This window comes from Pagrus pagrus (genome assembly GCF_965226575.1).
Source record: "Pagrus pagrus genome assembly, contig: HAP1_SCAFFOLD_32, whole genome shotgun sequence".
Taxonomy (NCBI): Eukaryota; Metazoa; Chordata; class Actinopteri; order Spariformes; family Sparidae; genus Pagrus; species Pagrus pagrus.
The window spans coordinates 266,062-387,957 of NW_028175431.1; the positions used below are offsets into that span (position 1 = coordinate 266,062).

At 41.6% G+C, this 121,896-nt stretch overlaps 3 protein-coding genes across 14 annotated transcripts; all 3 read right to left on the reverse strand.

The window, feature by feature from the left end:
* Window positions 1–59,338: 59,338 nt before the first annotated feature.
* Window positions 59,339–67,559, reverse strand: LOC311253678 (uncharacterized protein). 3 transcript variants are annotated; one of them, XM_084384181.1, is made up of 19 exons: window positions 67,050–67,559; window positions 66,756–66,914; window positions 66,531–66,575; window positions 66,329–66,421; window positions 66,158–66,232; window positions 65,341–65,429; window positions 65,140–65,230; window positions 64,901–65,017; window positions 64,645–64,796; window positions 64,344–64,490; window positions 63,949–64,009; window positions 63,693–63,821; window positions 63,453–63,548; window positions 63,229–63,326; window positions 61,889–61,964; window positions 61,523–61,674; window positions 61,181–61,291; window positions 60,924–61,038; window positions 59,339–59,925 (listed from the first exon to the last, which is right to left on the reverse strand). In XM_084384181.1, the coding sequence occupies exons 1-12, from the start codon at window positions 67,176–67,178 to the stop codon at window positions 63,750–63,752; spliced, it is 1,230 nt and encodes a 409-aa protein (XP_084240307.1). In that variant the 5' UTR covers window positions 67,179–67,559; the 3' UTR covers window positions 59,339–59,925; window positions 60,924–61,038; window positions 61,181–61,291; window positions 61,523–61,674; window positions 61,889–61,964; window positions 63,229–63,326; window positions 63,453–63,548; window positions 63,693–63,749. The 3 variants fall into 3 exon arrangements, with proteins under 3 accessions (XP_084240307.1, XP_084240305.1, XP_084240306.1); XM_084384179.1 differs by having other exon boundaries at window positions 65,140–65,242; XM_084384180.1 differs by lacking the exon at window positions 63,229–63,326 and having other exon boundaries at window positions 65,140–65,242.
* Window positions 67,560–74,566: 7,007 nt separating this feature from the next.
* Window positions 74,567–121,621, reverse strand: LOC311253684 (uncharacterized protein). 10 transcript variants are annotated; one of them, XR_014621804.1, is made up of 9 exons: window positions 121,555–121,621; window positions 119,444–119,606; window positions 118,116–118,223; window positions 102,752–102,874; window positions 99,553–99,709; window positions 91,676–91,979; window positions 91,324–91,380; window positions 90,679–90,807; window positions 74,567–75,348 (listed from the first exon to the last, which is right to left on the reverse strand). XR_014621804.1 is itself a non-coding variant. In XM_084384183.1 (5 exons), exons 2-5 carry the CDS (start codon window positions 119,489–119,491, stop codon window positions 75,124–75,126), a joined length of 510 nt encoding a protein of 169 aa, XP_084240309.1. In that variant the 5' UTR covers window positions 119,492–119,606; window positions 121,555–121,621; the 3' UTR covers window positions 74,567–75,123. The 10 variants fall into 10 exon arrangements, 1 of the variants encoding a protein (XP_084240309.1); XR_014621800.1 differs by having other exon boundaries at window positions 91,324–91,979; window positions 102,752–102,871; XR_014621803.1 differs by lacking the exon at window positions 91,324–91,380.
* Window positions 92,222–94,049, reverse strand: LOC311253683 (uncharacterized protein). The gene is made up of 2 exons (XM_084384182.1): window positions 93,324–94,049; window positions 92,222–93,240 (listed from the first exon to the last, which is right to left on the reverse strand). The coding sequence occupies exon 2, from the start codon at window positions 92,951–92,953 to the stop codon at window positions 92,372–92,374; it is 582 nt and encodes a 193-aa protein (XP_084240308.1). The 5' UTR covers window positions 92,954–93,240; window positions 93,324–94,049; the 3' UTR covers window positions 92,222–92,371.
* Window positions 121,622–121,896: the final 275 nt, after the last annotated feature.

Here is a 121,896-nt window from a genome sequence, read left to right on the forward strand (position 1 = left end):
AGTTCATTAAGGAGCTGCTCGATCATGACTACTGTCTGCCGCTGTCCTCTTGTCTGCCTCCGGTAGTGCAGTGCCAGCTCGTCTTTGGTGATGTGCTGATGGACCAGACTGTCAGTGATGCCAGGGACACCTTCCTGTCTCAGCTGCTCCCGCTTGGCCTGATGCAGCAAGGCAACATCTCCAAGTCCAGCTGGTCCAAGATTGTCTTGCTGGAGGAAAGATATGTTGTTTTGCAACCAGCTGAGAGTCTCTGTGATCATCAGGTGATACCTGTCCACATCCAGAATGTGGCGGGCTCTCTTGTGAGCTCCATAGCTTGTGAGCTGTGTGCCATAAGCAGGACAGGACAGCCTGACCTTCCACAGGTGGTATGGCATCCACAAGAGAAGCCGGTGGTGGAAAAAGCGCTCCAGAGTGGGGACCTGATGGTATATGAGAGATGGCTCTGGTGGATCATACCACAGCTTCCGGTCTGTGCGCAGACGCTGTTTTTTCCACAGGGCCGCTGAAATCCACTTCTGATCTTGAGGTGGTATGGTCTTCAGCAGCTTTGTGGGCAGCCAAGCAGCATCTGAAACAGGTGGAATCTCCACATTTTCAGGCAATGGTGAGGTGAGAGGAGCAGAGGGAGTTCCAGAGGAGATACAGGAGGAGGTGGCAGATGACACTTCCTATTTTATGAAAAATAAAATAAAATAAAATAAGGTAAATAGATATGATAACAATCTACTCAAGAGCAGTTCCTGTTTCAAGTGTAGTATGATATCTTCTTACAACTGTAGCAGTGGAGGGCAGAATGGAAGAAGCTGGGCTTGATACAGGAACAGGAGAGGGAGGAAGAGACAGAGGAGAAACGGTCTGCAGAAACTTCTTGGGACTGCGGCCAGGTGGTGCCACCTTTCTTTTGGTGGGGCTTGTGATGGGGCTGGATACATCAGAGGTCTGGGGGAATAAAGGCACAGTTCACAATATAGGATAACCATAGATGATAATGAATGAATAAATGAATGAATCTATCATTTGCGGGATAAATAAAGCAATAAAGGAATTCTGATTCTGATTCTATAGCAGTCAATAAAACCAGACCATTTCAACATGAAATGAATGCATGAAAGTCCCACTATAGTTACTGCTACATAAAAACAATAACAGTGTATATATATATTTTTAAATCAAAGTCAATCTATGTATCATTCTCTTTACATTACCTTAGATGAATGCTTCCTAGCCAAACTTAAATTTGGTTTTAACACGGCACCATGAGAGCCACCAAACCGCGGCTTTGTAAACTGACAAGGGCTTTGTACATTTTATATAGTTGAGTATATTAATAATATTAATATAAATATCAGCAAAAGTAAATCCTCATTACTTACTGATGCCAAAGTCAAAATGGGCCTTCTAGGTTCACCACCAGCTAAGGAGTAATCCTTTGGTGGTGGTGGTGGTGAACCTGCAGGCGAGGGTCCTGGCTGTAGCGTCTCAGGGAGCGAACTGGAAGGCTACAGGTTCACAGACAAGAAAAAAAATTGTAATATTACAGAATTCAACACCAGCACGTCATAATTGTATGAGAGACTTCTGATACCTTCTTTGCATGGAAACCACAGTTACAGCTCTGTGCACCTCCAAACAGTGACATTTGTCCCCTCAACTGCATTATTCAAGACTTTTGTGACAACAAAAGTGAATACTTTACAGATTTCATTCATACTGTTATGCTAAAAGTGCATAAGAACATACTCTGAATACCGATCTCGTACTGATAAGCAGTAACGTACAGCGATAGAGTGGGGCAGGGGGTGTTTTAACACCCACACTTTTCCCTGTCAGAGGATTCAACAGCCACACTTTTTCTTTTTTTGTTGCTTCAAACATGACAACGGCTTTCAGTGTGACCGGCTGATGATTGGCTGTTCTGCCTTAAGTCCCGCCTCTGCTGTGTTAGATTTATCGTTCAGCTCATGCTGAGGAGGCGGGAACTAGCCATAGATATACATATACATAGACGCTTCACTGAGCGCTGAATCGTATGTCGAAGTCAGTGGAGTGAACTTTATAAAGCTCCTTCTACAAAGCGCTATAAGTTCATGCCTCTCATTGACCCATTCACACACGTACGAATATACCTGGGAAACAGACAGGCACAAAAAACACCGTCTGTAACGTTCTCTGATGATTATAAACGTTACATAGCCTACTCCTGATATGTTTAGTAAACAGGTAGGCACCAGACCCACGTATGCATTTTTCTAATGTTTTTATTAGTTTACAGCTGCCAATGCCAATTTGTTTACAGCTGCCAATGTATGTAACTCTGTTACTGTGATGATATTGAATCTGTGTCTATAATAACCAGATCCTGACATGTAAATGTGATGTCTGTGGGAATAAGAAGCACTGATGTTTACATTACATTTTACATTTAACTTATTTTGATGAATCGTTTTTATATCCAGTGATTTTAACTACTAAAAATGACAATCATGGAGACAATTTTTTTTTTTAAAAAGCCTGCAAATCAAAAATAAAAAAATAAGACACTGCAATTGGCTGTCTGGCTTTTACATAGAGCAGGTCACTGAAGAACATATATACATACTTATATCTATACAGCTGTATGTACAAGGAGACACATTGAAGAACATATGTATATATGTCTATGGCTGTAAACACTCATAAAAACATTAGAAAAACACATATGTGGGTTTGGTGCCTACCTGTTTACTGAACATATAAGGAGTAGTTAATGTTTATAATCATCAGACAACGTTACAGACGTTGTTTTTGGTACCTGTCTGTTTCCCAGATATATTCATACGTGTGTGAATGGGTCAATGAGAGGCAACAAGGATGTGTGAGACACTCCATCTCACTCCTATTGCCTCTCCTCCTGTCCGTATCCCACCTCAGTGCTTCACAGGTAGTGCTCCTGCACATGTATATGCGTCCCCTTCTGACTACTACAGGACTGAATTCTACAAAGTTATGGATGTTATTGACATGCAGCTTGGAGAAAGATTTGAGCAGGAGGGAATGCAAATGTTAAGGCATCTGGAACAAGTTCTCTGAACTGGAAAGACCACATCCATCCCCCACACTTTTGAAAAGCTTGCTACGCCCCTGCTTATGAAGAAGTTATTCTAACTGATACCAAAAACTAATGCACACATTAACTTTAATGTAACCGCAAAGTAACTATTATTGCCTTATAATTTATAGGGTTGATATCAGTTATGAGTAGATCGAAATAATGCACAAAATAAGCACATATGCACATATTGCAATAATGGCATTGCAACAACTGCTGAATTACTCATAATTGTATAAGGATGTAGTGCCAATATTTTTTTAAATATCAAGTAGCAATAGTAATAGCAGTGGGAATTTGGGTCCTCACCATCAGTAGAATTAAGATTTCCAACTGCTGCAGAACAGAATCTGGCAATGAAATCTTCACAGTTGAACTTCCTTCCCATGAATCGAAGTCTGGAGACAGGAAAGCCCAGAACATTGCAAAGGTGATTAAGATATTGTACTGGAGCAATAGAAGAACCTAGATGTAATAGTACATGTATTATAGCCCATTCTCTTCTGTTTTAAAAGTGTTAATGGTTATGCACTTTAGATGTAGGCTACCATACACACATATTGGAGTATATGACTCCTTGACATGGTGAAGTTGAGTTATTTGTAGGAAATAAATCCATAATATCAAGTAAGTCCATAAGATAGTTTCGTTTTCCTGTTTGGAGAGCAGGAAGATTGAGTGATTGAGGTGTGGAAGCTGTGGGACCAGATGGCCAGCAACATTGTGGACACAGAGGTGAGTACCAGAATAAACAGTACAGTTTTCTGTACCAGTCCCTTAAATTCAAGTTTGTTCATATGTTGAAAAACAATTCTTAATATCAAATACATCGATCCAAAAATAATTTTGTGATTTCAGTTCAATTCAGTTCAATTTTATTTGTGTAAGGCCATATCATAACACAAGTTATCTCAGGGCACTTTCCATAGAGAGCAGGTCTAGGGTTACCTGCCTCGACTGGTTCACTTGAGAGAAAGAGAAGGAGAGAGAGAACACACAGAAACAAACAACAGAACTGATCATACTAATACAGTAGTGATAACAGTCAATAGGCGATATGAGGGGGGTTGCTGTCCCCCTTGTTAGCAAAATTACCAAAAAGCATCCCCCTTGTTAACCTGCCATTACTCTCCATCCCCTAGTAGCAGATAGTGTGTTACAAATCACAAGTGGCCGCGATCAGCTCCGGCGCACAGTGGAGTCGAGCCGTGCACGGCTGCTTTGCATTTTGACTATTTTGACGGAAGCCGCAACAAGCTGCAAAGAGCAGATCACGCCGGCAGGAATGGCAGAGACACAGGAATGGCATAGAGCATCTGGTCAATTTTCAAAATAAAACACCCTGTGCAGACTCCTGATTGTATAAAAATGAAAAATGACTGGATCAACAAAATCTGAGCAAGTCAACAAATTTGGGCAGACAAAAGGCTCAGCTTCTGAAACGCTCCCACTGGGGTTCTCTCAAATGATTTTCACAGACTTGTTCTTTATTCATAGACTCCATTCCCTTTGCTGGTTATATCAGGGGTGCAAATATTTCATGTTTATTTTCAAATCAAATCAAATCAAATCAAATTTTATTTGTATAGCCCAAATTCACAAATCACAGTTTGCCTCAGAGGGCTTTACAATCTGTACAGAGACGACACCCTCTGTCCTTCGACCCTTCAGTAATGTTCAAGTTTTTTCAGAGATTAGTTTTTTCTGACAGTTTAATATCAATAGTAACTTTGCCATTTATGTTCTAAAACTAAAAGTTACTTTTTATAAGTGTTTTTAGTGTGCCTGTTCAGAACATGGTGGTTTATGTTATGTTGGTAATTGTCATTTTTTAGTGAGGTAGCTGTTACATTTCCTGACACCAGCTGTTTTATCCCCGTTGAAGCGCACTCTGCTAGACAAACTATATCATTACACAAATTTTAAATTACCCCAAACATGTTTTTCTCCATTACAGTTTTTAAATATAAGGTTTTCATATTGGTGCATATCGGACAATATTACACCGATACCGATATATCTGCGATAGGCTAATATCGGCCGAAAAATCGGCCTACCAATAAATCAGTCGGGCTCTACTATTTTGCACAATGTTCACTGTGTGTCCTTCAAGGAATTTAGATGGTAAAAAATTCCAAGGGGTCATGTAACTTAAAATTACCCTGCTTGTAGTGTATTGGGAGAAACATGAGAAAACCCTGCCTGAATAAACTCAGTCCACTGCATACAATTTAAAGGTGTATTTACTCATGACTTTAATACAGTTTTAAAAAGATTGTAGTAGGGAGAGAAGGAAGATACCTGGATAAAATGAAATTGTAGACTTAGAAATGTCAGTTATGGTTAAAGCGTCCTGCAACATTGTCCTTTGGGAGGTGTACATAGGTGTGTCAGGGAGGTGCTCCCATTGGGCCATCCCCCCTGTTAAAAATTAACAAATCACCTACTGATAACAGTAATAGGACAGTAATCAAATTAATAAACATAACAGAAAAAGTAATTACAGTACTTACAGTGGTAATAATAGTAACAGTAATAAATAACAATGATGATGAGACGAGTAATGATGATTGATCACGGGTCAGTTGAAGACAGCCTTAGATCCAGACTCTGCAGCGCTGGAGGCAGAAACACCTGTAGACAGTGACAGGAGGAGACAGGAGAGAGAAGAGGAAGAACAGCAGTACAGAAGAGGGAAAGGCTCAGTTAGTAACAGGCATTGATAAATGGGGATGAATATGAATAGAGATTGAGAGGGACAGGAAGGGAGAGGGGTTTGGTGCATCATGGGAAATCCCCCCAGCAGTCTAGGCCTATGGCAACATAACTATGGGATTGTTCAAGGCTTAACTATAAGCTTTATCAAAAAGGAAGGTCTTGAGTCTGCTCTTGAACAAGGAGAGAGAGGGGAGAGTATGCCTCCTTTTCTACTCTCTGAGACTCTAGGAACCATGAATGCACTCTGGGAGTGCAGTGCTCTGGTGCGGTAGTAGGGGACTTGAAGATATGAGCTCCTATTGCTCAAAAAGACATCTGTGATGAGTTACGAAAGCATGGAAGGAGACCTCAAGAGTACAGACAAAGATACAGACTACGAGACGATTGAGAAGAAGGACCTTGTGAGTAGCAGTTGAATATGAATGAAAAGCACCACTGTAAACAACTGCAAGGTCGTAACCCTAACCCTAAGGAGATGTAGGGTCACATGACCTGACAGTACGAAAATGTCGGGTTTGACTGAGATAATAGGTGTGACCAAACATCCTGTTCTTCACATGGTAGAAGTTAGAAGTTACCATGGGGTTACTGTGGTGTGTGTAGTGTGGATGAATAGTGTGGTAGGAACTGGTTTTATTGCTGCATGGTAGCACGAGTACAAATCACCTTTCTTTTTAACTTTCAGGATCAACAACTCCCACAGATAGTAGGGATGTGCGTATCAATCCAGAAATATCGATACTTCCGATCTAGACGTGTGTTTTTTAGAATCGATCTTCCCATCAAAATATCGATCCTGTTGTGTTTGCAGACACAGATAAGAACGGTAATATTGAGACACTACACTGTATGGCCAGTGAGTGGCGCTGTAAGATGGTGATAGTGGATTAAGACTGGATAGAGAAGTACGGAGTGTTCAGAAAAGAGATGCTACGAGATGTACATGTACCCTGCTACTAAGAGTTCAGTAAAGTAACTAAACTGTTCGTCTGGCTCCTCTACTTTACTCACCTACACCACAAATTGGCGACGAGGATGAGCGCTTCTGTACCGAGTCCACCGCCCTTCCTTCCTCATGTGGGTGAGCCGCAAATACTGTTCGAGACGTGGCGGAAGATTTTCGACGACTACATGCTCGTCATTCATGCAAGAGGAGACGCATGGCCGGATGCAAGGCAACGTGCAGTGTTACTTCATTGCCTGGGTCCGGAAGGACAACTACTTTTCTACACTTTGCCAGACCAAGGTACGACATATGAGGATGCCATGTCCACCCTCGAGAAACACTTTGTACCGAAAGTTAATGTTGTGGCCTGCAGACACCAGGTGCCAGGTGGAGGCAGCGGTTAAAAACGCCACACTGCTTTCTTCAACTAAAACGGTCCCGACCGCGCTAGTGCAAGCTGTCGGTGCAGCCAAGGAGCATTTCCGAGGGCAAAGAGGAGCTCGCCATGCCAAAGCCCCAGCTCCAGACCGTGATAAAAAGAGGAACACAAACCAACAGCAACGTAAGTGCTTCAGATGTGACTCCAACAAGCTCTTGGCTAATGATAAAAACTGTCCAGCTGCTTCAGTAAACTGCAATAAATGTGGCAAAAAGGGGCATTTCGCCAAAATATGTAAATCTACTGTAAGTGAAGTAAGAGAAGTTGCAGTCCCTGAGCTAGCTGTACTGTGGATGGATAACGTTAAACTTACTGCAGCAACTTATGATAAAATCACCTGCAATGTCAATGTTGAAGCACCAGAGGGAAATTCTCATGTCCTGGAGTTGATTGTTGATACGGGAGCATCTGTGTCTATTCTGCCAGAGACAATGTACAGACAATGTTTTGCAGATTGCTCACTGACAGAACCTCAAGTCAAACTGGTCACTTATGCTAGACGTGAGGTACCTGTTATTGGTTGCCTGCCAGCAAAAGCAGCCATAGCAGAGCAAGGCAGCAGGGTCCCAGCCTCCTTCCACATTGTTAAAGCTGGATCACCTCTGCTGGGCCTGGACCTGATTAAAGCGCTCAATGTCAACATTGTTGGAGGCAAGGTGAACTACAGCAAGGAAACTGATTCAAACTTACCTGCTAATGACATCCAAAAATCCACAGTGCAGATGGTTGAGTTAGCTCCACCGCATCAGCTTGGATGTGTCAAAGGGTTCATTCATAAAGTACAAGTTAACAACACAGTGCATCCAGTACGTCAAAAGTTGAGACGCCTACCACTGAGAATACGTAAGGAGGTGTCAGCAGAGCTCAACCGCCTACTTCAAGCTGGCTTCATAGAACGTGTGGATGCGTCTGAGTGGGTGAGTCCCCTGGTCGTGGCACGGAAACGTGGGGGAGGGCTGCGACTGTGTGTTGACCTGTGTGAGCCCAATAAGAGTGTCATCATGGACTGTTATCCTCTCCCTCATATGGAGGACATATTTACAGAACTGGCAGGTGCTACACACTACAGCCAAATCGACCTGAGTTCTGCTTACCAGCAACTGCCTTTGCACCCTGACAGCCGAAATCTCACGGCATTCATAACACATGATGGTGTCTTCAGATTTACACGAGTATCTTTTGGCCTGGCTTCAGCACCGTCTGCATTTCAGAAAATGATGCAGACCATCCTGAAGGATTTGCCAGGAGTTCAGAACTACTTGGATGACATCATAATTTATGGTGACTCAAAAGAGATGCATGATCAACATCTACAAGCTGTTCTGCAGCGACTGAGAGATACTGGCCTTCAGATCAACTTCAACAAAAGCTCGTTTGGTCAGACCTGCATTCCATTCCTTGGACATGTCATTTCAAAGGAGGGTCTGCGCCCGAGCCCAGATCATCTGACTGCCATCGCTGAAGCTCCTGCTCCAAAAGACATGGCAGCACTACGCTCTTTCCTCGGCTTGACTTCCTGGTTCAGCAAGTTTCTTTCGAACTATGCAACACTGGTTGAGCCACTACGACAGCTGCTCAGACCAAATGCTCAGGCTGAACTTCAATGGGACACGGCAGCAGATGAAAGCTTCGCTAAGCTGAAAACTTGAGAGTCCAGCGCTTGCCATCTATAACCCAAAGCTTCCGACCTTCATTACGACAGATGCCTCAGACTACGGGTTAGGAGCTGTCCTGACGCAGCTGCATTCAGACAATGCTGAACACATTGTTGCCTTTGCTTCCCGTACACTTTCAGCTGCCGAGAGGAAGTACTCCACAACAGAAAAAGAGGCCCTAGCCTGTGTATGGGCTGTGGAACGTTGGCGTACATATGTGTGGGGGCACAGATTCACACTTAGAACCGACCATCAAGCTCTTACCACCCTTCTCAACACCAAAGGCATGAACAGAGCTGGCATGAGGATCGCCAGATGGTCAGCGAGACTGATGTGTTTTCAGTACGATGTGCAGTACCGCCCAGGTTCACAGAATGTTATGGCAGACTTTCTTTCACGTGTTCCCCTCGCCAACTCCAACATTGCTGCGGAAGCTGAGCAAGAGTTATTCGCGGAGATTGCTGAGATTTCTCCTCTCCTGTCAGCCCTGCCACTTGCAGATTTCAAAGCTGAATGTGAGGACTGCCCTGAACTTACAAAGCTGAGACAGGTCATTCAGTCAGGATGGCCTAAGACGAAAAAGTCTCTTCCAAGTGATGTGCAGCTGTACTTCCTAATGCGATATGAACTTGCTGTTGAGGCACCACTGATCTTCCGTGGAACTCGCCTGGTAGTGCGTAAGTCTCTTCGACAGAGGATAGTACAACTGGCACACGAAGGGCACCAGGGCGTGGTCCGCACGAAACAACGCCTCAGAGACCTTTACTGGTGGCCACACATGGACGACCTAGTTCACACAGTTCTGTCATCCTGTACGATCTGTCAGTCATGTGACAAAACAGCCAAAACTCCTCCTGCCCCAATGCAGCCTGTTGAATTTCCAGGGGGCCCTTTTCAGCATGTGGCTGTGGACATTGTCGGCCCGTTTGAACGTGGGACTTATGACTGCAGATTTGCCATTACTCTCATTGACTATTTCAGTAAATGGCCGGAAGTTGCCTTTACTTCATCTGCAACTACAGACACAATCATAACATTCCTGTCTTCCATCTTTGCACGTGAGGGAAATCCCTGTGCCATTACAACTGATAATGGCCCACAGTTTACGTCCTCTGCCTTTGCTGAGTTTCTCACAGAGAGGGGCATCAAACACATCAGAACAAGTGTTTACCATCCTCAAGCTAACGGAGGTGTCGAGCGCTTTAACAGAGTGCTCAAGGACTGTATTCAGAAGCTCAAGCAGCCCAACGCCCATGGAAACCAGCAGTCACTGAAATGCTACACAGCTACAGAGCAACAGCTCATGCGACAACTGGTGAATCCCCTTTCCAGCTTCTGAGAGGACGACCGATGTGGACAAAATTAAATGTTCTGCTAAACCCTGAACACAGAGAAAAATATGGTCACATTGCAGCCAGAGTTGCCCTACAGCAGGAAAAGAGCAAACGCTACACGGACATGAAACGAGGTGCGAAACCTCCCAAGGTCACAGTCGGTGATAACGTCCGGGTACGCAAGCCTTTTCATGTTGGAAAAGGAGAGAGACAGTACACTGATCCCATGTCTGTGGAGCAACAGACAGGATTGAGCACCTTCATCCTGAGCAACGGTAAAAGGTGGAATGCAGCACGCCTTTCTCTCTGCCCAAAGAGCAAAGAGGAGGAACAGAGAGCTGGTACAGTACAGACCACCAGTCCAGCTGAGACCATAACAAGACAAACTGCTCAGAGAGAGAGACAGAAACCAGCCTGGACCAAAGACTATCATACTTGCCAACTCTCCCGATTCACGCGGGAGACTCCCGATTTTTAACCCTATCTCCCGTGATGCTCCCGGTCAGTAATTTCTCCCGTTAATCTCCCGATTTTACAGTGAAGGAAACAAGTAACATTGTGGGGGATTTGTCGCAGTATCTGGCAACCCTGGCCTGCATGCGCGTATGAGGCAAGCCGGTGACGTGACTCAGTCACTCGCTGGAGGCAGTGATACGCCAAGTAGCGTTGATACTGCCGGAAAATAAGAAGAAGAAGAAGTCACTGGCTGGTAGTTGACAGAGATGGATAGAGTCAGAGAAAGACTGACACCTGACACTCCGCCAAAGAAACGAAAAACTGAAAAAGAAAAAAAGAAATATGCGTCCAGATTTAACACAGCGTGGACCGAGACCTTCCCCTGGGTTAGAGCCAGCCGGTGTAGTACCCACCATGCGTTTTGTAAGGCTTGTCATGTTGATTTTAATGTGGAGCACGGCGGGAAAAATGATTTGATGAAGCATGCTAGCACTGCTAAACATAAAGTAGCCATAGAAGGACAGAGGGGAATGCCAAAGATGGACTCATTCTTCATTAGAGGACAGACGGAGGCTGATCTAGTGACCAAGGCAGAATGTAAAATGGCCAGGCTGATTGCAAAAAACAACTTGCCAATGGCATTCAGCGATGAGTTCAGCAAAAGTGTTGCTGCCATGTTTCCTGATTCAGTCATCGCCAAGAAGTACTCCTCTGGGAGAACAAAAACAACACAGATTATCAAAGGTAAGAAACATGATTAGCTATTTCTTTTAATGTATGTTTCACAAAGCGGTTTTTGAAACAAGGCAAAGGAAAAACGTTTTACCTTGACTTGAGATGCTGGTGTAGTTTTGCTAATATTCTATTGCTGGCTGGCTAGCTACCAGCAACATGGCTAGCTGGCTTAGTGATAAGCTACCAGCAAGTTATATTATATGTAAACAAAAGCAATAAGGTGAGCAACCAACGAAATAAAGCTGTGCTCTTTCCCTTCTCATTACTCTCTCCATAATAGTAACTATTTCTTTTTAATTACGCTTATTTGTGGGGTAGGCTTACTATATTGCTGGATGGAGAATATACATGCCAAATTGAGGCAATTTGAACCATATCATCTCAATTAATAGTGAATTGAAAAATCATTTTGTAACTTTGCAGGAGCCATCACCTTGGAGCTGGATGACCAAGTCACCAAGACATGCCAGACTAAACCATTTGCTCTTCTTTGTGATGAGTCCAACAACATAAAGCAAGACAAGGGATTCGTGATACTGGCCAGGGTCTACTGTGAGGCTGAGATGCAGGTACTGGAATGTCTGTTGAGTTGAATGTCTGATTTTGATTATATTTTTAGTTTATGTTCATGATTATTGTGTCTTGTAAGCCCATAAGGGCTGGACATCCTATTTGTGGTGCATGATGACACTTAAAAAAATATTCCAATTCCAAAAATGCAGGTGGCCACCAGGTTCTTAGACATGCCAGTTTGCAACATGGGGAATGCTGAGAACCTGTATGAGAAGCTAGCATCCACTTTGAGGTGAGCTTTGTGTGAAAGCATAACATTACCATGCTTTAATTACCGGTAGGATTACTCTTCAGAGTAGAAAAGCACTATATTAATGCATTTCATTTATCATGTATGTATATTTCAATTCTTTCATGAAATGTTTTTGTTAGGGAAAGGAACATTCCTTGGGAGGGGCTCATAGCCTTTAACTCCGACAATGCCAGCGTAATGAAGGGCAGACACAATTCAGTGATCACCAGACTTCGGAGCAGCCAACCACATGTCCAAGACTTGGGCTGCATATGCCACCTGGTGCAGCTTGCCACGGGTTGTGGCGTCAAGGCCATACCTCTTCCAGTGGAGGACTTCTTAGTCGGTATATACTACCACTTTGACAAGAGGTAAATATATTGAGTATTATTTATTTCCACACATTGTATAGGGTACTTTTACTTAAGTAAATGATTTCAATACTTCTCCCACCACTGACCTTATACCATTTTGTTCCTTGCTATGAATATTACAAACCTTACCAATTTAATATTTTACTATCTCTTTCCTTCAGCGCAAAGAGGTGTGAGTTGTATAAAGAATTTGTGCACTTCACCGACTCTGACTCCCTCAAGCTCCTGAGGTACTGCTCCACCAGGTGGCTCAGCCTCCTCACCTGCATTCAGCGAGTGCTCAACCAGTGGGCAGCTCTACAAGCCTACTTTGAGAGCCATGATGAGGTGGAGAGGAACGCCAAAATCCGTGCCCTGGCAGGACATCTCCGTGACCCTGAGATGAAAGCGTACTTCTTTTTCCTGAGTGTGGCTCTAAAGCCCTTAGCAGACTTCAACACATCCTTTCAGGTGGGTAGCTTATGGATATGATATAATAATGAAAACATGATATACAGTATGTATTTCCTATGCCTTTTATTTACATGATTTTTCTTCTATTTCCCCACAGTCAGACCAGGTCATGATTCACAAACTAGAAAGAGAGATGTGCAAGCTGGTCAAGCGATTCCTCGGATACCTTGTTCCAGCAAGGGCAATCATGGACATCCCACTGAAGGAAATCCAGTATGGAAAGGAAAACCAGCTTGCTGATGAAGACCTTTTCATCGGAACAGCGACAAAGGAATTCATCAGAAATGAAGACCTTACACCCACAACGGAGAGGAGATTCTTTCAGTGAGTACACTACTGCTTCTCATTTGATATTATGAACTCAAATTATTTTTAATAGTAATATACTATTAATGAAAGCTGTAGGTGTCCCCTAAAATAATCATCAGTATTGCACATCTTATTTCAACTTTTAGGGCAGTGAGAGCCTTCTATGAAGCATCTATTGGAAAGATGCTGAAGTCCTTCCCCATTGAGAACCAAATGCTCAACGACCTCAGGACGCTGGACCCAACCTATCGGCTCGACATCACTCCAGACACAGGTAGGATTATGCTTGGTTTTGATAGTTAAGTGAAGATAGGAAGAGAGGTCATGAAGTCAAGCATCATTCCACTTTTTTAATTTTCAGTGGAAAGGCTAGTGGTCCTGTTTCCTCAACTAGGCCTGTCAGGAGATGCAGATAAGCTGAGGGAAGAGTTGGTGGACTACCAAGTGGCAGATAGCAAGGAGCTTCCACAGGAAGAGAGAGTCGACAGGTTCTGGGGTCTGTTAGGGAAATATGAGAGGTTCACAGGTCTGGCATCTCTGATGAAGGCTATGCTCTGCATCCCTCATAGTAATGCTAGCTCAGAGAGGTCCTTCAGTATGGTCAGAAAAATTCTGACTGAAAATAGAATGAACATGGATAACTCTACTCTTTGTGCCCTCATGTCCTGCAAGATCAACCATACCACCCCTGGCTACAAGTATGATCCCTCGAAGAAGGTTCTCGCCGCTGCCAAGCATGCCACCTACGAGTACAACAAGTCCTTGAGTGACAAAGGGAACAAGGATTAAGGCTTGGACATTCACACACTCACTAAGATGCACACAATTCAGTGTCCAGTTAGTGTTGTTTGTAAGGCAACTCTTTTGCACATTGTGTACAATATTGTATTTCTGTACACATTCTTTTTCAGTACTTTTGAGATTTTGAGGAGGGAAGGTGTATCTATTTTTAATTTGATGTGCAATAAATACTGCGTTCTAAATGCATTGCAGTGTAACCGCCTTATTATTTAGCCTTCTGGTACTCATTTCAACAATTAAAACTGCTCATTTTTTCATTGTCCTCAATGGTAAACAGAATCATGTATTGAATATCAAAGAAACAACATTTTCAGAACAAGGTTCCTTCATCAGGTTTAAAATACAAGGCAAGAAATTATGACAATTTATACGCACACCTGGCGAAGGAACCTTGTTCCTTGGGCCGATACACCGATGAAAAAAATCTCCCTATTTTTCACAACCCAATGTTGGCAAGTATGGACTATGTGTTGAAATAGCTCCAAGCCTAAAGCAAAACAAATGTGAAGTTGATTAAGTGACAGTAATGTGAATTTCAGTTGCTACATTTTGAATTGATATAGGTCACATTTTCAGTTATTCTTATGAAGTAAGGTCAAGTGAAATGCCTGAAGAATTTATTTTGGTCTACTTTATATGTATACAGCATTTGTTTATGTTTGGAAATACCTGACGTACGGTACAGTCACTTTTCTAAGTATGGTATATAGAAAGATATGATTTCAGGTTACAATAACACTGTTACAGTTGTAATATTACATTAACAGACTGAATAGAACAAGCTGGGAAATGTTGAACATTAAGTTACGTGGTAATGTTACCTTACAGAAGAAGAAAATGTTTACTACTGCTGCTAAAAGTTGTTCATATGGAGAAGTAGTATTTCTATGAGTAACAGGGGAGTTGTTGTGTTTACAGACACAGATAAGAACGGTAATATTGAGACACTACACTGTATGGCCAGTGAGTGGCGCTGTAAGATGGTGATAGTGGATTAAGACTGGATAGAGAAGCACGAAGGAGAGTTCAGAAAGCGATGCTACGAGATATACATGTACCCTGCTACTAAGAGTTCAGTAAAGTAACTAAACTGTTCGTCTGGCTCCTCTACTTTACTCACCTACACCACAGATCCCAAGTCCGCTTTTACAAGATAATACTTAATAATACTTAATACTTTTGTGACACCGAATCTGTAATCAATTCTAAAAAAGTAAAAAGTGAAATCTGTAGTCAGTATTTGTGTAGGATATAGGAACTGCTTTTCCTCCGCTCTCTCCTCATGCTTGGCGCCCGCGCACTGATACGCGCGCACACGCCAGCAGCCCTGTCAGTCACATCATCACAGGGGAGAATAAGTGAAGCTCTGCAGTATGGCAGACAGAAAAAGAAACATAGTTTCGCGTTATTTCACTCCAGTGAAAGCAAATGAAGCAACTTGTGACATGTGTCGAAAGTCTGTGAGGTATTGTGGCAACCTAAATCTAAACAAACACTTGAAGATGAACCACATAGAAAAGCATGACGAGTTACAGCGGAGGCGATTAGAGGAGCGTGAGAGAGAGGGAGCGCAGGGAAATGACCCCACACCTGCCGCCCGAATGAGACAGACCTCTATGATGGAAAGCCCTTCAGAGAGGCAGGCAATATCCAGGTATATAGTGAAAATACGTCACAGTGCCCATCACAGGCCTATAGACGTAGATTAGATAATTTACATAAAATACCAGAATGTATTTTGTCAATTTTGCATTAAAACATAATCTTTATTTTTTTTATTATTATTTTAGTGTTTAGTTAGAAAAACAACGTTGCCTTCCAGAACAATATGTAGTAAATTTAACTCGTATTCCTGCCATCATCTTAACACAATTCAGTGTCACTTTTATCAAAAGTTGGATAATGCATTGTATAATTAAACTTGTACTACTTAAATGGCACATTCAAGTGAACCTGTAGCTATTAAGTCTATTGTTGGTTGTGTTTGAGTTATACTTCCCATAAAAAGACTTCCTTATACATCAAAAATATTTTAATTTTTTATAGATGACACCCAAAGAGCTGCAGAGATTACAAGAAGTCTGGGAGAAATTATCGTAAAGGACCTACAGCCAATATCAATAGTAGAAGACAGAGGTTTTAAGGCATTTGTTAAGACTCTTGATCCCCGCTACAAAATCCCAAGCCGCAAACATATGATGGAATGCACAATTACAGACTTGTACAACGACTGTAAAGAGAAAGTAAAGGCAGCTCTACAACGTGCACACAGTGTGGTTCTCACAACAGATATGTGGACTTCGTGGTCCACAGAAGCATATTTGACTGTGTCCTGTCATTTCATTGACAACTGGCAAATGCAAGAGTTTGTTTTGGAAACTCGTTGTTTCCTTGGTCAGCACACAGCAGACAACATCAGTCTAGAGCTGAAAAGAATCACAGATGAATGGGCCATAACTCAGAAGGTGATAGCAGTTGTCACAGACAACGGTGCTAATATGGTTTCTGCAGTTCACAAGGCTGGGTGGAAGCACTACCCTTGCATCGCTCACACCTTAAACCTTGTCATAAAAGATGCAATAAAAGCGGTCCCTGAAGTTGCTCAGCTCTTGACAAAATGCAGCAGCATAGTCTCCTTTTTCCACCATAGCACAAAGGCTACAGAGAAGCTGAAGCAGATCCAAAAACAACTGAAGGTTGCAGAGCATAAACTGATCCAATCAGTGGAAACTAGGTGGAATTCAGTTTTCTACATGTTAGAGAGGCTCCATGAACAGAGGGAAACCGTGATCACAGTCCTTTGTCTACTTGGGAAGAACTCTTTTTGCTTAAATGATGAAGAGCTCTCCATGATCCACCTAATTGTTGAGGCCTTGAGACCCTTTGAGGAGGTGACAAGAGAGGTTTCAGCAGAAAAATATGTCTGTGTGTCAAAAGTTATCCCCCTTGTATCACTTCTTCACAGAGCAAATGCAGCCACTGAGCGTCAAGGTCTCTTTCAGCAGAGCTGGCACTGCAATCTCAACGCAGATTCCATGGGATTGAAACCTACCACAGTCTTGCTGCCAGCACTTTCTTGGATGTCAGGTTTTTAAACCTTGCATTCCGTGACAAAGACAATGTAGAAAACATGAAAAAGCGACTCCTCGCTGAAATGCAGGAAACTTATCAGCTAACCTCAGAGTCGTCTTCTGCAGCCCCACCAGCAGCTGCCTCAGCACCTGGGCCGAGCTCTGCCTCACCAGGGAGTGCTGCACCTTCTTCCAGCTCTGCCCCAGTGAAAAAAGGGATATGGGCCGATTTTGACACCGCACAACGGGTACTGATGCACTTATTGAAATACGTTGCTACGCGGAGGAAAAGCCAGTTCCAAGGGACCAGGACCCATTACTTTGGTGGCAAAGTCACGAGCAAGCCTTCCCATCCCTAAGCAGACTTGCAACCAAGTACCTCAGAATCACTGCTTCATCTGTACCCTCAGAGAGGATATTTTCCAAGGCAGGAGAGTTAGTGAGCCAGAGAAGAAACAGACTGAAGAGGGATCATGTCAACATGCTGTTGTTTCTTAACAAAAACATGTAAATAGGAAATGATAGAGAATGTAAAATGTGACCTTTGTTGTCAAAGTTCAAGTTCAAGTTCTGTCAAGTTCTAACCTGAAGACCATTCCGTCTGGTCCAAAAAGAATTATATTGAAGTCAAAGTAACTGTTCTTATTTTCATATTTTTTTTTTTTTTTGAGAGAGATTTTTTTAAAAATGTGATTTGCTCAGATTTTCAGTTGACCTGTTGATTTTCAGTTGACATGTGGATTTGCACAGATTGTCTTTAATTGCTCTGATTAAAGAGAAAACAAAATCTGATTTTTGGCAGCTTGTTCAATTCTTATACATATGTATAAAATACATTTTTCATAATCACATTCACAAGTGTTCATTGTAAAAGTCATAATTTACATATACACAAGTGGACGTCTAAGTATCAATATCAATATCGGGATACTAGCCTTGGTATTACTTGGTATCAGATCGAAAGGAAAAACAGTGGTATTGCACATCCCTAACAGATAGTTACTTCCCCTTTCTTTCTTCTTCCTTCACTATCTCACAGTGCCCCCTTGTGGCAGAACGTGAACTCAGGAATCTAAGTGAACACAACAGTGTGTTGCTCTAATAAACATGTATCATGTATGAGAATATGGAAGGAGGGCTCAAGACTATGGACAAAGAGATGCAGCAAGAGGACTTTGTGAGTAATACTCTGATATATATGTAAAACACATTGAGTGCATGTCTCTGTCTATTGATTTGTCTGATGCTGTGACGGAAACAGTAAACAACTGTAATCTCCTCAGTCCTCTGGTCCTTTCAGGACCAAAACCAGTGATTGGATATACAGTTCAGTTAATGTGGTGAACTGAAGTTTTTCAATATACTGATGATGAAAACGTGGAACTTTGGCACTTATAATGAAATTAAGAACTCAAATTCCATCTCTGTGTCCTCTGAGTTAAATAATGTATTGAATATTCTTCAGTCGCTGTTGCTGTTTTCCCCATTAAAATGGAAGTCAGCTGGATCCCTGAAACATGGTACACGAGCTGGTGATGAAACTAAAGTGAGTGGTATAAAAATGGGCTTGATGTGTACATAAATTACAGGTATACATCAACTTGCACACAAGTCTAACTTAAACTCATGTAGAGGTCATGCGCCATGTGTTGTCTGATCAGGGTCTGGATTACTAGGCGTGTTTATTCTGAAAAATGTGTTGATGAAGGTTTGACCCCTTTTGACATTTGAACAGGAGAAAATTACCCATTTCTCTATGGAGAGAATTGTGTTCCTTCATTATCTAATCAAATAGAATAGATTTGAAACGAAAAACTTTTATTTGATTTGATTTGATTTGAGAGCAAAAGAGAATAAGTAGTAAAAAATATGAGAGAGCATATTTCTTCAACTTCAAACCTTTGCTTGCTAATCAGTCCTCTTTGCTTGCAAGTTCTAAAGTTTTGCTTGCGAATTTAACTGCACTTGATGGGCGGGGCCTACGCTGGTGGATGAGAGAAGAGTTTCTATTGATTGGTTTGACCTGGCTCCTGCGCCAGCTACGCCTTCCGCATTACACCTACTTCTCCCTTGTGCTGTGCTGCTTGGAGGTAAGTTGATAGCCTGTTGCTCTTGAAACGTTTCCCATAAGTAATGAATTGTGCTATATGTCATTGGCATATGTACAGGCTACAGCCTGTCGTACATTCACAACAACAACAACAACAATTTAACAAATTCACACCCATATTTCTAACCAGCCAGCATTACTGGTCTATACAGGAGTAGCTGTGTCAGACGGTCCGACTTAAATGACACTGAATGATGCTTTTGACCTCCGAGATGTAGAATGTGTAGGCTATAGAAGAGAAACGCAAATATCAGCACCACTGATCTGTATAATCAGACCAAAGGACATTGTTAAATTATTCATCATGTGTGTTTGTTGACATTAGAACAGCTGTAGTGAGAACCGGATCCAGGAGGAGTAGCGGCAGCCCACTACACAGTGGAAACTGGCACCGCGTTCAGCTGTAGTTTAGTAATCCACAGTAGTATTGTTGTGTGGGAACCGTGACGTTTTGGCACCGCGAGTACCATGCAACACTAAATGTTTAAATCACAGCCCTACGTTGTATACGCCTCCCTGTAATTCACTCACTTAGGCTACTCTGCTCAGGCCGTAACTAGCAGAGACAACCATGTTGCTGCCAATCAGTGTGCTTGCAGCAGCAGGGCATTATAATTCATAACTTGTGTTGTTGTTGTTGTTGTTGTTGTGACTGTACGGCAGGCTGTAGCCAACGATATATAGCGCAATTCATTACTTATGGGAAACGTTTCAAAAGCAACGGGCTATCAACTTACCTCCAAGTAGAGCTTAGATCAGGCCCAAAAAATCAAACCCGATCCTACCCGAGCCTGTTTACGTTGTGTCCAAGCCCGGCCTGGCCCGGCCCGGCCCGTCACATTAACTGTAATTATGAGCCCGATTTAAACGCGCCAATTTTTTTAATACGTGGTGTAACAGTCAGAGTTATTCAATGTAGCGCCACTAGGTGGCACCTCCTTTTGTTTAGTGGGTAATGTAACCTGTACGATGAAGAAGAGCAGGTGTACTTCCGCTCCCCTAGAGAAAGGATACTGCCGACAGAGCAAAGACTCCCCATTTTATTTTGTTAAGTGTTGGTGCAAGAACCTCTGCCTGGATTATTTGCATGTATGCCTGTAAAATCTAGTGCCGTAGAGACCTGGCATGGTATGGTCAGTATTATGAATAAAAGTGCCGTGCAGAAACCCCCACATGTTGCCTGCTGTCTCTTGAGTAAACGGAGGCACCCGCACTAAAGTGGACCATCACCTTCCCCTTCACCAGCCCACATTACAGTGGGCTGTTATAACTGATGTTCTCAACTACAACTCCGAGTTGTTTGAACTACAGAAATCTGTTTACAATCATCTTAATGAATAATGCAACAAGGACGAAGCATGTACACTGCGTTGTTTGTTCATTCAGAACGTAATGGATCACAAATGAATAAAGTAATGATTTAAAAAAAAAAAAACATACACAAATGCCTGATCAAGGGCCCGGCCCGGCCTGAGGATAGTCTGGGCTCGGGCTTGGCCAGAGAATCTAAACTCTACCTCCAAGCAGCACAGCACAAGGGAGAAGTAGGTGTAATGCGAAAAGCGTAGCTGGCGCTGGAGCCAGGTCAAACCAACCAATAGAAATTCTTCTCTTATCCACCAGCGTAGGCCTCGCCCATCAAATCAAATCAAATTTAAAAAAAGGCCCTTTTAACAGGGAAAAAAATGCGGAAGAAACCTCAGGGAGAGCCACAGAGGAGGGATCCCTCTCCCAGGACGGACAGACGTGCAATAGATGTCGCATGTACAGAGCAGATCAACGAGATCACAATGTATTCAATTATAAGCGATGGTTGACAGGAGTGAAAGTACATAAAGATGTATTACAGCAATAATAATGAAATGCACATGGAAATGTGATTACTAGTGATAACAGTAGTAGTGATTAATGGTAAGGATAGTATGTAGTAATGCATCACAATAATAGTAGTGGAACGTATGTAACAGATGTGACTAATATTAGCGACAGTAGTGGTGGGTGTCAGGCAGGGTCATGGCAGTAGGCGCATCCACGATCCGGCAGGGTCATAGCAGTAGGCGCATCCACGATCAGGCAGGGCCATGGCAGTGGGCGCATCCACGGTCAGGCAGGGCCATAGCAGTGGGCGCATCAAGTGCAGTTGATTTGCAAGCAAAACTTTAGAACTTGCAAGCAAAGAGGACTGATTTGCAAACAAAACTTTATAACTCGCAAGCAAAGTGGACTGATTAGCAAGCAAAGGTTTTTGACTTTAAAGCAAAGAGGACTGATTTATAAGCAAAATGGTCCGGGTATGAAAGTATAATCCGTTTTTCTGTCAAAACCAAAAAACCAATAAACTGAAACAGCGCCCCTTTTTCCTTCTTTCGTTTTGAATCAAAAACGAAAAAACCAAAACCAAATAACGGCCGAAATTTGGTTTTTGCAAATTCATTTTTTCGTTTTTCGTTTCTTTTTTTCATGAATATGATGGCGAATATGACGGCAGACAGACCGGAAGCGGAAGTGAAGTGTAAAACTGTCAAAATAATAGTTTAGCGTGCTGGCGCTAACTTCTTAGCATATTATAGACTACCATCCTCTTTCTACACCATATGGTTCACATTTATTTTACTTCTATGAAACTATAACAGCTGGTTGTTTGGAAGAACGTGTTAGGCCTATAATTATAATTTTATGCAGTCTATTCGACAATGCTGTAAACCAACAACCACGCCCCTTCCAGGAGGCTATCGTGGAACTGATCACTGTGTCGCGGCAGCAAGGGTAAAGACAAAAGGAAGAAAACAGATAGCTGTTGCTATCGTTTATTTTGTTTAAATGGGCGAAGGTTGATCTGCAATGCTCAGCTGTCAGAAATTAAAAGCTTGCCTCATTGTCATATTTGGCTGTGATCACTTTTTTGTAGGCTATTCCTCACAGCTCTCCATTAAATCAACCTGCTCCTCCCGACTGAAATGAAGTGATCACAGGCGCAGCTCATCACCGCCGTGACACCAGTTGGGTCTGTCAGGGGATTTAGTTTTTGTTGAGCCGCATCATGAACACAGAGCCTGGCTGTGTTGGCCATTATCCGCCGTGGTAGCCCTGAGGTCTACTATTCATGTAAAAACTGCGCCACCCTGTGGCTAAACAACTGCACTTAAATTCTCATTTTCAAAATCATTCAAGACAGTCTGGCTGCAGACCTGCACTGTCAGGACACCTAGTCTTGACTGTGGGTGACTTGATAGATGTTCTTAATTTAGGCAGGGAACGTAAAGCCTAGCTAATAGTAAAGTTTTTCCACAAAGTGCATTCACACACTCGGCTAAAATTATAATTATAGGCCTAACACGTTCTTCCAAACAACCAGCTGTTATAGTTTCACAGAAGTAAAATAAATGTGAACCATATGGTGTAGAGAGAGGACGGTAGTCTATAATATGCTAAGAAGTTAGCGCCAGCACGCTAAACTATTATTTTGACGGTTTTACACTTCACTTCCGCTTCCGGTCTGTCCTCCGTCATATTTGCCGTCATATTCATAAAAATAAAGAAACGAAAAACGAAAAAAATGAATTTGCAAAAACCAAATTTCAGCCGTTATTTGGTTTTGGTTTTTTGGTTTTCTCGTTTTTTGATGCTGACAGCAAAAACCGTTTTACCGTTTTTGATTCAAAACGAAAAAAGGAAAAAGTGGCGCTGTTTCCGTTTATTGGTTTTTTTGGTTTTGACAGAAAAACGGATTATACTTTCATACCCAGACCCAAAATGGTTGTATGTTATTACTTACAAACATTAGTTTTGATTGAAGTTGAAGAAATTTGCTCTCTAACATTTGTCTTTAAATTGCAACCTGTTCTGTTTCGATCTAAAAAATAATAATAAATTGATTGCCACTTTCTCTCACATCTCTTTTTTGGTTTCAATTCTATTCTATTTGATTGAATAAAAAAAGGAACAAAATTCTCTCCATATTTCTCGGTATGAGCACACTCTGTATGAGAACTTTAACACAAAATTGTACAAATTCCATGATGTATCTTTTAAAGCAGAAACCCATTATTACATTTGTACTTGAACCCAATTCCTGTCCTCTCCATGTGTCCCTCTAGTTAGAAAAGTGCTATCCCCATTAAAAGAGAAGTTGACTGGATTCTCAAGATGTGGTTACAGTTATAAGTTAACTTGCACACAAGTCTAGGGTAAAATCATGCAGAGCTCACGTATCTAGGTTGTCTAATCAGGGTCTGGATTACCAGGCAAAGGTTATCTGATTATTCTGAAAAATGTGTTGATGAAGGTTTGACCCCTTTTTACATTTGAACAGGAAAAAATTACTTATTTTATCAGTATGAACACTTTTAATACAAAATTGTGCAATTTCTGTGATGTATCTTTTTAAGCAGAAGCCCATGAGGGAGGGTGTGTCAGAAATTGATCCTTGCAGCCTTGATGAGGAGGGCAGTAAGACGGATGAGGTGAGAGTACCATCAGTGTCATTCAGTGTAGTGTAGTGGTTCTGAATCCAGGTCTTCAAGGCCACAGAACATTTTATTTTTTCATCTTGTATTTTTAACAGTCAGTGATTATGTCAGGGGTCTTGTCTTAGCCAGGACTTGGTTGCTTGATGTTGACTGGCTAAAGACAGTTGATGTAATGAAACAAGTGTCAGAGTATGGTGAAGTGGAAAACCTTCAGTGCTGTTGATGTAGAGGACGAAAGATTTAGGGCGAATCCTGGAGCGTTTACCCTATTGGTGCAGTTCGTTTGGGAAGGTGTGAACACATCAATCGCACTCGGGTGCGGACCAAAACAACTGGACCGAGACCTTGTTGAAGAGGTGGTCTCGGTCAGATTTCAAACAAACTCTGGTACGATTCGTTTGTGGTGAGAACATGATCCAACCTCGATCCGACCCAACTGCAGGAAGCATTAAGCATGTTTTCGACTAAACCACCTCCCATAGCCTGCTATGCTGTGCATTATTGGTAGAATAGCCTTTACAACATGCAGCATGAACAATGATGTACTCCAACAGAAAGTCTCCTCTGTCAAATGGAGCAGATGTGAAGATGCCAAGACCTATTTGAGACACAAAAAACAAAGTAGTGACATATAGTAAAATCATAATTTAAAGTTTAATCATGACTAAAAAGTCAGAAGATTCAACTTACCTTTGAAGGCATTGATGTATTTGATGTCAAGTCCCACTTTGTCCTTTCCAGTAGTCACATAAAATTTTGCATCTTCCTTTGGATTTATGCGTCTTCACCTTTGCCTGTTTCACTGGCAGGTGTCATTAGACTGATGATGATAGATAATCATGATCAGAAAAATAAAACAGCTTGTACACTACTGATAACATCGTTACTGAATCCAGACTTACTTTTACACTGCTTAACAAATTAATTTACTACATGTGCACATATTTATATAGCACAAAACAAGCTTACAAAGTCCTTCACAGAAGAAGAAAAAACATCAGATAAATAAACACAGATAACAAAACCAACTCCCGGGAACCTCTAGTAGGCCTCATGGACTATGATCACCATCTAAAAGTCCTACAGACAGGGCTAGGAGAGCAAAATGTTTGAACTGACATTCGCCAGCAACATAGCAGCTTAGCCAGACACACATTTCATATAAACTATAAAAATAAAGGGGGAAAAAAACAGGAGAAAAGTTATCAGTCAACTGTGCTGTTACTTTAATGGGGGATGCACATGTGAGATTCACAACGGTGTCAAGTCAATTGATGTGGCTGCAGAACCACTTCTAATAAGCATGAAAGAGGAAGATATCACATCAATACACAAGATGAGCAAGACGGGTGAGGTAATTCAGACATTAAACTCATTTGGTCAAATGCTCTAGTTGGATGAGCTGATGACATGTCATGGCACTGTAAAAAAAGATGGTGGTGTGAAACTGGAATAATGCACCCTAAAGTAAAATGTCATTGGCCATTTTAAACCTCACTTTGGGGCAAAGTCTAAGTCGATCTGAACTATCGCAAGTCTTGTTCATCTTGTCCGGCGCGGCTTCCGTTGTGCAATCGGCTGTGAGGGAGACTCGCGTTAACGCGGAGTGTGCCTCCAGTGGACGAGCAGTATGGAGGAATTTTACAAAGTTTTTGTGTAGTTTTATGGACCTTTTCCTCTCGGGCACAATTGACGCTCGTTATTAGGGCTGAGTACCGAACTTCGGGTCTTTAATGGCACCGACCGAAATGCTTCTGTAGTACCGAGTATCAAAATATGCCTTGTCTTATGATGCCAAGTTTCGGTTCCCAGAGGTTAATCACGGGATCAAGATCTGATAATGCTGCCGATGATTGGCTGTAACGTTACGGCATGCCGGAAGTGTTTGACTGCAAGACAAGCGGACCGACCATCCTCCTCTCAGCACTTAAGTCCGCCTGTGCAGGGCTCTATACTGCGAGTATTTCACTCGCATTTGCCCCTTGAAAAATGTATGTGCGAACCGGGAAAATGATTTTGGAGTACAGTGTGCGAGCAAAGGTCACAAGTTACCATCACAACCACAAGTTACCAGCCCTTTTCACACAGACGCCGCATTATCGCCGTAGCGGCGGTTCGCCAATTCTCCACCATTGGTTGTTCACACAGAGCCGAGCAGCTCCAGCGTAAAAGACGAACCAGAGCATAATTCACACAGAAAGTCGGCGCCTGTGAGGGTTGACATACAGTTGGTGAGTTTAAGTTTTTTGACAGGGACAGATGCTGTTTTTCGGCCAGAAATGTGACGAAGAGTCGGTCGGACAGACAGGGGGCCAGAGGCTTTTCCTCATATAAGTTGCCGAAGACACGACCAGTTACTACCTTACAGTTGTATGGTCATGTGATGTTGCTTTGTGGGACATTTCTCTATATTTTGTTGAGTGATGGACCTGTTCAGTTATCAGACAGTGAACACAAAAATCATTGTTTTGCAAAAAAAAAAAGTTTTGTGTTGCCTGCAATGAAAAAAATTAAATCAAATACTGTAAATCTGTTGAAAAACAGCTGAAAAATAAAACTCAAGATTTGTACTGTAATGTGTTATGTAATATTATTTGTGTTAGAACTAATATTATAAAATTGGTATCGAAAAAAGTATCGTTCAGGAACCGGTATAGAAATGAAGGTATCGGTATTGGTGCCGGTATCGAACATTTTTGATTGATACTCAGCCCTACACTGTAAAAAAAAAAAGCTAGTTCAACTTAAAATAATTTGTAACCTGGCTGCCTTAAAATTTTGAGTTAGGCAAGCCTTAAAATGAGAGTTATGCAAGCTAAGAAACTTCAGTTGTTTGAAAATATATCTGAGTTCTGTAAACCTAGAATAAGTAGTTGGGGTAACAAAGGTGAAGCTGACAAATTAGTCCCATCAACTATATATTTTAAGTTTAATCAGCAAGTTTTTTTTATACGAACAAGGAATTTCAAGTTGTACAAACCTAAATCCTAGTTGAGATGACATAGAATGATTAGTAAAACCCACAAAATTGTATCGATATCTTGAGTTGTAAAAACATAAAAATGAAAGTTGTTTAAACTATGCATGTTGTAGAATCAATTTATAATTTCTAGTTGTGTAAATATAATAATAAAACTTGGCCCAACTAAGCATTTTGTTAAATTAACTTATATTTTTAAGGCAGCCAGGTTACTTTTTCCAGTAATAGTTCAACTAAGTTGCAATATTAAGTTCATTCAAACAATTGAACTGCATTATTTTCCCACACAACTGAAGTCTATTTTCTAAAAGTACCACATAAAAAATATTCTTCAACCTCAAAGAACATTCAGAATACCATTTTTATTTTAAGATTCAGTGATATAGTATGAATCTACTTAATAAAACATAACCATGAGGTAGAGATGAACATTATGACAAATGCCACATATTTAACATGTTTCTGAAGTTATTAACATTTATCTAAAAGAACTGTATGCAAAATAGTCTTTGTACTGTGCTTTTACTTTGCAACAAGTAAACATTAACATAGAAATTGTAAAATATACTGTAAAAACTTCCTGCTTAAAGGTTTGTGCAATTTAACTACAGCACTACTCACATCATCTCTTAACTGAACAAAAAACATACGACAACAGTCAACATCGCCATTAAGTATTTTCAGTGACTTTTACAGGTCTCTTTTGATCATAGGCTTTGTGTTGAGTGTTTTGGCCATGTAATGTGTATGTAGGAATGGTGCTGTGTTTGTTGTGTGAGGTTGAGTGTGAATTTTATCATATAAACATTTGTTTCTCAACAGTGATAGCTGCAATCAACTTGGCCAACTTGCCACTACTCTTTTCCTTTAAGCATCTTGTTTCGGATTCCATGTACTTTGGCTGAACAATTGTCACTTCCGATGCCCATGAACACTTTTTGTATCAGCTCGAATGTGTACCTCAGTCCTTTGGGATAGTCTATGTTAAGGCAGTAAAGAAGACCCATCAGTGTTGCAAATGCATTAGCAACATCTCTTAGGTCGTGCAGAATGATGTGCTCCTCCAGTACAACAGCAACATCGACAATCTCTTTTGCCAGCAACTCCAGCTTGCTTCCACCTTCCTCTGCAACAATCAAAAGGCCAATGTCCACTCCTTGTGTAGCTTCCTCTTCCGAACTCCCAGTCTAAAGAAAATAAAGTATTCAGTAATTAAGCATGTACCATAACTATACCAAACTTCATTTACTACCCTATGTTGGTAAGACACAATGACAACGAACACCAACAGATGTGATGACAATTTACCTAAATAAGAAAATTCTTCTTTGAGAAACCCAAATGTGAGTTATTAGAAAATAGGTATTTGTGTAATGTAATCTATTGTAAGTCTAGTATTAGGCTGTATCCCTGTTCCCAAAACCAGACCAATTGAGACTGAAACACATGCCTAGTTTTGTACTTGGCCTTAAGGGATAAGACCATAAGGCATAATTATTTTATTTCAACAAATCAATAACATATTTTTGCACTGGGTGGCATTTTCCTTCATTGTAGTGACCATGACCAGAGGAGTTTATTTTGTTTCCCTCCCCTTTAATTATTACAGCGACTCTCAGCGATCTCTGCAGAATAGCTCTGTTTGGCAGAGTATGATCAGGACATTGCTTCATGTTTGTACTGCTGCTAGTTTTATAGCATGACAAGCTGAGAGAAATAAACTATACTGGCCATTTTCATTTCAACACAGTAATACATCCCACATTTAGTGGTATATTTTTTTTATGTTTAGCAGGTGAGTATGTTGGCACAAATGCATAAGCTATAACAGGCTTTAGCTGTACAGAATACTGTACTCGTTAGAAGCATATAAATAATTTTCTTAAAGTCACAAACCTTGTATTGTAGAGGTGATCTTAAAAGTTTCCAAAATACCAAATAGGATAGACTGAATTTGGTAGTTAATGTATATACATGTATGCATAAGACAACCACAATAGATATAAAAACTTTGTGTCTTCATTGTGTTGAATACTTCCCTTAGTGTAATCATCCTATAGCTTGAGACAGACATACTAGATGTGATCAGTGTTAAAATCTTTTTTTCTTTTGCATTTATAGTTACTTAAAAGGCCAAATCTGTGATCCAAATGGCTTACCAAATATCAAAACACAAATTTGAATCTGTCATCAGTATCAAAGACTTACTGCACTTTCAATAGCTGGACTAGAACTAGACAACAATAAATTCTAGTCCTTTGCAAAAGTTGTCTCAAGGCTCATTATAAGGTAACAAAAACATAACAATTCTAATTTATTAGTGATTATACACTAATGAAAACATAGTTATGAATAGTATATTCAATTTCTTATTAGAGCCCCTTAAATCTTACACACCTTTAACATGCAGAGATATCAATCAAATTTGTTTGTTGTTTTTCACAGTAATAAAGAGTTTTCCATGCCAATGAAATCCACTCACATACCTCAGAGACACAGAGGAAACTGTTGGGATCCTCCTTCAGGTAAAACGGAAGTCCAAGCAAAGCAGCTGCTCTTATCTTCTGGTTTGAAGTCTCAACACACAACAAAAACAACAGAAGACAAACGATCACAATTGTTGCAGTCAAGTATGTCCATGTGAATTCTGATACTGGGGCTGCTGCTGTGTTGCTTAGCATTTGATAAGCTAAACTGTGGTTTAGAACAGATTTACTGTAGCTACATCACAATCAGGTACATGCTAAATGGGACATGGCTGCTCAGTCCAGCTATCCTGGATACATGACATAGTAGCACTATAAAACCCACTACGTCATAACATAATATAGTAAAAATCTTAACTGCAAAACAATATTACCAGTATTACTTAAAGAGAGAAGAGCTGTTTGATTTGATAGGAGGGGAAATTATCCTTACTTGTACATCAAGGGGCTGAAGCAGATTGCGCAGGTCAGAACTGCTGGTACCTCGCACTCTGTACATTTCTAGCAGTCTTGGAGCATACTTGTCGAGTCCATCAAAGAAAGACTGGTGGAGATCGGTAGAAACCAGGCGCATAAACTCTGCACTGATCTGTAAGGACAAAAACAAATGAGAGCAAAGAGGTTGGCATGGAGTTGGATTTGGCTCTTACAGGTCATTAAAATGTAAAATTCTGCAGTTGGGAAAATTGACTAAAACTGAAAAAGCAAAAAGCAAATCTAATTCCCAATCAATGAACGCTGATATTGAAAACTGAAAACGCAAATTCAAATCCGGCAAAGCCTGATATTTGTAAAAATTAAAGTTTCTCCAAAATTACTACCTGTCTTTCTGAGAACAGTGCTGGCCATCTGTCTTCGATTTCAGACACAGGAGGCTCACCCTCAACAATCTCCTTCCTTCGCAAGGCAAAGGTGCTCTCCATCAGAGTATCCATCATTTTCTTGTCTCTCTTCTTTTTCTTCATTTCCTCTATCAGAACTATTCTCTCACTGTCGAGGCAGTCTGGAGACTTTCCTTCAGGAATATCTGGCAAGAAGTTGATCTCAGATCGTTTCGCTTTCTTCAGTTTCCTGTTCCCTAGTGATGTGTTTGACCTCTTTTGATTGACTGTAAGCTCTGGGCATCCAGCGATGCGGTACTTCTGACGGAGGTTACCCATCTTAAAAGTGAGGCTGAACTTCCAGCAGTACCATCCATGTGAAGACCCTGGCTCTCTCAAACAGGGATGCTTTTCAACTAGGGCTTTGGCAACATCCTCAATTTGTTTTGATGTTGGATATGCACTGTACTCATAAATAGCACTTCCTACTCTGTCAAGGATGTCTCTTTTCATAGCAGCAGTCACAGTAAGTAGGGAACCATCTTTTTCATAAGCCTCATTTCCTTTTCTGAGCCTAAGTTCAACATCATAAGTGAAAGTGGGTATGATGAAATTGTCAGGCCAGTGCTTGGAACGAGTGGTTGATGGTGAACATACTGAGGATGCTGAGGACATACTGGCTGTGTCAGAAGAACCAGTGTCCAATGAGGATACAGAAGGGGGCATAATGGGTGGTGCCTTTAGTATTACTTTCAGCCTTGGTCTCTCTGTGGGCAGCTCAGACATGTTGGTCAAGTTACATAGCTCATTGTTGAACTCTGGATCTTGAAACTGGATCACAATATCACCCTCTAGATTGAGCTTGCACTTGAGTGTAGTTTTCAATTCGTCCACTGTCGCTGGAAGAGTTTCAATCTGGACCCTCCGGATGTCATCATCCGCAAGAATGATGTGAATAAAAATGTTGGCTGCTTAAAAGAAGAAGAGTAGAGAAAAGGAGTACTATTAAAACAAAAATTGGTGGAGTTCAACTCTGTTTTAACTAGTCCAATACAGGTATTTAATAAACTGGGATAGTTCTGGTTATTTGAAGTGGGGTTGTATGAGGTACTTTATCCAAAGTCAGTGTATTATCTACAGAAGTTGGCAGTCGGCACACTCCCAGTTTGGAGAGGCAGTCAGGAGGACCAGCATGGAAGCTAAGCAATGTACTGCTGTGGACATGGGCAACAACAAAATGTATTTTTTTTTACACAAAAATAGGCAAACCTAAAAAAATGTATATCATTCTAAGTGTACGCTATATTTAGAATATTTTCATCCCTTTATCTTGTCGTCAGACAGCACTTTCTGACAGAAAACTGAAGCGTTTATATTGCAGACCAGCAACTTGTGTGTTCTGCGATATAAACGCTTCAGTTTCCAGTCAGAAAGGGTCATTTGATGGCAAGGCAAAGCAGTGAAAATATTCTTAATATAACAAACTTAGACTGATGTTTTCTTTTTTAATGTGTCTAAACTACGTTTGTTTTTGCCCCGGTCCACAGCAGTACATTGCTTAGCTTCCATGCTGGTCCTCCTCTCTGCTTCTCAAAACTTGGGGTGTGCTGACAGCCATCTACTGTGGGTAATACACTGACTGTGGGTAAGTACCTCATTCAGCCATATTTCTAATAAACCAGAACTATCCTTTTATGGCCAGTTCTGGTTTGGGCCGTATTTTGTAGTTTTGGCCACTGTTTATTTCAGTTATGATAAAAGTAGTCATAAGTTAATTGATGAGATCTAGGAACATGACAATATTGCTGTCAGATGACATAACACATTGTGTAATAAAATGCGATTATTAATTAAAATTTAAAGTATCACTTAAATAGGTGAACACATTTCAATTTAGATATTTTCTGGCAAGAGATTTACTAAATCATGCAGCACTTTCACATAAAGAGTTACCTTAGTGAAGTAAAAACACCTTGGGTGAGACCATTAGTCTTCCTCGCACCATGTAAGGGGCCAGTGGGCAGAAGTTGTTCAGTTCTTCTGGGTCTGCAACTCTAAGGTCTGTGGAAAGTTTCCTTGTCAGTTCATAACATCGGAAGTGCTCTAAGTACCAAGCTGAAAAGCATTCAATGATGAATGATGCCTTGTTGCCCACAATCAGTACTTTGAGAATTTTGCCAAAATCAGGCAATCCGCTTGTGCTTCCAACAGAAACAAACATCCCCTCAGAGTATTTAGTGCCATGTAGAATGACACTAGTTGCAAGAGACACTGTCTTAACATCCTTGTATTTAAGTGTGATAGCTTGTTTGATGGAGTTATCCAAAATGTCCAGAGAAACCAGAGATACACAGCCAACCTCCACTGGCGGCTTGAAAAGGCTGGGCATGTCAAGGAAGTAAGCTAACATATGTTGGTGTCTTGTGGCTAATGTTAGCAAAATATTTTTAAAATTGTTCACATCACGCACAACTTTTTTGAAAAAGCTGTGCTTTGCTTCAAAGCGAATAGTCCAACAGTCCAGCAAAGGTCCAAAGCAACTGATGAGGTAGGGATAGTGTTCTATGAAATGGTGTTTTGGCCTTAGTTTATGGTCAGGAAAGGCCTCCTGGAGCAATTGCCTATGGACTGAGATTTTATCTTCCAAATAACACAGTGATTGATTTGTGAAACAGGGTGATGCCAAGAGTTCTACTATGTCCTTCAATTCAAGAAGCACACCCCATGTTTTGTCATTCTCTGGGATTAATTCACCAATGATCAATGGAAGCAGTCTTAACAAGGTCCAGTTCTCATGTCCGTTTCCACCAATTGATCCACTGATTCTGAAACTCGGGGGTATTCTGTTGGGGCGGTTAGTCTTATCAGAAAATACGTATGGGAACTTCTGAATAGCAGAGTTTAATACATCCAAGGTGAAGTACTTATTTGAGATCAACTTGTTCAGACACAAGCTAAGTTCAACCGGCACAATTCCCTCCAAGAGGTCATGCAGAAAGTCAGGTGGGAACCCTGTAACTGTGTGAAAGTATGTCAACTTGTTCAAAACAGAATCACTTTTAAAACCATTTACATTGTTTACATGCTGATTTTGTTTAACCTCCAGAACATTTTCTTCGTGATTCAGTTTTGTCCTGAGGGTAAATAACCCACTCCTTACTTCAGTTGTTTGAATATTGCTACGGCTGGCTAAACAAAATCTGCAAAATTTATCAACAGTGAATGATTCCTGAAAGCCAGCAAGTGAATGAGCTCCTAAGTTGTCAGCAGAGACAAAAAGCACTGTTCCTTTGACACTTGCTCCTAACCTCTGGATGAACAGACCTTGGTTCTCAAGTATCTGTATGTCTTTTAAAAGTGGCTCAAGAATTTTTTCATAGCCAAATGATTTTACATCATTACTGTTACACAGCACTGCTAAGTATATAGACTGTAGTGATGATCGATATTTGATAGGCAAATTGGCTATTACCCAATATACAGCACACACCTTATGTTTTTTTCTAGAAGTACCTAATGGATTGCATATTTCAAAGTCATCTATGTACAGTCCAATAGCAATTGACAGCTCCTCTCTGGACAGCAGTGGATTTTTTTTGAAGAACAAGCCGTCCCGAAAAGTTTTAAAATGACCAGACTGCAACGTAACTGATTCTTCAATTAATAGTTTTTCTAGAATATCATTTCTATTGAGTAACTCTGTTAAAACACTTAGAATGGGCACATACACAAATGTCTTCTTCCTGATTGTCTAAAATATATTCCACTGGCTCAATTACAGGAAAAACATTTCTGAAAAACAATGACCTCTTGTAGTCACTGCCAAAAGGTCCTGTCTTTGAAAGTAAACTAAGAGGATTAGTTTCCTGGAGTGTTTCCCTTAACCCAGTTAAAACAGTGTTGTCAGTGTTGCAATTATGTTCTCTTAGAACTTTTTCGATTGCGCTATTGGTAAACTCTCCTGCTAAAACACCTATCTCATACAGTTCATTTACTATTTCCTGTGTAGCTGACTTTGACACATGCAAAATTGTTTGCATACGAAGGAATAAGGATGCAAGTCTATGCTTAATTGAATCCCCATTATCTTCATTGTTATCTTCATCATTTGGAGGGTTATCATAATCCAATGAAACTACATCTTCTATTTGTTCCCCACTGGTTTCTGCTGGACTGTGATCACAAATCAGTTCAGGTCTTATTTTTTCAAATCCTGAATCACAGTGATATCTACTTTTGTGCGCAGTAAAGGTTGAATACACACCAGACTTAAATTGACACTGCACAAAAGGACAGTTAACAGTTTCCTTACTTTTCAAATGAGTTCCCAAATGAGCAAAGTATTGTTTAAGAGTACATGGCTCAGAAAAATCGCATAATTCACACTGTAGCCGATGAGTTACTACATTGGACCGAGATTCATGGCCAACAACACCTGGCTGAGATTGATTAACCACTGAATTATGTTTCAACAAATGAGTTTTAAGAGCAACTTGTGTCTTAAAAGAGCACACACAGTCATTGTAAATGCAAGGCAAGGGGCAAGACCTATTGTAGTGTCCGTGTCTTAGCTTATAATGCCTCAGAATGCTGCGTTGATTGGCTGAAGAAAATGTGCAGAACTTGCAGGTCCAATTCATATGACTCACAGGACAGGTTGTTCCATGTTAGTCACTGCAGCTTCCAGTTCTGAAGAAAAAGAAAGTCAAAGTCAGATTGACATAGATTACTGTCTAGAGTACTTTCTGTGTTTCTGTATCCCTCATTCATGTACCAAAACTATGGAGAATTTTGATTTACCTCTGCAAAATTTAAAATCTGTCTACCATTAACAAATCATATGAAAATTTCATGTCATAGTTTTACATTTTTAGCTAGTAATACTCATTTCTAAGAAATAATCTCAGCAAACTAAGCATTACAGTACAAAGACAACAGCCAAGTTTAGTTTAGGCCTGCCATCAAGTTACTGACAGCTGATATGACGTAGGCTGACGTGTGTCATTTTAACCACCGAATGTGACGCTCAGCACCAATGAGAGTATCTTTCCAAACTCATTGTCTGAACTCCACACTCACCTCCACACTTGCTGGCCAATTCAAATTTCACTGGTTTATGCAGTGGGATGCTGTGCTGTCTTAGAGGAGCTAAAACATGATTAACCTGATGACAAAACACTGAGCAGGCTACTTGTTAAAGATGGTTTATGAGAAGAAGTAACACCACTGTAAAACCACAAATGAACTTTGTGTCCTCTTTCTAGTGTGTCATGTCTTGTCAGTAGCACTGATACTAGACAATTAAGATAACGCTGTTGCAAGGTTTACTTTGACAACTCAGTGTAACATTTATCTAGTTTACTTGTCCAACACTTAATTTAACAAGCATTTTGATAAAAACAAGCAGGCTAAACGTACTGTATGTTCTTACCTTGGGAACTCCTGATCCGAAAATGAAGCTTCTTGTGGCACATGGCACTGGTGAAGAGTCCTTGTTGGCTGTGTGGGGTTGCATATGCACTTTTGCAGGGGCTACATATTGATAAATTGAGTCAACTAAGAAATTTATGTTGCCTGAACTATTCTGATTGAACTGATTAGTTGGGCACAGTTAAACTTGATATTTCAAGTCCGACATGCATTTTAGTTGATCTGACTTAGGGAAATGGGCTGAGGTAGCTAAAACCTCGAATCCTTTTTTACAGTGTACTCGTTATATGGATTATTCCTGCTGGAGAGTACCCCCCTCGGGTCTCCAGCTGCACTTTGAGGAAAAAGAAACTACACCGGACTTCTCATCAGCATGAGGGTGAGTCGATAATGACTGAATTTTGTTTTAGAGTGAACTATTCCTTTAAAGCTATCTACAACCAGTGGGATTGAGACCTGTTGCCCAGGAGCTCAGCACATCCCTGATCTGGAAGCAAAACTGACTGTGGACTCTTTTAATGGACTCTTAAAAGTATCTTTTAATTCATATTATTGACCTTGTAATAAAATAATATATTTGTAGAAGAACATTCCCCTCTGGTCTCTGCTGTTTGGGGTGGTTGCTCCCCTAACAGAAATAATTGTGGTCTTGCACCCTGTCCCAGTCACTCCACTCGGTGACAGATACACTAATAATAAATGTTATTTATTAATCACTGGCGATCAATAAAGCACTCGCTTTATGTGACGGGGCACCACCTCCATGGTTTGTCTGTTTGAATAATCCGGGGGGAATTAATCAAATCCGACTGGACAAGGTTAACTTGTAACAATTCTAATCAATTTCAGATCAATTTATTCAATCTCATAGCTGAAGTAGTGATTTCTACAGTATCCATCGGTTCTCCACATTAAAAACAAACCTGCACAGACAACGACATACGGCTAAATATGTTTAACTAGATAAATCAGGGTGAATAAATGAAATGGTAATTTAAACAACAAAAGATAACAGTAAATTTGGAGTCTGTAATGATAAAGGTAATGGGATTATATGAACATGTGCGGATGGTAAGATTGCGGGTCGGGTGAAGCCTTCAAATATTACAAGAATAATTTTGGTACTAACAAAACCCTAACCGAATTTCTCTTAAGATAAACAGATATGAATCAGAAGCCAAAAGACACCAACTCGTGTTTCATGTGTGAATCAAGCTGTTATGAGCGATGGAGAACCTACTTTCTTTGCAGAGTTGTGGAGTCAGCAGCGGCAGGTTTCTCTCCAGTGATTTGCGACTCTAGCTGGCAGTCCCGGTCCAATGGCCGAGTGTCGCAGCTCGTCCGGTATCCGCCGGTTGGCGACCTCGGTCCGATGTCGTAGGAAGAGCGCAGCTCGTCCATTACCGAGCCGGTGACAATCTTGGCTCAATGCCCAGCGGGATGGTACTGCTAGTGAGCGTTGGGGTCAGGACAGGTGTCGTGCCAAAAAGTGATCGTCTGCCAGAATCTGATTTCCGGCCGCGGGAGCGCGCACAGCAGCCCGTTGAGCGGTAGCGTTTAAACGTCTGGTTTTCTCTGGATGAAACGGTCATGATATGCAGATACACACAACTGTACGTCCGCAATTATAGCAAAGGTATGTGTCTTAGAAAGTTTAACGTTTGTTGTTACGTAATTATCACAACTGTGGCCAAAAGAAGTGGAGTTTGTAGCGAAATCAGGCCTGACAATTACGTGATAGACATGTCCCTATGTGCTTGGTATGTCTGATGCCTTTGTTTAGCCCTGTCTGATGAATTAGACTGTAATGAATGTGATTTATAGGTGTGGATTTTCAATAAAGAAATGATCACTTTTGCAATTATCCTCGTGACTCTGCATTATCTTTTATCTGATCTGGGCTCTACATTTGCTTCCCATGTTTGGATGTGTCTTGTACATCTAATATTCTTGTTTATGCCTACTATTTGGAGACAATACTATGAAAGACATGATTAGGGAGGGTTACATAAGCCTATAAAATAACAGTTTTCACCTGCCAAAAACTGATTGAAGGCATAGTAGAGTTACTGAGAGGTTATTTCTGCCTAAATATGACTTGATCTCATTCTTGAGCTTCATAATATAAAGATCTGAGCTCACAGGACAGCTTGAAAATCTTGTAAAGGACAATTACAACAGAAAATGGGCCTTTTCACCTGCCAAAAAGTGATTGAAGGACATATACAGTTACTGAGAGGTTATTTCTGCCTAAATATGACTTGATCTCATTCTTGAGCTTCATAATATGAAGATCTGAGCTCAAGAGACAGCTTGAAAATCTTTTAAAGGACCATTACAACAGAAAATGGGCCTTTTCACCTGCCAAAAAGTGATTGAAGGACATATACAGTTACTGAGAGGTTATTTCTGCCTAAATATGACTTGATCTCATTCTTGAGCTTCATAATATAAAGATCTGAGCTCAAGAGACAGCTTGAAATTCTTTTAAAGGACCATTACAACAGAAAATGTGCCTTTTCACCTGCCAAAAAGTGATTGAAGGACATATACAGTTACTGAGAGGTTATTTCTGCCTAAATATGACTTGATCTCATTCTTGAGCTTCATAATATAAAGATCTGAGCTCAAGAGACAGTTTGAAATTCTTTTAAAGGACCATTACAACAGAAAATGGGCCTTTTCACCTGCCAAAAAGTGATTGAAGGCCAAATACAGTTACTCAAATGTTATTTCTGCCTAAATATGACTTGATCTCATTCTTGAGCTTCATAATATAAAGATCTGAGCTCACAGGACAGCTTGAAAATCTTGTAAAGGACCATTACAACAGAAAATGTGCCTTTTCATTTGCCAAAAACTGATTGCAGCTCCTTCCTTGTAACTTGAAGATGTTTTCTGCCTCAAAATGACTGATCTTTATCCTGAAGCATCATATGTGACAGATTACCACCTCACACTGGCCCTTTCCACAGTTTAAAGTAGTGAAAAGTAGTGGTTAAGATATATTCTTCAAAATGTAACTGATGAGTGATATGAAGTGACTTTGAGGCAGAGCATCCCTTTCAGTCCAACATCAGGAGCATACTGTGAGCTCAGATCTTTACATTATGAAGCTTAAGAATGAGATCAAGTCATATTTAGGCAGAAATAACCTCTCAGTAACTGTATATGTCCTTCAATCACTTTTTGGCAGGTGAAAAGGCACATTTTCTGTTGTAATGGTCCTTTAAAAGAATTTCAAACTGTCTCTTGAGCTCAGATCTTTATATTATGAAGCTCAAGAATAAGATCAAGTCATATTTAGGCAGAAATAACCTCTCAGTAACTGTATATGTCCTTCAATCACTTTTTGGCAGGTGAAAAGGCACATTTTCTGTTGTAATGGTCCTTTACAAGATTTTCAAGCTGTCCTGTGAGCTCAGATCTTTATATTATGAAGCTCAAGAATGAGATCAAGTCATATTTAGGCAGAAATAACATTTGAGTAACTGTATTTGGCCTTCAATCACTTTTTGGCAGGTGAAAAGGCACATTTTCTGTTGTAATGGTCCTTTAAAAGAATTTCAAACTGTCTCTTGAGCTCAGATCTTCATATTATGAAGCTTAAGAATGAGATCAAGTCATATTTAGGCAGAAATAACCTCTCAGTAACTGTATATGTCCTTCAATCACTTTTTGGCAGGTGAAAAGGCACATTTTCTGTTGTAATGGTCCTTTAAAAGATTTTCAAGCTGTCTCTTGAGCTCAGATCTTCATATTATGAAGCTCAAGAATGAGATCAAGTCATATTTAGGCAGAAATAACCTCTCAGTAACTGTATATGTCCTTCAATCACTTTTTGGCAGGTGAAAAGGCCCATTTTCTGTTGTAATTGTCCTTTACAAGATTTTCAAGCTGTCCTGTGAGCTCAGATCTTCATATTATGAAGCTCAAGAATGAGATCAAGTCATATTTAGGCAGAAATAACCTCTCAGTAACTGTATATGTCCTTCAATCACTTTTTGGCAGGTGAAAAGGCCCATTTTCTGTTGTAATTGTCCTTTACAAGATTTTCAAGCTGTCTCTTGAGCTCAGATCTTCATATTATGAAGCTCAAGAATGAGATCAAGTCATATTTAGGCAGAAATAACCTCTCAGTAACTCTACTATGCCTTCAATCAGTTTTTGGCAGGTGAAAACTGTTATTTTATAGGCTTATGTAACCCTCCCTAATCATGTCTTTCATAGTATTGTCTCCAAATAGTAGGCATAAACAAGAATATTAGATGTACAAGACACATCCAAACATGGGAAGCAAATGTAGAGCCCAGATCAGATAAAAGATAATGCAGAGTCACGAGGATAATTGCAAAAGTGATCATTTCTTTATTGAAAATCCACACCTATAAATCACATTCATTACAGTCTAATTCATCAGACAGGGCTAAACAAAGGCATCAGACATACCAAGCACATAGGGACATGTCTATCACGTAATTGTCAGGCCTGATTTCGCTACAAACTCCACTTCTTTTGGCCACAGTTGTGATAATTACGTAACAACAAACGTTAAACTTTCTAAGACACATACCTTTGCTATAATTGCGGACGTACAGTTGTGTGTATCTGCATATCATGACCGTTTCATCCAGAGAAAACCAGACGTTTAAACGCTACCGCTCAACGGGCTGCTGTGCGCGCTCCCGCGGCCGGAAATCAGATTCTGGCAGACGATCACTTTTTGGCACGACACCTGTCTGGCTTGTCAAAGAGTTTCTTTCGCTGGAAACCGCTTGCACGGTTTAGGACAGCAAGTTGCTGTAGTGTCGTGATGATGATTTTAATAAAGATGTACTTCTTTGTTCCTTCGAGTGGCTCTCAGGCTGTGACTTTGTAAACTAAATTTAACTTCTTGAATAAAATAACTGAGGATGATACATTCCGTTATTACTCAATACAAGATCATTTAAATTAAGTTCACTTCCTCTAAATCAGGTTACAATACTTAACTGTATAAAACAAATTAAAACAGAACTTTAAACCCTAAATAAAAAGAAGTTAATGTGGTGAAAAATATAGTGAGAAAAATCAACGAGTGAGCACTTCTGCTGAGATCGCTGTCTTGAAGCGTGTTTCAAAGTAAAAAATAAAGAGCGGAAAAATTAAAAGAAGAGGGTTTTTAAGAGTAAGAGATTTCAAGAGAGAGCGTTAAGAGTAAGAGTAGAGAGAAGTGATGTCTCTGTTTTGTTGTCTCCAAATGGCAGGCGTGCCTGGGGGCAGGGCTGCCGGCTTTATTGTCTCCAAGTAGATAGTAGAAAGTGTGAAAATTCACAGGAACTTACTAAAACTAAACTATAGTTTTAAATGTTTCAAAACCATGCATCCACAGAATGTCACCATGGCCTAATATGTGGACTTTGTCTTACACAAAATCATGTCATTATTAAAACCACTTTAACATTCAAAAAGGAATTTAAACTGGATCAAAACATCTAAACACACTTGATTATACAGAAGAACTAACCACTCATATATTTCTTACTTATTAAACAGGGCATATCAATTCACTGGTAATAATCCAAAAATGTATTAACAAGATGATTAAAAAGTTCTTCCCATTCATACCAGGACTCATCCTTAGAGGGTACTGTGGTTCCACGGAACACAGGACATTTTACACGTTGAATTTGATCTCAGTCAATCTTAATCGTAGAGAAATGTAAGAAAATCAGATTAAATAACTTTTCTGTTTAATAATTTTTTTTTAAATTAGGAAGATGAGGTTCTGGCTTAATAGCTATTTAGAATCTTGTTGAAATCTGGAGAAGTGTGGGGAACTTCACAGTGGAATGCAACCGATGAGAAAAATAAGATTGTAAATTTCTGAGCTGTTGACCCAGATCAGTAACGAAGAGGGGGGTTTTACCAGACCTTCACTCTGGGAATGTGTGAGTGTGTGTATGTTAATTTGGATCAGGAGAGAACATAGCAAATATGCAATTGTAAATGAGATGAATAATGGCTAAGACATAAAATAACACATGATTGTCACAGTTCTTCTGTTCCTCTTGATGTCTGGAGAGTGGATTAATTTGATGATGAACCTCTACTTGTCCTCCTTGCCAGGTGAAGAGGATAGCTCATATCTGTAAAGGAATGTTTGCCTTTCAGAAAACAAAACCGCAATTAAAAGCAGAGGCAAGGGACATGTTTTCCTACATTTGTAAAAGGACTTTTTTTTTACTCTGGTATGGTTAGTCCCTATTCAACGTGTAAAACCAAAATACCTTAAGAACATTCTCGTGTCCATGTTGAAGGATAAAATTTACAGGTTTATGGCCACTGATTAGAAAAGACAGACCTAGTTTACATTTCCCTAAAGATAGCCATTTCACACAAAGAAGAATAAATCAGACTTGAATCTCTATCTGAGCCAAGTAATCCATCTGTGATTTAGTCAGGTTTTAGCAATACTGCTGAGACCATGGAATGTTTTGAAAGCCTGACGCTGAACACTCACGCTGATCAGCTATTCAAAAGCCATTGCATTTACAAACTGCATCAGAACACTTTATACCAGAAACAAACAACAAGAAACATGCATGTTGTTACAAGGACAGGCTTACTTTTAGTGCCAAATTAGGGCATGCATGACACACCAAGTTCTCCTGTTCACAAATACATTACCACAAATTAATAATTTAGACTTTCTCAAAAGACACCCTAGACTGTGATGGAGTACATGGCAAGTTAGTTTCAAATAAGGTGATTTCCTTACAATTCTATTTTTAAACATGGGAAATTAATTTGACATTCAACAATTTCAGGAACAGTGTTTTGCTGAGAAATCAGACTTTAGGAAAAAAAACAATGCTTCAGTACCAGCCTTTTCATTGTATTCTCCATACTATTTAAGCTGAATTTTCCTTTTGAGGGCTGTAATGCGGTTATAAACACAACATTTCAACTTCTGTCAATTCCGACTCTTCAGAGCTTGTGGTTCAGCCCTTAAACATTTCTCGCATTCACTCTTTGATGGTACAATACAAAAATGGATGAATCGATTCATTCGTCTCTCTACTGCCTCTACTTCTGCTTGCTGCCAGGGTGTTCCTTTACCTGTAAGTGAGGACAAAAACAAATGTTTAAATAAAAGTAAATGGAAGGAGCTACAGTTCCTATAAGTTGCAAGTCTTGTATGAGTATATGTATACCTACATCTATAGTAAAAGTGAAATTATGAGGCTGGTCAGACCTGGTATTACCATATGTCCTAAGTGATCGGATATAAACAGCTCTGTCTGTCAGTTCACAACTGACATTAACATGCATCCGAGTGACCACTTGTGATCACATCTCACTTTACTGCACTATACAGATTAACACGTACATCACCAAATCACAAATAATAGAGAATTTGTCAGAGACAGTGTTTCACAAAGTTTCTCCCAATTCAACAACTCACAAAATTGAGCTTTTTTTTCAGGGAGTTTGGGGACTTTCTCCATGGGTGAAAAAAACAAGAAGCCTACATTGGTTACTGTTTACTGTATTTTTAATATTTGACATGTTCACCGTCAATACAATGGTGCATGGTAATGGTAAGCTGGTAATTTGAGGGGCAGAGGTTGCATTAGACTTTGTCAGTGTCCGCCATTTTGGTGGACAAGGTCCTTAAATATCATAATATAGTTTTGTGGTCATTTGATATACGGGGAAAAAAAACAAAACTACAGAAAAGTGACCACATGTCCTTAAATTCTGTCAGTTGATTTGATAAACCTGATAGACATTCCATTTCAAACACCATTTCCCTTTATACAAATGGCAGCAGCAGAATTTTTTTTTTTTAAACTTTTTTTTTATTGGGTTTTGCAGACGTATACATTTGTATCAAAACATTTACAAGGAGTTAAGTATACATTTTTTCTTTTTAGAAAAACAACAGAAAGAAAAAGTGGTCACTGAGGCATTGCTGCATGCCCGAACAACTTGTATAAAACTAGAACAACCACAATGAAGAAAATTAAATACAAAAAGTTGAAAAGTAGGACTAGGACAGAAATAGACAATTAGAAAGAAAAAGGAAAAAAAAAAAAAGAAAAGAAAAAGAAACAAATAAGAAATACAGGCACATCAATCAGGTAACAGTAAACTGCAATACAGAAAGCAACAGAAATCCCAAGTCAAAGTAGCGACATATAACCCTCATCACAGCAGAAATAACATATCCACCTCTCTCTAAAAATCTCAGTCCAGTAATTATACAGACCCTTTCCAAAAAATTAGAATATCACAGAGAAGTTTATTTATTTCCATAATTCCATTCAAAAAGTTAAACTTTCATAGATTATAGATTCAGGGCCCACAATTTAAACGATTTCAAGTATTTATTTGTACATAATTTGGACTTCCAGCTCATAAAACCCACGAAAACAGGAATTCAAAAAATTAGAATACTGTGAAGAAATCAGCCCAAATTTTGCAGGGCACGAATGTTTTAAACTTAGTGTCACACACTAATCATCTACTAAACTCAAAGCACCTGCACAGGTTTCCCCAGGTGTCATTAAATTGCTTCACTTTGGTTCAATCATCATTGATAACCTCCATAGGATGGGTAAGCCACAAAAGTTCATAGCTAAGGAGGCTGGCTGTTCACAGAGTGCGGTGTCCAAGCATATCAATGGAAAGTCTAGTGGAAGGGCGAAATGTGGCAGGAGAAGATGCACCAGCAGAAGAGATGACCGTGGGCTTCAGCGGATTATCAAACAGAGAAGATTCAAGAATCTGGCAGAAATCCAGAAAGAGTGGAATGAGGCGGGAGTCACAGCTTCAAAAACCACCACATTCAGACACATCCGGGAGATGGGCTACAACTGTCGGGTTCCTCGGGTCAAGCCACTGCTGAGCCTGAGCCAACGTAGGAAGCGTCTCAACTGGGCCAAGGAGAAGAAGGACTGTACTGTTGGCCAGTGGTCCAAGGTCCTCTTTTCAGATGAAAGTAAAGTGTGCCTTTCATTCGGGAACCAAGGTCCAAGGGTTTGGAGGAAGACGTGTGAGGACCTAAACCCCATTGAGAATCTATGGGGTATTATCAAGAGGAAAATTAGGGGCACCAGACCCAAAAACAAAGAAGAGCTGACAGCAAGCATCAAGGAAATCTGGGCTTCCATAACTCCCAGGCAATGCCACAGGCTGATTGCCTCAATGCCACGGCGCATCGAGGCAGTGATTAAGGCAAAGGGATTCCCAACCAAGTATTGAAGATTGACATATCGTTTTGAAAGTACCATATTTTGGTTGATTTGATGTGATCCTAATTTATTTCTTTTTTTTCCTGCAAAAACTGAGAAGTAAATGGTGATTTCTTCACAGTATTCTAATTTTTTGAATTCCTGTTTCCGTGGGAGCCAGAAGCACAAATTATGTACAAATAAACAAATACATACTTGAAATCGTTTAAATTGTGGGCCCTGAATCTATAATCTATGAAAGTTTAACTTTTTGAATGGAATTATGGAAATAAATAAACTTTTCCATGATATTCTAATTTTTTGGAAAGGGTCTGTATAGAGATGGACAATGCCAGAGCATTTGCAGGAGATTGCTGACACTTATCACAAGTTGGAGTTACCTATCACACCCTCATAAATGTTATTCAGTGCAAATTAGTATACCGTACCTATAATACCTGGTTTGACTGGCTAAGACTGTATTGCACAAATAGAAGATTTATGTACCCGTCTCAAAATCTCTGTCCAGACTTCCTCTGATATCGCTACCCCCAGGTCCTCCTCCCAGAGAGACTTTATTAAGCCTAAGGGCTCTGAACGTAAAAGAATCATTTGGTTATAGATATGAGATGGAGCCTTTAAGAGTGGTGATTGGTATCAAGAAAATCCTCCAAAGCTGAGTCAGAGGGTAAATTAGGAAAGCTAGGAAAAGTGTCATGACAATGCTTCGGACTTGTAAATATCTAAAGAAATGTTGCTTAGAAAGTGAGAATTTGTCTGGAAGTTGCTGAAATGAAGCAAAGACATTATTGATATACAGGTCTTTAAAGTTATGAATGCCAAAATGTGTCCACCTTAAGAAAACCCTGTCTATAAGGGAAGGAGGAAATGCATGGTTAGCTGCAAGTGGTGCATACATAAAGAAAGTCTGTAGGCCAAAGTAGCGCTTAAACTGAACCCAGATCCTGAGTGAGGTCTTAATCACATTTTTGGTGTAGGGAAAAGTGGAGGAGTGGATAGGGGAGTGCACTAAGGCTTTCAGGGAGACTGGCTTTGCTGAACTTGCCTCCATAACCAGCCATGCTGGGGGAGGATCAAAAGCCTCATATTGAAGCCAGTATTTAAGAATCCTGATATTGGTAGCCCAATAATAGAATCTAAGATTTGGCAGGGCCAGCCCTCCCAGTGGCTTCGGTCTTTGTAAATATTGTTTGCGCAGCCTAGGAATCTTTTTATTCCAGATAAATTCTGAAATCAGGCTATCTAGTTTATGGAAAAAAAGACTGAGGGAGGAAGATTGGTAAGCACTGGAACAGGTAGGAGAGTCTTGGGAGTATAGGGAGTATATTCATTTTAACGGAGTTGACACATGCAATCAAAGACAGATTGAGCAGAGACCATCATTCAAAGTCTTTCTGGATTCGGGTCAATAGGGGGGCAAAGTTAGCTTTGTAGAGGTCTTCAAATGTATGTGTAACATGGACTACAAGATATACAAAACTATAATGGGCAAGTTTAAAGGGGAAATTTTCCAGGGGATACATCTTAGCAGCGGGGTTAATGGGAAATATCTCACTTTTGTTCAGATTTAACTCGTAACCAGATATTTGACCAAATGAATGAAGGGTGGCAAGAGCAACGGGAACTGAGACAGGCAGGTCAGAAACATATAAAAGTAGGTCATCTGCATAAAGGGAAACTCTCAGCTGAGTATGGTTGCTAAATATGCCTGTAATAAGGGGATTAGACCAAGGGCTATCGAGAGAGGTTCATTGGCGATTGGCACACACACACACACACACACACACACACACACACACACACAACTGACAATTGGGAGACATGGCAAGGCACTGAGGATTGAGGAAGCGCCACCTTTGGGGTCGTCCATATTGGGAGGAGTCACAGGCTGTGCCACAGGGGGCACCAGTGCTCAGGCCCCCCGACCCCAACAGACCCGAGGCTGGGCCGAAGGGACCCAAGGACAGCACCCCCAGCAGCAGCCCAGACACAACTAACCCTAACCCTAACCCTGTGGAGGACCCCCTGGGGAAACACTGGGGTTAAACCTTAAAGACTAAAAACATAAGATAGGATAAAAACCCAGACAAAAGATAAGTAAATAGAGTGAACAGTTAAAGGATAAAAATACATAAGATAATGAATAAAATAAAGTAATACCGCAGATAAATAAAACAAATACAATTTTTTGGCTGTTCCACAGGTGGGGGCCATAGTGGCTAAATGCCACCTTACCATGGGTTTTAGTTCTTGGTTTTGGTATGGATAAAAGGCCGGTGCCAGAGGACCTCAGTTTCCGCAAGGGTTGATATGGTAAAAGCAGGTCAGATAAGTAGCAGGGCGCAAGGCCATTAAGACATTTAAAAAACAGTAAAAGAACCTTAAAATCAATCCTGAAGTGGACGGGGAGCCAATGCAGCGACTCTAAAATCGGTGTAATGTGCTTCCGCCCTCTGGTCCTCGTCAGCACGCGTGCGGCTGAGTTTTGTAATAGTTGGAGATTTAAAATACTCTTTTTGGGAAGACCAGAGAACAGGGCATTACAGTAATCTAAGCGACAGGAAATAAAAGCATGCATTAGCACCTCCGTACTGGCCTAGGAGAGAAACGGGCGGACTCTGGCTATGTTCTTTAGATGATAAAAACCTATTCTCGTCATATTTTTTATATGTGGAAAAAAATTCAGCTCAGAATCAAAAATCACACCCAGACTTTTTACTGACTGTGTTGGATTAAGATCTTGTAGTTTTGGTAAAAAAGTTTCTCGCTCTGGCCTTCAGGACCTATAACTAAAACCTCAGTTTTGTCCTGGTTGAGCTGTAGGAAATTCACTGCCATCCATGACTTGATGTCTACAATGCAGTTAAAAAGGGCATCAATTTGCCCTGTGTCATCAGGAGACAACAATGTACAGTTGTGTATCATCAGCGTAACTATGGAAGCTGATGCCGTGTCTCCTGAATTGACCCTTGGGGAAGCCCACATCCACTTTAGTTACCTCATAGTAATAGGGGCGTGATCAGAAATAACAATAGCATCATATTTACAGTTCGATACCGATGAGAGCAGTCTATTATCAACCAAAAAATAATCAAAAGGTGAAAGTGTGATGGACCTGAGAAAAGAAAGAATATTCCCTCTTAGAAGGGTTGAAAAAGCACCAGACGTCGGTGACAGCAAATTCCTTCATAAAGGACTGGATTTCCTTAGCCGACTTCAATGGAGTGCAAGCTCTGGAGGAGGAACGGTCCAGCTGATGGTCAAGCCAGCAATTAAAGTCTCCACCTAATATTAATAGAGGTGGGTGCAATTCATCGATGTGGCGATGCATCGCGATGCGTCACGTCCCGGCAATTGCGGGACATGGGCGGAGGTGTCGATAACGTGCACTGTTGTGCGACCCGCAGCCGGGAGTTTTAAAACCAGGAAACAGCTGATCACAGCAGTCAGTTCATCACTTCATCCGCGGATGTCAAGATGAGCAACTGGAAAGCCGCTGAGATCCGGGAGATGCTACCGTCTCCTCGGTCTCTGTAGCTGACAGCTAGCGGACACAACCAAACAGCTAGTAGCTGCTGACTGTCAGCTGTTGTGTAGCGGCAAGTTACGAACGGTCGCTACTTTCAAATTAAAAGCCCCCCGCTAAGAACCCAGTTCTAAAATCCAATGGGGTGCAATGTAAAGCTCTTATTTTGAAGACAACTTTGTTGTCACTGATCACTGCCCAACTTCGTGCTTCACGCCACGTCACGTCACATGTTTACGCCTCATTAAATCCAGGGCTTGACTGTTTTCAGTGTTTTCCGCCAATAGAGGGGGCTCTCCTGCAAGTGGAGCTTTCCCTGGTCAAAGTTAAGTAGGTCAAAGTGCAAATGTTTACATAGTCATAAAATAAAATATTTTGTGTCTTTGAAAAATACAAGTCAAATGTTCAAAAAACCTTGTTATTTACTTTATGAGTGTAGTTTTAGGAGACTGAGTTAATTGATAGGCTATTTATTTACAAATATAGCCACAGATGAAGACAAAATCAATCTTGTATGGAAAAAAGCATAAAAAATTGCAATAATCGAAGAATCGTGGCCAATAATCGAATCGAAGCTCCCATAATCGAAATCGAAACGAATCGTGAGGTACCCTTGTTGGAACACCCCTAAATGTTAAGTGATGTGACGACAAATCAGAGCGATTTAGAAAAAGGCTTTTACAGAAAGCATCGTTGTCACAATTGGGAGCATAAATGTTAGCCAAAACCACCCGGGTGTTGTGGAATCTTGCCAGCAACTATGATAAATCTGCCTATTAGGGTCAGAGATGGTAATGGAACGCACAAAGGGAACAGATTTATGTAACAAGATGGCTGCACCCCGAGATTTGCCTTGAAATGAGAAATGATAAGTCTGACCTACCCATCCCCTCTTCAATTTAGAATGGTCCGAGTCTCTGAGGTGGGTCTCTTGCAAAAAAATCACAACGGCACCAAGATGGTAAAGATGGTGCAGTATCTTACTTAGTTTTATAGGATTATTGAGCCCTTTACAGTTGAAACTAGTGAATCTAATGGCACACTCACTGGCTGAAGTTGCATTAGATGGGGTCATAGCCAGCTAACAGGAGTATTATGTAAGAGATATTATGATGATCTGAGGCAAAGCTGGAAGTGAAAACTTGACTGATGTAAGACAAGAAGAAACAAAACAAAAAGAGACAGAAACAGAAAAAGAATAAACCTTTCCGTACCTTTCCCCTCCCACCCGTCCCTCCACCCACATGGACTTTAGCAGAAGCATCCCCCCAATCTGTCACACCTCTTGAAGAGAGCCTATAATAAACAACTGAAGAACTACAACTAATTAGGCGTTGGAACTGTAACATGGGGTAAAGTCAATGAAATTACACTGTAATAAATGTACTTATAACCAAGCCAGGTAACTAAAGCTGACTAATAAATCAATACATTAAACAATCCTATTGAACAATAATACGAACATTAAGCAATAAAGAACACTTGCAGCATCTCACAATCAATTGTGTCATAACAGTAAGGCACCTATAGTGCTACAGTTTTTGCCTGAGGTATTCCTGCATTCAAGTGGTCACTAGGGCTGGGCGATATATCGATATGAAAAATATATCGATATATTTTTAAATGTGATATGGAATTAGACCATATCGCATATATCGATATAGTTCCTTGCTCCAGGCAAGCTGCTGACCCGGAGCTCTCTGCACTGCTCCCCCCGCCCCTCCTTTTTTACCACAGAGGGGGGAGGGGCAGGAACACACACTCCGGCACTCTTCAACAAACATGGAGGAAGCAACAACGTCTGCGGAGCACACACATCCCTAAACTTGTGTATGAAAGACACGTAGACTTGTAGTTCATCAGACTTGTGTTTTTAAAGACTGGACATTTGACAGGACTACAGACGGTAAGGGGAGACGATTAGCCCGGGTCAACTTCCTTAGCCGCTGTCGGACACCGCCTTTCTTTCCCCTCTTCCTCCTCCTCGTCTCACTCCAAGTGTTTGTAGAGGTGCGCATAAAGTCATTGTTGCAGTTAAAAACATATTCGTCACTGGAAGGGGAAAAGTCCACAGTTAGATCCACTGGGAGACCATGGGATTGAAATCCGAAAAGGATGTCACGACTGTATTGAATCCTACTTGTGTGAGGAGGATTGACAACCAGTCCCAGTGTGAGATTCAGCGTGGCCGTCAGGAAAAGTAAAAATACTATCTACCATCTTCGACTCAAGCGCTACAAAACTATCTGAAAAGTGCGCATAAGAGCGTTAAAGACAGGATGCCACTGGTTTGGAAGTTAGTAAACACTGTTGAGTTAATAAACAACTAAAAACACACACACGCCAACGCCTTCTGCCGGTCGCCACAAGAGCAGCGCCCAATATATATACACTCACCGGCCACTTTATTAGGTACACCTGTCCAACTGCTCGTTAACGCAAATTTCTAATCAGCCAATCACATGGCAGCAACTCAATGCATTTAGGCATGTAGACGAGGGCCGTTTCTCAATACCCAGTACGCAAGTTCGAACTTGTGAACTCCGGGAGTCTGGACTTGCGGAGTTCAGTTGGAAGAACGAACTCCCGGGGGACGGGAGGACGGGAGAACGGGAGGACGGGAGGACGGTCTTTCTGCAATTAAAACAGGAACGTACTTGATGACGTCATCGTCATCGTCTTCGCTGGTTTCGGCACTTCAACTTCTGGTTATTTTCTGATTAAAATAAAAAATAAACCCAATAAAAAAACTCCGTTTCATTTGTATATTTTAATATATATTATATGCAGATATAATATAGAATTTTCTTTTTATACAGATATGAATATAGAATTTCAGAAAAGTGGCTATATAAAGGGCGAGTGGCGGGAAAATATTGTGGGTTTTATTGTAGTGGACAGAGCAGTGACGCAGCGGCAATTGAAGCACTAACTATCTATTTATTTTGTTATTCATACTGTTATCGTTAATATTGTTGTCAAATTGACGACATATGGCGCAGTTGGTCGCTACTTTAATCGCCGGGGCGATGTACAAGGAAGCGGAAGACGAAGCGGACTGTTTGAGGAGGAGCATCCGCCGGAGGAGTGCCGGCATTCGGCGACGGACAGAGAGGAGGCGTGCCATCCTGGCATGTCTCTCTGGAAAAGTTAGTTTGTGTAATCATAACATTTTATTTAGTCCTAATTTTAAAAAATGACGTGACCTTTTTGAAAATTGCTGTTATGTTTAACTACAACACCTATAGGTTTGTTCACATAACTATATAATGCATAGAATTTCAAGTCTAACAGTTTTATTGTATGTGGTCCCTGTCAAATTAACTCAACTACTTTTACTACATTGATTACTATACATGATTAAAAACAGACTTCATAATAATAAATCGATGATTACATACACTATAATAATAAATAACTAATAAATCAAATATTTCCTCTGATATAGGACCAAGGCCCTGTGCATATGTATGCACAGCTGAATGACCAGGTGCCTATCCTGGCCACATTCTTTTCTGGGGCTGAAGTGAAGCCGGCGTTCAGGCTCTCCAGGGACAGCATCACCATGCTGCTCCAGATGTTGCCCCGGGAGAAGAGCCATGGATGGAGCCATGAGCTGGAGGTGCTGGTGACACTCTACTGGCTCGCCTGTGGAGCGTCGTACCGGGTCACCTCCAATGTCTTCTCTGTACCACAAGCCACTGTGTGCAGGATTGTGCACAGGGTTGTGGAGGAAATGATGACCATCCTGCCTAGAGTGATCCACTTCCCCAGGGCTGAGCAGATGGCAGAGGTGGGGGCTGGCTTTGCCCTGCTTGCCGTGCATGAGGCATTTCAGGCTGCTGCTGGTGCCATCGACGGGTGCCATATAAAGATTGTTCCTCCTGCTGAGCCACAAAAAAAAAGCTATATAAATAGAAAGCTCTTCCCCTCCATTATACTCCAGGGAATGTGTGATGCCAAAGGCTCTTTCCTGGACATTTATGTAGGTCAGCCAGGGTCAGTGCATGATGCACTGGTCCTCCGGAGGTCACCATTGTACCACCAGGCCCTGTATCCACCAGCTGGATACTTTCTACTGGGAGATGGAGGGTACCCATGCCTGCAGCGCCCTGTGGCCATCATGACCCCGTATCGCCAGCCTGTAGCAAGTATGAAAACATACACAGACACGCACACACAGATAATTTGGGGAGTTTCAAATACACTATACATTTTCACATTTTACATTTAAATATTTATTTCTAACCTTGAATAGCCCAAGTTGAAGCCCGCTTCAACAGGCACCATTCAAGGGCAAGGAACATAATTGAGCGCACCTTTGGGATCCTCAAGACAAGGTGGCGCTCAATCTTCCTGAGGGCCCTTGAGATCCGGCCCGTGTTTGCCCCAAAGGTGGTTGGTGCCTGCTGCATCCTCCACAACATATGTGTTGTAGCTGAGGACATCCTGGAGGAGGAGGTGGAGCAAGAGGAGGACGAGATGGTGGAGGTCCCCGGCGGCGAGGCTGACCCAGGAATTGAAGAGGGGGATGAAAGGGGCCTGGCAGGGAGGGAGGTCCGGGGACGTCTGGCTGCCCAGCTCTCTGCTCCTCGGGACCTGCCTGCATGTCTGGGTGAACATGATTACATCTAGAGAGTAAATATTCACTCGCGCTCTCTAGATGTAGTCATGTTCACTTGGGAGTGTGTAAATATGTACATATGGTTAGATGTCAATGTATATATTGTGTAAATCAGATGAATATAGATTGTATAGGTGTAAATATGTTGTACATATGTAGTATGTATTTTTTTTATATTGTATTTTTTTCAGGTTAGCCCAAATTTAAATTCAATGAAATCACTGTGAATAATATTTTTTCTTTTCAATGTAATTGGTTTTGTTTTTTTGGTTCATTCTAATTTAAACACAACTGTAAATAAAAGTATATATGTTGTCTATCCAATGTTCTTTTTTGTATAAATGTAAATAATTACACATATTGAATATGTACAGTATCGCTTAAATATGAATTGTCTCAAACACATTTTAAACAAAATTTAATAAACACAAGAACACAGAACAAAAAATAATTAAATATCACAACACACAACTAAAACTTATTTACAAGCCTCTCAAACAATGAGAGGTACCTCTCGGTCCTGTCAGCTGCTGCCCTCTCCCTCTCCTCCTCCCTAACCAAGGCCTCTCTCTCTCTCTCATCCTCTCTCTCAGCTTGTCTTTTCAAAAAGTCCAACAGTTCATTCTCCCTCTTCCTCTTTCGTCCTGTCCTGCTTTCCTCTCTTTCCTCCCTCACTTCATCTTCCTCTGCAGAGGTAGAGGCCGGGGTGCTGCTGACCACGCCACCTGGCGTGGCACTGGCCACAACCAGGGGCGGGTTGATGGCATGCTGCCCCTGGAGTACAGCGTCCATGAGGCTGTACCACTGCCAGGTGGCAGCGGTCACACTCCCGGCCTCTACCCCTTTCCCAGTTGGTGGGTCTTTTAACTCCTAGAAATAAGTTATTAATCATTACATTGTGACACTGAAAGTCTTTGTTTGGTTTAATTTATGACATGAGAAAAAGTATTTTTTTCAAAAATCAGAAAAATCCAACAGAGCTTTCCATCACCATTTTAAACACAAAGATATAATTGGTACCTTATACTTGTCCTTCAGATTGTTCCATTTTTTTTTTTGACTGTTTGGCAGTGATGGGAAGGCCACATATTCTAACAAAGTCCCTTGGAAAATACATAAATACATTAAATTGCATACTCCTCCATAATATGGTTTATGACTGGCAAAGTCGAACCCTTCCCCAGATATACAGGCTATGATGAAAATAATATACTCACTCCCATCCCGTCTTTGCAGAGTTTTTACGCCCTGTGAAAAGGGCCTTGTTCTCCGAGCGCCATTTGATCAGGGCCCGGGTCTCCTCAGCTGTCCCTTGAATGAAATTACGGTCGACAGATTTAATACACAAAACCGTACATTTTTACACTTCTGATGTGTTTAAGTAGTCAAGCTAATAGGGAACAACAGGGAGTATGAGCGGATAACGTTACGCGTTTTGGTCGGCGACAAGTGCTTCATGTTAAATGAAATATAAAACTTAAATAAAACCCTCGCACCCCACACAGACCAATTTATCCGGTATCAAAAACCCTAAAGTATTTCGTTTCAGACACTTACCCATTAAATGCAAAGTGAACGGTCACGTTTTACCACTACAACGATACAGAACCAGCGGGCGGCTGATTTCAGAGGGTCACGCCGGGACACGGCTGTAATCTGCGGGGTAGCAGTAATGCTAAGCACCCGGGCCAATTTGCTAGCAGCTAGCGGAGTACGATAGCTGTTAGCGGGTGGTTACCACCGAAAACGTCGAAGCAAAAACTACGTGCGGCAGTAATGAATCGACCACAGCACTAATTTGCTGTTATAACAATTACATTCTCGTACAAAAAATTAAAACTTACATTTCGTGACCCTAAATCAAACGTTTAAAACTTGTAACTTACAGTTGTGAGTCCGCTCCTCGGCCATTGCTATCACGAAATGCATTCTGGGATACGTAACTTCCAAAAGTCCACACAAGTCTCCACCGATGCATCCTCGATGAAACGGGTGGGGCGAGAACACATCCGGGGTATTCGACCGTACTTGGCCAGATGCGAACTTTGAATTGGAACAGTACTTGGTCCGGTGCTGATGACGTTTCTCAAGTCCACAAGAACAGAAGTACAGAGAAGAACGCATATTGAGAAACGGCCATGGTCAAGAAGATCTGCTGCAGTTCAAACCGAGCATCAGAATGGGGAAGAAAGGTGATTTAAGTGACTTTGAACGTGGCATGGTTGTTGGTGCCAGACGGGCTGGTCTGAGTATTTCAGAAACTGCTGATCTACTGGGATTTTCACGCACAACCATCTCTAGGGTTTACAGAGAATGGTCCAAAAAAGAGAAAATATCCAGTGAGCGGCAGTTCTGTGGGCGCAAATGCCTTGTTGATGCCAGAGGTCAGAGGAGAATGGCCAGACTGGTTCGAGCTGATAGAAAGGCAACAGTAACTCAAATAACCACTCGTTACAACCGAGGTATGCAGAAGAGCATCTCTGAACGCACAACACGTCGAACCTTGAGGCGGATGGGCTACAGCAGCAGAAGACCACACCGGGTGCCACTCCTGTCAGCTAAGAACAGGAAACTGAGGTTATAATTCGCACAGGCTCACCAAAATTGGACAATAGAAGATTGGAAAAACGTTGCCTGGTCTGATGAGTCTCGATTTCTGCTGCGACATTCCGATGGTAGGGTCAGAATTTGGCGTCAACAACATGACAGCATGGATCCATCCTGCCTTGTATCAACGGTTCAGGCTGGTGGTGGTGGTGTAATGGTGTGGGGGATATTTTCTTGGCACACTTTGGCCCATTAGTACCAATTGAGCATCGTGTCAATGCCACAGCCTGAGTATTGTTGCTGACCATGTCCATCCCTTTATGACCACAGTGTACCCATCTTCTGATGGCTACTTCCAGCAGGATAACGCGCCATGTCATAAAGCGCGAATCATCTCAGACTGGTTTCTTGAACATGACAATGAGTTCACTGTACTCAAATGGCCTCCACAGTCACCAGATCTCAATCCAATAGAGCACCTTTGGGATGTGGTGGAACAGGAGAGTCGCATCATGGATGTGCAGCCGACAAATCTGCAGCAACTGCGTGATGCTATCATGTCAATATGGACCAAACTCTCTGAGGAATGTTTCCAGTACCTTGTTGAATCTATGCCACGTAGGATTAAAGCAGTTCTGAAGGCCCGGTACTAGCAAGGTGTACCTAATAAAGTGGCCGGTGAGTGTAAATGCTGCCCTTACTAGTGTTTGTCATATTTTGTTCTTTTGTAATGTTCGTTATTTGCATCTGTGGATTTGTTAGAGAGAAGAAAATCTGTAATTTGATTTTAATAAGCCTTTTATAGTTGTCAAACTAAAAAGAATTTGATATTGTACTTTACTCATATAAATATATTTATTTCAGAAAAAGATTGGCCTGTTTTTTTTATAGGCTATTTTCATTTAAGATATTTTTTTATTTAAATGTGCACCTTACGGAGCTTTGATTTCAAAAAAGGTACTCCTGTTGTTATACAGTATGTTTACATTTTATTGGTATTTGAACAGCTGAGCATTTATTCATGAACCAGGTGAAGAAACCCGTTTATTATTTTTTCATTTGATTTTGCAACTGTTTACTGAAATAGCCGGTTTCAATAAAACTACTTGTGACATGTCATATTTGGCTTTGACTGAACATTTGCTCTCACTTTGCGGAAAAAATATCAGGATATATATTGTATATCGATATTCAGCCTAAATATATCGGGATATGACTTTTGGTCCACATAGCCCAGCCCTAGTGGTCACCATGAGCCTTGTTGAAGAAAATCAAGACTGGCAGGAGTAAACAAGAAAAATAAATAAATAAAAAAATTGGTGTCATATCAGAACTGTAGTTCACTGAACACATTAAGAAAACATGACATCCAGGATGAATGGCAAGTGTAGTCCTCAGGACTAGTAACAGTAGCAGCCCAATAGCAAGTTAACATGCTAAATAGTGTCAGGAGTGCTGTGATGTAAAGCGTAGAGTGCGATGGGCCCGGTCCAGCATAGGTTTGTTATCAAGACCAAGTATGTCTTGTAGGAGCTGGGCAGCAAACTCGGTAGGACGAGGACCTTCTGTGCCCTCAGGCAGGCCAACTAAGCGAACATTATTCCATCTTGAAAGACCCTCCAGGTCCTCGCATTTCTTTGACAGGGAGTCAACAGTGGCGGTTGGCTTGCTAACGTTAGCTCGGAGGTCGGATAGCTCCATGTCGTGAGCATTGTCTGAGCGCTCGAGGTCCGTGATCGATTCGCCATATAAAGCAAGTCTGTTCTTAAAGGGCTCCAAAGCCGCCACGATCTCTCTTAACTGCTGCCGAGATGGTGGTATCAAACTTACTGAGGATGTCCGAGCGCATTTCGTCCATCATCTCCCTCATGTTCGGCAACAGGGTGATGTGGCCGGGTGAGCCATCTCTCCACTGGTCACTGCATGGCGCTGTGCCAGCCTGTGCAGGTTAATGTGGGGCAGCGCTGCGGGTGATTAAAACCAGGCGTGTTGGTCGCCGCTCTCCCGATCTGCTTCTGCTGTGCGGTGAGTCTGGCGTGTTGGTCGGCGTGCATGTCCGTGTCTCCCCGTCGTGTTATTAAGGTAGGTACCCTTTATTATCTGCTGTTTCATCGCAAATTTATTTGGCTCTGGGGCTTCATCCTCCCGCTGCAGTGCTGGGAGCGACAGTGAGCCGGCGGGCGCGAGCAGGTTGGGTGCAGTAGAGCTCAGAGGTATGCTGCTCGTATTTGTCTGCTGCTGCAGTTTTTCACTTATTGCCCTAGTTGTGACACATTCTCTTTTGCTGTGCAGCGAGGCTGCCGTAACCAGCGGTCCCCCGTTCTCCTAGTTCTGCATCTATCCATTTGGCGTCCTGGTGCGTTCCGGTCATCGGCCACCATGATAAGGGTTGCTGCTGTCCTGGCTCGGCTCCAGGTGGACTGAGATGTGTCATACTGTCTCAGGTCACTGTATGTGGTTACAGCCTCAGGCCCAGTTTGAAGGCGTCACGCCATTATTTTACCCACACCACGAAATCCAGTCCGAGTCCAGCAGAGTTGGCTCACCTGTCTTCTCTTGATTTAACACATTATTTTCCTTTATTAATTGAAATATCAAAGATTGTTTTGTGGATTTAATTTAGGTTGCACTTAGTTTATTATTTGTTTGCTAATAGTTTAGATTGTCTTTATTGCATTAAGCTGATTTTGGGTTAAAATATTATTTTCTTTCTTTGTTTAAAATTTGATCCAAACCTAAGTTGGTTTATATTGTGGTGTTAATTTTCTTAAATTCCTAAGTTATAAACTAAATTTGTTATTTCCTTTTTTTTTGTGATATATAAAATATTTCTATTTTGTTCTGATATTTTCTTTGGGTTTCTTTGGTATTAATTAATTGATTAATTGTGTATTTGGTTTCCTTTTCTTGCTTTTTAAACCGTAGATTCCCCCAGAGGTCCCCACACTGTGCCTTGTGTTAATTTTGTGTTTTTCTTGTTTTACAACAGGTGCTGAGGCCCAAGCGAGTGGCAGTCCTCCCCTGGTGGTGGTGTTTGACACAGTCTTTTGGTTGCAGTGCACTGTTGGTTTATAGTTTGGATTTTGTCCCTTTTTGAGTTCCCTGCCGCCATGGTGAGCCCCAGCTCACCATTGTTTCTTTTGCCAGTGTGGTGGCTCTATCTGCATATTCCCCCTTGGGTCAGCTAAGCCTGCAACCCTCCTTTAGTCATTTTAAGCCATTTTGTTAAAGTATATTTCTTTGAAACCACGTCCTCTGGCCCTCGTGATTGTACAAACCTGTGTTGGCTAGGGCTGCAACGATTAGTCGACGTAATCGATTATGTCAACAATAAAAATTTGTCGACGCAAAACTTTTGCGTTATACCGATGCCTAGAGTCTTATGCCGTTCCTCGGAGAGGTGGCCAAAGTTATGCCGATTGCTGCTCAGCGGCTTATACCGATGCCTAGCCTTATGCCGTTCCTCGGAGAGGTGGCCAAATTTATGTCGATTGCTGCTCAGCGGCTTATACCGATGCCTAGAGCCTTATGCCGTTCCTCGTAGAGGTGGCCAAATTTATGTCGATTGCTGCTCAGTGGCTTATACCGATCCCCAGACTCTTATACCGTTCCTAGGAGTGGTGTGCCGCTGTTATGCCGCTGATATTCCGCCGACACATGACGGTGTGTGCCGCTAGAGAGCGTTATGCTTCTGAGAGACTGCTGGATGGGTACCGTCCCCTGATGGATATGCAAATGTAATGCCACTGGGCTGGTTTTACGACAAGTGCTGCCATAAATGTATACATTGTTGTAGTCTTTTTTAACAATGCTAACTTAACACATTGCCGTAAATAAAGGAACGTAGGCTATGTGTTTCTTTTGGATGTTATGTTGGTGGGACGTAGGCATATAGACAGTAATTACACGTGGGATTCTTGCAATATGATAGCAAAGTAATATGTCTAAATTTGGGCCAATACACTACTTAAAGCTAATGAAAGCGATAGCCTTAGCTAACATGGCTACTGTAAGCCCAGCCACCGTAGCCAGTCTGACTAATCGATAGCAGAAACTTTGAGCCAACCAACTAAACAATACTTCCTGACAGGCTTCCTTTACTAGGAGAACACAACAATACATTACTTCGTATAAAAAATTCAGTCTGAATCATTGTATCAAACAACTGTTGGAAATTAATGTATTGGGGTATTTTCTATGATCCACCTTCAGATAGTCTGAAATGACAATCCACATATGTATTGTTTACACCACATATTACTGTTAATTCAAACATTTGCTTGAGAGTGAAGATTCAGTTAGATAGACATACTAGTACATTACTAGTATATGAAATGTGTTTCTATGAGTATTTTAGGCTAATTGGACAGGGTAAATACATAACAAACATTAGAGGGTGTAGTCATTTTTTATTGTCAAAAACTCTCCATAACACAAACAGATAACCATTGTTGAACAGGTCAGGAACGATTAGTTGCTGGAGGGTGAATGGTTCAGCAGAGAGACCTGGTGAAAGTAGGAGGAGGAAGATGAGAGAAATGAGAGAGAGTGAGGGGGACAGAAAAAAACAGAGCTTGCAGAAAAGCTTGAAGAAAATTTACAAAAAAGTCTAGTTCGTTGCTTTCTTCTTGGCAGAACACAAATGAACCATTAGTACTACACTAGGGATGAGAGATTCATTAAGCCTGACAATGACACACTGAAAGGATAATGGTAACAGGTGTGAGGCATATTAAAAACAGTGACTTCAAACTACAAAAATATAGTCTAGAAATGGTTGTTTTGGTGTTAGAGGGTTATTGACACTGTGACTGATCTAACTATTAATCACAGTCATGGCCTGTGGGAAGTTTTGGGCCAATGAAAACCCTCATATGTGGACAAACAAAAATTCTGCTGCAGGCACAGGTTTGGAGAGGTGACCATGACCACTGGGCTGAACAGCGTGCATGCTATAGATAATGTGTGAAACATCAACCGCTAAAAAGGCAACTCATACTGAGTAGCGTTTGAGAAGAATGCTTAGTATTTTTACTTAAGTATGATTTTTTTGCAGTTGGCTGCAGACTGCAGTTGGCCTCACAAAACAATGCCCGGTCCCCCACTGACACTGACACTGAAAATGACTCTTACCTCTTGCTTGACCCCCACTGACACCATATCTCTTTCACTTTGTTATCACTTATGGTTCTGTCTGTCTCGTTATCATGTTGTCTATTTATTGTTTATTGTTTGGCACACATAGCTTCGAGACCAAAACAAATTCCTTGTATGTGAAAACCTACTTGGCAATAAACTTCTTTCTCATTCTGATTCTGATTTTAAGACCAGAAGTTGAAATTGAGTTTTAGTTTTAATATTTTAGTAATGTAACTGTATTCATACTTTAACACAGATTTTCAGTACTCTTTCTACCACTGGGTTCCTCGTACAGAGCTCATAGCGCTTACCAGAGGGGAGGAGTTTGAACAGGTTGTGTCCAGTTGTGCACAAATGTTTCCTACCCGTTTTAATCGCCTGGTTCCTCTGTCGGAGCGCAGGTATGGCTACAGAACCCTGGGTGAGGTGGCTCACTGTAGTACCCACGACTCTCTCCTCTCCTCCCTTGCCCAATATATCCTTGAAGAAGAAGAGAGATATGAACAGTTAAGGTTGACATTACAACACATTACAAGTGTTTGCTGATATGAAATGTAGCTCAACAAAGCCAAAAAACTGCAACTGAGCGCACTGTTATGAATCAGAAAACTGGCATTTATACCTCCAGGGAAGGATTTGTATAGCAATCCACAGGCAGTGCAAGGTTCAATAGTGTACATGCTTTTGAGTTCTTCTTGAAAAGCAGAAGAAAACTTTTGAAGATTCACAACACCTATTGAGAAAAAAACAACACATTAATACATAATTAAAACACAGAAGGAGGCTAGTGAGGGAGGCCACCAAGACACCTATGACTACTCTGAAGGAGTTAAAAGCTTCAGCAGCTGAAATGGGAGAGACTCTGTATACAACAACTGTTGCCAGGGTTCTTCACCAGCCAAAGCTTATGGGAATACTTTTTATAGGCACTGTATATACATTTGCTTACGTTATTGTTACTTACTTTGTAGCCATCTGTAATGTGCTCTCTTCCGGAACCATTTACTTGATACAATGTCCCTAAACGTCTTGCATACAAGTGCAATCTTTGCGATGGCCATCTCCTTCCATGAGGATGACTTCCAGAAACACCTCCACAAGAAGTTCATCAGAAAGCTGTGCAGACAAATTCAAATAAAATTTTAAAAATTACTGCACCAAAACTTTACTTGAGTATTTATCCAAATTAGAACACTGATGTACTTTGTACCTTTTGGCATATATGTGGATGTGTTGGGTTGCACAAAATGTCAGTGAATGATGATGATCGCTTATGACTGGTAATTACTATGCAAGTAAAAATTGTAGTTATCATTGAATAATAAAGTACCTCCTCAAAGTGCGTTGTGTGAGGCCCTCCTGTTGTCTGCACACATTTGGCACCTGGGGCAGTTCCACTTTCCAACCTGCCAAGTCATGGAAAAGGCATTAAGTTTATTTGTGGAAGCTTGAATATGTAACTGCAGCACTTGAACTCTTTCGTGATTAGTTGAAAAACAGTGGTGTGATGATACACCCAGCTCATGACAGAGACACTACATGATTTTGGGTTCACGAGAATGAGACGTTTTTTGAACACTATTTGCAAAGACAACTTCAATGATGAAATATGTGACTGGAAAAATAGTGTTTGCACAAAATGCAAAACAATGCTGATCCATCGTGAAATGTTTTAAATAGTTCTTATCTTGTAAGGAACGTCATTTCAGTTCTAGTGTGTGACCTTGTTACTGAACTCCTTTCCATAAATTCAAATGAGAAATTAATAGATAATAATAATAATAATAATAATAATAATAGTCTCTCAATACTTAAAGTGCAAACACAGACTGACACATTTTTTGTTCAAGCGTGATAAAGACAGCTGGCTACAACTACAACGACAATTTGCGTAAATTGTCGGTCACAGTAGCAACACCATGGTTTAGCATCTGAAGCTCGCAGTCACTCGCAGATGCTTGTAAAACTTCAGCTATGCTATCTGTGGGTGTCTTTGCATAGTGCTCGTGTTAGCCGCAGTGTACGGCACTATTTTGTAGTATTAGTGCTTATAATAGTGCTTACATGTTGTTCCCGTCTTGTCTGTCACCGTGTGCCGCTTATTGCTTCCACCAAGCACTCTAAATGTTGCCAGTTGAACGTCAGACTCCGTTATACGAGCTGCCGCTCTGCATTTGTTCTGTAGCTACTCATATCGCGAGACAGCTTTTAACCTCCACGAAAAATAGCTTAACGATTTTATATCGCGAGATCTCGTGGTACGGGATGATTGTTGATCACTATACTAATTTGTGACATTTGTGATGCTGCAATAATGTCATTGCTTAATGTATTAGAAAATGACATAGACTTTATTTTCTTCAAAATTGCTCTAGGGGCTTCTGTTAGAAATTCAAAATGTTTTTTATTTTGACATGTGTATTTTTGTGCCATTTTTAGACGTTCTGTTGTTTTAAAAAAATATATTGACACTTTTACACAGTAAATGTTTTTATACAAAAATGGACTACTGTTATCAAATATCCACTTGATTTGACAAATTTGGATGGGTAACGCTACATAAATAGAAGACAGACTTGAAATATTGCCCTATGCTTTACCACTCACCTAACCCTAACCCTAACCCTAACCCTGACTTGCAAATACTGTTTCTAAATGTTAATACATTACCATTCCATCTTGTTCCACAAAAAGGTGGTACTTAGCAGAATACATTCTGCTTCATACCGGCAGATGCTGAACCGCTGTGTTAGCCACTCGATGACTACCTGGAACAATTTTTTTTTTTATTTGTCATTGTGGTTTTATTGTCACAATTCATTTAATCCCCCGGGCAAGAAATAATTAACTTTTTATTTGTCTAACTTGGATACAAAAAATTATGTTGTACTTACCTCTGGCAAAATGACCTCAATTAAGTAGGCATCTCTTTCAGCAACAGCCACTTGTTTGGCAACAAGCCCTTCTAACCTGACAATGAGTTCTCCTGTCTGAAATATTGATAATGACAACATTAATATTTGCCTTTATTTTCATATTGTATGCATTTCATACGTAGAGACACCATGAACTATTTTTTTCATTTGTAAGGTGTTTATTAATATATTAGCATTACATGCATGTATAATCTTTACCTTTATGTCGTCAAAAACAGACAGGTGGTCAGCATAGAATGCTTTCAGTGTTGGGTCTTATCCTGTGTTCCTGAACAGGTACATTCTGTTTGACAGAATGCGACCTGACAGAAGATCTATCTCCAAACACTGAGAATACAAAATAGTTTAATCAGTCCAAATACCTTTAAAAAGCAACATGTCAGGTTTGAAAAAGGATGTCATTATTCTTTCAAACCAAACCCCAAACCCAAAAAGGGAAATCTGTCAGTAATACCTTGATCTCTTTGTCAGTCAAAATGCTGTCTGCCTGGGTGGATTCCACAATATCTTTATCCCTGCAAGAAGTAAAAGCATGAACTATGAGGTCGGCTTGTAATTGCAATATAGCAAAGACATGTATTTGAGAAAATGTTCCTAATTGACTTTTGAGCTGGAGGACAACACTTAAAAACATTGTAATTTCTTTGAAAGTCAGCTTGCTAAAGTACCGTACTACTAGCACAATTTAAAAACATCACTGTTCAACAAATTATGGTCATATTTCATACAGTAATGACAGAACGATAAAATTACAGCAAATTATTTGAGATATTTTATTAGGTTTTTTTTATTTATTTATTTATTTTTTTAGGTTATTTAATGGAACATGAGCATGTGTCATATACTTACAGATATGTAGTCATGTCGCGATCACAACCACAATGGAACTCTCTGGTGGTCCAGTCTCCTTGCACACCTGCGCATTCAAAATGTATCCAACCTCCACAGCTTTTACACTCGAGCCAAGAAAAGTTTTTCACTTGACTGTGGAGTGTTCTACAAGACAAATCGAAGCAGTCTATCAGCTTATTCGACTATATTTATCTTAAAACTGTAGACACCTTTATTATGCTCTACTTTTGTATCAAACACCTGGCATTAATCATTACACAAATGCTGCGTATTGCTGTTCAATTTCTTTCTTCAATACCTCTTTGAGCCAGTTACCCGCTGAAACACGCAGGCTTGTTTTTCCCAGGCTAAGCAATGACAGTTGGAGTCGCTTGCTTTTTTTTCCTGTTGCTGAATCCTGTCCTCCTCAAATTTTATTTTTTCCAGGTCTTCTTTGGTGAGTGGGAAAGTCTGTGTGAATGACAAAAAATAAAAAAATAAAAACATAAATAACATTACTCTGAATTCTCTTTGAGTAAACATTGGCTTTAAGCGAAAAGTTTAATATATCTGACCTGAACACTCAGGCCTTTTATCATCTCAGCCGCATTGTGTCTCCTTAGAGTTCGACACTGGTTGAGGGAGAGATCATCATTGCTGACATCTCTGTTTTGGACCTCATTCTCAGCTGCCTTTTTTTGGGATAAAAACATAGTCACAAATGGCATACAAAACAGTTATTTCTTGTTGTCATCCTGTTTGTGTGTTTTACAAATGATGACAGCTCCTAACAAAGCTGAAACAGTTTACTTACCGAGCACACAAAGATCCCACAGTTATCATGGTCTCTCTGCCTCCACTGCTTTGGGAATGTGACCTTCCATCCCTTGAGACCTCCGTGGTTTCTGAAGACATTACTTTGATAACAAAACATAAGGGGTCACATTTCTATGACAGTAATTCCCTTGCCTAAATTTTTTAACCACCCTCTGAATTTTGTGTCTTCACTTCTCACCTCAGAAGAGCCATGTCGTCATCTGTCATTGTTGTTTGAATCCTCAAAGAATCGTACAATCTCAATTCTTTGTTTGAGAAGTCTAGTACCTAAGTCATAAAGATACCAGAAGCACATATATCTGCAGTTACATCTTTTGTTTTGTCTAACAGAGAAAAAGTAATGCTTTTGATAGCCACAGTGATAACTTTCTAACCAAGTTATCGGTGCATTTATACATTTATATATTGTCCTTCAGTCTCTGTCTTATCACACCATTAAGGCTATACAAAATAACATATCAATTATACAGTACATCATTACAAATGTTCTTACCTAATGTTCTATGACTTTTTTATTGCAGCATGTCCACTGTGTGAGACCTATATTTATATGCTGGACTTGAGTAAATATGATTGTCTTCTTAAAAGATAAAAATGCATATTTACATGTCAAATATGAGCTCAACTACCATGGGGGAATGCAAAACTCCCCTTTAGTAACTGATAAAATGTCTCACATTACACTTATTATTTGTGTTATTTATTAATATAAGTGTTAAACATTTCTTGCATAGTATTTCAAATATAGCATCATATGTTTATTGCATTCTTCATTCTGAATGCATGTTTGGGTGATAACTTTTATACTACTTTGGCTACTGTTTACCTGCTGTTCACTTTAATTCTTGAAGTAAAATTACACACAAATTTAACATGTTGCTAACACTTTGCTGCAGCAAACATGGTCCAAGCATCTCTTTTGAATAATTATAGTGATATACATGTGTTTAACATCATTTTTATGACATGGTTGATGTGCTGTCATGTTGGCCTACCCAAAGGATAAAGTGGTTTCCAGTCTCAGGAGTGCTGTGACCCACAAGCCTTGGCAGAAATATTCGGTCTGCAGTCTAGTGCAGTGGAGACAATAGCGATTTCAGTATTAAATGTCCATGTTAAAAAGACAGATTGTAAAGACATACATCTTTCAAGAATGGCAAACCCACCTTTAAGTGTTTGACAGTTTTGTCCCGGACATGGCCATTTCTTATCCAGTCCCGACTCCACAGAATGTTGTCAAAGTGAGCCAAACTCACAGACTGTGCAGTGGGGATAAAGATTTATAAGTGTTACTGTCTCCTACCTTTGCTGAGGATGTTGTGTTTGTTCAGAATTGACAAAAGCATACACACAAGTACTTCATATTACCTTACTGCAGGCCCGTGTAATCTGTGCCACTCTGAAATTGACAGCCTGAATAAAAAAGATGGTGATATCAGTTTTTGCAGGATTTAGCACATAAAAATTGTCACCACACACTTGAGTGCACACTGACATGAGCCACAGCATTTATCTTTAGTCAGACTGCATGTCTGACTGTAAACATATACGTCTTAATAGATTTAATAATGTTAACAGTACTGTCATACTCACATCATCTGTCAGCCACGGCATCGTCCATGAGGTGTCGTCCAGTAAATCCAGAGGGCAAACACTCTTAATGTCTTTTATTGAAATCTGGAACTTTCTCCCGATTTTAGTCAAAACTTGATTTTCGTCCCGAGATCCAGTTAGAAGACTTTTCAAAGTGCTCTACAAACAGCAGTGTTTTCTATTAGCTTATACAATTCATAATCATTATGGAAGTACAAAATGAGAAAAGTTATGTTCACATTGTACGATTTTCAAACTGTTTTTATGTGAAAAACATCAGATGCAGCTACTAACCTTGTCCTCTTCAGATATGCTGTAGTTGCTGGCCTGAAAAGTGATGTCTTGGACCTTGTCTGCTGGAACAGCAATAGGTGGCGGTGGAAGTGGCAGTGTCCCACTGCGGTGGAAGTGGCAGTGTCCCATATATTGTTATTTGGTCTTTACACATGTATAAAGGCACTATTCCTTAACAGCGGTGTTATTTATAATGTAAGGGTGTATTGCATGTCCTCGGTTGTTAAATAATGGAAGAGCAATGCAATAGGTTGCATCCTGTGTGCTGTGATCACAGAAATACAGAATTTTAGTTTTTCACTGTCATAGTTGTGCGGGTGGTTCATAGTGTCACAATGTTTTTTATAATACAACTCCTATATTTCTACTCCCATATACTAAACACACCACTTGAGTCTCCAGCTGGTCCAGAATGCTGCAGCACGTGTACTGACAGGAACTAAGAAAAGAGATCATATTACTCCTGTATTGGCCTCTCTGCACTGGCTCCCTGTGAAATCAAGAATAGAGTTTAAAATCCTTCTCCTCACTTACAAAGCTGTTAATGGTCAGGCACCATCATATCTCCAGGAGCTCATACTACCCTATTACCCAACTAGAGCATTAAGCTCCCAGAACGCAAGCTTACTTGTAGTTCCTAAAGTCTCCAAAAGCAGAATGGGAGCCAGAGCCTTCAGTTATCAAGCTCCTCTTCTGTGGAACCATCTTACTGTTTTGGTCCGGAAGGCAGACACCCTCTCTACCTTTAAGAGTAGACTTAAGACCTTCCTTTTCGATAGAGCTTATAGTTAGGGCTGGCCCAGGCCTGTCTTGGACCAGCTCTTAGTTATGCTGCTATAGGCCTAGTCCGGGGGACAAATGACACACTGAGCTTCTCTCTCCTCCTCTCCTCTCCATCTGTATACATTATGCCTGTATACATGCCCCATCTCTGCATGTCACTGACTTCACTTCTTCCCTGGAGTCCTTGTGCTCTCTAGTCCTACAGGCTCCCATGGATCCTGGCCGCGCCCGGTTCGTGGATCGTGGATGCGCCTACTGCTATGGCCCTGCCTGATTATGGATGCGCCTACTGCCATGGCCCTGCCTGACACCCACCACTACTGTCGCTAATATTAGTCATATCTCTGTTACATACGTTCCACTACTATTATTGTAATGCAATACTACATACTATCCTTACCGTTAACCACTACTACTGTTATCACTAGTAATCACATTTCCATGTGCATTTCATTGTTGTTGCTGTGATGCCTCTTTATGTGCTTTCATTCCTGTCAACCATCCATTATAATTGTATACATCGTGATCTCGTTGATCTGCTCTGTACATGCGACATCTATTGCACGTCTGTCCGTCCTGGGAAAGGGATCCCTTCTCTGTGGCTCTTCCTGAGGTTTCTTCCGCATTTTTTTTTTCCCCTGTTAAAAGGGCTTTTTTTTGGGGCAAGTTTTTCCTCACTCTAATCGAGGGTCGAAGGACAGAGGGTGTCGTCTCTGTACAGATTGTAAAGCCCTCTGAGGCAAACTGTGATTTGTGAATTTGGGCTATACAAATAAAATTTGATTTGATTTGATTTGACCACTGTTGAAAACATGTAAACAAACCTGAAGACCTGAAGGCCAGTGTGCCCAGCGGACCCAATGTCAGGGGCACGGATGACAGTTTTCTGATGTCATCAAGGAATTTGTTGTTAATGCAGCAGTTGTGCATCTCCAACAAAATCCTCACTGTCTGCTTGAAATGTACCTCGTTCATTTGGGTGAGCGAGTACCTGGTAGCTGCTAACTCGCGATTCAGCTGTTCTGCTACAGATGAATTTATTTTGGAGCGTAAATTGGGGCACAAGTTCAAACTCCTTAAACTTTCCTCTGGTCTCTTCTGGTGGAAACGGTCGTACAATGCGTACCTCTCAGTGGTTTTGGTAACTGGATGGGGCAGTATCCATCGGTCATCGTTTTTTGTTGGTGGTTGTAAGGGGGAATGTATACTGAGGTTTTTTACCCAGGCCATTTCAATTTGGAGTTTCTTTTCTGCTGCACTTGCCAAATTGTCTGTGGTTGGTGGACACAATCGCCCTGCTTCGATTGTTCATGTGTCTGGCAACTTGGCCAGACACATCTGAGATATAGCATGTTGGGAATGCTTTAAAACTAAGCAAACCATCAACATGGTCCCTAGCGGACTCAGTCCAGAACAAAAAGTTCAAATAGTAGACGAGGGCAAGCGAAATGCAGTACTCCACCTGTAAATAATAAAAGAAAGCATAAACATAGAAAAAAAGACCAACGACACATAATCATTTTAAAGACATCTCATTTTGAAGTCTAACCTCCAGTCTTTTGCAGCTTCAAGAAAAGCTTTGGGTACACTTCCTTGAAGTTGACGAGCTCCTCCAATCTGTTCACGAGGTCAGTGACAGATCCCTCATCACTGACACCAAGTGCATTACAGGCCTCTTGCAGGTCTTTCTTTAGAGGCTGTGGGTGTTTTGGACAGTAGTAGTTTTTTTGTATTACATTGTTTAGACAATATAAATGACGAAAATAACTACTGACATTTTCAATATAACACACCTTCTTCAATTCAAGCAGGGACAGAATCGTGTCTTCATCCAACTGCTTTGCTGGCACTTTTGAATCTTCTTTTCTTTTTTTCATGCCTTTCTTTGCCTCTGTTTTTGGCAGCATGTCCCCCTTTCTAACATCCTCCCCCATCCAAGGAGCCAATGTTGAGTATGATGTCTTGGTCTCATATGGGTTTCTAGTTGATGTACCTGGGGATATTTTTAAATGATAAAAATAACTTTCATTAACATTAACAACATACTCTATGTAATTTATAGATATGCAGGCCTGTGTACTGCGTGTGATATGTATGTCCAATTATACTGTTTTCCGGTTACTCTGAATAACGTGTTTTTTCTTTAGCTCACTCACAGTCCTGGCTACCTTGACAAAACTTAAAATGCACAATAAGTGACTTTAAATGAGGGAAAACATACAAATCCCCTCAAAGAAATAACAACACAGAAGACAGCACCTTGGTCCCAAAAATAAAATGTAAATCAGTACATGTGCAGTAAGCCAACAGAAAAGTCCTATATTCATTACTACAAAATATGAAATTGGGCTGATTTTAAATGAGCATTTCTAGCAAAAAGTGTACTGGAAGCATTCATGATCGTTGTTGTGGACTGATGGCTGTGATCTGTATGCACTTTTTATATCAAATGAATTATGTGAATAACAGTTTACTCTGGACAGAACTCACTTAAGGGTATACTCCCTCTTGTGGCATAAGCGAGCAACAATGTGGTAAACTTTTATAACAGGTATGTATAGTCCTGTCCAGCTTTGATTATAATTTTGGCCACAGGCAAGTGATGAGAGATCAGTGTGAATTTTCTGTACAGGCCATTCAATTCTTTTGGATGCATACTTAGAAGAAAAATGAGGGTTGTGAGTGATAAAAAAAATTGAGTCTTATTCTACCAAATTCTATTGTATTTTGTGAAAACGCGAGGATATCTCCCTTTTTCAAATTAGATGACAAACCATAATTAAAAGAACACTCTTTTTTCCAGTTTTCGTTTCAGAATAGGCAATTGATTGATATGAAGGTACACAGATAAGCTAATAATTACCTCACAAAAGTTCACTTGGAGCTTATAAAAACAAATCAAAGTTATGCCAAAAGTGTTTTCAATTTTCCGTACAAGAACAATGTAAATCAAATGTTAACAGTTTCTGTTTGACAAACCCATCCCCTTTCCTTGAGCCATTTTTGTCTTGTCATGTAAATGTGGTTATGGGGCCTAGGATAGGAACTTTAAATGTCTAATGCAATAAACTAACCTGATATAAACCCCTCGGCGATCATTTCCTGTCTAGCTGTTCCCATGCGCTGTTGATGTTGATGCTGAGGTCTTCTTCTGTGAGAACCTCTGGATCAGGCCTCTTAAATGTAGAGACTGCAAAAAGTCATCATATTAGCAACAGCAGTGTAGAATGATATAAACAATAGCTGTTATTGATAATTAGCATAATTGCAAACAACACTAAGTTTAGTTAGATGTTCATGTATACACTGCAGGCTCACCTGGTATGTCAAAGGCTACCTTCCAGTTTGCATCTGCGATAATAACTGGAGGGCAGTCCCCACACTGGTAACAACTGAACATGAATCTGAAGTCTGTCAATGACAGAAAGTGGTGAAAAGCTCTTCGAACAGTTTGGTGGTGGAAACGGTTGTCATTGAAGAATGACAGGGTTGACGGCATGCGACCAGGAGCGGTTTTGTTCTGAGAAATGCATAAAAACCTGAGTCAAAAAAATACATCCAATTGCTGTTGTCACACACAACAGTCCTGAGACATAACTTTTCTGTTACCAATAACCTCAACGACTACTTAAAATAGAGAGTTAGTACATTTAATGATGTCATAACACGTAAAGCATTATATAGTGTCTAATTTCAATGAAAAGTAGCTTAAAATAAAGAACAAAGGCCCCTGGCAGTAGTTCATCATTATTTGCATGACAGATGACGTTCAATAAAGATTTTCACTCTAAACATTAACACTTACGGTCAATGCAGAAAGCAGAAGTTCACATAACGGGAGGGTCAGGAAGACACGGTCATTGAAATTGTGGAACCCAGACTTGTAGTCCTGAAAACGCACATGGTTCTTGCATAGGGGACACTGCTTGATGGCCACGGAGATACCTGTAGATCATTTAGGGTCAAATGAAAACAAGATGACAAACAAACACAGATGAAGACTTAATATGTACAGTATATGTAACATAATGACTGATAGACAGACAGACAGACAGACAGTCAGAAAGGACAGACAGAAACAGATGCATGTTTTTTAAACTATCAACATCACTTGCCTTTTTTAATGTATGTGTAGCCATAAACAGTTGCCTGAGTGGTAATAATGTTGTAGGGCAGTAGATCTGGTGGTGTGGGTCCCGGACAATATGGGCAAGTGGTCTCTTCTGGAAAGAAAACATTGGGGGGATCCTTCTCTTTACTTCTGAGATCCACTGGTAGCTCCTGGAGTGGTGGGATTTTCTTTTTAGTATACAAATAGTTGGTCATTTGACATACATTTCTGTCATTTTCGGCATACGCTGAAATTTCAGCTTCCAACATGTGTATTTCTGTTTCCAGATCGTCTATGTCATTTATCAGGATGTCTGAATTAGGCAGGAGAAGATCTGGGGATTCCTGAAAGATCCACCACATTGCCAGCATGCGGTGGAGACAACAATGTGATTTCCCAGTCCCTCTACACTGGCAGTTCCACTTACCAGACACTGAGTCAAAGGTTACTCTAGTGCGCCCACATTTGCACCAGTTATCCATCTGGCCAGTGTATATAGAGAAGAACACCCATCTTTTGGAGTATCCCATGTCACCATAAAAGAGGTGTGTCCACTACATTTTCTAAGGCAGCTTTATGCATGCTCTCACACTGGTCAGACCACTCCTGTGATATTAATCCCTTGTCTTTCATTGCCTGCAATGACTGGAAGGTCAGGCTGGCAGGTGGGCTACAGTTGTTAGAAAAAAAAAAGCGTCGTAACCGCCATTACGCGTTTTTTCGATGGCACCATTTCTAAAAATGTTGAGGGGCCACAACAATACAACTGACCACCTATTTTAAGGCTTTTATGAAAAAGTGAACGGTTCACCTCAACTTATTGTAACGTATTATAATTCCAACTCGAACACAGCAACTGCAACTTGGCTGTAAACTTCGGTAATGGCTTCACGTAAGCTTGCTTGTAGAATTATGACAAGGTGATTCGGACTTTTTCAGTTAGAGTAATTCCATTGCCAGTCTAGCATACTACTTAAATATTGTAAGGAATACTGTAAAATCATGGAAACCACTTTTTTTTTTCCTTGTGAGAGCTTGTATGCGAGCAAAACTTACCAGCTATGTCTTCAAGTCATCAGGTAAACACTGTCTCTGGTATCAAAGAGTGGTAGACGTACTGACCTCACGCAACACACTTGAACTATGGGTAATGGCTTAGCGCTGATCTACTTTGCTATTGCCTACATAGCCTATGATTCATATCGTTTGTGGTATGACGTAAGGCAATTGATATTGGGGGTTGTATAGAGGCGGTGGATGAGCTGTATACACTACCCAGCAAGCAACTTTCTGTGTAATAAACATGTAATAGCCGTCAATTGCAAACCTGATGACTAGGCTAGAACAAGGCTAAATTTGGGTATGAGGATGTTGATTAAATCTTCACATATAGACCACATTTCACCAGTATTTGCAATACTGGCTTAGATGTGAGAAATTAGAAAAATGAGGATAAGATCTAATTTGCACATTTTAAAGGATAAAAGGTTTGTTTATGGCACAAAAGAAACAGAAAGTTGCATAAAGCAGCCCCTTTGGATCAGCGGTCTCGTGCTTAGTATTCTCCTGGGCGGGTGGTCACGCTATCTAGTACGCCACTGAGTCGAGAATGGAAAGCATTGTACAATTCTTTCACTCGTGTATTTTGCTTCGCAAGTACGGTCTCTGGCAATAAGTGCTCGTGTTTACAGTGTCTGTGCCTGCGCTTTCCAGCAGGAAGCACAATTGTTGTTTTACATTAATGTATGAAAATACTACCATGATCTCAGGGAAATGTGTGCCGAAGCAGGAGTGGTATATGTAACTATTGTATATATATACATACATCTCTAGTTTCTGACACGATTGAGGTCATTCAACATCTCCCGGACTATACTCAGGATGTTTTATGAGTCTGTGGTGGCCAGTGCTATACTATGCTGTTGTGCGCTGGGGCAGCAGGCTGAGGGTAGCGGACGCAAAAAGGTTGAACAGACTGATCCGCAAGGCCAGTGACGTTGTTGCGAGTGGAGCTGGACTCTCTGACGGCGGTGTCAGCGAGGAGGATGCTGTCCAAGTTACATGTCATCTTGAACAATGGCTCTCATCCACGCCATGACGTGGTGGTCAGCCACAGGAGTACATTCAACACTTTGTTCAACTCCTAATATTATTATTATTATTATTATTATTTCTGCATATTCTGAATTTTGAATGGGAGCAATTTCCCCTCGGGGATTATAAACTATTTCTGAATCTGATTCTAATTCTGAACAAATGCTGCTGCATAGACATGTGTAGAATAGCATGATCCGATAGATGAAAGATAGGAGTAACAATTAAATTGAGACGCTACATTTTCAGCACTTTCTTTATAACAACTAGCCAGACTGTAAACAGGTCTAGGTTCAGTGGCTGTTAGACCATGAATGAAAACAAGTCATCAAATGTCTACAGTGCCACCCTCTGGCAGATATAGGAACCTGCATCTGGACATTGGCAGCAGTGAACTATTCCAGGCGTAGTCAATACATTTACACATTCTCATTTCTTAAGCTCATGAGAAAAACACCCCGATGTCTACAACAATCCTCCAGTGAGCATTTTTCTGTTAAACAGAAATCACTAGCAACACAACATTCGACTGGCTCAGAAGTGCAAATGTTTTATTGAGTATATGAAGACAACAATGACAAATTCACATTTAGACAATATTTCCACCAGGATTTGCAATACTGGCTTTCAACTAAGACATTTCAATGTGTTTTCTTAGTCAAGCTCCAAAATTAAGACATGCTCTTATTTGCACATTGTACAGGATAAAGGATGTCTTTATTGCAAAAGAGGAAAAAAAAAACAATGGATAAATAAAGTTCACATGATCAGTTCAAACTCCTTTCACTGCAAGGCCGCTGCACTACTTACTGCATCATAACAATGTTACTTACTACAAAGGTGGAAAGCATCGTATAGCTACATGTATTTAGCTTGTGCCTTGCACACAGTCACTTATAAACATCACGTCTCAGCCTAAACAAATGATCCAAATGAGTAAACAAATTTAATGGTGACTTGTGACACATTCATTTTGTACCCACATCTTCAAAACAATATTGAAATCCCAGTTGGTGGCCACTGGCATAAAAACGACATATTCCTCTGGATCATCAGTGGTATGTCTATAACTAAAGGCTTATACCTTTAATTATGGAGTAGTGGTATGTCCATGCCTAAAGGCTTATACCTCTGGAAGAGTAGTGGTATGTCGATGTTGAAAGGCTTATTCCACTGGATCAGTGTTATGTGATGCAGGACACCATATGGTGCTGAAGCAGGAGTGGTGTGTCGGTAGTAGGGGTGCAGTGTTGGCTGAAGACTTGTGATATTCAAGGACAAGAACATGTGTAGAATAGCATGGTCCGAGACCTAGATGAAACATAGGAGTAACAATTAAATTGAGACACAAAATTTCCAACACTTTATCACAATAAGCCAGAAGTATACAGTAAAAGTAGCATCATGTATTTTGAAGGGTTTGGGATTCAAGGCTTCAGATAATTTAAAATAAATGTAAGCAGACAGACAGAACTGGACTGATCAGAGCCAACACTCACAGCTCTACTACTTTACTCTGCAGACCACACTGTCCATATGACTGCATTAAATCAGTCTGTATGTGTGTGTTTGTATGTGATAGTTTGGTCTATGACAGACGGGGCAGTCATAATATCCACATCAGTTTTATTTATATATATATACACATACATATATATATATATACACACACATATATATACATACATACACACACACATATATATACATATATACATACATATATATATATATACATACATATGCATATATACATATATATACATACATATATATACATATATATACACATACATATATACATACATATATATACATACATACATACATATACACATACACACACACACACACACATATATATATATATATACATACATATACATATATATACATACATACACACACATATGTATATATACATATATATGTGTATATATACATATATATAGCTGTGGTGGCATGTACGCCAGAAGGGTAAATTCACGAGTTGAACCGATAAAAGTTATTTGTCTTCGTTATCAGTGACTTACAGCCGTAGCCTATCTGTTTTGTAGTGGTTTGTAGCATATCGTCGCTGTCAAGCAGAGGCCTCCTATCTTCAATATATGGTATTAAATTTACGTGTCACTGTACAGTGGGTACTAGTTTCATTTGGAGGATTTCACGCGTGAGTCACGGGAGAGTCACACAGATTTTTTTTTTGGAGGAGTAATTGTGTTTTCACCAGAAGCTGCAATGTGCCCAAACAACCGCCAGGTGGCATCTGTGAGCAGCAGGACGCCTCCATAAGACAGCAGCACGGAGCAGTGAACACAAATGGGGAATGCAATATAATAATAATACAGCATGGGCGAGCGGTCTTAATAAGCTATAAATGCAGTGCATGCCCAAGCCCTTCAATAAAAATAATTGAAAATATTAATCTGGCAGTGTGTTCAATTATACAATACCTTAGTTCTACTGTTTTGGTCTTAAATCCGTGCCTAATCTGTCCCGTTTTGCTTGCGAAAAGCTGGAAAGCTGACAGCTTGTTTCGCGCGTGCGCACTGTGACACAGAGTAGTACAGTTACTGCTAGAGGCTGTGTTTACTGTAGAAGAGCATTTTGAATGGCAAAAAAGCTGTCAGTGAAGCAGCTTATCTGCCAACGCGCATGCGCAAAACTGACTTGTTTGAATTGTTCAGCGGGAAACTGTCAGTGGTTCATTTCATCGTGTAGCCCGGTCAAAATGAGTGAAAATATTAATTCTATTCAGTCTTTGCGTTCAGTGCCGTTTTCGCGGAGAACTTTTGAGGAAAAGAAAACTATAATTTCAAGTGGACGGCCTACTCCTGAAGTAAATATCACAAAAACTGGCCGACCCCCCCTCCCGTCAAACGATCCGGTCTGACAGTGACATATTGCCTGTTCATTCATGAAAACCATCTCGAAACACTCTGTCAAACAAGTGTCAGATCTGTCAATCTGCGGCGCTACTAGCCTAGTTCGCTCATTTTAAAAACACACCGGCAGCAGCGCCTACTGATCTGAGACGTGTCACGTGAGTTACTGTAAATGCTGTGTGGAAAACCAGCTGTGGTCTGTGATTGAGGTGCAGAAGGGTGAGTTTGGAGCTGACGAGAGGATCGCGCTGACGACCGTTTCATTACATTTTTCTCATTGAAAAACTATACAACTGGCATTTAGATTATGTTCTGCACAAAAAAATAAGTGAAATAATAACAATTCGGTTTTAGCAATCAACCGCTTATAGTGATCAAATGTACTCTGGACCAACGTGATCACTATAAGCGGTTTCCACTGTAGTAGTTAAAAACCATATTATATTTTTTATTAATAAATAAATACCCCCCTTACGGGCGCGCATGCTATTGACACTTCAGCATGACCACAGTAAAAGGTCACCGCTCGCCACTGTAATACAGTATAGTTTTTCAATGAGACAAATGTAACGACAGCAGCTACAGTATACGTCTCACTCTTTTTCGGTCCTCAGTCTCGTCAGCTCGAAACACACCCGTCTGTATTTTTAAAATGAGCGAACTACTGTACAGTAGTGCCGCAGATTTCTCATTCCCCACCTTGTTTGATTGAGTGTGTTGCTGGATGATTTCTCATGAATGAACGGGCAATAGCCTGTGTCACTTTTTTTAATTTCAAGTCAAGCGGGGAGGGGGGGATCCTTGTACCTGGGTTACTGTTACCAAGGATACGGAAATAAAAGTAGCGAAGCTCCGGACAGAGTTGCGGTGATTGTATCCACTTTATGATAGGCTACTGTAGATTATGAAAACACATGAGTCTATCACAACAAGGGATTTTCCAGATCAAATCCGTTGGATTATCCATATGAGAGGTAGACTGCCGGTTCTCACGGCCCGGACTCCTGCCAATAGTTTTTTTTTGTGTTTTTTTTGAGGGTGTGTGTGTGCCGAGCGGACCCCTTTAGAGAGACACGCGTCTGTATGGGACAGGCTTTTATTTAATTTAGAACAAACCTTATGCTCAGCAAAAAAATTTTAGGTCGCCGGATCTGAACCCGATCGAGTTAGTCTGGGCTTCAATGAAACGCTACATTCGCTGTGAGGCCAAACCCAAAAACAGAGATGAACTGATCTCCGCAATAGAGTCATTTTGGAAATATAAGCTCACCAAAGAGGCCTGCAACAAATACATAGATCACTTGGACAAAGTCATTGAACAGGTCATAGCATTAAAGGGAGGACCGACTGGCATGTGACTGCATGGCAGACGGCGAAAAATGCCCAGGGCCGAAGGATCTCCTGCTGAAAGACTGATGCGCACACTACGCAGATCTGAGGACACACTCTGCTTTAAATTACCTACTGTATATCATACTGCACTGTTCTGTATACCTGTCGATTTTTTAAACAAAAATGTTTTATTTGAAGCACGTAGGCTACCATGTACAGTACAGACCAAAAGTTTGGACACACCTTCTCATTCAAAGAGTTTTCTTTATTTTCATGACTATGAAAATTGTAGATTCACACTGAAGGCATCAAAACTATGAATTAACACATGTGGAATTATATACTTAACAAAAAAGTGTGAAACAACTGAAAATATGTCTTATATTCTAGGTTCTTCAAAGTAGCCACCTTTTGCTTTGATAACTGCTTCGCACACTCTTGGCATTCTCTTGATGAGCTTCAAGAGGTAGTCACCTGAAATGGTCTTCCAACAGTCTTGAAGGAGTTCCCAGAGATGCTTAGCACTTGTTGGCCCTTTTGCCTTCACTCTGCGGTCCAGCTCACCCCAAACCATCTCGATTGGGTTCAGGTCCGGTGACTGTGGAGGCCAGGTCATCTGGCGCAGCACCCCATCACTCTCCTTCTTGGTCAAATAGCCCTTACACAGCCTGGAGGTGTGTTTGGGGTCATTGTCCTGTTGAAAAATAAATGATGGTCCAACTAAACGCAAACCGGATGGAATAGCATGCCGCTGCAAGATGCTGTGGTAGCCATGCTGGTTCAGTATGCCTTCAATTTTGAATAAATCCCCAACAGTGTCACCAGCAAAGCACCCCCACACCATCACACCTCCTCCTCCATGCTTCACGGTGGGAACCAGGCATGTAGAGTCCATCCGTTCACCTTTTCTGCGTCGCACAAAGACACGGTGGTTGGAACCAAAGATCTCAAATTTGGACTCATCAGACCAAAGCACAGATTTCCACTGGTCTAATGTCCATTCCTTGTGTTCTTTAGCCCAAACAAGTCTCTTCTTCTTGTTGCCTGTCCTTAGCAGTGGTTTCCTAGCAGCTATTCTACCATGAAGGCCTGATTCACACAGTCTCCTCTTAACAGTTGTTCTAGAGATGTGTCTGCTGCTAGAACTCTGTGTGGCATTGACCTGGTCTCTAAACTGAGCTGCTGTTAACCTGCGATTTCTGAGGCTGGTGACTCGGATGAACTTATCCTCCGCAGCAGAGGTGACTCTTGGTCTTCCTTTCCTGGGGCGGTCCTCATGTGAGCCAGTTTCTTTGTAGCGCTTGATGGTTTTTGCGACTGCACTTGGGGACACTTTCAAAGTTTTCCCAATTTTTCGGACTGACTGACCTTCATTTCTTAAAGTAATGATGGCCACTCGTTTTTCTTTACTTAGCTGCTTTTTCTTGCCATAATACAAATTCTAACAGTCTATTCAGTAGGACTATCAGCTGTGTATCCACCTGACTTCTGCACAACACAACTGATGGTCCCAACCCCATTTATAAGGCAAGAAATCCCACTTATTAAACCTGACGGGGCACACCTGTGAAGTGAAAACCATTTCAGGTGACTACCTCTTGAAGCTCATCAAGAGAATGCAGAGTGTGTGCAAAGCAGTAATCAGAGCAAAAGGTGGCTACTTTGAAGAAACTAGAATATAAGGCGTATTTTCAGTTGTTTTACACTTTTTTGTTAAGTACATATTTCCACATGTGTTAATTCATAGTTTTGATGCCTTCAGTGTGAATCTACAATGTCAATAGTCATGAAAAGAAAGGAAACTCATTGAATGAGAAGGTGTGTCCAAACTTTTGGTCTGTACTGTATATATCTTATATTTTTGGGAAGTCTGAATTCCAGTCACTACACATCTTATGAACGTGATGTAAAGTAATAACTTTATTTTTTTATATATATTTTTTTTAAATGCAGCCTCTAAAACTAGAATGAAAAATATTTTCCTATGTTCCACCTTCTCGGCTCTATTGAAAGTAATGAGCTTAATAGACATATTAGCGCCTCCATTTATCTCTGACCAATAGGTGTGCTTGTAATAATTGCTGTGACGACAGCTGGACACAATGTAACACATTAGCATCCTCCATTTATCTCTGACTGTTGGAGCCATTTTGTATATTACACATAAGGTGATAAATAATTTAGATTTGTTGGATTTATTCTGATTTTGTATATTTGAGGTTATAAGAGTGCCTATTAGTTAATAACAACTGCGCTCTTCTTATTGGCTGAGATGTGCGTAACGTGATGCGTGCGTACTTTGGTTCAGTGATGATTATGGAGGCGAGGAGAGCACACTAGTTTTTGACCGTGCTAATGATTATTGCCTGATTTTGGATTGCTACAGTTTTATTTTTTGTTGTAACTTGAATAAAGGTTTCAATAAACCCACGTGAGAAAGAAGAACTGTGGAGTTTTTGTGGCCTAAGACACGCGTCAACTACATGCTCACGCTCCATAATTTTAGTGTGTGTTTAAAAAGTAAAAAGAGATGGAGTCACACTTACACTGACCAATGGGTGTGTTTGTGGATACTTCACTCAAGTACATTGTCAGACAAAAGTCCTGCCCCCCACAGTACTTCACACAGCTGTTTGCTTTGAACAGAAAAACCGGTTCCTACAGTAGCTCTCCTCACACTTTTCAGTTCATAAGTGAAGAAATTTCGTCGTGTTTCATGTAATAAATTTCACATGTAAGGGGAGCTGAACATACAGCCCCCATTCAGAACTCCAAGACACATGTGCCAGATGCACAGAGGCATGCGTAAAACACAGATTGAGACCACTTCATGATGTTTAGTTATTCTTTTTAGTTCATTTTCGTTTCTTTTGGATTTTTGTGCGTATTACTGAGCTGTTTTGGTCCATGTTTGTAAGCCTTTTTTCCCCTGGATTATATTTTCTAAAGTTGCAACAATATAGTAATATATATTGTTTTCGTTTCATTTCGTTAAGTATAAATCAATCAATCCATTTTCTTTGAATCTAAGATTGTAGAGCACCTAAAAACCAAAGCACCAGTTCACTGTAGCGATTTTCATACACACACCCAGTCTCGCTTTCAATAAAACACACTCGCATTCTATTACAATCGGTGAAATATATGAAAACACAATTTAAAAAATGACAGTTGTTGCTCTAGTTTTTTGTTTGGGTAAGCTTCATATTTAAAAGCGCAATGTTCAGCTGTCAGAAACTAAAAGCAGCCTCCTCTTGTTATATTTGCAGCAACACTGTTGCTTCAGGCTGTGATCAGCTTTTTTGTATCGCTCATAGCCTACTTTCCATTAAAACAACCTGCTGCTCTTGGCTGAAATCAGCCCGTTGTGGCTCCATTCTACGATTAAAGTAGTATCAACAAAGTCACTGTTAACAAAATTAACATCTAATCTGTCCCTTCAAATTGTGTGTTTGGAGCAGCTGCAGACAGATGTGCATTAATGCTCCGCTCGTGAGTCCAGCTGCATCGGGTCCAGGCTGCTGGCACGACCGAAGCAGCTTAGAAACTGTTTAAACGAGCGATCGTGGGCTATAAGTGGATTGTTACATTCACGAGAACTTGCAGAAAATAGATATGAGACAATTTGCTCAAACTTGGAGCCAGACCCGGCCAGGCTACAGGAGAGATCAAAAATATGGAGGGGGACAGGACCCCCATGAGAACCACTGATCCTGTTGAACGTAACCACTGTGAAACAATAAAAAACAACATTGATCTGATTTACCGGCGTAGCGCTCCCTCTCTCCATTCACTCTCTAGCTCTCTCGACCACAGCTGCAAATTAAGTAGCCTATGGCCTATGAACAGCGCCACTCTCCATTGCAGCTATGTTGTGGTCAAATGTGGAATTATCCCAAAATCTTTTGAGCTGCATTTCAGTATGATGCTTCCACCTAGTGGCTACAATGTGACCTACAATTTCACGCAACGCGTGAATCACGCTTTCCGTGAGGGAAACCTCTATTTGAAACTAGTACCAACTGTAGGTAGTAAGCTACAAACCTACGAGCAAATAGAACGGAAATGGACATATTCATCCAATAGTGTGCAACCAAAAAGTGATTTATTAAAATTCAAAGTTATTAAAAATGCAACAGATCTCGAATGACAACAACAACTGCGGTTGTTGTGAACCCAAGCTCTGCCGTGTATCATAACATGACAAGAGGCCGGCTGGAGATAAGCTCTTTGAATACATTCATTGGTTAATAATGTATACAGACGTGAAGGGTGGCCAGTAAAATCGATTATAAAAAAATAGTCGAAAAAAGTCAAATTTGCAAATAAGAGGTTTTTGTCTGACAGCAACAATATCAGTAATAATTCATGTGTAGGATATTAAATCAGTACAAAACAGTAATAATATAAATTGGATAAGACACTGAATAGTAAACCTCCACTTAATGCAATGATTTATAACAATAATAATTCATTTGTAAGATATGTAATCAATTAAAAACTGTAATAATTACTATCAGGCATGACAACGTGATGATGCATAGATTTCAGCTTCTTAAATGATACACAATTCTGTTTTGTTCTTTTAGTAGTTCCAGTGCCAAGAAAAGGCGTGTAGATGACTTTGTTGTCAGAAGAGGCACATGAACCCCTCCAATGGCTCAAGTCTTGACAGAAAGCATCGTCAACATGATAGTCAATGACATCAAATCAAATCAAATTTTATTTGTATAGCCCAAATTCACAAATCACAGTTGCCTCAGAGGGCTTTACAATCTGTACAGAGACGACACCCTCTGTCCTTCGACCCTCGATTCGAGTGAGGAAAAACTTGCCCCAAAAAAAAGGCCCTTTTAACAGGGAAAAAAAAAATGCGGAAGAAACCTCAGGGAGAGCCACAGAGGAGGGATCCCTCTCCCAGGACGGACAGACGTGCAATAGATGTCGCATGTACAGAGCAGATCAACGAGATCACAATGTATTCAATTATAAGCGATGGTTGACAGGAGTGAAAGTACATTAAGATGTATTACAGCAATAATAATGAAATGCACATGGAAATGTGATTACTAGTGATAACAGTAGTAGTGATTAATGGTAAGGATGGTATGTAGTAATGCATTACAATAATAGTAGTGGAACGTATGTAACAGAGATGTGACTAATATTAGAGACAGTAGTGGTGGGTGTCAGGCAGGGTCATGGCAGTAGGCGCATCCACGATCAGGCAGGGCCATAGCAGTAGGCGCATCCACGATCAGGCAGGGCCATAGCAGTGGGCGCATCCACGATCCACGACCCGGGCGCGGCCAGGATCCATGGGAGCCTGTAGGACTAGAAAGCACAAGGACTCCGGGGAAGAAGTAAGTCAGTGACATGCAGAGATGGGGCATGTATACAGGCATAATGTATACAGATGGAGAGGAGAGGAGAGGGGAGGAGAGAGAAGCTCAGTGTGTCATTGTCCCCCAGACTAGGCCTATAGCAGCATAACTAAGAGCTGGTCCAAGACAGGCCTGGGCCTGTCCTGGCCCAGCCCTAACTATAAGCTCTTATCGAAGAGGAAGGTCTTAAGTCTATTCTTAAAGGTAGAGAGGGTGTCCGCCTCCCGGACCAAAACAGGAAGATGGTTCCACAGAAGAGGAGCTTGATAACTGAAGGCTCTGGCTCCCATTCTACTTTTGGAGACTTTAAGAACTACAAGTAATCCTGCGTTCTGGGAGCGTAATGCTCTAGTTGGGTGATAGGGTAGTATGAGCTCCTGGAGATATGATGGTGCCTGACCATTAACAGCTTTGTAAGTGAGTAGAAGGATTTTAAACTCTATTCTTGATTTTACAGGGAGCCAGTGCAGAGAGGCCAATACAGGAGTAATATGATCTCTTTTCTTAGTTCCTGTCAGTACACGTGCTGCAGCATTCTGGACCAGCTGGAGACTCTTTAGAGACTTGTTAGGGCAGCCTGATAATAGAGAATTACAATAGTCCAGCCTGGACGTAACAAATGCATGGACTAGCTTTTCTGCGTCTTTTTGAGACAGGATGGGCCTGATTTTTGCAATGTTACATAGATGAAAAAATGCAGACCTTGAAATTTGTTTTATGTGGGAGTTGAAGGACATATCTTGATCAAAGATAACTCCCAGATTCCTGACGGTGGTGCTGGAGGCCAAGTTAATGCCATCCAAACTCGCTATATCATTAGATAACGCATCTCTAAGGTGTTTAGGACCAAGTACTATAACTTCGGTTTTATCTGAGTTTAACAGCAGAAAATTGCAGGTCATCCAGGTCTTAATGTCCTTGAGACATGCATGGAGGTTAGTAAGCTGATTAGTTTCATTTGGCTTTATTGATAGGTATAACTGTGTATCATCTGCATAACAATGAAAGTTTATGGAGTGTTTCCGAATTATATTTCCTAGAGGGAGCATATATGAGGTGAATAGTATGGGTCCAAGCACGGAGCCTTGAGGAACACCATGACTAACCTTGGTATACAGGGATGACTCATCATTAACATGTACAAACTGAAATCGATCCGATAAATAGGACATAAACCAGTTTAATGCGGGTCCTTTAATGCCAATTAAGTGTTCCAGTCTCTGTAGTAGAATGTGATGATCAATGGTATCAAATGCAGCACTAAGATCTAGTAAGACCAGGACAGAGACAAGTCCTTCGTCAGAAGCGATGAGGAGGTCATTTGTAACTTTCACCAGTGCCGTCTCTGTGCTATGATGTGCTCTAAAACCTGATTGAAAATCCTCATATAAACTATTTTTATGAAGAAAGTCACATAGCTGGTTGGCGACCGCTTTCTCAAGGATCTTGGAGAGGAAAGGGAGGTTGGATATAGGTCTATAGTTGGCTAAAGCTTCTGGGTCAAGATTAGGCTTTTTAAGGAGCGGTCTAATTACAGCTAGTTTAAAGGATTGTGGTACGTATCCTGTTAATAGAGACAGGTTGATCATTTCTAGTAGAGATGTGCTAATTAAAGGTAAGGTTTCTTTCAGCAACCTAGTTGGGATGGGGTCTAGGAGACAAGTTGTTGGTCTAGATGAAGAAACCATCGAAGTTAGTTGGTGGAGGTCGATGGGAGAGAAGCAGTCTAAATATAAGTCAGAATTTACAACTGTTTCTGAGGTTCCTGTGTTTAAAGATACAATAGTGCCAGTTGAGGGCAAGCGATGATGGATTTTGTCTCTAATAGTTAAAATGTTATCATTAAAGAAGCTCATGAAGTCATTACTACTGAGCGTTGTAGGAATACATGGTTCAGTAGAGCTGTGACTTTCTGTCAGCCTGGCTACAGTGCTGAAAAGAAACCTGGTGTTGTTTTTGTTTTCCTCTATTAATGACGAGTAATAGCTTGCTCTGGCATTGCGGAGGGCCTTCCTATATATTTTAAGGCTATCTTTCCAGGCTAAGCGGGATTCTTCCAAGTTGGTGGAACGCCATTTCCTTTCAAATTTCCGTGATGTTTGCTTCAATTTGCGGGTATCCGAGTTATACCAGGGTGCTAACCTCCTGTGCTTTATAGGTTTCCTTTTCAGGGGGGCAATAGAGTCCAGTGTTGTTCGCAATGAGCCTGCAGTGCTATCAACAAGATGATCGATTTGTGAGGAACTGAGGTTAGCGGAGGAGTCCTCTATTATATTAAGACATGGCATTGAATTTAGTGCCAGCGGTATAATTTCCTTAAATTTAGCTACAGCACTATCAGATAGACATCTAGTGAAGGAGTTTTTGCCTAATGGTGTGTAGTCCAGTAATAGAACTTCAAAAGTTATTAAGTGATGGTCTGATAAAAGAGGATTCTGTGGAGAAACTGTTAGATTTTCAATCTCGATACCATAAGCTAGAACAAGGTCAAGAGTGTGGTCAAAACAGTGAGTTGGTTTATGTACACACTGAGAGAAGCCAATGGAGTCTAATAATGAGATAAATGCAGTACTAAGGCTATCATTAACGACATCCACATGAATATTAAAATCACCTACAATAATTACTTTATCTGATTTGAGGACTAGACTTGATAAAAACTCAGAGAATTCAGATAAAAACTCTGAGTAAGGACCAGGTGCTCGATACACTACAACAAATAGAACTGGCTGTAAAGTTTTCCACGTTGGATGTGAAAGACTCAGAACAAGGCTTTCAAATGAGTTATAATTTAATTTAGGTTTAGGAATGATTGACAGACTTAAGTCATAAATAGCTGCAACACCACCTCCTCGGCCGGAGCCTCGAGGAATGTGAGTATTAATATGACTGGGTGGAGTGGATTCATTCAGGCTGACATATTCTTCAGGATGCAGCCAAGTTTCAGTAAGGCAGAATAAATCAATATTACAGTCTGAAATTAAGTCATTTACTAGTACAGCTTTCGATGACAGGGATCTGATATTTAGGAGTCCGCATTTAATTCTCTTGTCTTGTTTTGAGATTGCAGAGTTGCTGTTAATTTTTATTAGATTTTCATGCACAACTCCTCTTCTGTGGACTTTTGATTTGATTAATTTAATTAATTTAGGTGGTCGGGGGGCAGACACAGTCTCAATGGAGTTTTGGGTGTGCAACTGATCTAATGGAAGCTCAGAGAAGCGTGTAAGACTGCAGCTCTGCCTCCTGGTCTCAACTCTGGGTTGTCAGGCTGGTTGTTGGCTAATGAAATGGGTTAAATTTCTAGAGATGAGAGCCGCTCCGTCCAAAGTGGGATGGATGCCGTCTCTCCTAATGAGACCAGGTTTTCCCCAGAAAGTCCGCCAATTATCAACAAAGCCCACATCGTTTGCTGGACACCACCTTGACAGCCAGCGGTTGAATGATGACATGCGGCTGAACATGTCATCACTGGTTAGGTTTGGCAGGGGCCCGGAGAAAACTACGGAGTCCGACATTGTTTTGGCATAGTTACACACCGACTCAACATTAATCTATCTTATAGACGTCCTTAAATCAACTAAGAGCAAGATTGCCCTGACAGCTGATGCCTGGACCAGTATTGCCACAGAGGCATATTTTGGCATCACTTGTCACTTTAAGTGATGACTGGGAACTCACTAGCTTCTGCCTCACCACCATGCCACTGGAAGAACGACACACTGGAGTTAACATTGCTGCATGGATTGAGTATGCCATGGCAAGGTTTGAGGTCCCTGCTAGCAAGATTGTGGCTGTTGTCCATGACAATGGCTCCAATGTTGACACAGTGCTGGCTGCAAACATTTTGAAAGAAAAGCATGGGTGGAATTCAGTCCGCTGTGCAGGCCACACTTGGCCACAATAGGTGATCGGTCATGCTCTGAAACATCCTCAGATCACTAAAACACTAGGAGCAGCGAGGTGTCTTGTAGAGCACTTCAAAAGAAGTGAACTAGCCTCAAGCAAGCTGAAGACCAAATAGAAACAAATGGGAATCCCAGAGAAGAAATTTATCCAAGATGTCTCTACTAGGTGGAATAGCACCTTTTACATGGTGACTCGTCTGCTAGAACAGAGATGGCCGCTGACTGCAACATTGTCTAACCCAAACAGTAACACAGAAAGGGAAACAGCATCTCGACCTGAAACCAGACCAGTCGGCCTTGCTTGAGGAACTGGCAAAAGCTCTTCAGGCCTTTGAAAGTGCCACTGTCTACCTGAGTGGTGAAACCTATGCTACCGCCTCTGCCCTGCCTCCTATGGTCAGAGGGCTTCAGAAGTCCACTCAGACCACCTATGATACAGCTTCTGTTTCTGGCATTCCAGGCAGCTGCTTCACAGGAGACAACTGCACGCTGGTCCAGAGAAGTCACTGTCAAAGATGACAACACAAACACACAGATCATTGCAGCTGCACTGGACCCGCGTTTTCAGAAACTGAACACTGAACCTGGTGTCAGAAATTTCAAAGTAAAGTCCAATCTCTTGCCTTACAGTCCATGCAAGAAGAAACTGCAAAGAGGCAGTGTGCCAGTGAGAATGAGGAAGCCATTACATGTGCTAAGAGAACTTCAAATGGGTCTCTTGATTCACTGTTTGGATGTGACTCCTCAACAGATACTGACAGTGAGACTGCTGAACAGGATGCTCACAACCAAGCTATCACCAACGAGGCAAGATTTATGTGTTTAAATAAGAACAGTTCTTATTAATTAACATTTAACATCAACTGTAACATGCCATACTTTTTCACAAGCCTAATTTTCATCTGTTGTCCCATTGCAGGTACTGATGTACTTTAATCCCCTATCTTGGTGGAAGTCAAATGAAGCAAAATATCCAAGTCTTGCATCATTAGCCTGGTCATTCTTGTGCATTCCTGCCACTTCTACTCCTTCTGAGCGACTGTTCTCAGCTGCTGGGAACATAACCTCCAAGAAGAGAGCCAGCCTCACACCTGAGTATGTTGATATGCTCACATTCCTGCATTGCAATTTGAAGAATTTGTGAATTATACAGTCATTTGTACTGGATTTTTTTTAATTTTATTTACATTTACTAGTTTTATTTGAAATTTTGGACTTGGCAGCACTATTTCAAAAAGGTATAGTTATAGTATAGTAAAGTTATTTGTACATTATGTTTTTGTTATCACAACTTGCACTTTAATGTATTATTTTGTCAATTTATGTTTCATTAAAATAACAATTTAAAAATGCAGTTGTTTCAAAATATTATGTTTTCAAATACATGTTTCATGGGTTTTTAATTTGCTCTGAGAATATGAGGTAAAGTCGAAAATAATTGTGACTAATCGAAAAAATAATCGTTAGATTAGTCGACAACCAAAATAATCGTTAGTTGCAGCCCTAGTGTTGGCCTTGTATGGCTATTTCCTGGGTTAAAATCCCAGGTGGCGTTGTTGACGACACACACTACACATACACACGCTCACACAAACACACACTCAGACCCGCTCTCGCCACAGTGGCATTAGCATTAGCATCTAGCTGCTCAGGTGATGGCTGGGGCCTGTCGCAGCCTGTTTTAGAAGCATCATTTCTCCCTCGGCCTGCCATCATAGAGTGTCCGCAAGTAAAAAAATAAGTTTACCTATAGTAAAAGGCTGCAGTATTAAGGCTTAAAGCTGGCAGAAAAAATACAAAAGTGTAATATAAAAGTGTAAAAAAAAAAAAATATCATTCCAGCGGAGCCTCTGTGAAACGTGTCTTACATCTTCCTCGTTCCACCAGGGGTCCCCCCCACTGTTGAAATTTAACCGCCGCTGCTAAGGAGAGGAGAGGAGGAGAGGGGAGAGTGCATAGAGGGCTGTGTTTTACCTCAGACATTTATTCTATTAATTATTTTGCATTATGGACGTTTCTGAAGGGGCTATGCCCATAATGAGTCTTAGTGTGATCAGCACTCTACAGAAAATATCAGTTGAACAGGCGGTGCTTCAATCTGGTCCAGGACACATGTGCTTACACAGTGCTAAAAGAATGTGGTCACGTGTGGCCAAGACCACCACTGACTGCGGTCTGAGTCATAAAATCCTAAGGCATTCACACCTGTACTTGGAGCTGTCCACTTATGAACAGGCGCTCACAACAAATAATACCAGGCCTGACCAGCTTGTTTGTTTTAGTGCTGCATCACTAGACTAACAAGAAGCTTCTTTCCACAGGCTGTGAGACTCGATTCATCCTCAGCACTCCACCATGAAAAATAGTTTCCATTTTATGACTAATCTAACCAGATAACAGAAATTCTGACCCGATGACCGGCATTAAGAATGATTACAATAACGTAAAGGTAGGATTTTGTAATATTTTGTTTAGGACAGCAACCGATGGTTATTTTCATGCTGGTTGTTTTCTCCATTAATCCTTTGATCGGTAAAAATATTGAGAACTGTGGTCACAGTAAGCCAGAGGCCCAAGTGACACCTTCACAATGTCCAGTCCAAACCTGAACATTATAAATACAATGAAATGATTTAAAGGAAACGCAGCAAATGTCATACCAGCTGTAAAGCGGCAACCACATGATTTTACTGGAAAAATAACTGAAACCACTATCAAAATTGTTATCAATTAATTTTCTGTCAATCAACTGATTAATCAAATATAAGCAATATATGTAAAAACTGATGAATACTTGAATTTATAACAAACCATATTGTATAAGCCCTTCATTTTTGTGCAAAAAAATAATAATTTCCAGTGTAACTGGTAATAACTATAGCTGTCAGATAAATGTAGTGGAGTAAAAAGTGCAATATTTGCTTCTAAGATGTAGTAAAGTGGAACTTTAAAAGTAATATGAAAAGAAAAGGCTAAATTTAAGTACAAGTATCTCAAATTTGTAATTAAATACATTACTTGACTAAATGTACTAGGGTGCCACCAGACTGAGGCGTGCGTTTTTTAAATTTATTTTACACACCCAGATCTACTTATGTTACTCCAAATAAATGAAAATGTTTCAAAATTCACTTTTGGAAGAAGGTTTCCTGGCACCGACTCCAGATGCTCCATCCTCTGCTGATGGTTGTTTGCGTCTCTTGTGTGTTGGTGGGATGTTATCCCCCTCATCAGCTGCAATAGTTTACTCTGCTGATGGTTCTATGAAATACAAAATATTCAGTCAGACATGTGAGAATGACCACAATTACGGCTGGATGGTACAGCAAAAAATTATCCACAGGCAGGTTTAAGGTGGGTCACAGAGGTGGTTCTTTATTCCTCCACCTCAGCAAACAGCATAACACATCAGTACCACCTCCCCCAGGTTGTTAAAATGGCCCCCATTTATAGGGTGTCACAGCTAATGACCCTGGAAGATTCCATCCACAGGGATCCACTGCCTATCAACATGTTTAACCCACCATTTTTATTCCTATATTTACACCACCTTATCAGTAACAAATACACACCCTCATTTGCCTCCCCTAACAACAAAAATACACATCCCACTTTGTCTTTTTTCCTGGGGGAAGCCTTTTGCCTGCACACCCTGAAGACAAACACTGGTGAGTAAACAATACACTTGACTTCTTCACTGCATGCACTTATTGAGCAACACAATACACATTCTTAGCTTAGCTCCTTGTTGAAGGAATTAACACATTTAATATGCACCTTTAACCCTCTGTCCCGCTGCTCTAGGTGGAGCTGCGTGGCCCACACATCACCCACCTGTAAAACCAAGACCCGACCAAGGACAATAAACGTTCAATAAATACGATAAACATATCCATACAAATGTGCAAAAAACAGTGTTAAAATGTATTGTGCAAATCTCCAATAAAGTGCTGTTGCTCCTCTGCATATGTAGTCACACTCAGTCCATAGTGCGTGGTGCCATGTGTGCAAAGCCTGGTGACGATGTGCTCTTCGTCAGATTTCCTCCTCCCTCTCCCCAAAGAGAACAGTACCTCATTCCTCTGACATTCTGGACAGACAGTCCGCCACCACATTTGACTTCCCTGACCTGTAGTGCACCGTGAAGTCATAGGGCTGCAGGGCCAGGTACCACCTAGCGATGTGCATGTTGGCATCCCTCATGCGATAAAGCCACTGCAAAGACCGATGATCAGTTTCCAGGAAGAAGTGCCGCCCCAGCAGATAATATCTGAGGGTGTCGATGGCCCACTTCATCGCCAAGCACTCCTTTTCCACTGTAGAGTACCTTTGTCTCTCTGTCCAGCAGCTTCCGACTCTCCTTCCACCACCACCTCCTCTCCTTCCACCTCCTGCAGAAACACTGCTCCCAGGCCCACTCCAAAAGTGTCCGTCTGAATGAATGAATGAATGAATGAATGAATGAATGAATCTTTTATTGTCATTATACTGGGTGTACAATGAAACTTTGTTAGACTATTCTCGGTAAAAGACAACAATTAGTTAGACAATATAAAACATATATTAAAAAAAATTAAAAAACATAAAAGGCACACATGGAGATCAACAAAACAAGACAAGAGCAGCAGTATATATAAAATAAAATGTCTGTGCAGCAGAAAGGTATCAGTGCAGCTTCAAATAATGATAATAATAATAATAATAATAATAATAATAATAATAATAAGTGATAGCAGCAGCATGTATAACATGCGTGTGTATAACAGTGACTGTTATGATAGAAGTGGGATGATGTAGGCAACAGCTCTGGGGTAGAAGCTGTTTCTTAGTCTGTTTGTTTTGGTTCTGATTGTCCTGAACCTTCTGCCAGATGGTAACAGCTCAAACATGGAGTGACCGGGTGTGGGGTGTCTCTAAGGATGCTGAGGGCTTTCTTGTTGAGCCTTTTTGTGTAAATGGTGTCCAGTTCGGGGAGCTTCAACCTGATGACGCGCTGAGCCGCCTTCACCACACGATAGAGACTGTAGCGTTCTGCGGCTGTACAGCTGGCGTACCACACTGTGGCGCTGGTGGTCAGGATGGACTCGATGGTGCTTCTGTAGAAGTTGAGGAGTAGTTTGGCCCGCTTCAGTTTCCTCAGGAAAAAGAGTCTCTGTTGAGCTTTATTGACCAGCTGCATGGTGTTGTTCGTCCATGCCAGCTGGTTCGACAGTGTGACTCCCAGAAACTTCAGCTTTTCTACATCCTCCACCGTCTCCCCATTTATGTGGAGGGGTGCGTACGGTTCCACCTTAGTCCTACAGAAGTCAACGATCATCTCCTTGGTTTTAGAGGTGTTGAGGATGAGGTCGTTTGCTCCGCACCACTGTATGAGATGATCCACCTCATGCCTTGTAAGCTGTCTCATCCTCCTCTGAGATCAAGCCAACTACAGTCGTGTCATCGGCAAACTTAATGACAGTGTCTGAGGGGTAGATGGGGGTGCAGTCATGTGTGAATAGTGTGAAGAGCATTGGGCTCAGCACACAGCCCTGAGGGGTTCCAGTCCTGAGAGTGAGGGTGGAGGAGATGTTTTTGCCCACTGATGAGCAGGATGAAAGGCTTCTCAATGTCAGGACTGTGGAGGACTGGGTGAATGCAGATGGCTTCCTTGAGGTCCCTGAAGACTCTGTCACACTCATCAGTCCATTGAATCTTGTTTGGAGCAGAGGCTTTGGTTAGATCATTCAACACAACAGCTTTATCTGCAAAATGAGGCACAAACTTATAATACCAACCCAGCAGACCAAGGAATCCCCTCAGTCTCTTTCTGGTGGTGGGAACAGGAAAGGATTGGATGGCCTCCACTCTCCCCAGCTGTGGTTTAATCTGTCCAAATCCAATGACGTAACCCAAGTATTCCATTTCTCTTTGGGCAACAGCACACTTGTGAGGGTTAATGGTGAGGCCAGCTGCCTCCATTTTCTGCAGCACCTGTTGCAGGTGCACCATATGCTCCTCCCATGATTGGCTGAAAATAACTACATCATCCAAATATGCAGCCACACAGTCAGATAAATCCCTCAAAACATGGTCCATTAGTCTTTAAAACGTGGCTGGCGCCCCCTGGAGACCAAATGGCATGACCTTAAACTGATACATACCAAATGGTGTTCTGAAAGCTGTCATCCCCTTGGCATCTGGTGCTAAGGCAACCTGCCAGTAGCCCTTGCTGAGGTCCAGTGTGGTGATGTACCGAAAGTTGCACACTGTATTCAGGTATCTGAAATCAATACAAAATCTGAGAGTACCATCTTTCTTTGGGACCAATACAATGGGCCTGCCACTCACTGTTATTCCCAGCTCTAACATCAGCCTAATTTCCTTTTGCAGCAGAGGAATCAACCGCTCAGGAATCCTGTAGCTTTTCTACTGCACTGGGGCATCTCCCTTCAGCCGAATCCTGTGCCGCACCAGTCAGGTGAAAGCTGGTGTCTCCCTGAAGAGTTCTGGGTCAAGCAGGGGCTTCGCCTCTGCTTGTTGGGTGAGAGACAGATGTGACAGGTCCACTTCTGGGCCCTCTGCTGTTGTGGTGGTAGTTGGGAAGAACTTGTCAACAGTATCCTCCTCCTACACCGCACGGACCAAATGCTGCTGGTGCACAGGCTCTGAACGCACCTGGACCTCCTTAAGCAGGTTAACATGAAAAGTCTGGTATCTTTTAAACCTGTCCGGCATAAAAAGTTCATGTGTGACCTTACCCGCACGTTTGCTGATTTCATATGGTCCATGCCACTTAGTCAGCAACTTGCTTTCACTGGTTGGCAACAACAACAACAACAGTACTTTTTGGCCTGGATGAAAGACCCGCTCTCTGGCCTTTTGATCATACCACACCTTCTGGTTTTGTTGAGCCGACTCCATGTGTTCATGTACAAGCGCCATCATCTTCTCCAGTCTCTCCCTCATTTTTACCACATATGCCACCACATTTTCTCCTTCTGGCTTCGAACTCTCCCAGTAATCTTTCAGCAGGTCCAGCGGTCTTCTCACCTGGCGCCCATACAACAGTTCAAACGGAGAGAAGCCCGTAGATGCTTATGGGACCTCTCTGTACGCAAACAGCAGGTATGGCAGCCAGCAGTCCCAATCCGAACCTGTGTGAGACACAAACTTGCGCAGCATGTTTTTCAGTGTCTGGTTATAGCGCTCCATCAGCCCATCCGTCCCACAGTCTGTTAAAATCTCCTTGGGTATGCCTACTCTAGAAAAAAGTTGTAAAAGGCAATCTGCTACTTGTCTAGCTTTGAAAGACCTGAGAGGGAAGGCTTCAGGGTGCCGTGTGGCATAGTCGCACATGACCAAAATGTAAAGGTGGCCTGAGGAACTTTTCTCAAATGGGCCTACAATGTCCATGCCTATCCTCTCAAAAGGTGTATCAATGATGGGCAAAGACTGTAATTGGGTACGTGTAACTCCTTTAGCAGAGGTTAGTTGGCAGGTTTCACAGGAAGCACAGCACTGAGAGACTTGAGTGTTCATCCCTGGCCAAACAAAGCAGCTTCCAATCCTGTTCAGAGTTTTCTGGAAAGCCAGGTGACCTGCCCATAGAATAGAATGCCCCATCTCCATAACTCTCTGTCTGAACTGTTGTGGCAGTGCTAAAGTCTCAGTTTTTCCCCTTTTCTGATAGAGAAGACCCTCCTTCACCATGTAGGTGTCATCATCTAAACAGCTTGGGTTATTTTGTTGAACACCCTCCACATCTGTCACCTTTTCAAACTACTGCTTCAGTGTCACATCTTGTTTTTGCAGTGAGCTCAGATCTGGGGGAAACTCAAAATCAAGCAGTTCTGGTGGTTAAGGAGAGCTTTGTGCTCCTTGTCTAAGTGAACCCTTTAGCTTCTCCCGTCTTCTCTGTGCTTGTGACTTGTGAGGTTTAACTGGCCCTGCTTCCCAGTCTACCCCAAAGAAAGGCAGCTCTCTGAGGACTCCCTCTGCACTCTGGTGGTGACACAGGCAATGTGACTGAATCACTCAATGGCTCACTGAAATCGGCTACTGAACTCTGATCCTCCTCACTGCTCACGTCAGGTTTGCATATTGGCGGGGTCATAAGGTCATAGAGTGTGGGTACATCATCACCTAGAGCAGCCATTTCTTAACCTCGGGGTCCTGACCCCAATTGGGGTCGCGAGATGATTTCTGGGGGTCGCCAAATCATTTTGGAAAAATATAAATGCGCAAAATAATGAGCGTCCAACCGGATGTTACAAGGACGACGAGCGGTTGGTCTCAAACAGGCATTTTATTACTCAAAACCAGTTGCATGTCTGCCCTTCTCATTCACACATACAGACACGGCTCTCTCTCTACCCCGCCTCTCACCGTGGGGGGAAATAAAAACAAAGAAAAAGAGAGAGAAAAAAGGCGCGTTGTTGTTTTAGCCACAGCTGCAGCAAGTTTGCTAGCTGGAAAAATGGAGCGATGGCTTAAAAGAAAAAGTGTTCCAGCACAAGACAGTCAGCAGCAGCAGCAGGGGTCCCAAGATCAGCCACCAGAACCACCACCTGAGAAACGTATGGCACTGAGAGCTTGAAGCCAGCAAAACTAAAAAGACATTTAGAGACAAAACACAGCAGCTTAACTTATAAGCCAATTGATTTTTTTCAGCGCAGGGAGCAAGAACTAAAAAGGCAAAAAACAGTGGTGAGTGAATATTCTACAGTCCCTGCTAAGGCCCTGGCAGCTTCATATGAGGTCGCATATCTGGTGGCTCAATCGAAAAAGGCTCACACGATTGCGGAGAGTCTCATCCGTCCCGCAGCTGTAGCAATCACAAGAGCAATGCATGGGGAGAAAATATCTAACACTCTTTAACCATTCCCCTGTCAAATGACACCGTGGGGCGCCGCATTCAGGACATAGCAAATGACATTAAAGAGCAACTCATTGACAGAGTGAGGAAGAGCAAATTGATGAATGCACAGATGTGTCAGGAGATGCGCAGCTGCTGGCCTTTGTGAGGTACAGCTACGAGGACATGTTGTTTTGCTCATCAATGGAGGGAACATGCACTGGACGGGACATTTTCAACAAGCTCAACAGTAACATACAAAAAGAGAGACTGAGATGGGAGAGCTGTGTCTCTGTGTGCACAGATGGAGCTGGAGCTATGCAGGGGGCAAGAAAAGGTTTGAGGGCCTGCGTGTTAGAGGTAGCCCCCATGTGAAATTTCTGCACTGTATGATCCACAGGGAAGCACTTGCTGGCAGGTGTCCTCCAAACATCAGTTAAGATTGTCAATTTCATTAAATCACGGCCACTGCAAAGCAGACTCTTTTCCACACTTTGTCATGAAATGGGATCAGACCACGAAGCACTCCTCTTTCACACAGAGGTCAGGTGGCTTTCTCACAGCAAAGTTTTAACGAGGCTCTTTGAACTGCGTGAGGAGGTCCGCATATTTTTATCAGACTGTAGTTCTCCCCTTGCTGACTATCTGACTGACCCAAAGTGGGTCACGAGCCTCGCATATTTAGCCAGCATTTTTGACAAACTAAACAGCTTAAACTTGTCCCTACAAGGCCCAAACACAAATGTCCTTATTCTCTCTGAAAAGGTCATGGCATTTAAGAGAAAGCTGAAGTGGTGGGCTGTGCAAGTGTTGAAATGTTCCCTGAGCTTGATGACTTTATGGAGAGTTACGACATAACCATTCAAACTATGAAAGGAATTATTGCCTCTCACCTCAGAAGCCTGCTTGAAAGTTTCAATAAGTACTTCCCAAATGATGACACGCCGGAAAAGTACGACTGGATACGCCAGCCTTTCACCACCTCCACCGCACATCACCTGCCATCAGAGCTGCAGGACGCCCTGCTAGATCTCTCCTCTGACCGCACGTTACAGACTGCTATCTCGGCATGCGCACTGGAAGAGTCCTGGTTGTCAAGTAGCAACAAAGTACGCAGCACTGTCAAAAGCTGCAACCGATGTACTATTTCCATTTGCATCCACATATCTGTGTGAAAAGACCTTTTCTGCACTGACAACAAAAAACAGATGAAAATACTGAAAAACAAATACAGATCACGACTCCTCAGAGTTGAGAGTGATCTTCGCGTGGCCGTGTCTAACATAAAGCCAAGAATGCAGCTGCTCTGTTCAAACAAGAGGCAAACAAAAGGCCCAGCCATCACATTACATAGTGGTTGCAGCTATTTGGCTTTGTGAAGAAAAAAAAAGAAGACAACGTTTATAGAGTTAGGAGTTTGTTTTAACAAAACTTGTTAAGTTGTTGTTATGACACAATGTTATGACGTTCTTTTTCATGTTTAAGCTCTCAGCAACATAGATGTTTAAAATGAAACATGGGCAGTTTTTCTCCCCAGTGTGTTTTGTTAAGGCTTCCTAATTAGCATGTGCTGGTTATCATTTTATTTCATTAAAAAGAAAAAAAGTTTGCGTTAATTGTTTACATTTTAACCGGCTCAACTACCAGCAATATGATGGGATGTAGCGACCATCGTCGGTCTGTAACTCACGTGAAAAGTCAGACTCTTGATGCTGCTTTATCTTTTTCAAAATATTCAAAAGTGTTTCAAAATAAAATGATAAAGAAACTAATAGCTGAAGTGTGATCATAAGTGCTTGTCTGATTTGTAAATTCGACGTAGCCTACGGTGTATTGATTGTGTGTGGGTGGGGGGGGGGCTCTTTGAGCTCTTTGAATACATTCATTGGTTAATAATGTATACAGACGTGAAGGGTGGCCAGTAAAATCGATTATAAAAAAATAGTCGAAAAAAGTCAAATTTGCAAATAAGAGGTTTTTGTCTGACAGCAACAATATCAGTAATAATTCATGTGTAGGATATTAAATCAGTACAAAACAGTAATAATATAAATTGGATAAGACACTGAATAGTAAACCTCCACTTAATGCAATGATTTATAACAATAATAATTCATTTGTAAGATATGTAATCAATTAAAAACTGTAATAATTACTATCAGGCATGACAACGTGATGATGCATAGATTTCAGCTTCTTAAATGATACACAATTCTGTTTTGTTCTCTCTTTTAGTAGTTCCAGTGCCAAGAAAAGGCGTGTAGATGACTTTGTTGTCAGAAGAGGCACATGAACCCCTCCAATGGCTCAAGTCTTGACAGAAAGCATCGTCAACATGATAGTCAATGACATCAAATCAAATCAAATTTTATTTGTATAGCCCAAATTCACAAATCACAGTTTGCCTCAGAGGGCTTTACAATCTGTACAGAGATGACACCCTCTGTCCTTCGACCCTCGATTCGAGTGAGGAAAAACTTGCCCCAAAAAAAGGCCCTTTTAACAGGGAAAAAAAATGCGGAAGAAACCTCAGGGAGAGCCACAGAGGAGGGATCCCTCTCCCAGGACGGACAGACGTGCAATAGATGTCGCATGTACAGAGCAGATCAACGAGATCACAATGTATTCAACTGCGGACAGCAGTGCATATTGAATTGGGGGTCGCGACTTAAAAAGGTTGAGAACCACTGGCCTGGAGTGTATGGCAATGTTGGAGCTAATGCCACAGGCAACATTAAAGTCTGCCCCCCCCCACAGTCAGATAAACTTCAGCTGTAGGATAAACATGCTCATCTCCATGAATACAGCTTATCCGTGATCTGTCTTTACTCCATTTATCTCTGGGGACCAAACCGGACAAAACTACAGTCTGAAAACCTGCAGAGTCAAGTAATGCTATTTCACGCTTTCAATTGATCAGAACTGGGGCTGCATGGCCTGCGTCCCTCACTGTACCCACTGTAGCTGGCCTTGGAGCAGAACAAAGGAAAGATGGTTTAGTGTGGCTCAAAGCTGGGCAAAATGGTTTTCTATGCCCTAAACCATTACAGTGGTAACACCTGACATCGACTTTTAGCATAGCTTGTGGCCTGGGGAGTAAACTGCCCATCACTTGAAAACCATCTACCTCGTGACTTGACCAAGCCCCTGTTTACCCCCAGAGGACTTACTTGAATGGACCTGGTGGTTCTCCCAGCCAAAGGTGGCAGCTCAGCTTCCTTTTCTGGCTGATGTGACGACGCCGGCCAGGCGTGCAGCTTCCTCTGCTGTCTTGGGGTCATGCTCTCTGATCCAGATCTCCAGCTCTGCATGGACCATCCTCAGGAACTGTTCAAGAATAATAGTGTCAACTAGTTCTTTAACTGTTGATTTCTCTGGCTTAACCCATTTGCAAAAAAGGTCTTTTAGATGCACATACAGCTCTCTTGGAGCTTCACCAGGCTCAAACTTGAGGGACTGGAATCTTCTGCAGTAAGTATCAGGTGTAATTTAATATTTTGCTAGAATTGCTGCTTTAACTTTGAATAGAATAGAATAGTCTTTATTGTCATTGTCGAGGCAATGACATTTTGTTGGAGTAGCCTTCCAGCTGCCTTGTACATATAAATAAATATAAAAATATAAAAGAAAACAATCAATATATACACAATAGTTCACAATAACAATAATTAAAATGTGTGCAAAGAAGTCCAAGCCTTAAAGGGACCAGTAGTGCAGTGTGTGTGTGTAAGTGTGTGTTGATGGGGGGGGGGGAGGATCAGTGTGGGAGGGGGGTGGAGTTCAGTAGTGTAACAGCTCTGTGGTAAAAGGCGTTTTTTAGTCTTGTTGTGGGGGCGCTCAGTGTTCTGTAGCGCCTTCCTGAGGGCAGCGGGGCAAAGAAGCAGTGACCAGGGTGTGTGCTGTCTCTGGTAATTCTCTTAGCCTTCCGGATGCAGCGGGTCTGGAAGATGTCCTCTTGTCTGGGGAGCTTTTTCATATCTTTCAGATTCTTTCATGTCCATCAGAACACAAGCACTGCGGGCTTTGCCGGTGAGCAGAGGGACCAGACGCACAGCCCATCCATCTTTAGGCCAGTGACAAACCTGGGCCATTCTCTCAAATGTTGTTAAGAAATGCTCAATGTCATCATCTGGACATAATGGCAGTAGCTTGAGTTCCCTCTGTCTGACAACCCAACTTGCCTGGCTCATCATTTCATCTGGGTCATCAAAATCACCATAATTTTCGTCATTTATTTGTGGGCGCTGACTCTCATCCATAGTGTCCGGCTCTGTTCTTTGTTCTTCTCTCCTCATGTTAACTTGTTGCTGCATTTGGGAGACTTGATACTGCATGCGTCTCCATCGCTGTTCTTGAAGTGAGGACTCTTTCTCTCTTTGCTGGTCTCTCTCCGTTTGTGCTCGCATGAGTGATTTCACCATACCTGCTAATTCATCCAGCTTGTCTTCTGTTTTAGCATCCGTCATGGTGTCTGGAGCACCTGCTCCGCAGGGCCCCTCATCTGGTTCTTCTTGGCCATTTTTCTTCCCCTGCCTTGGCATCCTTTGCTGTAACGTGGGCCCCAGCTTCTGACACCACTTGTGAGAATGACCACAATTACGGCTGGATGGTGCAGCAAAAAATGATCCACAGGCAGGTTTAAGGTGGGTCACAGAGGTGGTTCTTTATTCCTCCATCTCAGCAAACAGCATAAACACATCAGTACGACAGCTGGTGTCACAGCTAATGACCCTGGAAGATTCCATCCACAGGGATCCACTGCCTATCAACATGTTTAATCCACCATTTTTATTCCTATATTTACACTACCTAATCAGTAACCTATATACACACCCTCATTTGCCTCCCCTAACAAAAAAAATACACATCCCACTTCATATTACATTTACTAAAATACAATACACACATCCACTACCCCCACACCAATTTACACTTGGTTACCCTTTTACTGGGGGAAGCCTTTTGACTGCACACCCTGAAGACAAGACTGGTGAGTACACAACACACTTGACTTCTTCACTGCATGCACTTATTGAGCAACACAATACACATTCTTAGCTTAGCTCCTTGTTGAAGCAATTAACACAATTATTATGCACTGTTAACCCTCTGTCCCTCTGCTCTAGGTGGAGCTGCGTGGCACACACAGCACCCACCTGCAATACCAAGACCCGACCAAGGACAATAAACGTTCAATAAATAGGATAAACATATCCATACAAATGTGCAAAAAATAGTGTTAAAATGTATTGTGCAAATCTCCAATAAAGTGCTGGTGCTCCTCTTAAAGTGTCTGTGCAATTATTAAACTGTAGTCCAAAGTGCGTGGTGCCATGTGTGCAAAGCAAGGTGACGATGTCCTCTTCGTCACAAGACAATACTTCAATTGTGCTGTAACAATGCGGACCATAAAAAAAAGATTGTGTCAAAACATTTCAGTGCTATAAAAGATTCAAGTTTTAAAATTCTGTATTTGCATTCATCATTTGCAAATGCATTTGAATGTTGTAGAACTGATTTACAATCAACTTCTTCACTGTCACTGAATTACATCCAGTATTTACCTGAAAAAAGGCTCAATTAACCAATCTTTTAAACACTGTTTAATCTATTGAAGCTCACAGGGACTCAAGCTCTTATTTAGTCTGACGTGTTAATGTTGCTTACAAAAGGCATGTACATGTACATGCTGCACTGACTTTGGTTTATTACCGCAATCAATTTCGCCACCATATCAGACTGGGCAAGACTGGCCTGTAAATGTATATAAGTAAAGCTTACAGAGCTTTTTATGATTAAAAAGCACTATAACATTTGAATTTCTCAACTAATTTCAATGAGCCATTTTTATATTCAATGGTTTAATACTATTTTTTTACCACTTTCAAAACCAGTTGAGAAATTACAATGCTATAGCACTTTTCACCCAGAAAAACCACAGTTCCCTTGTTTATTTGTATTCGTGTACAGGCGAGTCTTTGCCAGGTCAAATATGGCGGCGACGTTGAGGTACAATCCAGCAGCCAATGCAGTGTCTATATTTCTATATTTTTGGTTGAAGTGGTGGGCGTAGTATTCTGATCTTTTACTTTACCTATACTTAAAGTAAAATAAATAATATCACACTTACAAGGAAATATCTTTCACTGCAAATGTTACTGAAGAATTTAAGCAGAATTGGGATAATGTAATTCAAATATTTTCAGTAAAAGTAATGGTTGCAGTAAACTATACCAGGTTGTGACTGTTTTATTCTACCTGATCATCAACAATGCCTCTGCACCCCCAAACTCAGGGTTGAAAAGATGGAAGGAATCTTTTGTTTATTTTCAAACGCTTTTCATCTACTGATCTTGTGTAAAAATTCACCTTTGCAAGAAGGTCTTACAGCACCATCTCCAGAATATGCGCCATCCTCTGCTGATGGTTGTTTGCGTCTCTTGCGTGTTAGTGGGATGTTATCCCCCTCATTACCTGCAACATTATTTTCTGCTGAAATACATAATTTAGTCAGACATGTTCTTCAGTTGTGCTGTAACAATGCTGACCATAAAGTGTCAAAACACTTCAGTGCCATAAAAGATTAAAGTTTTAAAATTCTATATTTGTGTTAATTTGCAAATGTATTTGAACGTTGTGAGGAAATGTACCATAAAAGACGTCATCTTGAATATGAGACAAAAATAAATGGTACAACAACCTACTTAAAAACTAAATAAAAAATACCATCAATAGAAGGTGAATGGTTTCCTTCCTCTCTGCACCCATCTTTATCAACACTACCCAGAACTTTGTCTGCAGGAGACATACCAAGCTTATAAATCTGGTCAAACAAAAAGAATGGTAGACAAAGGAGAATGGAAATCAAACATACTATTTGGATCAATTGTGATTTCATTCAAATTCTTGTCATGGAACTCGACCAATCTTTCCTGCTCAAGTGCCATAAAAACTTTGCTGATCTTCGCGAGTTGCAGCGTCTTCTCAGCGAGTCGATAGAACTCACGATGTAGTCTGATGTCGTGGAAAGTTGGCCAGTTGGTCCATCTCCGTGTCTGTCTTGTTCAGGACTGTTGAAAGGGTCGCAGAATGCTTTCACAGTTTGGTTGATGTCAATGCCTTGGGACACTTTGCACCACACGCATTTGCAAAGCCACGAATGCAGTCTGAACCATGGAAGTGTGACATAGCTGCAGGTCTCGCAAACATGTAACAATTGTCTTTAAGAACCCCTCAAGCCTCTCAAGGATGTCTAATGCACAGAGCATTTTTTAAGTCAGAAGAATTGGAACTGGTCTGCCTCGCTGTCCTCTGATGATAATCGTTGAGAAATGTCTGAGGTGGAAAAAAGCTCTGCAGACAGTGCCCAGTTCAAATCCTCATGGGGCTCAGATGTGTCCCTTGACAAAAATGCATCCTTCCCTGCATCTGTTGAATAGCAGGGTTTGTTTTAAACAGACCTTTGCCAGATCTATCCAGGCCTTTGTAGAAGGACGTTCGGACAGCGCACCACTGCATTCACCTTGGAAGTCATTTAGAAACCGGTGCGTTTTTTGAATTTCTTCAGTAAAGGGAATTACAGTTGGTGCATTCCACTTGGCTTCAACAATGTTCCTCAGTGCTGTTGCAGAAACCATTGCATTCCACTTTTCACTGTGCACTTGCTGGAATTCTGTGGCATGCTTCACAAGTTCCTGATCATTGGTTATTAGCGCCTGAGCTTTGATGAGCTTACTGACTTTTACCAGAGAGTTTCCAAGTTTAGTTGCAAGTAACGGAATGGCAAAAGTGTTTGTGCTGCTCTCATAGCCGCATGTCACTTTGACAACTCTGACCAACTCTAGGTATAATTAATAAAATCCTCCATCTTTTTTATTGTAAATTGTGTAATGTAAATTTCCTGGCATTAGCCAGCAGTCGTCCCAGTTCACACATTTTTTCTCGAGTGCACTGTTGATTTTTTGCTGTCATCCCACCTTTATTGAGCATGTGCTCTCCAAACTCAGTAATTACGTGGTCATTTTTTTGTAATTTCTTTGACAGGACTGGGATTCATAGCACTGACAACTTCCCACAAGTGCCTGTTCATATGCAAAAGCACAAGACCTGTGTATGTACACAGAGCCTGAACACGGTTCTTTCCGGGCTTTGGTTTGATTGACCCAGGCTTGAGTTTACAAATTTGCACATGTCGCCACAGAACCTCTCTTGTAAAGAGTCCTTGGCAGTACGCACAGCTCATGATATCAGTTGCCTGCACTTCTTTTGGTGGCTGTTTCAATGGGACAAGTTGCCCCTTCCCTGACTCCATGACAGCAGCATTATGAACATAGTTGCCTCTGTGACGAATATATTCTAGCTGTTGTTTTCTCTCTTTGGATCCCTTTGGAAAGCTAAGAGCTCTTGACACATCCATTTTATCTTGGTGTGCACTTTCAAGATGCCTTGCAATTTTGGCATATGGCTTACTGCAATAGACACAGAAGTGTCTCTTATTGTAGACTCTTTTGCCATTTTTTTTTGGAAAGCACCAACAACTACGCTGCCATTGGGGTCCTGACTTGAGCAGGGTTCTTCTTCAATAGTGGTGACAGATGCGATGTAGTTGATGTCCAAGTCAGGTGTTGTGCCGTCACATATGGTGGGACTCTCCATACCGCAGTCATCCAGTACAACATAAAGAAAGTATTTTCTTTGTTTGGGATCATGGCTTTCATCACTGTCTTAAGGGGGGGGGTGGATACGGTATGGCACAGTGTCGCTGCACACAGTCTGTCAATCCGTGAGAGCGCGCGCACACACACAGCCTTATGGTACATGTATGTATAATGTGTGATGTGGTTAACACGGTTAAGTCCACTTCTGTGTGGCCCTATGAGCCTATCATGCCATTACAGCTGCAGAATGGTTTAAGCTACAGATTCTGTAGAGAACAACATCAGACCTTATAGAGCAGAAGTGTATTTTCTGTTAAGATTGGTTTCATTTCTTATCAGCAGCAATACACATGAGTTAGTTGGCTGACAGGAGGAGCAGGCATAGTGCTGCAGTTATGCAAAAAGATGAAGTCAAACACAGAGATGATCTGTTAATGTGTCATACTGGATTGGATTTAGGTTTCATAATGCAAAGACCTGATGTTTAGACTTGTGAGAAATTAAATAGTTTTCCATTGAGTAAGAAATATACTGTAAACACCATATCAGGATGTGAGAACAAAAGGGGAGAAACCCCTTTTGCCGTAAGTGTCAGAGTCAGACGAGAGACAATTGCCTCTCGTCTGGGGTGTTACAGGAAGATAGATGGTAGATGAAATTTACATTCTAATGAAGTATCAAAAGGGTCACTGTCCTGGGAAAGAGACGATCCACCAAACATCAAGGGGTCATTGTTCTGGGAAGAAATGTTGTAACCCCCCACTCTGTTTTGTGTTTAAGTCAGAAACATTTGGAAGACGGGAGAGAACACTTCAGGTCTTCTCTCCATGCTGCATGTATTAAAGAGATCCGATTCATCACGCTGAGTCTACAATTCTTCTGAGATTTAGCAACTCTCAACCTCACAAAGGAGAATTTCCCTTACAAGACTGTACACTTAATTTTCATATCACTTGCAAGACAGTTGGTTGTGGTTGAATATGAACAGATGTCTTACAGATGTCTCTTTCCCTATTTTGCAGGTACTTGGAGTACAAAGCAGGACCTGCATCACTGGCAATGGCAGACACCACACAGCAGACAATACCTTCCTTCGCGCAAAGAATCCACTTATATGCCCATTCATCCAGGCAACAGGCCATTACACAAGCCATCCTCCAGGACCATGTCATTGGATGCTCTCTGCCCCTGTCTCTAGTAGAAAATCCAAATTTTAGACACTTTCTTTCTGTCATAGACTGCAAATACACTCCTGTGTCTAGGACCAGCTTGACAGAGAAGCAGATACCTTATCTAGTCAGTAAGGTTAAGGATGACATCATCAAAGCGGTGGAAGCTCAGGCAAGTGTTGCGCTTACAACCGACCTCTGGTCTGACAGGAGGCTTCGCTCCTTCCTTGGGGTTACTGCGCATATTGCCTGCGAAGACAAGGACTCCTACAGTTAAAAATCCTTTCTGCTGGATTGTCGGCATTTCACAGGGAAGCACTGTGGTGAACGAATTGTAGTGAGCAGGTTTGGATATGTAATGAGCGCGCATGCGCGAGTGTTCAGATAGGAAGTGATGCTTCAGTAAAGAGTCAACTACACGTCTTGGTCTCTGGTCCGTTTGTTGTATTACGAGGTACAAATAAGTACAAGACATGGTGTCAGAAGTGACCGTCCTCGCCTCTGATAAGAAAGCAACTACCCGACGCAAGTAAACGGAAGGTTCGTTGCAGTTTACCGACGGGAAGAGAACTTTTCGCCAACTCCAGTGAAGTGAGTGAACTAGCAGAGCTAACGTGAAGCTACGTTGACACAACATCGGTCAATGATACAGAGGGGAGCCTTCGGAAAGTAAAACAGAATGGATTCTCTATTTTCGATTAGTCCACCAGAAGCATTTGACTTCGGAGACTTCGGTAGTTGGCCACATTGGAGCTAAAGCTTTGAAAGATTCCGCATAGCAGCAGGACTTAATCAAAAAAGTCAAGAGTATCAAGTGAACTCCCTAGTGTACACTATGGGAGATATGGCGGATGATGTTCTGAACACGTTAGCACTGTCGGATGGGGACAAGAAAAACTATGACAAAGTAAAAGAAGCGTTTGACAAGCATTTAATTTGCAAGCATAACGTTATCTACGAGAGAGCTAAATTCAACAAACGTCGCCAGGAGCCCGGAGAAACGGCATTAGCGTTTATTACAGCTGTGCATAAAATGGCTGAGCATTGCCAGTATGGAGTTCTCAAAGATGAGATGATCAGAGACCGCCTTGTCGTAGGTATCAAAGACCACGCACTTTCAGAGAAATTACAGCTAGATTCTGAGCTAACTCTTGTGAAAGCTACGACGAAAATCCGACAAAGTGAGGAAATTAAAAAGCAACAGCCTGTATTAAGAAGTAGCACTGATGCCACTGAGGCAAACATGGATGCAGTTGGATTCAAGTTCAAACAGAAATTCTCCCCACATGGGAAGAGTGGCTTTAAGCCAAAGGAAAGCACAGTGCAAAATTATGCAAATGATAAATGTGGCAGATGTGGAAGGATACATGAAAACTCATTCAATGCATGTTCCGCCCGCACTGCTGAGTGCAAGAAATGTAAGAAAAAGGGACATTTCACCGCTGTCTGTAAAACTAAAATGAGAATGGAGGAAATTAAAGAAAGTGACTTGGATGAGAGAGTTGAGTCATTGTTCCTGTGCACAGTGAATTGTACAAAATCCGACACATGTTGGCAGAAGTCAGTTGCAGTGAATGGCCAGCAGATGGTGTTCAAGTTGGACACGGGCGCCGCAGTGACAGCTATCCCAGCACGCTTGTACTCAAAAAAGCTACACGGGGGGCTGTTACCGACAACCAAAAGACTGTGTGGACCAAGCAACGCTCCCATAGAGGTAAACGGACATTTTACTGCAGAGATTAGCCATAATGGAACTGTAGCAAAGCAGCAGGTGTACGTTGTGCCAGGTTTAGTGACTCCTTTGCTGGGATTACCTGCTATACAAGACCTTGACCTGCTCAATCCAGTACAGGCTATCACAACAGCGGAAACAAGCTACAAAGAACAATATCCCAGAGTTTTCACTGGCTTAGGTAAGCTACAGGGAGAATACAAAATTAAACTAAAAGACAATGCCTCTCCCTTTGCCCTCGCTGTGCCACGTCGCGTGCCATTGCCATTAAGGGGAAAAGTCCAAGAAGAGTTAAAAAGGATGGAGGAAATGGGTGTTATTTCTCCCATAGAGGAAGCTACAGAGTGGTGCTCAGGTATGGTTGTAGTACCAAAACCAAATGGAAAAATTAGAATATGCGTTGACCTAACCCGCCTGAATGAAAATGTGTGCAGGGAGCGACATATTCTTCCAGCAGTTGATGAAACACTAGCTAAACTAGCCGGAGCTAGAATTTTTTCCAAACTGGACGCCACTGCTGGTTTTTGGCAGGTGCCTTTGCACAGAGCTTCAGCCCCACTCACCACCTTCATCACGCCCTTTGGTCGTTATTGCTTTAATCGTCTCCCTTTTGGTATATCGTCGGCCCCTGAGCACTTCCAGAAGAGATTGACGCAACTGCTGGACGGCCTGGAGGGAACCTTATGTCATGCAGATGACATCCTGATTTTCGGTGCCACCCCCACAGAACATGATGAGAGAGTGCATAAAGTGTTGCAAAGACTGCAGCAGCATGGCCTCACTCTAAATGACAAATGTCAGTTTGCCGTGAAGCAGGTCAAATTTCTTGGACATGTTGTGAGTGCAGAAGGCATACATGCAGATCCAGAGAAGATCAGAGCGATTAGGGAGATGCCACCACCGACAGACGTGTCCGATGTGAAGCGCTTCATGGGAATGGTCAACTATGTGGGAAAGTTCTCGCCTAACATTGCAGAGCTCACAGGACCTATTAGAGAACTCCTGAAAGCAGAAAACATGTGGATGTGGGGAGCAGCGCAGCAGAGTGCATTTGATAGAGTGAAAGACGAGCTCAGTTCATCTGCTGTCCTTGCCCAGTACAGCCCAGACAAACCGACAAGAGTGTCAGCAGACGCCTCTTCGTATGGGTTAGGAGGGGTGCTGTCTCAGCTTCAAGACTCAGGAGATTGGAGGTCAGTGGCTTTCATATCCCGCAGTATGACTGAGACAGAGCGCAGATATGCCCAAATTGAGAAGGAGGCCCTTGCAGTCACCTGGGCTTGCGAAAGATTTCAGACTTACCTCCTGGGTCTGCACTTTGTGATGGGAACAGATCACAAACCATTGATCAGTCTCCTCAGCTCAAGGCCGCTTGATGACGTCCCACCTCGCATCATGCGATTTAGGTTACGACTTATGCGTTTTTCCTACACGATCATACACGTACCAGGAAAAAACCTAGTGGCAGCCGACGCTTTATCAAGAGCGCCACTACAGTCGACAGCAACAGAGGATGACCTTGTGCTTCAGAATGACGTGAACGCTCATATCCAGGAGGTCATTCAGCAGCTCCCAGCCTCACCTGAGAAGTTGCTACAAATAAGGAGAGCTCAGGAGGAAGACCCCGTGTGTAAGCAGCTGTCCTCCCTGATCCACACAGGGTGGGAAAGAAACAGTTCGGCACCACAGTTAAAGCCCTTCTGGCAATACAGAAATGACCTGCTGATGGTAGATGGCCTGCTAATGAAAGGAAACAGGATACTGATCCCATTAAGCATGCAAAACGACATCTTGGACAAACTACACCAGGGTCATCAAGGCATGGTGAAATGCATGGCCAGGGCGCATGAATCAGTGTGGTGGCCAGGGCTGACCACACAAATCAGAGAGAAAGTACGTCAGTGTGAAATTTGCGCTAAAGAGTGTCAAAATGCCACAGAACCTCTGATAACCACACCCTTGCCTTCACGCCCTTGGGAGCGGCTAGCAGCTGACTTATTTGAGTGGAAGAAGGGTCAGTACTTAGTTGTCATTGATTATTATTCACGTTACATTGAAGTTGTCAATCTTACACGCACTTCAGCAACAGCTGTGATCGAGAAGATGAAAGCCATCTTTAGCCGCCACGGAGTGCCGGATACACTCGTCACAGACAACGGACCACAGTTTGCTGCCACTGAGTTTGCAGATTTTGCTAAGGATTACAACTTTCAACACGTAACCAGTAGCCCCCGTTACCCACAAAGCAACGGGGAAGCTGAACGGGCAGTAAAAACTGTCAAAGCCTTGCTGCAGAAGAGTGAGGACCCTCACAAAGCACTCATGACGTACAGAGCAACTCCTCTTGCTCATGGAGTATCACCTGCACAGCTCCTGATGGGGCGAAACATTCAAACACCCCTTCCGGTGAGTCCAAACACCCTCACACCAGCCTGGCCGGACTTAAGGGCTTTTGAGTTGAAAGACCAGGAGCTGAAAAGACAACAGGCTGAGGGATACAACAGACGACACAGAGCACGGGAGACACCACCTCTCAAGCCAGGTCAGAAGGTTTGGATACGGAACACAACACACACAGGAGTCGTCTCTGGCTCAGCAGGGACACCACGCTCTTATGTGGTTCAAACCTCCACCGGCAGTCTCCGGAGAAACCGTTCTCACCTGAGAGTGGTGCCTTCATCGTCTAAGGACCAGCCAGACTCTGCACAACACACCAGGGCTGGCAGGGAAGTCAAGCCTGTGAAAAGACTGAATTTGTAGTTTAGTGTTGTGTGTATACATGGAGCAGAATAAACATAACAATAAACATTGAAATCAACCAGTTAATCTAACCAGTTTACATATATGCTCATGTTTACAGTGATGGTTAACATGTCATCTGTTCCCCTGCGTAGAAGGTAAAATCTGCATTAGGCTTTAATAGCATATGATTTCAGTTTTCTATAAAGAAGTGGAAAGTCTCAGTTTAAAGGGGGAGATGTAGTGAGCAGGTTTGGATATGTAATGAGCGCGCATGCGCGAGTGTTCAGATAGGAAGTGATGCTTCAGTAAAGAGTCAACTACACGTCTTGGTCTCTGGTCCGTTTGTTGTATTACGAGGTACAAATAAGTACAAGACACGAATCACCTCAGAATTTGATGAAATTGTTGAGGAGTATGGCATTAGCAACAAAATAAGCTTCATTCTGACGGATAACATATCCAACATGAAGCGGGCCCTTAAAGTGAGATTGCCAGACTCAGAGCAACCTGAAAGTGACAGTGATGACCTTGATGATGAAATGATGTGGGAGGACGTAGAAGACTTTGAACAGCCGTGGTCATCAGGTGAACGCTTGTCTTGCTTCGCACACTCGCTCCAACTGGTCGTCAGTGATGGCATGAAAGAAGTGAAGGTAATTGCAAGAGCCATTGCTAAGGCCACCAAGTTCACAACCCTGCTTCACAGCAGTTCTAAGGTCAGAGACATGTTTGAGACCCACTTTGGGGTTAATAAATCTATCCCGGCAGCTAACAATACCACCGGGCTGTCACAGAAATGTGCAGCGAATGTGATACAGAAAATATTGCGTTTTCAGTCCGAGAATGGGCCCAAGCTGAAAGACCTTTGTACTGTGCTTGAGCCTTTTTCTGAGGCAACAGACCTCACAGAAGGAGATATTGTGGTTACCATCAGCATGTTGGTCCCCACCGTCCTGGAACTTACCTCAACAAGATGGAAGTGCAGCTGCCGCAGATTGTGACAATAGTTAGAGCACTAAAAAAGTCTTTAGAGAAGAGGTTCTCAGGGATCTTCAGATGGATCAACATGGAGCAGGGGGATCCCGAGGAGCCATTTAATCATCGGATCTACTTCCTTGCCGCCACCGGCATAACTTTTTTAAATGATGACGACCCTTGCTGCTATTGTGTCACGTGATTTGATTGGCTGGTTTCGCACGCAGACGGCACGTTACATTTGACCTTTTGACGTTGCTTGGCGTAGGCTATTAACCGCTAGCTTGCGAGTTAGCATCATGGACCGATTTACTTTCGTTATCCCAAAAAAACGAGTGAGAGTGGACGATGGCGGTTGCGGCGATTCACACACACATTCCAGCGCCAGCGTGGAGGATAGAGTGATGGTGCCAAACGTGGAGAATGAGAATGAAGGGGAGGATGAAGACAAGGAAGAGGCATTAACTGGAACGGCGTCAGCGGAATCAGCGGCGACTGCTGCATCCGCAGAGGGTTTATTTCCAACAACAACAGACTCTGACTCTGAGACCGGAGGTAATGCTAACAGACACGAAAATGAGAACGGTGCCGAGATGGAAGGGCGTGCTTCAACGAGCGGTGAAGCTGTGGTCACGGGCGGCAGGAATCTTGGTGGCCCTGTGGATTTGAGCCAAGACCCAGCAGAGGGACCGAGGCGGCCTCAACTCCAGTCATACATGCGTCAGAGATTTGGATCCCATTCCCAGCCAACTTTAAGGAGTTTTAACTACTTGTGGTTCAAACAGTATTCGTGGCTGCAATACTCGTTGTCAATTGATGAGGCCATTTGCTATGCCTGTAGGCATTTTTTCCACCACCTTGGCCATGGGCCGAGTCACACAGAAAAGAGCTTCACCCATGCCGGGTTCACAAACTGGAGAAAAGGAGCAGAGAAACTGGCTCAGCACAATGCAAGTGCTTCTCACAGACTAGCCATGGAAGGATGGTGTGAGTTCAAGGAAAAAACAGAAAAGCGGGTCGAGGATTTTGACGCACCTTGATACTGGACATAGCAAGATTGTACAAGAAAACAGGCAGTACATGCAAGCAGTGGTGGAGTCACTGCAGTTTACAGCTTGTCAAACGATTGGACAGAGGGGGCACAGAGAGGATGAGCAGTCCACCAACAGAGGTAATTTCCTTGAACTGTTAAATCTGCTGGGGAAATTTGACAGTACTGTGTCAAAGAAATTATCTAGTGGACCCGGTAATGCTAAATATGTGCACCATGATATTCAAAATGAGCTGATTGATATTATGTCCAGCATGGTGAGAGAACAAGTAAGCAACGAGGTTAAGCTAGGAGAGCACTTTGCTCTAATGGTGGATGAAACAAAAGATGTGAGCAAGAAAGAGCAGATATCTGTTGTTCTGCGTTACCTAAATAATGACAACATTCATGAGGAGTTTCTGGACTTTATCCCTGCAGATGGCTTGGATGCACAGTCTTTACTCAAGTCAGTTAAACAGACATTGGCTAAGTGCAACATAGACAAAAATGCATGCATTGCACAGTGCTATGACGGGGCATCTGTCATGTCCGGGTGCAACAACGGTGTCCATGAAAAATTTCGCCAAGAAGTGCCACATGCACTTTACATCCATTGCGAAGCGCACAGACTAAACTTAGTTTTAGTTGACTGTGTGCATAATGTGAAACCAGTTGCAGAATGCTTTGCAACAGTCCAGATGCTGTACAACTTTTTTTCTGGGGCAGTGACACACAAGGTGTTCATGGAGAAACAGCAAGAACTCGAGCCCACTAAACGAACAGCAGAACTGAAAAGACTATCAGGTACCAGATGGGCCTGCCAATATTCTACACTGTGGGCAATAAAAAGAACAATCCCTTCTATCTTAGCAACTCTTGTGGATGTGAGCAACCAGACGAATGCTCATAGAGCTACTGAAGCGAAATCACTGATTGGACTTATTGATGCACAGTTTGTTCTGCACATCTATATGCTGGAGAGCATATTTAGTCTCACAAAAACCTTATCTGATCATCTACAGGCCACAGATTTGGAGCTGGCATCTGCCATTGACCTGGTCTTTGCAGTTGTTGATGCCCTCAATGACAAACGCAATGCTGAAACATGGACAAAAATCTGGGACTGTGCCAGTGACATGTGTGAGTCACTTAGCATTGACATGCAGCGCCCACAAGTGAGGAGAAAAAAACAGCCCCGCCACCTGCTGGAGTTTGTGGTGAACAGCCAAACAGGATCAAAAGAGCCACTGGAAACTTCAGATGACTATTGCAAGCACTGCTTTTTCCCCAGTAATCGACAGATTAATCAGTGAATTGAACAGGCGATTTTCTTCTGAAAGCTGCCACATTCTGAAAGGAGCAGCAGCTGTTAACCCCAAACACAAGACATTCATGGACAAAAATGCCCTTTTGCCCATGGCTAAACACTATAGAGTCTTGGAGGAAAACCTTGGAGCAGAACTTCACCAGGTAAAAAGACTTATTGTGAGGAAAAAACAAAGTGGGGACGTTGTCAGCACCACCCATGATGTGCTGGTGCTATTGAGGACATACAAGGATGCTTTTGTCGACCTGTGCAAACTTGTGTGCATCTCCATGACACTGCCCATCACATCAGCTGCATGTGAGAGGAGTTTTTCCTGCTTACGGCGTTTAAAAACCTACCTCAGGAACAGAAGTGGAGATGCCCGAACCAGCAATCTGGGTGTGCTGGCAATCAGCTCCAAAAAGGACCAAAGAACTGGATGTGGATGCAGTCATTGACCGCTTCGCAGCTAATCACAACAACAGGCGGATCATTCTCTTATGACTAGTGAGTACACAATTCTTTTTTGACAGGTCTGAATTATGCTACTTATTGTTTGCCTATTATTATGCCAATTATACCTGTTGTATTTATCCTGTGTGTGTGTGTGTGTGTGTGTGTGTGTGTGTGTTTGTGTATTTGTGTGTCTCACTCAGTTAGTTTCAGTGGAGCCCTAAAAGGAGGGGAGAACAGAGGAGGATGGGAGTGGAGAGGAGTTTATAGGACACACAAGAGGAGTGACACACAAGTTATGTAGCCTGTAACAGTTTATTTTGTTAGATGGCTTTGTATATTTAACTATATACTGTGCTACATTTGTTGCTGCTCACAGTTGCACTATTTTGTAAATCTACAGATGTTCTCTGTGGTGCTTGTTAAAATAATTCACAGTGCTTATGATGTTACATGTTACAGCCTGAAACACAAGTCGGACAAGATCTGGAACCCTTTCTATTTAGTTTTGGAGTGATGGTGATCAGCTGCTGTTTTTGTTTTGTGCCGTCATGTTATTTGGTTAGGGGACATAAATACTGGGTTGATTGTATGATTGTTTTGATAATTGAAGTAAAGCAAAACACAAAACCCTTATGTACAGTATATTAACCCGGGATCAATAAATCTTATTATTAAGATTATTTTTTTGGTGTTTGTTGTGTCAGAATTCACTAGCACCTCCTATAAACAATCCGGCCCCCCCCCCATGGACCCCCCAGTAATAAATCTCTGGAGCCGCCACTACTTGTCCCCAGTTTGGTTTGAGCTGGGTAGATTTAGATGTCCATAATGGGGACATCTGTCTGGTAGCTGAAGTCCGTGGTATAAAGTGTGACGAGGAAAGGAGAGAGGACAGTCCCTTGTGGAGCCCCGGTGTTGCTGACCACAGCATCTGACACACAGTTCCGCAAGCGCACGTACTGTGGTCGGCCAGTGAGGTAATCCACAATCCAGGACACAAGGGGGGGATCCACCAGCATCGCCGTCAGCTTGTCACCCACAGTGCTCCCCGGCATGTCCAGGTGGGCGTAGACACGGTTCAGCAGGAAGATAATGGCATCCCCGATTCCAATCCGGGGCCGGTAGGCGAACTGGAGGGGATCCAGGTGCGGCCTGACCATAGGCCTGAGCTGCTCCAGGACGAGTCTCTCAAGGGTCTTCATGATATGTGACGTCAGTGCCACCGGTCCGAGAAACCACTGGGCTGCGGCGTCTTTGGCACTGGAACGAGGCAGGACGTCTTCCATATCACAGGGACCTTCTGGAGGCTAAGGCTCATGTTGAAGACACGATGAAGCACTCCACAGAGCTGTTCGGCGCAGGCTCTGAGAACCCGTGGGCTGAAACCGTCAGGGCCTGCAGCCTTACCGGCGGCCTCCTGACATGAAGCGGTGTAAACAGTGCAGGTCGTGGAGGGGGAGAGTTGGAGTCCACAATGAGAGGAGGCCAGGTAGCATGGGAGCCAGAGTAGGTGTGAGGAGTGGGGGATGGGTGTGAGGTGCTCAAGAAGTTGGATGGGGTGCTAGCAGGAGGAGGAGGGGGGGTCTGAAGCTGTGGTGGCTGGAGACAGTCAACAGGAGAGCCAGCAGGGGCTAGGGCTGCAGTGTCAAATCTATTGAAGAATAGATTTAACTCATTGGCCCTAGCCACACTACCATCAGCTCCACTGCTAGTTGGTCTGAAGCCGGTAATGGTCCTCATACCACTCCAGACCTCCCTCATGTTATTCTGCTGGAGTTTCCACTCCAGCTTCCTTCTGTAGCCGTCCTTAGCCTCTTTGATCTTGACATTCAGGTCCCTCTGAATGTCCCTCAGCTCCTCCTCTTTTGTAAGTCAAGGCTTGTTGTTTGGGTAACAGCGCACAGTCCTTGCTGGGACAATGCCCTCCACACAGAAATCAATGTAGTCCGTAATGCACTCAGTAAGGCCATCAATGTCCTCTCCGTGTGGCTCACAGAGTACATTCCAGTGAGTCACCTCAAAGCAGCCCTGCAGTGCCTCATAGCAGTCCTCTGACCATGTCCTCACTGTGTTTGTGGTCATAGGCAGCCTCTTCACTAGAGGCACATAGCAGGGGGTGAGAAGCACCAGGTTGTGATCTGATCTTCCCAGTGGGGGGAGAGACGTGGAGGTGTATGCGTCCTTTACATTAGCATACAGCAGGCATACACCTCCACGTCTCTTCCCAGTGGGGGGAGAGACGTGGAGGTGTATGCGTCCTTTACATTAGCATACAGCAGGTCCAGGGTCTTCTCCTCTCTGGTTTTACAGGTCACATACTGGGTGAATTTCGGGAGTGTTTTTTTAATGGAGACATGGTTGAAGTCACCCAAGATTATAATGAGAGCACTAGGGTGAGCAGTCTGTAGTCCGGCTATTGTCGAGTGGATGACGTCACATGCCGACGTCGGGTTAGTGGACGGTGGAATATACACAGCCACGACAATAGCATGTGAGAATTCATGGGGTACATAGTAGGGACGGAGAGCCACAGCTAACAGTTCAATATCCGGGCTGCAGATGCGGTCTTTGATAGTAATGTGACCAGGATTGCACCACCTGTTGTTCACATAAACAGCAAGCCCCCCTCCTTTGCGCTTACCGCTCATAGTGCAGTCCCTGTCAGCCTGGACAGTGTGGAAACCCTCCATGGAAACATTGTGAAAACATTGTGAAACATTGTGCTTATAATGGCCTTTGAATAAATATATGGCATCATTGGCCTTTGAATAATATTTGCATATCGTTGTGATTGATTAAGCATTAGGCCTATGCCATTTCAGTGATGCTGATATTATACGGTGTAATTTGGCTACTATAATTGGAAATAATGCAATTTCAAGTTGATAATTGTGTGTATCTTTTATATTTAAAATTCACGTTTCATCTACAAATTAAGTACAATTTAAATCATATTTAATTTAAATCATAACATATTTCCCATAGACTTTTTTTGAGGTGCAGGGTGGTGTTGGAGGCTTGTTATTTTGTTAGATGACTTTGGGACTATAGTCATGTCAGTCCTTAACAGCACTCAAGAAGTCAATCCTCAAATAGTGTAGAAATAGCGGTCATGCAATTGCTACACATATTTGATGCATTATGATACATGCACTGTCTCTGTATTATTGTGCCTGTAGTTGAAATAATACAATCTCATATTTATACTAAGCAGCTGAACCCAATATGGTGCTTATGTTCTACAACTCATGCAAAATGGCAAAAAAAAATAGTTTTCTTTTGGTCTCGGTCTTGAGCTGAACTAGTCTTGGTCTTGACTTGGTCTGCCTTGGTCTTGGTACTCGATACTCTCTGGTCTTGGTAGTGTCTTGGTCTCGGTTTAGGCAGTCTTGACTAAAAGTCTAGTTGTCACACATCTTGAGAACAAGACGCTTAGTGGGGACATTTCACACACCCCGTTGTCATCATTTATGGGGACCAGTTGTCTCCAGTTGTCTAAATCATCTGCCTTATGGGTGCAGTAGATCAAACTGTATGGCTCACCTGATTCACAATAGATTTCCCTCATAATGACCTTACTTGTTGCATTTACTTGCTTAAAGATAACAACAGCACTAAAAGAAGACTCACAGAGACTCCAGAAGTTAACATCAACTATGAACGTACCTGTTGATAAGTGTCCTGTGGACAAGAAGCATCAGTTATCTCCATCTCTGTAACGACAGCATGGTTGGAGCCTGTGACAGGAGGAACATCCCTTGTGGTTGTGGTCGTCTGCAATGATTTCATGGAAGAAAAAAATAAAAAATATGTTAAGCAATTGGTCAATTTGATGTTAACACTAATAATATTAAATTAGAGTAATACATTTCCTTAAGGACGTAGCTCTAAAGATAAAGACATGCCTACACACCAGACTTCAGAGGAAAACAAACACCCAATTCTACTGCATTTTTTCCTACAATTACTTCAGCTATTGTGTGCTGTCACACATCTTGAAAACAAGAAGCTTAGTGGGGACATTTCACACACCACGTTGTCATCATTTATGGGGACCAGTTGTCTTCAGGTCATCAGAAACAAAAAAAGTTTGTACTCGTACACCAGAGTAAAAGTGCACTGTGGGGACGTTGTGAATGTCCCCGATTAGAGTAATATTTCTGCCAAAGGAAAACATGTCTATTAAAGTTCAGACCTGTCCTAAATGTCATAAATTCGTGAAAGTATTCATACACAGATTGATTAGATTTCATTTATTTTTCAAATGACGCTACATTCAACCACCATGTTATTCTGAGACAATAAACCCTACACTTAAACACTGTGCAGTTGTGACACAAACTTGCATTCGCAATGGGCAGTCATCTCCTCCATAGTCATATGTAATTTCCTCACCTTCCTTTATGTCACATAAGTGTGGTCTTCCTTCCACATCAATTTTTTTCATCTTACAATTTGGATGTCTGTGTTCATTTTTATTTATTTATTTATCCATTTGATTAGGACAATGCATATTAATCAACATATCAGCGAAAAGCATCAATGTAAATATGCCGGAGTTAGCACAGTTGCTAAATTTTATCCGTTGTCCTAAGGCAGGATAAAACATGTAGAAATCTTACAAAAAATAAGTCTTGCTTCACATCAAAGTTAAAAGTCCATACACAAAGTAGAAAAGAAGAAGTGGTTACCCATGAGAGCATCATCATTAACTAAACACCCAAATAAACCGTCTTCTCTGGAGGCATCAATACTTAAAAAGGATAAAAAAACAAAGTAAAGGGAGGGGGAAAATATTACAGAAATGAAAATAGTCTCCTACAGGTCCTATACAATTATTTGTTTTAACTTTGATACATTTCGAAATGTATTTCATTTACATTGCAGGATCATATTAGCAGATGGCAAAATGGCGATCACTGATGGTGCAAGCCTGTATGTCAAATTTAACAATGTATATAACTATAAAGCAGTATAGTAACTGAAAATCTTACCACCATGTTTTCCCTCTCCACTTGAATGCAAACAAAAATGCAGAGCATGAGGAGTGGTAAGAGCTTCTTCTCCTCTGGGCTTTGTCATCATCAATCAAATCTCCCCTGTATTCAACTACAAAGTCTCCTTTGCAGAATGAACCTTGGGTGAATAAACCACGTCCTATAAGAAAAAAATAAGACAAAAAAAAAAATTATGTCCACTACAATTATTTTTTGATCTGTTGCTTAATGTATTAAAAAATACACACTGTAGATAAAGAGCGAGAATAATGACTAATTTGAATTTATGAAAAAGTGGTAGTGGTGTGCTCATGCCCTGTCTTTATACTATCAAACTCAAGAAAATGCTGGGGCTCTTAAAGAAAAGGGTCAACATGAGAAAAAAAATGTTTTCACCCACGAAGCTGCTGCTGAGGTGATACATGCAGGCAGTGCATCACCTCAGCAGAGGGAGGAGGACAGGGTGAATGGCTGTTACTGACTGACGTCTGTATTCTTTATCCTTTCTAAACTTCACTCAATATTATGATTTTAAGGAATATGTATTTATGTTTACCTACATTCTGACTCATTTCCAGTGATATATTAGTTTATATAGTGATGTTCCTGCTGTTAGCTTTACTGTTGCTGCTCTAGAAACAATAAATAATAATAGATAAAAAATTCTTATTATCCGTTTAGCACATAAACAAAAACATGAGTTCACTCAAGCAATACAGGCAAAGGCACCGAAGCAACAAACACTCGTGGATACTTTCCAAAGGAAAAAGAAATATCCTCGAGTCAGCGACATGGCAACAAATATTACAGAGGTCATTGAATTCATCGCTCTGGATAACCAGCCCACCTCTGTGGTAGAGGATCAGGGTTTACTTACTGACTTTGTTTACTTGTTGTTTTTGTTAAACTAATGAAAACCAATGTTGCAATAGGGTATGCAGAATAAGAAAGAGCCATATGAAAGTATTTACTTTGTTTCAACAAAATAAAAAAAAGCTATTAAGAACAGCTTGGATGCAGGTGTTTTTTTTCGTAATGCAGCTGTATTATCTAAGAAAATATTGGGCTAAGTATCGGATCGGGACTTGGTATCGGCAGATACTAAATATTAAATTACTCAGATCGGGATCAAACTGCAAAGAAATTAATAAAAAATGAGATAGCTTAGGCATCAGTTCTAGTAAAATAAGGTTACAGGGTTTTAAACAATATGTTACCCAAGTAGCATATGGACTCTTCCCCTTAGCAAACTGAAAAACAGCAAGCGTAAACATTCCATTTTTACCATCTCTTTTTTTTTTTATTGTGCTATTCCAGCTCAATTTCTGTTAAATCCAGCTTGAACTTAGTTGTGAAATATTGAGTTTATTGTGTAATGAAATCAATCAGTACAGTGGGGGCCCCAAATCCTTCATTTAACATATTGTTCATTTATTATTTTCTTCTATGATATATATATATATATATATATATATATATATATATATATTCTCTGAATTTGATTTCCACTGGCATGATTTAGGTTACACGTCCACTACATTCTTAATTAATATTCTAAGCAAAACCTGGCTTGCTACACTGTTTAATGACTATAACCAACCAACACTAAATCTTCGATATTAACTGCGCCTCCTCTGAAAAGCATGGCTCTAAAAACTTTGCCCACTTCAATATGGTTGGATTATCGTAGCCCACATAAGCATGACTTCAGGTCAAATTGCGATCAAGTCAAGTACATTGTGCTGCGAAACCAACCACCCATCCCCCCACACCAGGTGTGATGGACTCAGTGAATATAGCCGCTACATTCCTACCGTGGCAAACATAAAATATAAAAAATAAATAAAATAACTGACACCCGAACATACAAATGACCTTAATTTTAACGAGTCAGTCCACCCTGGTGACCGAAAACTCTGATAACTGTCTTAAGCTGACTGTGACTGTTAGCAAGTGCTAATTTATGATACACCTGTGTTCGGCAAGCGACCTTTAAACAAGAAAGCCGACAGTTTTAGTAAATAAAAAATGGCTACACAACGCATCAAACTGTCATGGCTTGTCATGGTTACGCTACTGTATATTTTAATTAAATACTTAGTACTTACTGAACACGCTGCTTGTTATACCCTGTTTCATCGACTTCAGCGGTGGCACGGCGCTGTAACGCTGGCGTTGTATGATAGTCCACTTCCTGTTAGATTTCACATTAAAAGCCTACCGGCGGAAGTGACAATGTAATGGCGATTTAATGAAGGGAAGGTAACGTGCTACTCAGCGAATTAAACGGGTTTCCTAGTCTGGTCTGCAGGGGCTTTGTCACAAATCATTTTGCTTGCCATAAGAGCAGATATTGAGATCTCATATCTCAATTAACATATATAAATATATATTTGTTTTCCCCTTTTCATTGCTTTTAGAAATGGAATCATGGACAATATAGAAAATAT

Coding starts and splice junctions, on each gene's coding strand:
- LOC311253678 (XM_084384180.1), bottom strand. CDS start 67,178: ATGGGACACTGCCACTTCCACCGCAGTGGGACACTGCCACTTCCACCG. Junction 66,422..66,530: donor TTACACGGGCCTGCAGTAAG/GTAATATGAAGT, acceptor CCCACTGCACAG/TCTGTGAGTTTGGCTCACTT. Junction 65,018..65,139: donor GTGGGATCTTTGTGTGCTCG/GTAAGTAAACTG, acceptor TCCCAAAAAAAG/GCAGCTGAGAATGAGGTCCA.
- LOC311253683 (XM_084384182.1), bottom strand. CDS start 92,953: ATGAGACAGCTTACAAGGCATGAGGTGGATCATCTCATACAGTGGTGC.
- LOC311253684 (XM_084384183.1), bottom strand. CDS start 119,491: ATGCTCTGCATTTTTGTTTGCATTCAAGTGGAGAGGGAAAACATGGTG. Junction 90,808..118,115: donor CACAGGACACTTATCAACAG/GTACGTTCATAG, acceptor TGTATTTCATAG/AACCATCAGCAGAGTAAACT. Junction 75,349..90,678: donor CAGGAAACCTTCTTCCAAAA/GTGAATTTTGAA, acceptor TGTTTCATCTAG/GTCTCGGACCATGCTATTCT.